Genomic DNA, 138,031 nt, shown 5'->3' on the forward strand with positions numbered 1-138,031 from the left:
AATGCTAACATTTATGATTAAAAAAGTACATTGTCCCAATAAATACATTATAATTATTCAGTAGCAACAGTTTAACTAGTATCAGGCAGTTAACAAGCCAACTTTCTTTGTACATTAGCTACTCAGCTAATATGATGTTGGCTTGCTATCAGTAGAAATGTTTAGGGCAGTGGTTGAGGAATTATTCAGATCCTTTACTTAAGTAAAAGTATTCTGTGATTTATACTCTATTACAAGTAAAAGTCCTGCACGGAAATGTCACTTTAAGTATTGTGAGCAAAAGCAAAATTACTTAAATGTACTCATAATTTAGGAAAATGACCCCTAGTGAGTGTTACACAATTATATATCACATTATTGATCCACCTTATATATTATTATGCTGTTAAATCTGTAACCATGCATCATATTTTAGATGAAAGATCTTAATCTGTAAAGTAACCAGTACCCGATGCTCTAAAAAAAATTTTAAAGTTAAAAAAAAAGTTATTTCACTGTAGACAGATTTCCAAGCAACATCATCAATGAGATGCATGTGCAGACGAGGCTTAGAAAGTAAACCAGGATGGTCAAAGCTTATGAGAAGATCAGCAAGTCAAGTTGTTTTTGTACCTGCACAAATCGCATAAGTCATTGGATGTAAAACATTCATTAAAACCTGCCATTTATCTCAGAGTGCAGAATTAGCTGTTTTTAGCTTCAGAGATCTGGTCAGAGCTCTGGATTTTATGAAATGCAACGGGTTGTTAAATTAATTATTTTTCAGAGAAAACACATCCAATAGGTGTGCAGAGAGATCAGAAAAAAATACTGATTAAATCCTGTATAGCCAGTATACACAACAATCCAGTATACTGCAGTCAAACAGCAGGAATTATATGCTAACGTTACTTTATTGTTTCTATGCTAATGTTACTTTTGGGAGGGGGGGTTCTAATCAGTGCTGCTGGTTGATGGTTTGGGACACTCACAGTACATTTCTCTCTAACTTTGTGTAATCTGTGTTAGTGTGATCATTGCTTGGTCGGTACTGATGTTTGGTCCAAATTATCTGGTAATGTAGGGGGGTTTACAGATCCAATCTTAAACCTCCAGAGCTGCTCACAGATTCATCAGGGCCGCCCTCATAATTTCAAACATGTTTTGATATTTAGGAGTCAAAATCTGGATGATTATTTCCTACTTTTCAAGCGGGACCTCAATAGCCAATAAGAGAGACAAGTTTACAAAGAGACGGGGGTGAATGAGAGGACTTTTGAAATGGCAACCGTGAACAAACAACAACAAGCTGTTGTACAGGTGTGTTGGACAGCTGTTATGGAGGTGTGTTGTAGTGTGTGCATGTTTGAGATTAGAGAGAACATCTGTGAAGTTTCTCCTTATGTGTGTGATGCAACCCAATTTCAAAATCTGTTAGGATTTTAAAACTCATGTAGTCTGAGCCTGCTTTAACAAGAGCTGACTGATGTCTGTCAAATGTAGTGTGTGGTTTCAGTGTCACACATGATTTTACCATTAAAAGTGAAATGGTTTCCAGCAAGTTGCTTTATTTCTAAATACTGAAATGATGTCTGTTTATAAGCTATGAGGACATTGTGGCTATGTATTTTTCAACCCCTGCTGTGAAAATTATATTATATGTAACTAAATCTTTATGGGCAGTGGCTTTTAAGCCAAGCTAGTGGTTTGGCTCAAGGGACGACATCAGGGATCAAATCCTATTCACTCTGGTGATCTCTGACTTTTCCTCTAGCGCCACCATGAGGGAGGGGCTTTCTGAGGCTGTTTGTCCATCCAACAAGCTGTTGAGGCATACTGACCAGTTTAGTCTTGTTAAAAAGGGGACAACTCTTCTCCCTACTCCAAACTGTATTCTGCATTTTGTAATATATGATCTCTGTGAGTGGGTGCACTTTATCTCTGTACCTGGGAGAAAATTTGTTTGGAAGTTTCAATATATTCCAAATTAAAAATAACGTATTCTGCATATTTAGGCCACAGTATGTCCGATCAAGTTAATAGTTTTGTTACCATATTGCCATAGTTATTATAGGCAACCGTGTTATAGGAAGACCAAGTCAAGACTAAAACTAAACTAGGAAGTGTTTTGAATGTGTTCTTACATCTCTACTGTAGTAATGTTACTAAAGGCAATGTTTCTGCTGTGGAGTTATTATTATATTCCTAAGATATTCATCTAGGTGCTTGTCTCAATATTTGGACATCATAATAAGTATAATACTGATTTTAAATAAAGACAGGAAGCTGTTGTTTTACTTTTAAACACTAGATGGCATAAATGAGCCATCACTGCAGAACTGTTTGCTGAGTGAATACATTTTACTCAACTTTTTCTTGCATGAATAAAAGACTATGTAGAAGAGAATGTATCAAAATTCAAATGCTGACAATGACTAAGTTTGCCTTAAATATATTATTGGTGAATATGATGGTCTAAGATTTTCCTTTAAGTGACGGAAGGAGATTTGATTTGTCCGTCAGAGCATGCTAAAATGAGTTACCTCTCAGAGAGAATTTGTTTCCTAATATTATATATATATCCACTTAAGAGTAGCTAAGGGGCTTTTCAAAAGTAATTTTTTGGTTTGTTTCCTGTTATATTTGGAGTACTGTTAAAAGGGGAATAGAAAGTAAAGCAGGGACTTTTTGAGAAAACAGTTGGCTCAGAGGATTTTATCCATGGAGGCAGGAAAAGTGAATACAAAAGAGCAAATTCAAGAGCCAAATATATTAGATATACTATACTAAGTACAAAGTGTTTACTATGACTAATGTGTATGTGGTTAGGAGTTATCTAGGCAATTGGCCAGCCATTGTGGCCTAAGAGACAAACAGGAAGTAGAGAACTGAGAACAGCAACTGAAACTGAAACAGCAGTTAGCGCTCTGGTTAAACTGAACGAGTTGTGTGTGTGTGTGAAACAAGGAGCCATCTGCATTATTTCTCACTGCTCTGACGAAAAAGCTAAACCGCACACTCGACACATGTATCCCGATATTCTTGTGCAGTCATTACGTGTGCTAACTTGCAAACTTCAGCACAGCACACCAAACCTTTCATTCTTATCTCAGAGCTGAGCTCTAACCTAACGTTGTCCCCATTTGTACAGTAAGAACAGGCAACATGTCCTCAAACTGGAGGACTTTGTTTTTACTGGAAATTTTTATCTTAACGGCAACAGAGATAGAAGTTGTGCCAGTCTCTCACAGGCCATAAAAACAGACTCTGATCTTTATGAGTGCACAAGATAAACCCTTAGCAATCTTCCTCTCTTCTACATGTCACAAAGCACAGTAAACACTTAAGAATAAATACAAAAAGTCTTTATTCAGATTTACACGCTGATTCACATGTAGTTTACCATAATGTACAGAGATAAAGTGGTGACATGTTGCAGTGAAAAACGCTTTGCTTGATTGCGTGTAGCTGAGTCGTTTTTTTGTTTTTTTTTCATTGAAAGTGAATGTTGTTTTTATGAGCACACCTTGGTTTTAACTTAAAGAGTGATTCAGTGATTCTAAATCACGTGAAGCAAAAGCAGGTTGGAAAGATCAACCAACTAAATGATAGAGCACTTTTTAATAGCAGTATTACAACCTGCAGACTTCAACTTTCACTGCCTACGTTTGTAATGACATCCCTTTTATACATATAACAAGGTAGAAATGGACTAGTTCAAAGTGTACTTCACTTATTCCATGCTGGACCTCTTTATGGTAACATGGTCAGGCTTTCTGAGCCAATCTAAATTAGTGAGGGTCTTAATATTTGGTAATTAGACAAGAAGTCTTGAATATTTAGAACTTGCTGATGTCAAGTTAATACTGAAAACACAAAATTACATTTGCATTTGTTTTAAAGGCCTAATATGGACCATGTTATTTATATACCAGGCAACATCTGCTGTAATTTGGCACATTTAAGGGTCACAAACAATGAAAGGTTTCTGATTTGGTCATAACAACTACATGGCTGTACATACCCCAACTGTAATTTCTCATTATAGCATCCAGAGGGGATATGACTGCAACAAGAAAAATAGTAGGCTCACAAGGATAAATGCATTGTTACAAAAGGTATGTAATATTAAAAGACATCGCTTTAAATATTGCAGCTTTTTGAGAAGCCTGTCCATGGAGAACTATCATGAAGTGTAGCCACAGAGAAACAGAAAAAAATTCAGCAATCTTTCACTATGAGTTTCAAATAATGAAGGCACGTGAAAAAACATTTGGTAAAGCAACACCTATCCCGAGTCTGCTGTCAAGTAAGCCCAAACCCCTTTGATTCAATGAGAATCTTAAATAAATTCACCATGATAGTAATGTGCGTCCAGTGTAAATCACTTGCAGGGTTTGGTTCCAATCATGGCAGATTCCTATTTGTCCTTTTCTTTTCCTACAAGAACATTCGGAGCTGTTCCCACTGGAGCTCTGCTTACAGCAGGCTGGGAAGGAGGACTGTGCTTTAGCCTGCTAGCTGTTAACATACTTAACTTACTGATCATATACTCATCACAGTTCATGACTCTCAGAGACCTTAGATTACTATTTCGTTTTCTAGTATTTTTAAAAAGGTATATGATCTTTGGCTAAATATTGATTGATAGAAACAAATGAGCTCATTCAGATATAGGCTACTGAAATGAGAAACAAAGAAATATCTTTGTTTGCTGCCACAGTTCAGTATTCTGTGGTTTCATTAGCGCTTTAAAAACATCTGTAGAGATTTAAAGACTGTAAATAAGTGGTTAACACTGAGGTACACTGTGGAGCTACTGTACTCTACAAAGAGGAATGGAGAAGTGGATATGATGATGAAATAGCAAAGATCTGGCCTGCTCCAGCTGTGCACAGATGTTTTGAACTGGGAGATAAGGGCATAAAAACAAGTGTGACTTAAAAACAACAGCACTCAGCTTCTGCTGATGTCAGTCATCTGGGATGCATCTCAAATCCCTGTTCCTTGTTATCTTAAGGACAACAAGACTTCCTTACTTTACATGCCATCAATTAAATGCACAGAATTAACTGTAGATTGCACTCACTCAAGTTAAGATGTTCAGATGAACATATGAAACCCTGAGAATCCTCCCTTTGTCTTCTTCCTTTGACACAATGAGTTTAAATAGAAATATTACATGAGGATGACCTTTGTTACTTTTTTACCCAAGTAACCAGGTCAAGAACGGTACTCCCTGTGTACAAATATAGCCAGTGCTAACCACTTTTCAGCTGTCTCAATACGAACAGGCCTCACAGCTACCTGCATGTGTCACTAGCAGGCTAAAGCACAGTTAGAGTCCAGCCACACACTATCAAAGGCACACATCATCAATAAGGCTTTTTCCCCCCTCCATCTCTCCCTCTCTCACACAAACACACACATTCATTCACACACACACACCAGTGCTGATCGTAAGGTGCAGAAGCGGCATACATACATATGAGCTATGTACATTATTAACACCAGGAGGCAGAGGAGAGGAGAGGACATGAATATATGTTCACAGTCTGTCAGTGAGCCTGTTGGTTTTTTTTGTCAGTTGTGTGTTGGCAGGTACATTGTCCTGAGGTCTCCAGACAGACAGATACATACACATACATACACACACGCACACACGCAAACATACACGCCTGCTTTCCACCACAGGGCAAATCAGGGCTCATAAGTGATTGTCACTCTTGATCTTGATAAAACAACATGCCTTTGATTCTTTTTGTGTCTTCCTGTCAGTAGAAGTAGGTTGGCTAAACAAGCTGCAGTTTCCTAGAAATTATTGTATTCATTGATTTGTTAAGAACACTGGTTCGTTTTGCCATCCATGTGTTTCCCAGTGAAGAATTTGATGTTATGCTTAATGCTAACACTTGAGTTTACACTATTTTGAGATAATAAGTAATCTTGCATTACATGTGGCTAATCTAGAAGATTTATGCAGGAGATATGACACAATGTTTATGAAATGCAAAAAAAAAAACTTCCTATGATGAACTATTAGGGACCATTTCACATAGGAAGTCAATGTTTTAGCTGATGGGAGACTGTTAAATCATAACAGTGGATGAATATGACGATGTAGTTTCAAACCAGGCTACACCATGGCAACACTGACTCAAAGATCATTTTAAAATGACTTCATTTACAGGTTGTGCAATTAAAAAAAAACAAAACACTAAAAACTCTACACAACTAAAAGCACATGTTTCTTTCATTAGATAAAAGTGGTGTATTTCTTTCATTTGGCATAGTGTATTCTTAAGTGTTAGCACAACACAGCAGGGAAAATCATCTAGCAGTGACACATGGATGATTAAAAGAGCCAGACATAATCCAAACCAGATGTGGACAACGGACGTGTAGGGATGGGTATCGAGAACCGGTACTAAATTGATACTGGTTTCTCACTGATCAGTACTGAAATATTGATGAGCTCTTGGACGAACGGTGCTGCTATCGGTATTCATATAACGTTAAAATTCATTCTAACATAGATGGCATTTTCAAATTCCTAACCGCCCCCTAATGATGATGATGAAACCGCCGGCGTCAGGTTAAATTTTGGTGTAACTTAAGGTTGCGCTGCAGCCTCTCCTCTGCTCTCTGTGTCAGTGTTTGACCGAGGGCGGGGCTCAGCTCCACCACACACACACACGCACGCACACACGCACGCACACACACATGCACACACAGGGGGGACAGCAGAGCAGAGAGGTGGAGACAGTGAACCAGGTGAGGTGGAAGATAACCTTTGACGACAACTACGCTTGTTACTGTAAGTGCAATAAAACCTTTGCGAGTAAAAAGTATTTTATCAAACCACCTGTTGGACAAGCATGAGCATGTACAAACCAGCCCCTCCTCTCTACCAGCGGTACCTGCAGCAGTGAATCACCTCAGCAGCAGAGGGAGGAGGACACAGGACAGGAAGAAAGATTGATGTCGGTGTTCTTTATTCTTTCTAAACTTCACTCAGTATTTTCATGTCAGAACTATTATTTATCTTACTGATATTTTAGATTTCTTTCCAATGAGATATTAGTTAATATAGTGATTTTGCTGTTGTAAACATTATTGTTGCTACTCTATAACAATATTTATTTATATTTAAAATATAAATAATTTCTAATCTTGTTCTGCATTTTTTTTTTTTTAAATAATATACATTTTAAAAAGCTTTTCTTTAGTAATGAAAAAAAGAAAAGTATGTATGTGTAAAAATGTATCAATAAGGAACAGGACAGATAGGGAGTATCAATAAGAGTAGTAGTATTGATAAAATCCTAATGATACCCATCCCTATAGACGTGCGCACGATTGTATTGATTATATATGTATTTATTTATACCACGCGTCTGCACACATGAATGATCTCACGCGTTTCGTGACGTGTACGGTCATAAATTTTTAGCTGCACTCCGACGGTCTGCAGTCCCTCACAGTCATGGGAAGATCACAAATTCACATCATGCAGACCCTCATGGCCTTGCAGATGCAGACAGTATAAACTGGGCCTAAGTGCTGACCAATTAATGGGCAGGTCAAGCCATGGCCCAAACACCTTTAGGCAATTTCTCTGATTACAAGGAAAAATGAGGGGATTTCATGGCCCAGACTGAAGCTACAGTAAAATCAAAGGTTTTGAAGCTCGCCCTCTTTAGGCTCCATGTGGCCGTCACGGAGAAAAGCAACATTCTCTGTCATTCCTATGCCCTGGAAGCGGTGATGATACTCCCTCATCTGGGAACAGAGGTCAGGAGGAAGTGACATCAGAGGTTTTCATAATGACGCTGGCCCGCATCTCATGGGTGTGACTTGTCGCCGGAGATGCGAGAGAGTTCTGGTTGTAGGCCGGCACCCAGCTGTCAGCGTGGTAGCTGATGAGGGGGGCCGGGTCTCGCGTGCTGGTGACCCTGAAGTTGGGCTTGTTCGCAGTGACGAAAGTGGCCATGCCGGGAAGAGAACATGAGGGAACCCTGAGAACTGGTGTGTTGTAGTCCCGCCTCCAGACTGCACCCTGTCAGTCAAAACAATGAAAAAGGAGAAGAAAAGAATAAGAGGAAGGTAACGACTGTGCAGCCAGAGTCACAAACATTGTGGTCATTTCTGACGTATGTTGTGGTAAAGACACCACCACAACGAAATAATCATAAAGCTCTGTAACCCTGTCACAATATTTCGACATTGTATGCTTCACAGAATGCTGCAATGAAATGTCTTATATGTGGAAAAAAAAGTGTCAATGAAACTGTTCAACACGAGCTAAAAACAGCAGTTATTCACAACTTCAGATAGAGATCTAAAGGAGAGTTTCTACATAACACTTGTGTACTCTTACACACACACACACACACTGCATACCACCAGTGGTGTGTATGTGTGTGCATGTGCATGTGTGTTCACTGTGGGTACAATGTACTACAAAAGGACAAACTCAAATCAAACTGTTAATGTTTGACAGTCACAGTTCCTGATAAGGCCCTCCCTTTTCTCAGTTTCTTGCAACATTACAGGAAGACACACACACACACACACACACACACACACACACACACACACACACACACACACACCCTGTTTCAGCAGTGAGGTTGAGACAGGTAAAAACCTGTTTATCTGAAGATCATGCCAGTTAATAATTCATTCATCACTCTCTCCTGTGTGTGTGTGTGTGTATATATGTTTGTGTAATGGGATATTCACCTGTTTGGTGTCTTCTGTATCACTGTCTGTGTCGCTGCCTGTTGGAAATAAACATACAAGATTAAAGGTCAATGAAATTGTGTTCAGGAAATGATTACTGATGCCAACAAGCCAACCTCAGATCACCAACAGCAGAGAGAAAGAGAAACACAAATAGTGGGAAAGATATGGAGAGCAGAAGAAGGAGGAAGAATTTGTTTAAACCTCTATTTTAAACAGAAAACCACTTTAGGCTCATATCCAGCAGTGTGTTTCCGACTGTTTAAACAGTTAAGTTAAAACATCTGCACACAGTAGCACAAAACAAGTGCCTGCATGGATGATGGTAGCGATTGAGAGAGATGAAAAACATACAAAGAAGAAAGAGGACAGATGGAATGACTACAACTCTAAACTGATAGAGCCAGCTCTGCCTGAATGACTGGTTGGGAAAGAGAAGTGAGACGAACAGTTTTCTGGGTGGTGATGTATAATGAAAAAAAATATATATAAATATAAAAATATCACCATGTCTACTCTCCAATGAGCCTTTTTGCCCTTGAATTCCAGCTACAAATTCAACAACACAAAACCTGAACAAGTCTAATCCAAACACTGTTAGCAGTTGTTTCACATCTGTTGTTGCTTATTTTCAACAATCAGCTGGTTTGCACATACTGTTCCTCACTTCAGATAAGATGTATTGACTGCCATAAAGAAGATTCAGACACTATAAGTGAATTATGTAATCGAGGATGATGTAATGACAGGAGCCACCATCTGCTTTTGTAGGCTATTCCATATAAACACTAATTAATCCGAACCAAAAACAAAATATGATGTGAGTTTGACAGCCAGATTAAGCTGCACATCAGTCTCATTACGTATTGCTCTAGAGAGTTATTGTAAATATAGTAATCACTATGTCCTAAAATGCATTACTGTGGTCATAACTCTAGGTAACTGTGGCAGCTGCTTCCTTCTGAAGGCCTGGTACCCGGTAACCAAACCAGTTACGCTACAAAATGTGGTGAAGTTTGATATGTGTGTGGTGTGTCATCTCACCGCAGCATGAAGACACAGGAGAGATTTGGAGCGGGTACGAGTGGGAGGAGCTAACAGTCTGCTCTTCGTTCTCTGTGGTCACTTCGATTGTCTGACAGACGAATGGCAGCTGCTCGCTGGTGATCACGTGATCTTCTACTGAACTGTGAATGGCTTAACATAGAGAGAGAGGATGTGTTATGACAGGCTGATAACATTCTGACTGGATTTACTGATAAAACATGTGAAGTGCGTGCATCTAGCCACTGCCGCGAGATAAAAAGAAAGTGATTTTTTTTATTGTTTTCTCCAACAGCTATTGCTAAACCTCAAATGTGTAGTTATCCATCATTTATCAACTAAAAAAAAAAAAAGACATCCGACACCAACTTCCTCTCAATGTAGTGCCGTCACTGAAAAACTAAACACAAATCACAGAGTACAACTACAGTAAACATATAGAGCAAATATTTGTTCATGTTGTTTTCCTGCAATGTGTAATTTTTTGTGGACAACCTTGTATTTATCTTTATACCACTGTGTTTGCACAGTAATGGTATTAGGCATGATGATGCTTATTGTTTTTTGAAAATGGTTAGACTCAATGCAGCAGAGGCGGAGATATCCTGAATTTTTCTGGTTCCCAGTATGAAATTAAGCTTCAAAATGCTGGCTCCTACAATTCCCATTATGCAACTCAATGGCGTATTTTCCCTGCCTGGGAAACACCCACGTCTTTCTAAGTCCACGCCACCAGTAACACAGAGTTTCTGTTACAAATCAAGTCGAGTCTGATGAAATCACCAGGGTTATTTTCTCAGACTTAATACAGTTCTAAGGAGAAGATTCAGCTGCTTTCACAGACACTGCTCGTGCAAACTGATCTTCATGTGTAAAATTTGTAGAGTGGCCCTTTAAATGTAAACTGCACATTAAACCAGCACCCTCAGTGTAAAGGTATAGACAAGTATAGAAAATCTTCAAGTCAAAAACAACAACTTATCAACCACACTGCCAGAAATATTAGAATTTAACTAGAAACATGCCTGTGCTTAGATTTAGCTTTTTCACAATAACACATCCAAACACAGGCCAAACCCAGAGACAGGTCACAGACAAAATAACCACATTATCATAAAACAGGAGACACCGGTGGTGTAGTACCTGAGGCATTGTCGGTCACTGTGAGCTCTACTACTTCCTGCTTGATCACTTCCTGTTTGATCGTTTCTTGTTTTGTGTAGTCGATGGGTCCAACGTGAGCTTCAGAGTGAGTCCTGTCTGGAGACGAAGAGGCTACCTGATGGTGAGAGGAGCAGAGAGGGGAAATAGAAGAAAGACTGTTGATGACTGCTTAAGATGATAAAATGGACAACTACATTAAATCCACATTGTATACACAGCAGGAAGCTCCTAATTCAAACTCCTCAAACACAAGTTCAGTTCTCAACATAATAATCTACATAGATTTTCTTTGATAAGACAGCTGGGATGTAGTGGCCCAACCGGAGACATTGGATTTGCTCGGGTATTTATTAAAAAGATACTTGTAAGTGTGGTTTGAGGGTGCTTATACTGTATAAACAGCTTATTCCAAAAAAGGACACATCCTAATATCTGGAGCATTTCAAGCATGTAAACACATTAAGTTGACCACAAATACTGAAATAGGGTTTCATATTAAACATTCCAAAACAGCTAAAAACAAGTCATGTCTTGCTGTTTATCTCTTCTCAGTATTTCAGATTGAACAGTTTAAGCTGGTGTTGTTGGGATTATAGCATCTCTGACTTGACTTTGCACTTTGAGATTCACTGTGAATCAAAAAGTGCAGCACAAATTAAATGTATTATTAAAAGAAAACACAAAATAAGTTTCCTCTTACTTTGTGCTGACTCTGGAAATAAAGCAGTCAATCCCATCATTTCATCATTAGTTAACTGGAACTAGAAGCTACTGCTTTTACTTGTGTGCATTGTTTGGAGAGACGGAACCAAATCAGGCAGGAAAGCTTGGCTGAAGCGCCTGTTTTCTAGTAAATTTCAGAGTCATGTGAGAACAGAAGCCACGGTTGATTGTTCAGGCAAGTTCATGTCAATTTGCCCGCTCACGAGTCACCCCTTTCATGGGAATCAAAGCGACAACATTTCTAGGTAAAGTAAAATATTCCTGTGAAGCCTGACACATCACTGAAACACGTTTGTCTTCTGTGGTATTGTTTCCCCCATCATGCTGCTGTTCTTCAGCTGTGTTTTATGTATGTAATGAAAAAGGTTATGTCAGGTGTGACTACACTTGCATAAGATACTTTTGTGTTATGTGCCACAAACACCACTAGTTTATCTACCTCTTTATTTCCCTTTGGCTTCCCCTCCTTGTCTGTCTTCTTCTTTCCTACATGGACACACAGACAGAGAGAAACACTTTTAAGAAACTGATTTAAAAGCCACAATAGATAATCTCAGAAAACTGAGAGTTCATCTCCAAACCAAGCAGCAGCAGCAGCAGCAGCAGCAGCAGCAGCACTCACCTTTCTTCATGTTTCTCTCCGCGGAGGAGAGCATCTTATAGACTCTGAAAGCATTGGTTCCCTTTTTGATACTTTTATCCTTCACCTCCTCAATGTCTGGCAGGCTGTTCATGGCACAACGGAAATTAGCCTTCCACGTCTTTGGGTCTGGACGGTCTATGCCTGGCTGGTATTTCCCTACACATTAATAAAAACAAATTGTCGCAGAGTCAGAAATGTTGTTATTTCTAAGTAAGGAATGTTCAACTCACAAAACTTCACTTTCCATTAGTGCTGGGTAATATATCAATATTATATTGATATCCTGATATGAGACTAGACATCATCTGAGATTTTGGATAACTTAATATCATGATATAGCATAAGTGTTGTCTTTTCCTGGTTTAAAGGCTGCATTACAGTGAAGTGATGTCATTTTCTGGACTTAACGGACGGTTCTAACTGTTCTATTTGAGAACAGCAAACTTATTTTTAAAACAGCTGATTGCTTAGAGGAAGCTGATTTTATCTGCTTTCCAAACACCTAAAGTGCAGAACTGTAAATGAGGTCATATAGTTTGCCTCTGCCAATTCTAAGTTCATTTTTAGGAAACTTTTTCTGCACTTGTGGACAGCCTCCTGGCAGTAATTTAGTAGATTCTGGAAAAAATTCTCTTCCTTTTCTTCACTACTGATGTGGCAAGAAGTTGTGGGATTTTCTACTCCTCCAAAAACACTGTATGCTTCCTTACAAGGTACCTTAAGAAGAAAATTCCTGAGGCTTAGCAGAATGAAAAAGTCCTACAACTTGATCACTTTGATTTCTTACCTACAAGTGTTACATAAATCGAAAGTCTCTTTGATTTGAGACAGAGAACTAGTATTGTGGCTTGAAGGCATGAAAATGAAAACCGCTGAAAAGGAGAACCAGTGAGTGAGAGTTAGGTCAGTGTGTTACCTGTATGTATGGCCCATCTCATGAAGAGCGGAGCATCTTTCTCCAGGTCCCAGCCGTGACGAGCAGCGTGCATCCACGGGATCTGGAAGATTCTCTTTTCCTAGACATTTTAAGGTCACTTTTAGTCAGTAATGCACTGTCACTCTGCAACCATGAGCATGTGTTTGTTCGTCTTTCCACCCACTTTTCCCCCACAAAACAAATGTTATTATTCAGCCTTTTATCAACTGTATTGCAGTGTGAGAGCATATGCAAGTGTACTCACTTTGTTTACCCATTTGAGTCCTGGTATCTGACAGGAGTCGATCTGTTCCTCCAGCCACGGCCGCATCCTCATTCTCTCTACCGGCATTGTGGCCTGTGAACACACACAAACGTCTGTATATACACAACATCTGCATGTATGGTAACTGCTGTAAGGCTTACATTATAATTAATGTTTAAAAACCGTCTTCAAAAATGTACGTTTTGATAAAAAAGGTTGTAATTTGTACAGGCAACAAGACAAATACCATAACATACTGGCACATGGTTTTCTCTGACAGGAAGCAACCACTTAAGATTGTTTTTCCATACAATCAGCTTTTGGAGACTGTTGAATCGATCATGTCTGTGGATGTAACAATAAAAGTCCTGCAGTATTTCACTGTTTGATGTGTGTTACAAAGAACAAGTTCCATAAAACGCTGTTCACATATAAAACTGTCAAATCATGTTTGTAACTGTAGCCATACAGTCCACTCCCTTCCACAACCGCTAACTGCCGTTCTTTGTCTGATGAATTCTAACTTAAACACTTAAGAGGAAAGACGAGAGGAAGGACAACAGAAAGGCATGAAAGAAGATAAAGAATACAGCTTGTTTATTAAAACAAGTAGAGCCGACTTTACACCCCCACCCCACCCCACTACATCTGATTTAAGAGCAGGGTTGTGATCCCTGTCGTCCGATGTGATCAAAGTCCGGTGGGCCAGATCAACCAGTGAGCCTGACACTCCCCGCACACAGCACAGTGTGCCAACACACTGCCTCCTGACGTGAGAGTGAGCTCCCTAACAGGTCAAACAGGCTGACATGGCACCACATCAAATACAAAATATTATCCCTTATTATAAGCCACAGGACTGAAACTTCCAGCTGCATCCGGCCTGCTGCTCAGTGACACGCTGCATACATAGAGGCTGACCGCAGCGCAGTATGTCTATAACTCTACTACTAACGCAAGTTCACAAAGGTGGTAGAGGTTGAATAAGTTAAGCCTGCATGTTAAGATGTTATCTCAGCTTAAACTAATTTTAGACCAACACTCTTTGTTATACTACTATGTGGTAGTATGTTCTTTTTTTACTGATTACACAATGAGGGACATTAATTATCCTTGCAAAAGAAAAAAAGGAGGTAAAAAAATAAAAATAAATAAATAAAAGCACAAGCAACTTAATGTAAAAGTTGAAAGAAACTTGTACAGTGTAAACTTAATAGAAATATGTAATATTCAAAATATCTGCATGATAGCTAGAATGATAATTCACAACGTCTAAAAGGTACGTTTGTAGGTTTCAGGCCAACAAATATTTGAGTTTACCTGTAAAGTACTTAGAAACTACATTTTCCCTGCTTACCAACAACCACCCAAAGATATATATTTCATTTGTGAAATAACAGCTAAACTTCTTTTAGGTTGCAAAACGAGATAAATAACCTGTAATGCAGTTTAAATAATACTCTCTACTAGGAGTCCTTTGATGTACAAACACATGTACTAAGGCCTGAATGCAACACGAAAATAACTCAAAAGCCAGTCTCATGTCACTGCTAATATCACACATTATACGTTCAGCGAAAATACTGGTAAATACTCAACTAACAAAACTGTTCCCCCTTTATACTACAAGATATAAAATACCGAATCAAATTGTAGCCATATTGCCTCTGGTGCACAATGTTAGTAGCAGGTTTGTTGGCAGCGAGGGGTCAAGTCAAAAGTTAACCGCCGTGTTGTTTGTGTACTGCCACAAAAACGACAAAGCCAAAAGTGAAAATAAATGTCATTCCTAGTCAACAAACCCGGAGAAAAACTACAGTATTACTTTCACTTACACAGCGAGCTATGGACCCGTCATGTCGTCCTGTAGGAAGTCTGTGTGTGGTGTGAGAGCAAGTCAGCAGCGTTAATATGCGGAAACAATGTTACCTGTTAGTTTGGACGGCCTGTCGCTTCACAGTCCTGCTGCCAGATTAAACACACGCGAGGCTCAAGTGGGACAACTTAATTTATTTTGTGGTCTTGAATGGAAAAAAAATGGAAAAGTGTGGCCGTCGTTTATTTCTGTTTCTGTGTCGAGACCGAAAGCAAAACAAGGCTGGTTCGGGAAGTGGGGGCTCGCGCTGGAAATCCCCCTCCTGCTCTCGTGCTCTCTCGCTCTTGTCGAGCTCGAGCGGCGTCGCGGAAGTCTCTTTGGCCGCGTGCGCGCTCCCCCAGGAAAAAAATAACACACACGAAGAGGTCTCACTCTGCTCTTTATTCGTGGTACCATATAAAATCTAAACAAGCATGTCATGTATCTCACCAAAATTAAAAAGTTCGACTCGTATTTGCTGCACCACGCTTGTGAAACAGCCTTCATAACCATCCGAGGGCAGCACAGATCCCCAGACTCTTTTTATTCAGCAAGGTTTTTTCATATCAACTCTTGTTATTTTCTTTATGTTATACGTTTTTAACACTGTAGCCCTTTGAGATTTACTGCGAATGAAAAGTGCCGTACAAATGTATCAACTAATAAACCCAGTTTTCACTGCATGTCAGTTACTTTTTTGGTAATTGACTGGTTCCAAATGTGTCTGTGAATTTGCATCATTACAGTACAGTATCAACTAATGTGTGTCCTGCATTACTTCGAAACTGTGGACATGTGGAGTAGCGCAGTGGTTCCCAACCTGGGGGTTGGAACACCCACAAGGAGTCACTGGGTTAACGTCAGGGGTCACAAAATGATAGGACCACAGAAAAAAACATATTTCTGACACCTTTTTTAAAACTTTCCTCAGAATTTTGCATTATTTATTATAGATTACTGTATTTTATCTCATCAAGCCTCTAAAAGTTATTGGAATAAATAACAAAAAAAATGGGTATAAAACACAGACATCTTGGGGTTGGAGTTCAACAGGGTCCCAGTAAGCAACAAGTTAATCCAGTCAGTGTTTAGATTGGGAAATTGCAGTTTGAGAGACATGTTAAAAAACACTTTTTAAATATATATTTTTAAAGTATTCTTTCATAATCTTAAATTACCATTTTATCCTTTCACTTGAATATAATGATAACAAATGAGAGGCATAAATTGGGGCAAGTTGTTGTGTCCAGAATTAAACTGAACCCCAAACCAGAGTGTGGATGAAGTGTCACGTACATTTTTTATTGCTATCCCTGGCTGTTACATAGTGTGTGCATGCCGTGGTTGTGTGGCTGGGGAACTTTATTGTAGCTGACATTCTGCCTCTACAAAGGATAAAACCAATGGCCAACTGTATCCATTAAAACATTTAGTCATCATAATATGAAGCATGAAGTACTGTCATGAGCCCAAATTAACATGTATGTTGTGAGTAATAAGTAAGACTAGTTAGAGTGTAAACCAGATGTTTAATTGCAGAAGGGCACATGGTGAAAATTAACGCCCACTTATGGATCGTTTTCTTCAAAAACATAGACGATCTTTGATTTCATTTTCACTTCCTCTACACATCCCCCCTCCCCCTCCCTCTCACCCTATCTACCCCTTTCTCCGCGGTTGATGCTGGAAATGAAACTTGCAGTTTGCACCAGCGTGTACGTGTGTGTGTGTGTGTGTATGATTAAACCCCACCTGCAGTTATTTGAAGAGGTCAGATTTTTTACTTTATTTGCCTACACTGAACTTATGCATAGTTAGAGTGCTGGGGTCAAAAAGTGAACACATCCTATTTATACTGAGTGTAGTCATATTAAAAACGCAGCGTTGCAGTTTATAATAAAATGTTTTTTATGCATAAGAAATGCAGTTGTTTCTTATCTACAAATTATAATATTGCCAATATACTGAAAATGTATTTACTTTTCTAAAATCGTAAGTTGTAAGTGATATTAGACTGATTTTTTAAGCTTTTGAGAATTTATATCATAGCCAATGTTGTGGATAACTTTATATCACTTTACAATAAACACACATTAATGTATCAATAGCAGCTAACTGGCTTTAGAGGTGTCATGATTATTCCCCTCTCTGTTTACATCAGGAGAGAAACAGAAAATAGGATGCACTGTTATTTACTATATGCAAACAATTGCCATTAAAGACATGTAAACGGTGACAACAGACAGTTTTGAAGTCATCCTGGGTCAGGTCATAGTCCTCTGGACCAGTAGAGCTCTGAGTAAAGTTAGGGTTATCTCTGCTGAAACACACACACACACACAGCAGCTGAGTCTGGGGAGGGGTGTGATAATCTAATAGAGAAAGTTTATAATTTAACAGCTGACAGGACAAAAAAAAAAAGCACTTCTAGACTAGAGGAATAGGGAGGTAAAAAGTCACACTACAGATACTATATGTCATCTGGTGTTTGTTTTAATTATGAGTGCTTACAGTATTTTTTCATTCTAGTGCATCTAAAAAGAAATGCAACCTCTAACCCTGGCAGAGTTGTTGTCTTGCTCTGTAATTGAGCCCCACAGACCGGTTTAACCCTTCATTCTTTGAATAACTGACATACACAGAGACAAGAGTGACAGCTGGGAACAAACCTGTCACCAGATCTACTAAACGGACACACAGAAGATGAACAGAATCCATGGAGAAAACGGCTTTTGCCAAAATGACGTGTTCTGTGTGTCTCAAGGATTAAATTCAGCAATTTCAGTTCCTGGAACAATGCGCCTTTGAAGGACTGCTGACTCATTAAAGGCCCTCAGAGCTTAACTACATGTGTCTCTAGCTTCCTCTAGTGGTTGCATGTTTGCTCTTGCAAGTCTTTAAGCCTTTTGGTTTTATTCCTGAAAAGAAAATCCTTGTTACGTTTGTCTTTATGTAGAATGGAAACTGAAATTTGTGTGCTGAAATTTTTGCCCCAGAGCAAACGATAACCAGAGGACACAGTTACTGATCTTAAAACACATTTTGGTAACAAGAGTATCAATGAAGTAATATTTTTTAAAACCTACCAAACTTCTATGATCACCTCAAAATTAAAAGAAATATTCCATATCTTCTAAAACTGTTCATATATGCGGTACACTATTATTATTATTGTGTTGCTTAGCTCAGTTTAAGTGGATTTTTACATTAGCACATTACTTAGCTTACACATTACTAAAACTACGAAAAGACAATCATCACGTCTTCTGTTTGGCCAAAACCTGTAGTTATTTATGTTTTCATGGGACAGCCTGGTTAGAAACTCAGAACTGTGATAACGTATGAGGACACAGTCACAGTGATCTTTTTGTGCTTGTAGATTTATTGTGTGGTCAACTAATCGTTCATCTTATACAGTGTACATTCATGTAGCAAACATTTTTAAAGTTCACATTTTTAAGCCCTTTTTGGGGGATTTACTATGAATTCATTCATTCATAATGATCACAGAAAGTGGTTAAGGTTTCCCTGAAAGATCAAACACTAAAAACATACTTATCATCATAAAATCCCTTTTGTCCTAATGCTGATGGTACATTTCATCACATTACAGCTGTGTCAGTTTTCCATTGCAGGTTACTCTCTTGTAGGTAAAAGAAAGAGAACAGTTAAAGTGGAGCCCTGAGTAGAAATCAGACTAGTGAGGAAAGTAAAAGTCTTTAGTCAACATGGAGACAATGCAGGGGATCTGCTTCATGCCATTAAATCCAGGTAGGTTGGAGGAGGACTCAAAGTTTAGCGCCACCTTGCGGTTGACTCGGGTCATGATCTGCATCAGCTCCAGCTCTCCGCTGTGACAAAGCAACATCTCACACAACGCCTGCATGAACCAGGAACCGTTGAGCGTGTTCCTCCATGAGTAGTAGCCTGTTGGACGGTTATAATGATCAGTACTGTTTGAGACATCTTCATCAAATTGTGATTCTGCTCATTTTACTGTGAAGATACGACAAGCCATAAACAGCATGGTGCAGGTGTTCCATATTAGTTGTTACTTGGGGAACAACCGCTCTATTTAATAATTAACTATGAAGTAATAAAGCATCCAAAAGGCAGAAAAAAGTGGACAAAAAGTCTTTTTCTTTCTTTCTGCCATTACTAGTTACCTGGAGCGGTGGAATAGGCATACAAAAAGTCTGCCTCCACAGGAATCCTCTCTATTTTTTGCTCCTCTACGCTGTCGGTCTCAACCATGGCTCCACCATCCAGCTCTGAACCACGGCACGCCTACAACAGACAATGTTTTATGGAAAAAAGCAGTAGATATTACTGTCAAGTGATTTTGGGACACATGACACATGTTGGGAGTAGATGGTGCTCTATCATATAGTTTTTAACCTTATTGTGTCCACCACCACGTGTATAAATTGACTAACCTGTATGAAGAAGAGCTTTGGTTTCCCCACCAGACTCTTGCAGGCATCTCCTTTAAAGTATTTTGTCAGGTCTTCAAACTTTTCTAAGCCATCAGTGCCATATATCACTCCCTCATCTCCGTGACTTAGCAACACACATACAAATGATGCGTTTTTACTGTGGTCCTCTTTGGACACTGGAAACACACAAGGAAACAAGACAGGGTTAGATTAACAGTCCAGATTACATGTTATCTTGAGGAAAGCACAGATATTTTAGGATTAAACCGTTTTAGTTCTCAGGGAGGAAAAAAAACCTACATGGATGTTGACTTTACAGTTCCTCAAGATATTCATTTAATTCATGAAATTCTAATGTTTTTCTGTCACTCACTCTGCCGTTGAGATATATATATATATATATATATATATATATATATGTATGTATGTATATATATGGGAGTATAATCCTTGAGAAATAAAAATCAATTACCGCTTGACATCATGTTCTTCATGTCCTTCACAGTCAGATCATTGGCCATTTTGACCTTATAGCCCAGTTTAGTGAAGGTTTTCATAGCAGAAGCAGCATCAACGTCAGTCCCGTTACGAGTACTCATCCCTGCAGAGACACACAAGTCAGAATGCAGACCCTTTTAATATCAGCATCTACAATTCAGTCCAAAGAACAGAGTCGCAAGCTGTCGAGACTCATGCAACAGAACCTGGATCTTTTGGTCTCACACTTTCACAGTTGCTGTTTCTTGTCTAATTGTGTGCGTTTGTGTAGCTGACATGGTGCAACACAGCTGTGACTCAACTGACTGTGTCTGTTTGGGGGGAAAAAAAAACACTGGCAGGATAAAAACTCAAGTTTCCCTCAGTGGACTTCAGTGAAGGAAAAAAACAGAGGAGGCAGATGTGTGTTTTTTGTGATTTTCTGGTATTTTTATACTGTTATACCACAAACAGCCTTTTGCTCCGTAGCCTCTGTTTAGTCACTGGTGAAGTTTCTGCCCGGATCAAAACCATTTAATTTATTAAATCATTATCGTTTTAATTGATACATATATATATGGGGTTCTTGAGAAATAATAAGCAATCAGCCTATTTCCAACAGGTATGTTCTGACCCGGCACTGCACTATTATTACAAACACACACTCTCTCTGGATACATGAATGCAGAGTGCAAAGCGTGTGTGACCTCAGAATAATTCATATTAAAACAGACAAAAATCATTGTTGTTATAAGAAACATTTTCACTTTTATGAATCTGGATCTGATGGTAAACATTTGAATATTATTATGCATTAGTATGCTGTGATGTGAACTGCAGGACAAAAGCCTGTTCACTTTCTGTGAGTAAAACTAAAGATCAGCGCTGTCTGTGTGGTTTCTCTGACTGTGTGATCATTCAAACTGATTGAACTCTTTTAGCTGCATGATGTCAGCCTACAGAAGAACGTCTGTCTTCCTGTTATGATGTCAGCGATTATGACATATGTCTATAAATGAGTTCCTCAGAAGTCAGAATCTCTTCACCGGCTGAACAGAAAAACAGTTATTACATGTGTCAGACACTTGATATGATCTTATGTCCATCTCACGTGTTAGATCATTTTCAAGATCATCAGCCACCATGGCGAGAATAGACGGCAGAGCCAGCAGGATGTAACACTGCACTACTGCACAAGACTATGAATGTTTTAATGGCTTCATATTGTGTCTAAAGCTCAGACAAATATACAGCACATCATCAGCACAGATGCAGATGAATGATGAGATGACATTTCATACAAATTTACAATGTCGTCTTAATTTAAACTCATCTCTCACAGTCAGATGAAAACATAGATACCTGTGAATGTCTGCCTGGTGAAATGCCTCAGATTAACATGAATACATAAACAATAAATAAAGGATTTACTGAAGGGTTCCAGTATAAAGTGTAAATGTGAGAGGAAATGTGATCTATTTCCTCTCAGTATTAACAGATGACTGTTTTCCTGTTTTTCTGTGTTTCTGTTTTCTGTTCTGCACAGGACTGTAACAGAGGGATGGAGGACATGAGGAGGCACATGGAGGCTGGAAGCTGTCTGTCACTGAAGAAGAGAACAAGGAGGTTAAAGAGTGACTTCCAAGAGGAAAAAGACACAGAGAAAAAGAGATCTGGTCTCTTCACTGCCAGCTCTCTTCTCAGGAGGAAAAGTATGAAGTGCTGGAGAAGGCAGCAGGGTCAATCAAAAAAGAGAGATGAGCAGATCATCTCTCTTCAACAGCGCCTCCACACTCAGAGAGGAGAAACGGAGTCAGCCAGCTCGAAGCTCAAAGACGAGCACGCACCACCGCTCACATTGACACGTTGGCTCCTGCTGAATGAGACGGAGTCAGCTCTGAAAGGGAGCAAGCTGACCTGTCATACTCTAGAGGAACAACTCAGGGAGCAGCTGGCTGACATACAAGAGCATCACCAGAGAGAGCTGTCAGAAAGAGAAGAGTTTCCAGAAGGAGCTTTCTGAGACAGAAAGAAAGTCCAGAAAGGAGCTCTCTACGCTGAGGGTGAGAGGGTGAGGTTTGAGAGAGGAGGTCACAGCAGTGGGAGAAAGAGAAGACAGAGCTGGAGGAGACGCTACAGGTCAAAGATGAGATCTGGATCCACGAGGAGGCAAAGAGGAAAGAGGAGAAGAAAACCTCCAGCTTCAGGTTTGCTGCCTCAGCTCATCTTTTTAACTGATTTCAGATCACGTCAGAGCTTTGGAATTGAACACAAATGATCTTTTCTTTCTCTTTTCAGGAACTCCTGATGAAAAAGGAGAAGAAGGAGAGTGAAACAATCAGAAAATAAGTTTTCTTGATCTGATTCATCGGCATTCTCGCTACCAACGCTCCCCCGCTCGACCACAGCTGCTCTCTCTCTCTCTCTCTCTCTCACACTCTCTCTCTTTCTCTCTTTCTGTCATTTTTACAGTACAGTCTACAGTGTGTCAGTTAATAAATGCTGCAGCTTGGGGGTTAGCTCTGAAGTTAGTGACAATGGGTTAGCCTAACCTAACGAGCACTCAACCTGGGGGGAAACACCGAACAGGTCGTCAGTGACCGTGACAGTTATGAAGTTCAGTTTTTTAATTCCTCAGTGTTTTAAACTCTCACACCCTGTCACACATCAAGCAAACTAAGCAGCTGTTTGGGGCCTCCAAATTAGGGCCCCAAAAGTCCCCTGTAACTGATAAATGATGATATGTGACATTATTAGATTGTTACTGATTTATCAATGTGTAAGAAGCATTTTACAGTTGAAGAGGCTCCAGCTATTTTATATATTAGTTTAGCTGTGGCTCTGAAGCTGCAGTCAGGTCAAGTCATACATGCACTGATATAGACTATGTATGTATGTACACAGACGCATACACCTATAAATACTATGCACATAAATACATCAGTGTCATGAATTAGGGAACATACACATGTGCACACATATGCAACACATGTAAATGGATTGTTATGTGATGTAAATACTGTAAAAAAAAAAAAAAAAAAGGTCCCATCCAAAAGACCACAAGATAAATCAATCACAAGAGAGAAAAGAAGACAAAACCAAGTATCCTGTATCTAAATTTGAAACTTTTCTCTGATCTTAGCTTTTTGTGAAATATTGCATCATGTGAACAGCTATCAGACATCTGAAATGTGACAAGGAGCCACAACTACACACTGACCTTTATGAGAGGTCACACGCCAAAAAGGTTCAGAGCCACTGATTTCATGTAGATATTTATTATATCAGTATAAGCCCCATGAGATGCATCATCTCCTTTTCAAGGGGTCCAAACAAATGCTCACAAAACAAATGGAAAAATATGTTCAATTTGAACTTAAAGAGTAATAAATAATAGCTGGTAGTGTCTGTAATGTACAAAAGTACCATATATTCCTCTGAAATGTAGTGGAGTAGATTCAACTTAATTTGGTCATTTCATGTAATTCTCATCAGGCGGTATTGTGTTTTAATTTGTACTGTAGAGGTGGAGTTATATCCTGTGTGAGACCACTGCTGTTAATACATGTCAGCTACACAACAACAACACTCTTTTTCAAGTGTGAAAATGATCATGAAAAAGACCGAAGGAGGGTGGAGTTTTGTGTTTCCTCCTTACAAAAACCCGTCTACAGAAATCAAAGAAAAGCCTGGACTCAAGTGCACCGTTTACCAGAATACACAGAATATAGCTGAGGGATGTGCTGTCTAGACCTGCTCTATGTGAAAACTTCTGTTGTGATTTGGTGTTATATAAATAAAAACTGAATTGAATTGAAGAACAGAAGAGTAAAATGGTAAAAGAATGGACATAGATCAATGAAAAAAGGTTGAGCTTGTCTCCAGCTATAAACACCTTGAAGCATTTATTGATGGCAAACTGTTAAGCTAACACAGATGCTGTTTACAGTGTGCCAACGCTCAACATCGATTTTATAGCATAAACAGAATGCTTTTAATGCAAGTAGAAAGGTATTAATTCTAATTTATAGATCTTTTGATTTTTTATTTTAATGTTTTCACTGACATGACCTATATTCCAGTAGAGTCCCAGAATAAAAATAGACCTGAAAATGTGAACGGTACATCCCCTTTAAGACTTTCATTCATGAGTCTGTAGTTTCTTATCGATTTCAACTGAAAAACTAATGATTGAAGTGGGAGCTGACTGATTTTACCAGTGAATTTCAGGAGCATTCTTAGTCAAACTGCTGTCGTCACAGTGCTGCTGTGACTAAAATCTGCAAGATTGTGAAACATGTGCATATGTAAATGGGAAGACGGTGCACTTCATGAGACTTAGTTAATGCTTTATTTTACAGGTTCTTTCATTTTACATTAATTTCCTGGAAAGTCTTGGGAGTAATTTGCAAAGTATTTAACAGTGAATTTTTGGGACATTTTACAGAGAGGGTGGTGCAATTTGTTACAAATGATAAGAAGCAATTTAAAGTATTCAGTTGGTTTAGTTGGTAATTTTTCTTTAACTGACAGAAAATAGTTAGTTTTTAGTGTGTAGTTTTGTGTGTCAAACTACATATTAGCATATTAGGTTGTTTCTTAAAAACTCTATGAGCACATTGATGAGCAGCCTTTCAAAGAAATGTCCTAAGAATGAACAGTTACACAGCAGCTACTTTTAGGAAATTATTGAAAAAGCACAAAACTACACACTGAAAACTAAGTTTTCCTGTCAGTTAAAAAACCTTCAAGAGTCTACTTTATTAAGAAATTTTGAAAAAGAACATCTATATATGAACCCAAATAGCCTATGATGTATGGGTACTTACAAATTAAACAAACTTAACACTTAATTAAACAAAAAAAATTAAACAAACGTAACCCTAACCCCTAACCCCTAACCCTAACCCTTTTCTTATCATTTATACCAAATGTCCTAAAAATTCCTGTTAAATACCTGCAAATTAATCAAAAAGTTTCCAGGAAATTTGTATAAAATATGGGGACCTATAGTTACTGAGACTTTTTTGAACCATGGTATGCATTGATATTTTGTAAAATGCACATGATGATGGTTCGGTTGTATTCAGGTGTCGGAGTGAGCCATGATAGTGTGACAGTGAGCCAGCATGCACAACACTAGGAGCCTGAAACTGAAGCAGCTAAATGGAATTCAGCCTACAGTGTCTTCTCCAAATTCCTTCTGTGGAAAAGGCCTCATGTACCTGTCACAAGCATTACTAAGAACTTGATTTCAGTCAGTCTCTCATCTCTTATCTGCGTAGCACCTACGCACGCAGATACGCAGAAAGCGATGTGACATGACCTGAAATAGATAAGTGCCTGCATGAGTGCATGGCAGCGTGTGCGTGTGTTTACCTGTTCTACTGTGGAAATTCTTGTTGTTGATTATCAGACAGGTTCCCATGTTGGGGTAGTCCATCTTGTAGCGGTAAGGGTCGCCACCTGCTGCTTTACTGCTGCTGCTGCTGCTGCTGCTGCTGGGGACAGTCTCCATCTCCTCAGTCTTATCACTGCCCCCCCTGAAACTTCATACACAGAGAGTCATGAACACACGTTGAAATAAGCACTTTTACACTTAAACACATTTTTTTAACATTGCACTGAACTCCCCATGCACAGCCAGTATTTGCAACCAGGTGCTGGTCAGTCACAGGAGCGCATCTTAGGTGAAGATCAAATTTAACCACCGCAAACTGAAATCACTTTACTGTGACTTTATTAGGACTGAACAACACGTTTCGACTGTAGTTTCTTCAGGTTTCGCTCAGCTTTGGGCAGTTTTGAACATGTTTTGTCAGCTCGGTGGTAAGTAAAATTGAAAGGATTTAACCTCAGAGCAACATGACTGCTGACATCACAGATGGATGCCCTCAAGACTTTTGGAATATCTCATTTAAGTTGATCTAGCAAAGCCATTGGAGTCCAACTCATGATAAATATAATGAATGTTCCAACTTTTTGAGGGAGCATTTACTCCAAAATTTGCTTGTATAAATAAAAAATAAAAGTAAATAATAAAAGTAATAAATAAATACTGTATGTATGTAGAAACGGTTTGTACCATATACACATAGACACAATGTTTGCTGGACACAGAAGTCAAACTATTATCAGATTTCCTTTGTGGACAACTGTAGGTTGGTCAAAAATCTTACTTGCCATAAAAAAAATCTTACATCTTAGATCTACAGAAACTGACATTTGACTTGGACTAATTTGACAGATTACATGTTAATTCTACATATAGAGACTTTGAAGTCCGTAGCTGCTACCAGTCTGAGAATATTTACCCTATATTCAATGGACAGAGCAAAACCGTTTCAGTTATTGTGACAGCAGATACAGATGATCAGAATGTCATCTATGTACAGTGATTACCTCTTTGAAAATATTTTGAGGGCGTCCACTTGGTCCCCCTGGCTCCCAGCATCACTGGCCTTATCCATGTTTCTATAGATGACAGATGAAGACATAAGAGACAGTCTGACAATACAAACTATATGGAAACTGGAAACCACCATAAACATAACACCTTTGCTAGTATACATTTCCTGCTCTCTGTCAAGGCATGTGCAGTGTGCATCAAATTACCTTTTAATGCATCAAATCTTTTCTCATACCAGCTAAACCAGTGTAGCAAACTTATCTTTTACATAATTTTGATTTGTAATGTTGAGCTACTGCTGATTTTTTTTTGATGTAAACTACACTTGTGCAGTATATCATAAGCCGAGGGGAATAATAATGGCAATGCTTAAACTTTTAGCCTACACAATAGAGCATAAGAGAAAGCCTCTCTGTGTCTGTGTGGGTTTTCCTCCACCTGCTGTGGTTTCCTCCCACAGTCATACATCATGCAGGTTACACACTGTACATTAACCAGAAACTCGAGCTGGTGAGTGTGAAGTCTATATAAGAGCATTAGCACTGCAATTGACTATAAATCTGTCCATGTTGTACCCTGCTTCTTGCTTGATGTGTGTTGGGATAGGCTCCATCCCATCATGACCCTGAACAGGATGCTGGATTGGTTTAGCAGTCATATTGCCACGTTGATCTGATTTAAGTATTTGCACAAACCGGATTAGAGTTAACATTTCATGTGGAAAACTATGGCTCGGTTGCCAGAGCAACATAAAGAAAAGAAAAAAACTTGCCAGACAAGGAAGTAAACAAAAGCTTGTTCCAATAAGAGAGAAAGGCTTCACAAGGTTTCCTCCAGGAAATGGTTTAGCCAAGTCTGTAAACAGCCTCATGCTCAATTTAGCTAGTAGATGATAGCTCAAACAACAAACTCAGAGAATACTTTTGTAAAATAGTGCTTCTTCTTCCTTTGAGGTTAATGTTTTATTTCATAAAAGTGTATATAATTTTATGGTAGTAGAGGTGGTCTTTATTTTAGGAAAGTCCTTAAAGCGGTCAGCGTACCCAAATTACAAAAACATGCTCTAACACGCCACCAGTAGTCTCTAGTTTTAGATCAGATCTTACTGTAAACAGGTTTTCTAAGCATGATTTATTCACTAGAAGGTAGTTCCCATTAAAGCTTTCGACAGAATTAGAATTGAGTTTTTTATGAGGGCGTATTTTCGATCTCTTTGAAATGATTTATTTTCCTCTCAAAGATAACCAGGGGTTTCGGGGGACACCAGAAGTGCTAACTCATGTCTTTTTTTGTAATTTAGGTGAACTGGCCCTTTCAATGTAAAGCTTGAGTTATATATTGATACACTGATGATGATTTGATACTGAGCAGCAAATAACAATGACACATCAGGTGTCACATGAGTCGTGAGTTAAGGGGTTTTTGTAATCACAGGCAGCTGTAAGACTGATTCAGGTAACTGAATACCGGATGCAAAAACCAGACTGGTTCACGTTATGGTTAGTCTGGTTTGTTGTGGTTAATATGGTTAAGACCATGCATGCATTAAGAGAGCTCATAATAGCCTGCATATATCTTCTGATACATGATATTAGTATCAGATCACGATATATCATATTAAATAATGTTATCTAATATATAACACGACAAATCTCATAATAGGTCCATGGTTGAGGACTTAAGAACATCCAGTACTGTTAATTTAGGGCGCAGCTAATAGTGAAACTATACTGACAGGAAATTTACAGCTTCTTATCAGTAAAGGCAGTTCAGCCAAAAAAAAAAAAAAAAAAAAACGAACTGCCAATGAACCGTTCGACATGAGTCATTGTTAAAATGTGTAATTACATATAATTCACCTGGTTCATCTTGGTCTGTTTTACTCCACATTGTATAACATTTGCTATAACGTGAAGTACTCTGAACATGTAATTGCATTTATAATTCGGGAAAGTGACAACATGTGAACTTTACCTGCTTCAGGAAGCAATATGGAAGCAAGTCCCTCCTGGCTAACAGCCGCCAAAATGAATCAACATCCACAAAACTTCTGAACATATCTTAAACTCATAAAAGACTTTCTGACCGCCTGCGTTCGTTTGACACAGCGAATGAAGTTAAAATGAAATGAAATGACAATAGCCTGATTTAGCGTTGACCTACATCTGCGGTAAGTTCAGTTACAACTGAAGTAAACTCATTCGGACACGCCCAGTCCTGTTGTTACATATTACAGAAACGACAGTCATGATACGTCAATGTATAAATCACAATAAAAGAGGAAAAAATACTTGAATCAAAATACACCAACCTTCCTTTGCGTGGGACGGCTGTACAAGTCTTAGCAGGTCTTCTTCCTTGTTAGGATGTGTCAAGTTGTTCAAAGTACAAGCAAGAAACTCTAAGCCAATCAGGGAAGCTGCTCCCTGTGTGGGCGGAAGGAATATAGGAGGAACCTCACCTTAACTTAAAGAGAGGGTTCCCAATCTGAGGGTCGTGACCCGCACATGGGGTCGCATGATGATATAACAAGATAGGATACAGAAAAAAAGCAACAACAAAAAAAAACATGTATAAACTGAATATCTTTGGGTTTTGGACTATTGGTCTGACAAAACCAGACATTTGAAGATGTAATCTTGGACTGTCGGGAAAATTAACGGATATTTTTCACTATTTTCTGACATTTTATGGACAAAACAATTAACTGATGAATCAAGACAATAATCAGTAACTTAACTGATAGACACTGCAACATGTGACAAGGTGGTAGACCTGGTAGACTTTGCTTTATTTTAAGGGGTCCAAGACCAAAAAGGGTTGGAACCACTGATCTAAAGGAGCATGTTTCCTTAAAAATCCTCAAATCCCTCAGCATGTCAGCAAAGGTTGAGGAATTTAGAAACTTAAATACATTTACAGGACACAGAAAGACACAAGGAGAATGTTCTTATTTGTATTTATTGTATTTGCAATATTCTATTTCTCTTGAAACGTTTCATCATGGTGTTCATGTGCAGGATATAAAATCTGTCCGTAAGAGAGTCACCAAGAGTTTTAAACCTTTGAGCATTGCCGTTATTTCACATTCTCCTCCAGTCTTTTTTCCAGTTGGTTATTGATCCCTCTCAGCTGATGTTCTGCTCCTTGAATATGCCTGGCCTCCAACAGCAGAGCTGGCAAGCTGGACGCCCCGTACTGGGTGGGCAGGGAAAGGAGAGAAGAGAGGACCACACAGTAAAATAAGAACAGTATGATAATATAATAATAACAACCAGACAGTATTCAGGTCAGTATTAGCACTATTTTAAAAGTTACTTTTCACATCAGTATACTGTGTGTGTGTGTGTTTGTACCGTCTCTTTCTCTCGCGGGTGTGTGTGTCGGTAATCTAAGTATTGTCTGTTGAGCTCTCTGATGTCACGGAGGAAGGAATGGCTTCGTCTCAGATCAGATAGTCTCAGCTCAAGTTCTGCTTTCTCTTTTTGCAGCAGCCACGCCTGCCTCTCTGCCCTGTTGGACCAAACACACACAGTAAGAGTCATTGTGAGAGCTTGGATGTTGGCGACTTTTAGAGGTTTTAGTTTTACTTTTAGGGATTCTAGGTTAATAATGAAACACTTTTTGTGTAACTTATTTACTTATTAAATAAACTTATTTCTTTCAGTTTATACACTAAAATCTTACAGTAATCTGAGTTTGCAGAAATGGAAATTGGTGTTTGTTCCTCTGAGCTGGTTCTCACCTCATCAGCTCATGCTTGGCATCCAACAGTCTCTGTGTCTTTGTACGGATCAAAGAGCCCACCTGACGCGCACACACACACACACGCACACACACGCACACACACGCACACACACGCACACATACAGGACAGAGAACAGAGTAAATACAGGCTGCCATCAAACCATGGTGCTTGTAAAAACTGATTGCCATAGTTACCTTAGCGTTTTCTCTCTTTAGGACCCTGAGCTCCTTGTGAGAAGAGATCTGGAAGAGCAAAAATAAACTTAAATGTGATTAAAAGTCTGACAGCATTTCTGGGTAGCAGAAGAACTATATTTTTTTTGTAAACGTTTTGGCATGAAAGAGATGGAATATCAGCCATCTGCAGCTTCAGGTATCTTCTATTGTTAAACTCTAATTGGCACCTGAGGTAAAAAAAAGAATTAAAAAAAACCTTGCTGGCATTCCTCATTAATGCACATTGGCTTCAAGGTTCTTCACAGTGTAACCATTCAGGATTAAATGAACAGTGCTTACCGTACCCCGATTTTGATTAAGTGCTTATTTTGGATTGGATTTGATTGGAAATTTGGCTGTAATTCTGTACTTTAATGACCTACGTGACAGTATATTCCACTTCTTTAAAAATGTTCTAGCTGACAAAATTATTCTGAAAGTCTAGATAAACTCTAAAACTTCATAGAGTGAAGTTGGTATTGTGCTTCAACTTCTCTGTATCACAGAATAAGCAGAATTTAAAGTCTGACCTTTTCCGTGAGTTGTTCCCTCACATTGTTGGAGAAAGAATCGATGGACTGTTTGACTGCTTTAGACTCCACCGACTCCCTACAAACAAGAATTTTATCATCTCCAAGTGAAATATTTGCGATAAAAATGATTAAAATTGTGAATGTTAGTCACTGCATGGCATCATTTGAGAGACTACAATTTACAGACATCAAGAGACCCTTAAGAGGTATTTATGAAAAGAATGAAGCAGAATGAAGAAGGATGTGATAATTTACCTGTACTGCTCACAGAAATCAAGGAAGGCATCCAGCACCTCCTCTAACTGTGTTCCTCCCTGACGTCTCTTCCTCTTTCGCTCAACTCTGTTGGTCTCTTCTGGTTCTGCAGATGCACTGCCTTCGAGGGGAAGAGGTAGATTTTCATTGTTCAAATGTCATGAATAATGGTAGAAATGTTTTTAAATCATGTTAACACACGATGTAAACAACTGTCAAACTAAATCAATTTACACCTAAAGTGTGTGGCGCTCACTAGTTTATTTAAGGCCTTACGTTTACTACATGTACTGAACTACAAGTGTTTTATACCATATAGTGAAAAAAATCACAACAACAGCTTCATATGTCCTTGTTATGCCAAGAAGCTATAAATACACCCACATACTGTATAATAAAAAGTTTTGAGTGAATCTATAAAGGAATAGTTTGGCTTTTTGGGAAATATGACTCTATTCCTCCAACTCTACTAACACTCTAATGGCCAGGGCTGTCAAAATATAACAGACGTGGCCACCATGACATCACCTATTAGTTTTGAAGCCTCGAGTTTGCATTTTGACTGTCGCCATTTTTAATTTTTGGAGTCAGAAGTGGCTAAATGTGGACGAGAGGGTGGAGCTGACCCTAACGCTAGCTGCTAGCTTGGTTAGCACGGTGCATTTACAGTCTGCGGTTAACTGTGATAATGCTAATGCTAATTTTCGTTAGCGAAAAAAGACTTACAACCATTAAAACAAAATGTACTGCCTGGAAAAACTAAATATCCAACTTCTTAGAGGGTCTTTTAGTACAACCAAACGCTGAACGAGACTTTTTTTTAGGCCACCAATGAACTCTCATGAACTGAAAACACACTGAAACAGTGACAGCTACGGCTACTGTACTCCATGGTAGTGACTTGTCAACAGACGGCATCCACTTGTCACTCAAAGCAGCCACACCCTTACTATGCATAACTTAAAACCTTAATAAAATTTAAACAGGTGAGTTCTAAAAAAATTCACCTCTCACACAGTTGTCATGAACAGGGAAATTAGCTACAGAGACCCAAACCGTTTTTTGTGGCAGGCTGTAAACATGTTTATTTCTGCTGTAAAGTTGGGCATTTTAACATGGGAGTCTATTGAGATTGACTCGCTTTTGGAGCCAGCCTCAAGTGGCCATTCGAGGAACTGCAGTTTTCAGCTTAATTTTTCTGCCCTGGAGGATGCCACTTGGGCCAGGAGCAGTGACTTCCTGAAGTTTTGGACTCACCATAAAGTTGCCTAGAAACCAGCAGAGACTCCAGAAAGTCTCTGCGCCAGGCCAAGATTAAACAAACAGATTTAACACATTAATTATTAAGCTTTAGAGGTCTGGTAAGAGGATTTTGTTACCTTTGGACAGAGCCAGGCTAGCTGTTTCCCCTGTTTCCAGTCTTTGTGCTAAACTAAGTGAACTGTCTCCTGCTTCATATTTACCATATAAATATGAGAGTGACATTGATCTTCTCAACTAACTCTCAGCAAGACAGCAAAAAAGTGTACATCCCAGTATGTACAACTATTCTTTTAAACACTTTTCACTTACCAGATGAAGACTTCCTGGATTTGGACGTGCCAGAAGAAGACTTCCTGGATTTGGGCGTGCCAGATGAAGACTTCCTGGATTTGGGCGTGCCAGATGAAGACTTTCTGGTCCTGCCCAAACTATACACTCTATGTTTCTTCGGACTCGGTTTCTGAATGAATGAGATATACAATGAGATTAACACAAACTAAACAACAAATCACAAAGTGTCAGCTTCTGGCTTTAGCCATCTGCTGAAGGAAGTCCGTACCCAGCTGGTGTCCTCCACCTCCTCCTCATCGGAGGACAAGACTCTCTTACGTCTCTGCTGGCGGGTGTCAGACTCAGATTCCTCCTAGGAGAGAATAAATGTAATAACGTAATGTAACACATGTGGCACAACATGGTTTTCATTACTCTCAATTTATCTGTCACAAGAAATTATTTTCAGAGATTTTTTTTCTAAAACTCCTTTCACTAATAGGACAACTGTGGTAAACTGTGAACACATTATCACTCACCTGTGACTGAGGGTCACTGGACTTTCCTGATTCACTCTTTCTCTTCTTGTCCTTCTTCATCTGCTGGTTCTTCACTGGCCTTGTTGGGGCACACAGAGACACAGAAATACATGATTAATCATATTTATAATCCCATTATTGTATTTTGTATTTCTACTAACTGTTACAACTTTCTGTTTTTAGTTCCTTTTCTAGTTGTCTTTGTCCAACACACAGTTCCTATTACTACACTGTCTGTGTGAGGAAGGTCATTGCCTCTCTTGGGTTTCTCTTGGGCGATTTCTGTAAGGACTGCTCCGCATCTCAGTTCTTTTCATTTAAGACTTTTCTGTTTTCCTCTGCCGTTTATTAAATTACACCTGCATTGGATAAAATAGTAGCAGGGTTTGCACTCTTGAATCCAGGCTTTTCAAAAGATAGTGTCCGGTGCTTGTGGCCTAAATCAACATCATCATTTCACAAAAAGATCGCCCACACACTGACAATACAGTAGAAGAGGCTCTTAAACCGCAAAGTGAAGATTTCAGTTGAAGGGCCGTCGTCAGTACAACTGGTAATCAGAACTTGCTTTGACCGAAATGTTCACATTTTCTCATTTTGGGACTTTTTGCTAATGCATTTGACTCATTTGCATCTCAATAGCATCTTCCTCTTTTTGTCGTCAATAGCTTTTATAGAATGGGTTCAATTAAATTTGGCTCATTATATCCCCCACTGTACTGTAACTGCCCTCTAACTTATTATTCTTCTGTTGATTCTGTTTTACTCCATTTTATCATCTATTTTACTTGATATTGGTTTGAACTCTAATTATCCATTTCTTTTAATATTGCTTTGTGGTTCTTTCATATCTTATCTTAAAGGGGAACTCCACCAATTTTACACATTTCCACATTCTGTTTACAGGTGTTGGGGAGTACTACCACGGTACATATGTGGAAGAAACAGAGGAAGCTGTTTGAAATCTGATACATTGTCTCATGATATTATCTCTGGCTTCGTTGCATTGATTTGGATCCTTTTTTTAACTGTCCGTTGTGAGTCTGACGATGTTATAGAAGTGCAATGCTGAATCAGTGAGGTTCTATTTTAATGAAACTGATTTGAGCCTTTAAATCCCATTTAAACATTGTACGATATGTGATCAGATTTACAGATGCTATTCCCTTAACTTGATTTCTCAAGACTGGTTAACACTGATTTTTTTTTTATTGTATCATATATTTATAGATCTATATATTAGTATTTTTGACACACATCATTTCTAGATGAAGTGTGCACATTTAGTTAATTTTGTATTATCAACATGTATGTTCTATCACCTGAAGTTGTACTAATATTTTGTATCTTGAGTTAACGTGGTGCTGGTCCAGGAAACGTCTGGCCTCCATCATGTTAAACATTGACTGGTGCATTAAACATTAACCTCCTGCAACAGCAAGGAAGGTTTGAGAAGAGCCTTCTGTTTATGTATTTTGCAATTAATTTACTCTGATTTAGAGTTATTGTTGTAAGATTATTCTTAGTTAATATTGAGTTAGAAGCAAACTGTCTATGTACAGTAGTGTTTATTTGTAGTTGTGTTTGTGAAGTGGTTTGATCAGCGAGTATATATGTGTCCTTCATGTGTCATTAGTTTTGTCAGTTTTGTCTCTGTTGAGGTCAGTTTAGTTGCAGTTCAGTTTGCTGTATTTTTCTCTGTTGACCTCTTTTAGGGCCTAATTTTGTCATTAATCAAGATTGCTTTGTTCCTTTTTCATTTTTGGGGGTAGATAAAAACCCACTTTTTGAACTATAAAAACCTGTGTCCTGTGCCTGTTCAGTCTCTAACAGTCTGACAGTTTGAACAGGCTTGGCATTGTCAAAATGATCAAAATATTTCTACAGACTTTGGCTGCTCTTTTGTTCAACCTTTGTGGTAACGCACATCAGCAAGTGATGTTGATTTACTGTCCATGAAAACAGTTATTTAATGTGAACTGCTAATGAAAAGTCCTGCATGTAGTCACATCTGACTAAAGAAGGAAAATCTAATTTTGGTGCTTTTTTTGCACTCACACAGCAGACAAACAGCTGAGCTCACCTGGCTTTGACCTTCCCTCCAGTACTTCTCTTCTTCTTCTGTTGCTGCTTTTCCTTCTCGCTCTCTCCATCCGTCTCTGTCTCTTTCCTCTTCTTAGCGGCTCCACGCTGTTTGGCAGGGACGTCCTTTTTCCCCGCTCTTCCTTTGTTCACCCGTCCCTCCTCTAAGGCTTCTAAATCTTCTTCTACAGCGGTACTGTGGAGAGGGTTGCCTAGGCAACACAAGAGGTCAGCACAAGATTGGTGGTTTGACATTATAGCAGACTCTGGAAACAATGTGACCTAAATAAGCTTTTTAAAAAAAAATGAAAAAAGAGAGAGAAAACGGAGGAAAGTACAGAGATAAACATGTTAATGCCCCCAAAATGCTAATTTGAAATCCACATGAATAAGAGCTGTTAATGTAAAAGTAGACTGAAGTACAACTACAGCTACAACTGGGGGACTGTTTATGAAAAGGGCTTCATTTCAAATAGGGTTCAGATGAAAAAAACCCTAAAATGAAGGTAAAATCTGCAGTTAGAGACTAAACTGTATCTCAAAATATACAAAGTAGATTGTCACGTGTTGAACAGAATCATGTGCCAGAAAAGATGAAGAAAAGGTGTCTCCTCCATTCTCTGTTGGTAGATTGTAATTGAGTGCTGTGTTTGGCGTGGTGTCATTTTTTGTACAGCATTTAATTTGAATTGTTTATTGCTTTTTCAGATCTTTCAAAAGACTCATTTATACTCTGTAAAAGACAGAGTGACACTGACATGGAAAAAAAAAAAGACTCACCATAATTTAGCTGCAGTCCCTCCATGAAACTAGCTCTCTCTATAGCAGACAGGTTGGCAGAATCCAAATGATCCAAAGATGAAGCTTTCTGGAAATCACACACAACAGAGTGCAATACAAAATCCAAACCCGTTATTTACAGTCCATCAATACTTAATAACACATCTACAGACATAGACATCAAAATGGAGCATGAAAATATTTGTCCTGATAATATGAAGTTAAATGGGAGACACATTAGATGAATGGTGCATTAGAGCAGTGGGACACAGGGAAGGGTTACATATGAAAGGGTAGGAAAATGACAAAGGTGCTGAACAACAACATATTTATTCAGATTTTATCACCCCTACACATCACTTCTGTTCTTTACACTGGCTCCCAGTATGTTATTAGAATTGATTTAAGATCTTACTGAATACTTTTAAGGCTCTTCATGGCCTCTCCCTGCTCTATCTCTGACCTCTTATTACCGTACATGCCAGTACGTACTTTGAGATCCTCAGGCAGAAGTCTTTTATCTGTTCCAGAGACCTGGCTGATAACCAGCTCTGGAACAATCTGCCCGAGGAAATCAGGTTGGCTGAGTCAGTGATTTCCTTTAAGTCTTAAAACATACTTTTAATCGGAGAGCCTTTCCTGATTTGACTTGAGTTTAAATTCTCTCTATTTGAGTTTTTTCCTACACTGAATTGGTTTTTATACACTAAATTGTTTTTGTCTGTTTTTTAAAACCTGATGATATCATGGTTTGTCTGTTTTATTTTGCTGCCTTTGTGAAACACTTTGTAACATTGATTTTGAAAAGTGCTTTATTAATAAAGATGATATTGTTATTATCATTATCATTGTCCACCAGCCAAATAGCTAGTGAATGTTCAAATATTACCAGCCACTCGGTAGATTTCCATTGTCTTTGTCTGGTGAGTGAGGCAAATCTAGCAGCCACCTGCTTATTTTACCAGCAGGCTGGTGACTGCTGCTGATTTTATGCCCTGGACATGAAGCTGTCTACCAGCAAACCAGCACTGTGACCATTGACCAACTCACTTGACTGTCATCTGCTGCAGCTGGGGGCACCTTGTCTCTTTTGCCCTTTTTGGCGCTGTGGAAACAAAAGAGGACAGAGGCGCTTCATCTTCATCATCAGTCTCATTCTCATATTATCACTACCACTGGGTGACACCTACAACTAAATTACAGCAGCCCCTAGTGGAGTCACACCAACAACCTGCCAGGCTTTATGTATGTGACCCCCCCAATTCTGAAAAGCTGTTGTGTTATGTGCGAGTATGTTTATGTGACGAACCTCAAACCAAAGTCCATTCAGCCACTGAGCATATTAATGTGTCCTTCTTTCTTGCTAAGATGAATGCTTCACAACTGCTAAAACTAAGATAAAATGCCATTAACAACTTAGTTTCTCTGTTATTTAGTATCTTTACATCACCACCAAACAACACAAGCTAGTTTGACCACTTTTCTCCACACAAATGCATTATGAGGTGCGGCTGTAAACCTGCTGTAAACTCATTAATCAACTGTAAAGCTGTCAGAAAAAAACGTCGACGGGTTGTAAAACATCTCCAACTGTAACTTATACTACGTAATAACGTTACGTTTCTGGCTGCATTTGCCATTAGTCAGATATGGTAGCGTTACACCATAGATTTAGATTCGGATGTTGGTTAAACAATTACAAATACTTCATATATCTTACCTCATTTTGGACAAATGTAGGTTAAACGACCGGTTTGTTTTGAAAAGCTCCGTAGTTCAAAATGAAACCGCTACCCGCGCAAAATGTGACGAGTTCCGGTGTTACATCGTATTTAGTGACCCATCAGATTTTGTGACCTGCAGTCAGATCTTTACTTAAGTATCAATACCACAATGTAAAAATACTTCATTACAAGCAAAAACCATGCATTTAAAATTCTACTTAAGTAAAAGTATAGAAGTATTACCAGCTAAATGTACTTAGAGTATACTGTGGTATCGATACTTGTAGCTACTTAAATAAATTATCCTACTTCCTCCAACACTGCAGATCACAGAATCTGCTGGGTCACCAAATCTGGTGTAACACCGGAAAGTACCACTGTAGACACACAGGGGTGTTCTCCTTTTGATCAGGCAGACTAGACGCTGCAGTGGCCTATTGCTGCCCTCTACTGTTTGTTATTGGTTGCTCCTTTTTATAGTGCTTTATATTGTGTTGTATAATCCAGCACTGTATAGAAATAACGACAATTTTTCCATCTTACTCCAGTCAACCAGATAGGGGAGAAGAGTAAAAACAGTTTTTCCAGCTGCTCCCAGGTCTTTGTACAGCACCCTCCTTTGATGTGAGTGATTCTTGCACTGGATGAGGACTGTCTCTGTGCCTCACATGGATGTATAATAAGACGTATAATACATCCATGGTGCCCCACACTCACATTAGGGTGTTACCAAATCAGAGCCAGCACATTCCTAAACCCGCAATGCTCAAGCCTCAATCTGGTAATTACAGCTGAGTCTTTTCTTTTGCAGGCAACATAGTTTTTTGCTCTTTTCACAGTTTTCTGGATGGTAAAGTATCACCTCCCCTTTTTTTCTTTATCCCATGTATTTTGCCACATTTTATAACTGCTTTGTTTATAATTGAATTATATTCTGACAGACCGTATTGGAGAATAATTTCTACTCTATCATCATGAGCAGCATTCTTTGCCATTCTTCATCCATCTGCAGCTTCATCATTGTCCTCTACACCCATGTGAGCTGGTACCCTAATAAACCCACCTCACATCCTGCTGTGTGAATTCTGTACATTGTCTTGGATTTGGTTTCTCTTATTGTAATTAAAGCTGCTGCGGAATCACTGCATGTTACCGAATTATCTGGTTTATTATCGTCTACCTACCAAAGTTCCCATAATATTGCCATCATCTCTGCTGTGAATACTCACATTTGATGTGAAATGATATGCCCCTTTTTAACTCTTCATTCAGGAATGGTTACTCCAAATGTCACTCTTCCACTCTCTGGATTCCTCAAGACATCTGTACACATCTGTAAATATGACCTTGATTTATTTTGCATATGGGTCTTAACTTCCTGGACTATATCCCCTGATTTCTTTCTCTTGCTGTTGTTCAGTATGCATGGATCAACTTCAGCTTCCGGGATTAGTCATGATGATATAACCGCCCAACAGATAATTTTTTAACACTTTCATAAAACTTTCTCTATGTGTACTTAACTTAAAGTTTTTAACTTTTTCAAGAGTTTTACCATATCTTTGTTTATTCTGATTTGGCAGTTTATGTTTGTATCCAAATATCATGTAAACACAGGGGTGTTATGAGGTGGTAACATTTAAAAATAACAAAAAAGCTACAGCTTAAAATGAGAGTTTATGATGTTAAAATTACAACTTACTTAAAAATTATTTACAAAGAAATCTACTTCAAGACGATTTGCAAAAATCTTGGTTCTACTGGGAGCAAAATGGTCTAATTACCACTCTGAATAGCAGGCAGTGTTGAAACCATGGTTGAAATTTTACTTTCAAAGACATAAAAGAAGACGAGAACTTGTTAGTGCAGCGAAATTAAGTAAAAATGACAAAAAAAACCTGTTTTAGTACCTAAACAAAAATAAGTGATGCTTTTCACTAATCTTGGTCCAGTGCACATAAACAATAAAATCCATACTAAATGAAATACTTTATGGATAGAATTAGTCTTGGCTTTATGATTCACAAAAACTGAACTAGATGGTACTCGGTCCAACAAGATTACAGTTTCCTGATGGAGCAAATGACATGACTAGGATCACACAGCTTTTAGATGGTTTTTAATTAAAACTTTTACAAAATAAATCTGAGAGCACAGTAAAAACAATTATAGCGAGACCACAGACAAAAGTATTTCCATGAAATTAAAACCACAAAATTCAAGAGGACTTGATTCAGGTTGTGAACAATGTTATTATGACATTTACCTTTCCACCCTAATAAAACATATAAAACCGGTTCATTCAACAAATCTCTTTCCTTCCTGTTACCATCATAAATAAATTAAGACATTAACACAGTTTCCCTTTGTCCTGATTGTGCTTTAGTACGTGAATTCCCTGTGTACAGCTTATAGCTTTGTTTGCATTAACATTAATATGGCTCACTCTGCTGGTTCCCAGGATCCTAACTGGACCCGAGCTTATTCATGAGTGAAGGACCCGACAGAAACAATCCGTCTATCCTTTGTGGGTTTCAACTTTCAACTGAACAAAATCAACAAACACATTCAAATAAAATCATGACATCTGACAAAAACAAAACAAAAACATCTCATCGAAGACACTGACGTTGTGTTGTGTGAAGGGTGTTCAACCCTCACTGAACCCGTTTTAGTGGTCCGAGTTTTCTCTCTTCATCTTTAAAAGATAAAAAGTGTGTGTGTGTGTGTAAGAGGTATTGTGTGTGGTTCATGATATTGAGGTCCTACTGATGCTACAGAGCTGCACTTTGATATTTCCCTTTAAAATGCCCTTAATGCAGATAATATCACAACATAGCTGATTAGAATCAACAAATGATCACATAATTTGTACTCTACATAGCTTAAGAAAAACGATTTGATCGATGGACACAATCATTTTACGCATAAAATCTACTCTGCACCCACAGAGACGGTTTATGCTGCGCCATATATATCATTCATTTTGTTCTAAAGGCTTTGAGTTCCATTAACAGCTACATTACCTGCTGCTCCTGTTGTTTCTAATGTTACTGGTCATGAGGTCTAAACAGGCTGATGATCCTTTTGGTCTGTGAGGAGGACTTTGCCTTGTACTCCCTCTCTCTCATCCTTTGCTCTCTATCTAAAGACCTTTGGTAGAGCTCCCCCCTCTCTCTTCTTCTACATGTTGATCCCAGTGTACAGCTCATCTATCTGGGATCTGAAGTGTTGTCGCATTTCATTCCTCTTGGCCTTCAGCGTTGGAGTGAGCAGGCCGTTCTCGACTGAGAACATCTCAGTGTGGATGCAGATATCCTTCACCTAGAGGACACACACACGTTTTGTTAGAGAGGATAATCATGTCTTATTGCTGGTAAAACAGCATCTCATGCTTGATCAATGAGTTACTAAGAACGTTGTAAAGTGCACACAGCTATCTGGTTTACAGGCAGATGACACATCTATCTGTATATGCTTTACTTCAACTGTTAGTCGTTAATGGACCTCAGCTGACTGACAGATTGACTGAGTCAATGTTCTACCTGCTCAAAGGACTTGAGGCCTTCCTTGCCCAGCCGCAACATGTCCTCCAAGATGGCTGCCTTGACTTCCTGTACAGTCAGTAAATGAAGATACTTCAGGTGAAATTATCTTTCATAAAAATACAGACACAGCTCTACTGAGCACTGTTCTAGTGCGTAAAGGACAGTGAACACTGTCTACATGCTGCATGGTTTTCATCCAGTTAATGTGATGTGGCTGTTACGCTTAACTCACAAACCACATTTCAGTCTTCGAGTCTGTCTCAATACCCACATTTGTGGTATTTGCAAGTACTCAAGTGGCTACTTGTGTGACATATTTTTGGTAACTGCCACAGTGCCCAAGTACCCATTAAGACCACAGGAGTGTGGAGGTTTACCAGAGCTCACTGTCTGGGACACTTTTGATTAATAAGGACATCCTGTCACTATTCTGTACATGGTGGAATCAGCCCAGATGAGTTGTTGAAGTAGGAGTTGGATCAGAACCAAACAGTGTTACAGTCACAGTCAGATGACAGTAAAATAAAACCACACATTCAGGAGCTGAGAAGAGAAATACAAAGCAATTATATAGGATTAGGCTGTCTAGAAGCAGCTTTACTGCACATAAAAGATAAAGGAGATATTTCATATTTATCTTGACAATGACAGTGATGTGATATTATTCTTAATCTCATGAAGAAGAACAGATAACTGTTAATATTACATGATGACCACATGTGGTTGCCATAACTTATTGTTCGGATATTAATAATAATATTCATGTTAAATCCAACATGTCATAAACATCAACTTATTGTCTGATTATTGTCAGCCTACAGGTGCACTACTGCCAACTGGACTGGTGTTATATAATATGTTACGGGATACATTTGGCCTGTGAATATTGTTTTGTTGTGGTCAAGCATCAAGTGTGGGTTAAGTGTAGTGTGTGTTGGATACACTTGCCAGTATGAACAGGACAGACTTAAAAAAAATTGTGAATCTTTCCTTTAAGTACCATAAGTGTGAGTATTGGGATGGACTCTTTCACTTGAACAGGAAAATGGTCTCAGACTTTTGGACCCCACTGGTATGTACGTAGAGAGGATGAAAAACAGGACCACCTTACAGTACAACACAATCCAGCACAACACCACAAACTACAGCTTCAAAAATTATCAGTTAAATCATCAACTTAATAAAAATGATAAACAGTATGCATGCTGCCTGTATGTCTTGTGGAGTATTACCGCTCTGCCACATAGTTCTTTGTAGCTGCCATTCAGTCCCAGGGTCCTCTTGGCCCAGCCAGACAGGAACTCAGGATCAGGAACCACCACTGCTACCAGACACGCCTGAAGACAATTCATACAAATTAAATACAGGAGGGATTTTCAGAGCGCTTTAATTTACATGTTATGAAATGTAGTTTCACCAAAGGGCATCACAGTTAATGGCAGTTTAACCGAAAATAATTTCACAGAACACATACCAGGGTTTCCAACAGTGTACTGCAAGCCCAGCGACCTGCCAGGCCTAAGCATCACGGATTTTTTAAAAAATGTATTTTATGATATTGTCTAAACTAAAATGTGTTATACAAGTAGCGTAGTTCCTTTAAGGAATAGCTCAGTGCGTAGCAAGTATGTGATTGAGAGAGAGAGAGAGTGTGTGTGTGACGGTGAGGCTGCAGTGACTGGAGAACAGAGTATGAAGTTATCAGCATAGCTGTGAACAGTGCAGTGTGTGTACAGTCTAGGCTATTTGTCAGTAAACACATGCTACAACTCCTCAAGACCCAAACCAAGTTCTCGTGTCTTGCTTGCCACCCGGCTGAAGTGAAGGGGTTTAGCTAGCAACAACTTCGGCTCAGGCTCACTTTAAGGACCAGCTATTCTCATTTTATTGACAATCTCAGCCGCTACTCCGAGTTTTTCTCAGCATCCCTCCTCATCTGGGCCTAACAACTTTTCTGGTCGAAACTTTGCACACACAGAATTTCCCCCACCTACCTGCAGACTGTCCCCGTGCACAAAGACCTGCGCCACTGCATCGCTCCTTGTGTAGATATTCTCTATCTTTTCAGGAGCGATGTACTCCCCCTGTGCCAGCTTAAAGATATGCTTCTTCCTGTCCACAATCCTCAGCGTGCCATTCTGTGCAAACACACACACACACACACTCTGAATGAACATCTGTCCACATATTTACATATCATGCTGTCAGAGATACAGAGGAAGCATTTGTTGACCCTACCGGAAGCCACTTCCCAATATCTCCTGTGTGCACCCATCCGTCTGTATCGATAGTCTCTGCGGTCTTCTCCGGGTCGTTCAGATAGCCCTGGAACACGTTAGGACCCTTCACACACACCTACAAACACACACTGACAGTTACAAGTGTGTATGTACATTATTCTATTAAATTTTTGAAAGACAGGACAGTGTTTTTCCACGATGATGTATGTTTCACCTCTCCCTCTCCATTCACAGCCAGGTAGTTCATCTCAGCCACATCCACCAGTTTAACTAAATTACAGGGAAGAGGAGCTCCAACGTGACCTGCGAACATGAGGTCAAGATAAGTTCTAGAAAAGGCCGATTAATCAGTCAATTCATCACATTAACAAGGCGACATGTTGGAGGGTAACAAAAAACCCAACACATCTAGTAAACTCTAAATCAAGTAGCTTTCCTTAAAAAGGCCAGAAATGTGTTTTACCTGCAGTCCAGTCTCCAGGCATGGTCAAAGTGCATCCTGCTGTACACTCTGTTTGTCCATAGCCTTCATAGAACTGAGACAGAGAAAAACACTCATTATTACTACACACAGATATGCAAAGTACTGATATGGAACAGAGAAGGAGTGTGAAAGAGACATTTCTACATATTACCTACTGCAGGACACTGCAGAATTATGGGAAAGATGATGGGATGGCAAATGAAAAAATGGATGGACAATGGTGTGTGTGTTACCTGACAGCCTATTGCAGCTCTGAGGAAGCTGAGGACAGTAGGAGAGACGGGAGCAGCTCCTGTTATCATGAGACGCACGCGGCCTCCGAGGCTGGCCTGTAGAGGGCAGCACACTACGTTTAATACTTGACAGCTGGATCAGTTGCATCCCTGACAAATCAATGTTAAAAAGTCGATCAAACAGATACTTTCCACCCTAAGATGCCACAAAATGTCTTTATCCTTACTGCTTCAACTTACTGAACACTTTCAGTGACAGGTGCTTCAGGATGATAACAATGTATCTTCTAAAAACAGCCACCAGAAACACACATATAACTTAAACCAAACGCTATATGACTTAAGTCAGTGTTTGTAAGGCCTACATGTGTCTTCAGCAACCGTTCAATCGTTTTTAACCGTGCCGGTTCAGTTTACCTGGACCTTCCTGAAGATGAGTCGATCCCAGATGCTGTCTCTCCTCACGATGCCTTTCAACATTTCTGCCTCCTTCCGCCTGTAGGCAAATCCCAGCAGCCAGCGCTTCACAGAGGTGTTGGCCTGCCCAAAGATCTACAGAAGCACATGCACGAAGGCTCAGCAGAATGATCAGGAGCAGCATCGTCATCGTTTGAGTTCATGCTGGATAAATGGAAGTAAGACATCTTGAACATTCACCTACCTTGTCATACATTCTGTTTAGGAGTCGGGGTACGACAGGGAACACGGTAGGTTTCAGTGTGTTCAGGTCATCTGTCAGCAGACGGATGTCTCCCTGGAAATATCCAATCCTGGCTCCCTGCACTAACATCACTCCCTGTCAGCCATATCAGAAGGAAAAAAGAAGTCATAAGTCAAGTCAAGACAAGTTTTGCAGGAATACTGATCTGTTTTTAAAGGGTGACTAGGGGAAACTATGGGAACATACCTGTACTATTCTCTCAAACATATGAGCCAATGGAAGGTATGAAATGTGGACATCACTGGGACACAATGGACAGTTATCCTAAAAGCCGTACACACGCAGATGGGAACACAAACGCACGGACAAGGACACATGGACCATACAAACACGCACACACAGACAGGGATGGACAGTGGTCAGTGTTAATGTTTGTACCTCCACCACCCTCTCAAACATGTGGGCCAGAGGCAGAAAAGACAGCATGACGTCCTCTGAGGTGGTCTGAGCGTAAGACTGGAGAGAGGAGGGAAGTGTTTATCAAAGGGAGGGAAGGTTTGAAGTGTTGATACAGTGGACTGATGATAAGAGCTCACTCTCTTCTCTTCTGTACTTGCTTTCTGTCTTCCTCTTCCTTTCCTTCTCTTTGCTCCATCATCCATTTATTCTTTTATTTTATTTTTTTAAACCAATAAAGATCAAGTCTCTCTAACCTCTCTTCCTCTTGCACTTACTCTTCTGACTATCCTGTGCTTGTCCTGCATCTCACTATGTTTCTAACAACCATCTCCTGCCATCGAACTTACATGGAACAATATTGTCTATGACAGCACAGTGAAATAAAAAACCAACAGCTCGAACAACGTTGGTGAAGAAGGTGTGAGCGGCGGCTGAAAGTACTCAACAGCTCCGTACTGCTCTGTACAGTCGCTGGGCCACACCTGTTTTTGAGCGATGCAGTCAAACCTGAAATATCTGGTTTAAATCCTTTCATTCAGAAATGTCACTATAAAAAAACTGCAACTTCAACGGCTCAAGTGTTACATCAGCGTCTCACCTCTGTTATTTTGATGAAGGCTGAGCAGTTGGACACAATATTCCCGTGTGTCAGCATAGCTCCCTTTGGATTTCCTGACAGTGCACAAACATTTACATGTGTATTTAGAGCAGCAGATATACAGTATATTTCAGATAGTGATGAAAAATGATATTGTGTGTGCATGTGTGTGTGAGTGTGTCACCTGTTGTTCCACTGGTGAAACAGATGACTGCCATGTCCTCAGGTTGGGGAGGCTGGAGGGATGTGGGTATCGACGGTCAAATAGTGCCATATAACACACAGTATCATCGTCTCTTTAAGTATTGACTGGTAAGAGGTAAATAACAAGCCGATGTTTACTTACCAGTGGTTGGTGATGGTTGGCTTTCCCAATAGCCTGCGCAACAAGAAAAGTACAAAAATGCATTATGGATGGAGTCCAGTGACCAAGAAAATGGTGAAGATGGCAAAAACTAAAAAGTAAGAAATAAAAACCTAAATATGGATGAAGACAAGAAAACTAGCAAATGACAAAGGAAGACAAGAAATAAAACCTTAAAAAGATAACAAACCAAAACAGAAAAGGAGCTAAGCATAAAAGAAGGTAAAATAGGAAAGCAAAAGATAAAACCAATAAGAATGCAAAGAAACACAGGAAAAGTTTAAGTGAAACTAAACAAGCAAGAGAGAGAGACACGCAAAAAATTGCAAGGTTATTAACCAAAAACAGGAGGGAGGAAGCGAGAGGAAGAAAGCAAAAATAACCTAAAAGCAGAAGAAATAAAAGTAACAAGCAAAGAAAGACGGAAGCGGGCGCAGAAACCTCCTGCTGACCTCCATCTCCTGCAGGCTGAGGATGTGGATTCCAGCTTGTTGCCCTCTGTCCACCAGCTCGGCACTGGGGGTCCCCATTAGAACGATGGTTTTCACGGTGTGTTTCCTGTCCTTAACGCAGTCCAGTACTAGGTTAGCTTTATCTGCCACGTCACACACTACTGTGGAGATGGAGGCTGCAGAAAAAAACATACAAACAAGCTCAGTACCTCCATAATGAAAACACTGACGTACTGTAGAAGGACATTGAAGTGTGCATATTCCTGTTGTTGTTGTTGTTGTTGTTGTGTTGTTTACCTTTGTCTATAATGTAGTGGATGGCTTCTGTTCCCAGTGTGTCGTATAGAGGGACTGATACCAGAGAGTAGGTGTAACATGCCAGCTCAGTGATGGTCCACTAAAACCACACACACACAAACAAACAAGCACTGGTTATAAATTCATACTGTATAGGCACTCACATTATTAGCAGGTAAAAGCACTTATGTCATTTTTGGGCCAAAACTCTATTGAGATTATAGACACTTTACTAATATGTTTGACTAAAGATTGAACTAAATGACTGAAAATCACTGTAAGGCTTTAAAGAATGTGTCTGCACCTCTGGTCTGTTCTGAGAGAAGATGCCGATGTAGGGATCTGTGGTCTTGGAGTGTCCTTTGTGAAGAAATGCAGAACCCAGATTCTCCGTTCGCTCCATTACCTAACATACACACACAAACACACACACACACACCGTTAAAGCTGCACTAACAATTAACATTCGTTCTACCTCATTATCAGTCAAAGATAAGGCCACTGAGGACATAAAGTGTTTTAGGTCTGAAGCAATCACATGTACTGTTACTATCACAGATGACATGTTATTGGCTACAACTTTTACTGCAATTAACTGACATAATCAGCCAACAACTCAGCACAATGTGTTCACTCATTCACTCGCTGAGGTGGTGCTTAGATGTTTCATTATGAGTAGTTCAATGAAACTGATCAAATTGAGCTGATACGCTAATGAACTAATAATCTCATTCCCATTAAAGTATTATAATGATGTAAGAAATTAAATAAAAGCTACAAAATCCAAACATAAATGACTAAATGAGCCGATTTCAAGGTGTAGAGGAGATCAAGAACATGTGATTTCTTTGGTCCAGAGCCTGTTGGATCTCAATAGTACACTGAAACATTATTCTAAGCAGCCACAAAGGTTCATGATTAAGAAGCTCACATGGCTGACACATGGACAAGGCATGCAGGTTATATGCGCCCCACCTCTTGGTCAGCTTCACTAAGAAACCACCACTGTGTGTCAACAACTTCCTGCAAACTTTTAGCTCTACTGCTGTCCAGCTGGAGGCCATAATGTTTTTATAAGGTGAGCTGCTGATGGTGAGTGTTACCTCTCTGTAGGACATCCATTCATAGGGTTGTTTGGGTTTCCTGGAGCCCAGACAGGGACCATTATCTGGAGGATGATGTACACAGCGTGACAGGATATGGGTCAACAAATGAAAATAAACTAGTTTAAGTAAAAAGAATAAGCTTCAGGTAAGGTAAATGTAATGTGAAGTGAACATTGTACTCAGCAGAGGGTGCTCTATGTTTACTGTCGTGGCAGGGTAGCAAGCGCCTAAGTTTAAAGCTGGAGTGTGGGGCTTTTGTCTCCCCTTTCTGGCAGTGAGAGTAATAATAAAAAAACATCATAGGCTCCACCGTAGCCTTCTCCGTCGCTACTGTTGCAGCTGTAAAACAGTGGATAAACTGTTTTGAGCGTCACACAACCCCCCCTCCCCCGAAATGACTCGTTTGCTTTGCCCAAAGAGCATGTGCAGTATGCATTCATCTGGCCAAAGCGGGAATGTCACACCAGACACCAGATTAAAACCTACTGTGAAATACAGAGAGATTTATCTGGACTTAATCAGCATTGTGTGAACTCGTTTGGCAAGGGCTCGAATGACGTTCATTTATATGTAAAAGTTCCACACTGCAGGTTTAAACTCCATGGATGAGGAAAAGCTTGTATACTTCCTGGTCAATAGCAAGGCTAGCAGGCTCTTGAGTAAATCTACGACTGAAAATATATACACTCATAATCATATAATATTATTTGTGACTTACCGGAGACTCGAACCCCTCTGAGGAAGAACTCATACATTGTTCTGGCATCCTCATAGAAATGTGTAATGTGACCGTCTCCATCCAGCAGAGCTGATCGACGCACCAGCTCTCCTCCCTGATAAAAGAGACAAATGTGGGTTATGAACCCTAACGTCCTGATCCTAAAGTTAATCCAACATCAGATTCAGTCTGTGTTGAATCTTGCTTTTAAATTGAATTCATATACAATACTGACATTTAATGAAAAACCTCTTTCTAATGAAAAACTCAAAATCCAGCCGGATACTTTCAGTTTCTCAACAGCTCAATTTTAGATGAAGTTCACAGCTGTGGTATGCATGAGAAACACACACACACACACACACACATATAGCAGACAGCTGTTTGCCTTAAGTAAACAGCTAACAGCAGCTCTACTTGTTCTATGAAGTGCCACTTGATTGTGCACTCCACCCTTTGTCCTTAAATTGCATACTCAAGTCAGGTCAGGGTTGTGCCTGTGTGTGCATTTATTACTCAATCACATCACAGTTTGCTTTAGCACTATTGACATCATAAACTTTACATCTGTAATGTAAACTGAAACAAATTCGTAAAATTTCAAAGTTGTTTTATGCTTGAGTACACAAAACGTGCCATATAAGTTAAGTACATAATAGTAGTAGCAGCCTTTATGGAAAACACTTTCTTGCATTAGCTCTGGTCAGTTTTCATTAGCTTAACTGTACATTCTTTGGCTTTTAATCAGAAACAGCACATGTCTGGAATCTGCAGAGTATAACTTGATAGGTGAATGCTGCTTTTGTGTAATCCCTCGACCTTTCAGATACTCGACTCCGACTTAAACTCACCGGAACCTCGACTGACTGCATGTGGAGGTTGCAGACAGGAGGGAGGGCCTTGGGCCGTGTTGCCAGGTAGTAGGTCGTCGCGGCGGCCACTGCTCCCATGCTGACTAACGTGGTGGTGGACAAACCCCTGACGTACTGACTGACATTATCCAGATCTGGCAACCCCAGCTTCTGCAAGAACTCAGGGCTCAGCATGATGAGGCAGGTGTGTGTGATGAGTGTAGCGAGTAGCTTTGTGTGTGAGTGTTTGTGTGTCAGATGAATGTAGGGCTGGAGTGGTTGCAGTACAGTGTGTTGGATAACAGTGGGCTCTCTCTGCTGGCCCTGAGGTGAGGTCAAGTGTTACTGGAAGGAGTGTGTGGAGGGATGCTGGCCAGGAGGGGACCTAGAGAGAAAGAGAGAGAGAAATCAACTGAGTGATTACATCCATTAATTTGTGTTTGTTTATATTCTGATTACAATTACAAATTAGTTATAAAGCATGTGTACTTGGAACCAGCTGTTATTTACTCATATACCTTTATATCTTGGTTAATACAGTATCTACAGATGACAGTGAAACATCTGGTTCAACATTTATTTTTTCAAAATGAAAAGTGTGAGTGAAAGTGGCTCTTGTGGCTACACTGGTGGGATTATTGCTTTATTCTGTAAAGGCAATGTTCTAATGATATTTCAGCAGTAACACACACAATAAAGCTCAGAGCAACAGCAAAGATAAGCATGACAGTATATCACGAGTCAAACTCAGATTCACAATATTTTAATTACACATTTTGCACCCTATATCCTTCATCCTGTATTTTTAGAGCCTGGGTGTCTAGAACCGCCTGCTGTATTATTAGACTGATTTATTGAATTGCATCCTGGATGAGGATGATTATTGCTATCTGGCAGTGCAGATAGTTTTGGATTTATCTTCAGTTTTTTCAGACGTCTGTCTCTGAGATTTCAGCTGCCAACTCAATATAATCAACATATTCCTTCCTTATCCTGTTCCTCCATCACTTGACATAAAATGCGTTGTCAGACTTTTTTAAAATCTTGAATCCGTTGCTGAATCCAAACTCGGCTGAATAATAAATACAGAGACCTCAGCTGCTTTCTACTGCTCCTACTGTAGAATAATAACAGCCTGCATTGTTCAGCTGTGGCTCATGGCAGTATAATTAGATCATATATCATATATTTAGCAGATTTTCTTTTGAAAAGTTCAGCAGGTGTCAGGTGTCAGTTTCCCATGGTGTGTTTGTGTGTGTTTCACAGGTGGGGAAGACGATTCTTAGCGTTGTAACAAACACACACACGCACACACACACAAAGCCAGATGAGGTTACAGAGCAGGCAAGCTGAGGTGAGGTAATGTGTGTTTAAGAATAAACAGATTAATCTTTGAGCGCAACACAGCGTCAAGTCAACCTGCAGGTCAACCTTGAGGATGAACACCATGACTTTTGGCCCAGACTCCGAGTTAACAAGCTAAACTGACAGACATCACCGCTTACACCAACACACACACGCTGTGGAGACACAGACAGAGCTCTTACCACATCAGGTAGAGTGTTATTTACTCTTCCGCCCTCTCTAGTCATGTCAGCCATTTGTCCACGACACACACACACACACACAGACAGCTTCAGGCCTGGGAAAGCCGCTTTTTACTATTTCCTACTGGCTGTACTGACAGTCTGTTTTAACATATCGGTTAGAAAACAAGTCCTGCAGCCACAAAGGAATACTAGTCTGTTACTATTCCACACTTCATAGAAATGAACATTCACTAATGATGGATGGATGATATGGAAGGTATGGACAGTTATAGGAACCACCAGAAATGGAAACGACCAGTCTTAGCCACATTCATTCATTTTGTACACTAATCAAGCCACAGTGGCCTCAAGTGACTATTATGGGATGATGGCAAATGCTTACATGTAGTGTAGAGAGTCATATCATTAGTTATCTGACTCAGTAAACTATATCTAGTTTGCAAGTCTTGTGTCAAACCCACAAAAAAACACTACGATACAGCTCAGGTGTTACAGCACAGGAGCGTTCTCAAAGCCATTTTTGTTTTGGGAAATGAAGAAGAATCATCAGTCTGAAGGGTATTCTTTAGACTGTATGTAATTGCCATAAATCCACTCATCCTCAGTCACTAAGTACATCAAAGTTACCATGAATATGCTTCAAAAGCTACTGATAAATTACAGCACCAACTCTAAGCTAGAAAAATCAGTACAAGACTGTCTCCACTTTCTATAAGCACAATGCAGATGTATCTCTATATGTCAGTGTACATGTCTTCATACAGTACTACTGAATTTATCCTCCACTCACCTGTAACAGAAAGCTTTCCTTGTTCAGCTGATGGAAACGCTGCTGTTACTGCTGCTACAGAAACCGACACACGCTCTACTCTCAGGAGGAGGATGCTCTGATATACTACTTGCAAAACACCCACACTGACTCTGTTACAAAGTGATGTGTAACCTCAACTAATCCACCAATCAAAGGTCAGACCGGCTCCAGGCGGGGCTTCCGATTGGCTGGCTGCGAGCAAGACGATCGGTCTGATTGACTCAAAGACTTGATGTAAACAATCAATGAACTTATCGTTGACAAGATTAATTAGATAATAAAGTTTACTTCTCTTTTATCCAGAGAGCTTTCATTGTGCATCAACACATCCTGTTTATCTTATTAAACAAATGTATTATGTGTCTTAGATTGTGTTACGAATGAATGGAAGCACCACTTCCCCTGACCAAGTGCCTTGCAGAAAATAGGTTCCAGCAGTTGCACCGGCCCCCCTGACCTTTCCCCCAGTGACCTATGACTCATGTGTGGTCAGCTGAGATCATTAGACTGGATGAGATAAAAGCTGATCACTGCAGGAAAAACTGCAGAAGATAGATAGGCGGCCGTCCTGTTGACACTGTGTCGTAACAGACTGTTGTTTTCTTCATGTTGGGTCTGTGTTTAAGAGTCTATTAATGTGTGTCTATGAGCCACGCAGAAACTGACTCTCAGCTTCTTAGCAGTGCTGCAACTGCACCGTCAGTTACATGGAATAACATAATTAGGACTGAAACTAACATATTTTGGCTGATGGTTATTCTAATTGTTTCTATCTATGACTCAATCAGCTGAGACAAAGGGGAAAAAAATATTTCATTTTCTGTTGCACTTATCTTGTACAAGACTGGATTGCCAAGCAGGCAAAATATGTAACTGCCTCAGGGCCCCGAACCCTCAGGAGCACTGAAGATCCCAGCCTGAAGCACAATAAAAAGTCAAACCTGGCCCTGTCTTGCAGAGAGGCTGTGTCTAGTTTTGAAGGGAACATGTTATAAGTGTCAGACGTACAAGTTAAACCTTGTCAAGGTCACAAAAGCTGAGGTGAATGCCTGGGGAAATTTAAAAAAAAATTGAATTTTGCTCTTTACTTCTGCAACAAGATGACATCAGCTCATTTTGGATGTCCATAAACGTGCCTCCACTCCAGCCTACAGTGGATAATATAAAATGTACTTTTGGACTTCATACAACAGTACAACTCCCACATTCATCTGTCTTTGCATTTCACCATGTGCTGCTTTGCTGTGTGCTGTTATGCTGAGAAACTATTAGAACATTTTAATGATTTGTAAAGCAGTTACTGTTCAACCACTAGATACAATCTTCACTGGCAGGTTCACTCATCATCAGTGATGATAGATGATCTATAGTCTATTTATGGTCTATTTATGAATGTGAGGACAAAAACAAATAATGTTTACTTGATTAGTCTGAAATCTCCAATATTTCTTTAATAATCATGCAGTATTTTTTCAGGCTGACTCTTTTTTTGTAGCCTAAATGTCACAAGCACCAAATTCATAGGATCAAGCCAAAGTACCCTAAATTAGAGTTGCAATGATTAATCGATTAATTGCCAACTATTAAATCAATCACCAACTATTTTCATAATCAATTAATATTTTTAAGAAGTAAATTTCCAAAGTCTCTGATTCCAGCTTCTCAAACGTGAATATTTTCTGGTTTCTTTAGTCGTCTGTGACAGTAAAGTGAATATCTTTGAGTAGTGGACTGTTGGTCGGGACAACTCATGACACCTTGGGCTGTGGGAAACATTTTTCACCATTTTCTGGAGTAAACAACAAATGAATCGATTCATCGAGAAAGTAATCATCAGATTAAACGATGATTAAAATAATCATTAGCTGCAGGCAACCCTACCCTAAATAAATATGTGCTATGTTGAGAAACCTAAAAGCAGGATGCATTCAGCAGAGATGATTTTGCAGCTGCCAAGATCTGCATCCTCTGTTATTTCACCCAAGAGGACTAAGACATGCTGTATGAAATTCTCATTTTTATACTAGTACAACTTAATGACACAAGTACCATATACAATGAATAGAGAGAGAGACACAGAGAGACAGAGAGAAAGAGAGAGAGAGTCCACTTTAACTTCCAACCAACACATGCCAAGACAGCGCGGGTAGGAGGGTCAGCAGGTTCATACACTGATCTGCTCCGATATGTCTGTCAACAAAGCTTAGCAAACAGTTTTATAGGAACATCGCATACACAGCTCATATGTGGATGTTTTTATGACTGGACGCGCGTTATTCTGCATGCCTGTGGTAGTAATGAAGCTCAGTAGTAATGGGGGGAGGGGGGCTTACTATAGGAACCAATGAAAGTAGGGTGGGTTCATGACTGTCAGCCAATCAGAGACGAGTCACCTTTCACCTCAAAACCTGCAGTGAGCCACTTATATCCCCCCAACAGTTATCAATACACAGTGAAATATCACCGTGCATTGATAACTGCCTGCCTGGAGACTTTACATAACGACACAGTTATTTTAGGTTATTTATCTAAGTTACTGTTGCATTCATGCATACGACCATACACACACACACACACACACACACACAATGCATTAGAGCGAAACAGGGTCGTTAATGTTAATGTGCAACATGTCAGTTAAGTTATAGTTCAATCTATCTCGCTGCTTCGTTTCACTTATGATTTAATGGCACAACCACCAACAATCACTTTCAGCGTTTAGTCAGCAGTGACTGGACTACAGTTCATTTATTAAACTGTAGCACCAAAGCACCAAACCGCGGATAAAGTAGCATTAATGGCAAAAAAAAAAAATCAAGGTCAAGTTTATCGAAAAGGGAAAGACGTTGTACATAAAGTTATACATCTGCCTGGAGACATACTACCGTGTAATTATCCACAGTGAGCTGTGCTGACAGAAACAGCTCTGCTCGGTGGGACCAGCACACACAACCCATTCATTAATGTTTATAAAAGTGCGCGTGACAAAGCAATAAGGAAAATGCTGTTTTTCTGTCACGGGTCTGGAATGCATATATTACCATAAAACTGCCAGATCTGTGAATGAGTCTGCCTGAGCTTTCTCTCAACACTGCCCTGCTTTCATTTCTCGTGCTGAGTTTGTACAAAGTAACGAGCACGCGCTACAATCAGTATCATTTAGTTCAATAATTGTAAATTAGCTAACAATAATCATCTTGTGTGAAGTTCTCCCCACCTGTTAGCGGCAGCTCTCCCCGGCTTCTTGCTCCTGAACACGCGCGGAGCGCACAATAGTAGTACGCGAGTGTTAAAAACTACAACTTCCTGCTACACGTTTCAAAATAAAATCCGTACTATTTACATATGTTCTTCGTAGATAGATAGATAGATAGATAGATAGATAGATAGATAGATAGATAGATAGATAGATAGATAGATAGATAGGGTCTACAGATGCGATGAAAGTTCCACTTCTGACACATCCTAGAGGACCCCACGTGGCTGCACAAAAATTTCCAGATCATTTCACTGTTGAATTTCACAATCGCTCGCTTGAAAAATGAGTGTTATTTTGTAATTTTCAGGAGAATGTACTAATTTTTGCAACATGGCCTTTTACAATTTTGACAAGAAAATCATCTTTTCCTGTTTAGTATTGACATTTATCATTGGTAGATAGATAGATAGATAGATAGATAGATAGATAGATAGATAGATCTGATATTATGAAGGGCTTTGCTGCTTACAGGACCTTAATGTGCATTGTGGAGTGACATTAATGGAAATATAATCAATCTTCATCAGAGACAAAAAAATCACATAATTACTATCAACAAAGACATAATGTAGAAATGATTAAGGGATAATGATTCATGAGCAAAATCCCACAAAATCCATCAACTTGTAGGAATGTTTTCAGTTTAATTTCCATCATATGTACATTCAATTTATAACAAGATCCAGTGCAACAACTTAAGACTGATAAGACGTGGTAGAAAAGTAAACAGCATCACAACAATAACGTCTCTTTAAGCCTCCGTGACGTTCTTAAACACATAATGTGATTAATACAGACAGGTGCATTTATCTCTTTCTGTTGGTCACATAGACAAACAAACTTTTCCATTTAAAACAAGACTATTTCCTCAGAGAACAGTAAGAAATTCACATTTGAACCGAGTATATGACTGGTATTAATCTTTATATTGGCTGTGCTTTTCCATTAGCTTGATGTCAGTTGTGTTGGCTATTAAATAATTTAATAAAAACATAAGAATTGACTGTATTCATGGAAATGGATGAAATTTAAAGCTTCAGAACATGAAAAAAAAGAGGAAAAGAACATGAACATTTCCAAAGTAACCACACACAAGTGTGTTCAGGGGAAATGTTATTAACTACATAACAAACAATGAAAATTATACAAATGATTAAAAAAAAAAAACCTGCACAATTTGTAAATAACGTTTTTCATTGGTGTAGCTTTCACGGACCAGCCCAGACTAACATAAACAAGTTTTAAACATATGTTTTTCTTTTTTTTTAAATCATGACATATCTTTTAAAACATAAAAATAAAACTGCAAAGGCATCTTGGACTTTTTTTAAAAACGTTAAATACAAATCCTTTTGTTCCAGTGTTAAAATAAATAAATAATATAATTCAAAATGCATTGAAACATTCAACACATACTGATCAAAGGCTCTGTCGTTCAGTTTGTAAGTGGACAAAATGTCTTTACAACCAGTGATACCAAAGAGACTATTGTATTACCAATTGAAGCAGTCCTAAATTTAGAGGTGGGTGAGCTATCTATGTTGTAATTGACACAAGCTGCTGTTTGGAGTCCAGATTGAAGTTTGAAATACCTGCAACACAACGACTATCTGGAGTAAAACATGTCTGCAATGCTAATATGGATTAGAATCATTCAAAATTATAATTCTACACTTTCCACATGAAAACTTGGTTTTCCATGTTAGTAAAGGAACTTAAACGGCATTTGATTGGTTGGTTTCAAAGTCTATAGGTCAGATGGATATAACTGCTGTTACAACAGGAAAACTGAAATACTGAAAGACTACGATGGTTACTTTCTGTTTTTGTGTCCTGCAAGAAGCACTTTGTGTCAAGTATTAAATATATTAGATTTTTTTCTCAGTCTTTGCATCAAGTTTCTCTCTCAGCTGTCTTTCATCTCACATGTCGCAAGTCCTTTGCTCACAAAAAGCACGTTTCGCATACCGTCAGTCTTGCCATTGCTTCAGTACTTACGTACTTGCTTCAGTGTTTTGTCCTCAGACAGCAATGTACAACAAAAAAAATGAAACACTTTATGGTAAAATATGTGGAGGTCAGCTGGGGCAGAAGGAGCAGTGAATCCCCCCCGTCAGGTCAGTGATGGCTCCCTCTTTGACAAGGCTTTGTAGGAGCTTGGTCTCTTTGTCCACGTTGTGCATCTTCTGCTGCAGCATGGCACTCATGGGCAGGTGGTCATAGTAGTGCAGTGGTGCCCCATGCTGGGATAGGTTGTACCCAAAGCCTGCCAGGCTGACCTCGTCACACAGCAGACTGGCTAAATTCAGTGCAGAGACACCCAGGGTGGGCACATTCTGCAGAAAAAGACAAGCAACAAGACTAAGCATTAATAGTTTTCTTATCATTATGATAGATATTCATTTTCTTTCTTTACCTCAGTGGGCTCACATCAGTGTAATTAATCAGTTTATCCTCCTTGTTGTCATGTGCCCTTGACAGATCTACTTATTTAGCATTTAGACTGTTGAGTGATAGTAGGTGACTATCAATTTTTAAAAATGAGAAAATAGCTCACAGCAGGTCTATTACTTGATGTAGATGTTAAATAAATTTAAATGGTATTTTGCTGGAGGTTTAGATTACCAGGAGAAGCTGGTAAAATTTACAGTTATGATACAACAAAAAGCACAAATGTGCCGTTGCTCAGTAAAAATATACAAGTGGTTCTCACTCAGCATGGTTTATGTTAAAGGTCCAGAATCAAATATGAGGGACACGAGAATGATCTTGGTGTCAATGTTATCATTTGTTAACAGCTCTCCTGAGCTCAATCTTCACACCTTCAATACAGATAATATGAAGTAGGGAAGTGACAGTAACTGATACAATCTAACTATCTAATCTAACTGTAAAGCAAGGAATCTCTGTCTGTCTGTATGAATGTCCTTCGCTTATCTCAAGAACCGTTCATCTGATCAACTTCAAACTTGGCGAGTATGTTACTGGGGACCTAAGGAAGTGCAGTGTTGAATTTGGTACAATTTGGGACATATGACATGATTAATATTATTTAACTTTGAATAAATAAGTGAACAGCGAGCTGCTCAGCTCTGTGTCAGAGTGCTGCGTGGACTGTTTGATATAAACACTGTCACATCAGAGCGGGACGGGGTTTCTGGGCTCTGACTTGCTGAGCGAGACAAAGGCACGCGCCCTGTTCAGTTAAACTGCCCGAGAGGAAAGAACGAGTGCACTAGGGTTGGGTGATGTCTACAGAATTGGCCTATGACGATGTCCACAGTGAAGCATCGCCATGGACGATGTTATCAGAGAGGGGGGGATGCTAAATTACTCTTATTGGCTTTTTACTTGCAAAGTTTTTATTGCACTTACAGTAACGTTACAAGTGTCGTCGTCAACTGGAGTACTTCATGTGGCTCACTGTCTCTCCTCTGCTCCGCTCAGAGGACACACACTCACGCACACACACACAGACACAGAGTGCTCAACCCCACCCACAGTGAAACAGGAGAGGAGAGAAACTTAGCGTGACCATAAATGACAGCAAAACACAGTAGACACTATTTATTTATGTTATTTACCTAATTTATGTGCACTCGTTTCATTTCAGCTCAGTGTTTGCGTCTACTGCATTTTGCTGTCATTTATGGTCGCACTAAGTTTCTCTCCTGTCCTCTGTTTCACCGTGGGCGGGGCTGAGCACTCCGTGTGTGTGCGAGTGTGTGTCCTCTGAGCGGAGCAGCGGAGAGACAGTAAACCAGGTCCACTTGACGACAAATAACTACACTCCTTGCATTACTGTAAGTGCAATAAAAGCTTTGAGAGTAAAAAGCCATTAAGAGTAATGTAATCCACACAAAAGATGGACAGACCCATCAGTTGCCCATCAGCCCAACCCTAGAGTGCACCAGGAGAAAAAAAGACAGAGGCGAAGGCAGTAAAACTAGCCAATAGGAGTGCAGACAGATTGCAGATCGATCAATGGAAGGCTGTAAACTGCTTCTTTGGTTCAACCTCAGTTTATTCTCACTGTTGACGTTTCTGTCTGGATTAAAACCATTTAATTTATTAATTCCTTCTCGTTTAAATTACTACATTAGTCAGTTGATATATATATATATGCAAGCAATTAGCCCGTTCCGAATAGGCACGTTTTGAACAGGCACCGCACTAGTATCATTACAACGTGAATGGTTGTGGTGGTTACTTTAGTCAGTGCTGCAGTAACCAAAACCAAACACAAGGTGGAGCCACTTCCACACAGCAAAGTGTGGACATCTGCACTTGATGGGAAACACAATAGTGACACACTGTCACTTTTCTCACAGAGGAAGCAAGTGTTATGTCTGCAGAAAGACAACTGGCTCCCTGTCAAAGAGGATTTGGTCTAAAGTATGTTTAAATGTTCAAAAACGACTACCAGCCACAGAGATAATGATTTCTCTCTGTACAATATACAGTTAAAGTTGTAGTATGTCTTATTTTAATTACAATTTTCTTATATTTCAGCGATTATGTAATGAGCACCGTATGATCAGATTAGTTTGGCTGAGCACATGCCTACAGAAAAGTATGAACTAAGATTGTTTGCGAGTACCTGAGTTGATGAGAATATACTGTATGTGGTACAGTCCAATAGGAAATCCAATTAACTACATATATCTTTATTTTTCTTATCAAAGTTCATATAGTTTATTTGATTTGCACATGCGCAAATGTGTTTGCTTGTCTGACTAATAGTTCTACTGGGCAAAGTACAGTAGAGGGAACACACAACTACTGCACATGTATGTAGTTAATGCAATGAATATAAAGTAACAAAGTAAAATAAGATAAGAATACAAGTAAAATAGAAATAAAAGTGTCCTACAGTAAATACAGGCAAATTTTTTATTACATTTTATAACCTTATCAAATATAATAAACTACGTTTTACAAATCTGTCTTTGTGTTTTTTTTTATTGCTTATGTGGGTGTTATCCTGGTTATGAGAACAAACAGACAAACAGATGGACTCCCTGCTTTGGGAGGTGTCTATTACCTGGTCCCAGCCCCAGAGGCGCTGTGTGGGTGGGAGGTATTTCAGCAGGTCCAGTGCGGTCTCTCTGATGACACGCGGGTTGAGAAGTCTGAACATGTTGCGCTCCAGAGGGATTTGATCTGGAACCTTCTGCCAGAAGAAGAGCCAGTCCCACAGAGGCTGCCACACAAAGCACACATCTGTCATAGATCAGTACAGTACAGACGAGTTTTATCTATACAAATGATTCTTTATCGGAGCTGCAGGCCGCTTTTGAGTCTTGGTTAAACAAAGACTGTTATGTGATGGCATCCAGATTAGAAACAGTAGGAGGAGCAGGCCAGTGTGATGTAGAAACGTTTGCTGGTTCGTTTCACTACTCAACACGGAAATCTGTTCCGAGTAGGGTCGAGTAAAACTGACTTCCTGTGAGAAGAATGAAGTCCTCTCCCCTCTCTTTCTCTCTCTCCCTTTCCACAAATTGTCTAGTGTATTTTATCCATCCCATCATGTCACTCTGTCTCCTTCTTATTCACCATGAAGCTGGTTTAATGACTCCTGTTTCATTAATAATATGTAACAATTAATTATGTTAATATAATAATAACTGTCATACTTTGAAAACCCCTGCTCAAGCGCTTAGGGAAAACTGAATGGTTGATGTGCATGGTCTGGTCTAATGCTTGTTAACCACATTCACCCGCAGTTGCAGGCAGGTTTCGAGAGTTAATGTGTGAACTCTGTATGTGTTCGGAAATAAGCAAAGTGCAGCTGCAAGACGTGAGAATACGCCCATTCCTTGTGTTTCATGATGTTTCACACTTTTACAAATTCAGATTAGTTCCTCACACGCCATTATTTTTCTTGAGATTGTGTTCCTCTTATTGCAGATGATTTGACTGCTTTCTACTGTAAATGTATGAGCATATCAGCTGTTTCTGTGGATTAAAGAAAACAAAAAAAAAAAAATCCCACCCACTCATTGACAAAATCAAAGGTTTTGCCTGATCAAGTCAAACCTGATTTGCACCTATTTCACAAACATTACAGTAAGTTTCTGCCTTTGTCTTTTAATGCAAAAAAAAAAAAACTATGTTAACTTATGCAGGAATTCAACCAACTGTAAGTTTCTGATGGTCAAAATCATAGCCAGAATTTCCAGAACAAAGCTGCCCATTGTTGAATTTATGCTGACATTTGATATCTTTAAATATGATCATTTTCATATCAAAAAACAGCACTGTATGTGTGGAAAGACAGAAAACTCTCTAAAAAAAAAAAAAGCCAAAAGTCTAATACTGTAAATATAACAATTTAGACATATGTACTGGATGTGAGCACTACTCACCACAGTGAGCTTGTTGATCATAGCGGATGTCCAGCTGATGTCTCCGCCTTTATACACCACAGCTACGAACAAAGTTTGTGCGTCTGTGTCGACCCAGTGGAGCGGTGTGCCCTCTGGGTAACTCATCCTGATGCTGGTTCGATTCCCGACATCGACGCTGAACTCTCCCAGAGGACCGCTGTTTAACCTGGGTGAGGGAGACACACACACAGAGTCACTGATTAACAGATTTTCAGTGCAATTCGTTGACTTATACGGCTCTCTTGGTTATGCACAGTGGGAACTGTCAGTAATAAGACTTTGGTATAAGTTGAGGATCATTATAGCGTTAAATCAGATTGATACAGTCATATCACCACATGTATAATGTATGTATAGATGAGAATAAATGGCTTTAATCCAACATCTTCCACTGTCTTTTTTTTTTTTTATTACCTGATGATGATGTCAAAGCGGTCAATCAGTGGGCCCAGGTCAAGGCCTCTGAGAATGCCTCCGTTTCCCATGACCACACAGCGTCGACATTTCTTTGATTTTTCCTGCTGGGACGCAGAGTCTGGCAGCTTTAAAGGAAAATTCACAGATGATAAGGTTTGTGTCTTGAAAAATACAGTACAGTAAAAAACATAAAAATGCACTTTGTCATATTCATATTCATTCATATGCATATGTCATGTATGGGGGCTGAAATGTTGTTATTCTTGGGAAAAATACTCCCCACGGCCAGACATCCAGTGTTTGTGTGCTGTTTTTGCTTATATTTGTTTGGCTTTTTTATACCACAATGAAGATAATCTAATCAAAAAAAATGGAAAAGCATTTTGTTTCTTATGTATCGAGTTCTAAATCATATTTGTGGATTCTTCTTTGGATTCTTCATTTTTTCATCTTTTTCCAGCTCAGATATCATCACATCACTAATCATTTTATTAATAGATTGAAAAATACTAGCAGGGATGTTTACGGGCAACTTTCACAGAGGTTGAAATGTTTCCATTTGTTGCACTTCTGGCCAGATTATATCAGTGCAGCTACTTTGCCCTCACTCTAAACTCAGTTATCAGTTCCCGCTCAGCCAGCAATGTTATCAGTTAAGCAAAACCTTTCATGCAGATTATATTATTTATCAAAAAGCCTCTTTGACCTTCACCTCTTAGAGCTTCACTTTATTGTCTAGATATTATTCCGACAAGAGGTGCAGCAGTGATTTACTGCGTTTACTGTTTGGAATAAGTTGGTCAAAGTCAGCTCCTACTAGAGCTGGAAACCAAAGTCACTTCTAGGTGACTTTATTATGACCATTAATAACTACAGATACAGATATCATAAAAGTATTACTAAACTATATTGAACTGAGAAAAACTGAAGATATCATTCATTGAAATATAAATACTAGTCAAAACTGAATGTAGATATCTTGAATTTAATGTTAACATTCAGCCTGTAAAGTAAATTCCTACTTATTAGTAAGATTAGTCATCAGAATTATCATACGTTCTTGTGTTGATTAGACATAAATGTAATATATCTGTAATGTGAGTCTCTTATTATAATCTATTATATCTGAAAAACAGATTTTAATCTCAATGAGACGTTTATCTGGTTAAATAAAATAAAGAGTATAGAAATTTGGAGGTGGATGTGGAAATATACTGAATTATCATTGGTGCTAGTCAGATTGTAAATGCAGATATTTTCATCATCATTCTGATTGCCCACAAAATAATTATTCCTCATCAAACTGCATGTGCACATGTTTCAAATATAATTACTGTTAGTCAAGTAAAACTTTTAAATGTTTAAAAAAAAAAAAAGAAGAAGCAGCTGGCCATTGTCGTTGTGTCACGCTGTTCTACTTCCCTTGCCACATTGTATTTAGAGTTACTCTATTAAAACCACAAGCCACATCCTGCTGTTTTGTGTGCACTGTTATGGGCCAGAACAAAGCTGACACAAATCTGAGAGTGATATGTGGTAGAAGCAGCTGTCAAAGCTTTCCCCGATAGCATATGGAAGTGGGCCACATCAGGCAATGATTCGGCACTGCTGGCCTTCTTCTGACCCAGAAAAAAAAAAAGGACGTGAGCCTGAAATGGCCCGCATGTAAAAAAGCAAATATGGCCCAAATATCCAAAATCAAATGATGTGGTGGTGCTCTCAGGTGTTCTGGATGTGGGTCAGTTCTGGTTTATCTGGTTTGTTCTTGGTTGACATACGGCTTGCTCGTGGCCCAGATCTGGGAAACAGGAGCGGATCGCCCGAGTGTCATCATTCCACGCGGTATGTGGGCCGGATGAAACCGCCCCCAAGTGTCGGGTTTGGCCCGGATCTGAGCCTCAGCAATTTTGCTTTCTGGGTTGAGCGTTTACAAGATTAGGTGTTCTGGTATCTCCTCTTGTCACATGGCCAGGAACACACCAAGTGCCATTCAATTAATTTTATTACCCTGTAATAATTATCAAATACTGTATGGATGAAATAGAAACGATAGAGCGACAGAGCTAAAGAAGTTGTATTCACCTGCTTGAGCAGGTCCTCCACTTTGCCCCGGAGGCCTCTGAACCCAAATGGGGGCGGATACAGAAAGAGGTCATCAGGAAGCGGCGTGTCCTTCCAGAGGAAAGGCTGAGTCGCAGGACTGGAAGCAGAGAGTTGAGCTAAAAAACTCTGCCTGGTTCTGCCGCGATGACACTGACCCTCCAGAACACTGTGTACATAATCCTGCACTAGCTGCAAGTAAAGAAGAGGTCATGTGAACAAGATATGCTGGAAACTCTAATGACATTCACAAGGTCATTACAATCTGACTCCAGAACCTGTTTTACTGCAGTCCAGACATGTAGGCGTAGCCATAAATGGTATGTGTACATGCTGGTATTTAGGATTATATGTTATGAATCAGAGGCACAAAGGCTCAGTCTGTGGCCATGCATAACTACTGGCAACCACTTTAAAAATAAAAAAAATAAAAACATTGTGAAAACAGTAAAAGTGAACAGTGTTAAAGCAGTTACAACTATTTGTGTAACATGCATAAGTCAGACAAACTCTCTTTATGATTGTTGTCCCTTTCAACATGGAGGGAAACTATGTGGCCTTTCCAGAACATCTTTGAAAAACTACATGCACGACTGGCTTCAACAACAAAACATCTTTTTTTCAATACCTCACTTCACTCAGTATGAAGGAACATGTTTTTTTTAAAAAAAGGCTTTTCCCCTATTCGACCACATAAACCAAATTACTTCTGCTATTATTATTATTATTATTATTAGTATTATTATTATTATTATTATTATTATTATTATTATTATACATACGTTTTTATTTAAATTTGGCAACGTCTGATCCAAGAATGAGTACAGTTATCTGACAAGTTAAAAACTTACCCTAAAGAGTCTGATAGTGGAGCATAATTAATTCCCTTTAATAAATTAAATCTTCTTACTTAATTGTAATTCATATAGTCACATGATCTAATCATGTGTACCATGAAAATCCATGCATTAAGTCTATTGTGTTATATGGGATGGTGCCACTACAGGGAATCAATCTGAAATGCTTTTTTTTAACACTACATTAGACACTGTAACATGTGTGGATCTGCTGTTAAAACTCTCAGCGCTCTTACCCACAATTCTGAATACTGACCTTTTTATGTGCAGGGTTGACGTGCAAGTCCACAGGTTTGCTTTTCTCTGTCCCAAACTGCGCTAAAGAGACCATCGCCCAACACAGAATACCTAAAAGAGCAACCGGCACTACCACACGCCTGGACACACACACACACACACAGGGCAAGATGTAGAAAGTGGGGGGAAGGAGGCATGCCCACATAGAAGAGAGAATTGTTAATTTAATTGTTAAGTTACAAAAACTAGTATAAGTTTCTGCTCACATTATGCAAGAGACAAGTTGATAAACCAACCAGAAGTAGAGGGTTAATGTCACCCTACTCTGTGTCTTACTGACTTTCAAGGAGGAAGGAAGTCTTTTATCCCTATTTTAGTGTGTTTTCAGTTCATTAAAGTTAATTTTAACATTTAAGGTCACCTAAAAAAGTCTTGTTCAGCATTTGGTTTTACAACTCCTAAAGATACCAACACTTGAATCAGTTATGAAAGGTAGGGTAGTTGAACACATGCTAAACCTCATCTTTAGACTTTGTTATTATCTAATCAGACCACTGCCAGTATCTGAGCTTTTACAATGTCATATTTCAAAACTGTGTTTTTTTGTGACTTTTTGTCTCTCTCCTGTATTTCATCACCTCAACCATCAGATTTCAACTCATGTGCCAAAGAGGGCTCATTAAAATGTTGCTCCACCTTGCAGTAATTGTTTTGCACTTATCAAGATTGAAGTTTTGAACAATTTTGGTGTCTTTTATTGGTAACAAATGCATGTCTTTATTAAGTACCAAACAGGCACGCTGATGGTTTAGCAGAAGCACAATTCAAATGTCCTCATGGGTGTTCACAGGTGCGGAATAAGCACTGAACTTTGTGCCGTGTATCCCTGTAAGAGCCGCTGTAGACTTAACAGGACAAAATCTATCTACATAGAAGGTAGACAGGAATAAGCAAAGCTTTAAGTACAGTAAATAGCTGCACTTTTATGAGAGTGGACTATGGTTAGTGTGCATAGAGTTCTGGTGCAACTCACAGCCTGAACTAATGACAGATGCGCTCTCACCACATGATAAAACACTTAATAGCCTTACACAATTATGCAGCACTATGCCAAAACCTGCTTACCCTGGAAAAACGTTGGGTAATATGTCTGGTGCACGATGCAAACCACAGACCAACGCAACAAACATGATTCATTTGCAGGAGGGTTTAAGCACACATGACCGAGTCACATTCGGGAAAACACGGGAAAATTTTAAGAACGCGCAAGCCAAACATCTTGCAAGATATTTATTGAGTAATTCTTAGTAACTGCAGAAAAGAAATTTTAAAATATAGTTTCCTAATGCAAGAACGCTCACTGTGACTGTTGAACTGTAAGGTGAGGCGAGTCTATTTGTATAAAGAAATTGAAAGTGATAAAAGCAGTCGGTCAGACTAACAGATGGGATGCGAGTATGCATCCTATGAAAGGTTGTTCTACAACTTCTGCGCTAGAGCCTAATAAACAAAGCGTGCATTCATAAAGTAAGACACTATATGCAGGAAGAACCCGGGTCTGATGAGCAGCTGAAGCTCAGGAAGGCAAATAGCTAAACCACAGGTTTTGGTTGCACAGAGATACGACTTTGAATGTGGAAATGAAAATCATTCTTGCTCTGCTTGTAGTAAAAACTCTGGTTAGCGTTTGGGTGCCAATCAACCACGCTAGTTAAACCAGGAGATACTTAAGAGGATCAAGCTGGTTGTTCAACTATTTGATATCCCTGTTATTTATTCATGTGTGTTCCTCTTCCTACTACAATTACACCCTGAAAATTTCTAACAACTGTCCACATGATCACCGAAACAGTTAGATGCTTTCACACAGTGGCTAAGAAATGGATTCATTAATAATTCATTAGGATTGAATTATTAATTACTACTCATTCAATTAAGAAGACAGCAGAACGGAGCTTGTGTGTCTTTTCAAACAGATTGACATGTTGATGCTTTTTAGTTTGAGTTAATGGTCAGGTTGCTTGTTCTCATTCGTCCTGCTAATGGGCAACCACAGTCGGAGATATCGAGATAAGCCTTTCAGACTCAGCCGTCAGCTGATAAACACTTTGGAAAAAGAGATGTGAAACAGAGAGTCGCCTAAATGTCACATCGGCTTTCATACTAGAGATAGTCTGAGCTCCCTTCAATTGGTTTTTAAATGTTAAAATCACTTTAGCTGTGGCTTTAAATACTGCTGTTCTCCTTTAAATTCCTTAGAAGAATGGAAAGCAGGTCAGGTCTGGTGGCTTTCAGAGAACAGTGGGAGTCTTTGTGGTGTTTTTATGTAGACATTACCTGAGTGCTCCCCAGCACCTCATGTTGTCCTCACTCGCACTGGATAATGGGAACTCTTCTGGTTTCTCTGCTGAAGACTGAATCCCTCTAACTCTTAGGGGTCTTGCGCTGGACACACACGGGTAGTTAATCGTTAGACACATTAGAGGACAATATGCAGTGTTACTCAAGACTCCACTACATTTTTGAGGAAGTATACAGACATGTGACATATTAGAGGAAAAACAGCTCTCTGAACTCTACTGGAGGGATGAACGCCATTCTACCAGAAGATATTGCCTTATTTGGTGTTTTGATGATGGTGGTGGAGAGAGATCTGGTGACTGTGAAGGTCATAGCATATCATTCATATCATTTTCATCAAAGCATTCAGTGACCCCTCGTGTTCTGTGAATTGGGGCATTGTCATCCTGGAAGAGACCACTCCCATCAGGATAGAAATGTTTCATCATAGCATAAAGGTGATCACTCAGAATAACTTTGTATTGATTTGCAGTGAGTCTTCCCTCTAAGAGGACAAGTGGATCCAAACCATGCCAGCAAAATGCCTCCCAAAGCATAAGAGAGCCACCAGATCCCCTCACTGTAGGGATCAAGCATTCAGACCTGGACCGGTTTTTCTTTTAATTTGTCATCTGTCTGTATATTTTTTTTACTCATTTTACTCTTTTTAATTCATTCAGATTTTAAATGCAAAATATATATTTAGTTTATATAATCTGATGCATTGTTAATATGTGTTCCTAGTCGGAATTATTATTATTTTCCACCAAGCCTGTGCTATGGTTTATAAGCAAGGCAACATTTTTTTCATAATATTGACTGTAGTTAAATATAAAACACTGTCATGCCGTGCCAGGCTTTTAGGACAGTCGTTGCTGTTTAACTGGTGTTTCCGATCAACTGGTGAGACTGGTGTACGTGATTAGGAGGAAAATACTCAGAGGCAAGGACCACACTTTTCTCCAAGGCACATTCTCTACTATACCAAATGTTCCCACATGGGATTATGTAAGGGATTGTAACAATATCTTTTTGGAATAAAGACCTAATTGTTCTATTATTAATCTGATGCTCTGCTGAAAAGCACAAACCACCCACAACAGCATCAGATAAAGTGACAGTCTTAAGAAAGAAATGCATCAAAAACGATATTTCTTATCTGTTTGGGAATCTGATGCTGTAACGTAGAAGAAATACGTCCTTCTTCTCCTCTGGCGTCTATGGCGAACCGTTTTTAACATTTAACAGCTAGACTGTATATCTGAAATGTTCGTTTTGACTAGGAAGAATTGAATTACAGATATCTGCGATACATATTTTTAGATATCTTACATTTATTTTTGACTAGTGCGTCACAATCACAGTCGCAGATATCTTGAAATACTATTTCTACTAAGCAAGAGGGTTATTATGGATATCTTTAATTACCATTCTGACCAGTGAGAATACAATTTCGAGCAGGAGAAATGCTATTATCGATATCTAAAATGTAATTGCAGATAGGAGTTCGGTTCGGATGATATAAGCAGCCCCGAGATCGACATCACCACAGACGCGAATATCATCTTTTTTCATATCCAGCAGGTAATTCAGACAACAGTTTAACTGTAACACCAGACCGACTTAAAGCAGAGTAAACCTGTGTCGTAACACGGCAACGACGCAACAACAATGAACGATAAAATGCAGTTGGTGCTTAGTTTGTTTAACGGACCACGACCATTAGCCGTTAGCTTATATTTGTTTAGCTGACCATTACAATTACCATGTAAACACTGTTTTATACTCGATGCTATCCATTCAGCTATTCATTATCATCCGTCATTTATTGACTTAGTTACTTACCCTTCCATGGATACCAATACTTCGCCATAATGAATGCTTGGACAGAATAAATGATAAGCTTCTTCTTTTTTTAAATCCCTCAGCTATTCATCCTAGCTTGGTTCTTTCCAGCCCCCCTCACCATCGTTTCCGCTCTGTCGTAGTAGAGGGGCAATGCAAGATGGGATGAGGAGGAGGAGATGAATTCTCGCGGTTAGACTCAAGTTAAAGTAAAGTTAAAATCTGACAAAAATGGCTCCTCCGGTTGCTCCGATCTAGCCAAGTATATGCAGCTGCAGCCGCTGCACGAACGTGTGGCATCCACATTAAACATCTACTTGGACAGGTTTAGGCAGAAGTAAGTGGGTAGGGTGCGCCGTTAGAGTGACATCAGGAGGAGGGTGTCATGTAGGGTTGGCTACACCCTTCTCGTACGTACGGCCCTCAAAAGTCTCCTGACACCTAAACGGCGAGTTTAAATAAAGAGGCAAAAAAACACAAAGTACCCAGTGTGGAAAAAAAGAAAAACAACTACATACAATTTTTTATTTTCATTATTAAATACAAAGACAAAAATATTATGAAGGTTGTTTGTCCACCAGATCAAGGACATGGCTGGTGATTTTCTATATTTTTCCTTATTGTCAACAAATCTCATGTGCCAAACCAACAATGAACTCATCCTACTTAAGTATTAAGTATTGTGCTTGATAAATCATATTCATCTGAGCCATAGACCTCTGTTGTTGACATCACAAAGGAATATGATATATGATGCTTTGGATACAAGCACAATGGATGAATGGATGAATTCACTGTTGGTTTGGCTCTGCACATGAGAAATGTTGACAATAAGAAAACTAGAAAATTGCCATTCATCTGGTCTGGCTTACATTCTCTTTCAAATCAATTAATTCAGGAGCTATTTTCTTCAAAAACACAAATTTTAAAGAACGTGGCATTTGAATATAGTCACATCCACAGTAAATAGGGACTGAGATATCACAAGTTATTTTTATTTGTTCATTAAATAACTAGTGTGTAAATGTCTTTTGAATCGGCAGAACTGAAGTTTCGTAAGTCATCACACCCGACCAGGCCGTTGTATCTCATTTACTGCAACGGTTGTTTGAGTTCAAACAGTCCTGTTCCACCTTTGACTACCTTCCCAACGACCAGACAGGCTGACGGCGAAACCAGCTCATCGTGTGAGCCTGAAACAGAAAGAAAAACAGGCATGAACAGACGCACAAAGACGGCAGTTGACCTTAAGTAGATTAGGAAAGGACTTGTGACAAGAATCCGAAAAGGCTCTAAACGGTCAATAAAGCTTCACCGAATAAATAAAAGTGAAAGAAAGTGTAGTTACTATTGCCTTGAATTCTGAAAATTTAGATTTTGTAACTTTCATTTTGTTTATTTCAACTTCCTCTTAATCTCAAAACGTGGAAAGCTTATTTTAGTAGTTGTGAAAACCTTTAATACTGTGCACAATGCAGTTGACTGTACGCTCTCAGTCAGTACCTTGAACTTCCTGTGTGGGGCCTGCAATGGAAATGCGGCTTCACATTGCAAATGCATTTATTCTTATAAGCATGAATTAATCATCAAACCTGAATAAAAAAAAATCCACTGAGGCACTAAGCGACTCTAGAAAACATCTGCTAATGCTCTAAAAGCTTTGCTCACCAACCTTGATCAATAACTACAGTTTCTATATACTGCTCAGTGCGATTTCTTATCTGCTGAGTAGTCATATGTCTCCTCTCACCTTCAGTCATGGCACAAAAAAACCCGACACAATCAATGGGTGTGTGTGTACAGACAGCTATGCTTGTTTGTTTTACTAGCATCATCTGTTCCTCACCCAGCATGGTAGCCTGTTTGAGGAATTTGTAGCTGGTCTCAAAGGTCATCTGCTGCAGTGGAGAGGAGTTGGACCGGATGGCGTGTCGGTTTAATGGCTTATATACACCTTCGAAACACATATAGTCCGCTACCAGCGACAGATGTCTGGGATCCACCTCAATACCTAGAGACAGACAGAGTAATATCAGATATGATCAGATTCTGAGGATGTTGTCGTTTGTGTTTTGACTGTACGTGTGTGAATGTACCATAGACTGCAAAGACGTCTTTGATCTCCTTCTCTATGACTTTTAAAGCCACTTCGATCCCGTAGGTGTTAGCCATGGCGTGGACCTCGTTGGAGTACAGCCTGTTGATGTCCAAGATCTGGAGAAAAATAATAAAAGACCCGATGTTGAGATGATGATGTATAATAAAATATCTTAGCACTCTGCGGAACAAAGATCTCATTAAAGATAAGGTCCTTGATTGTGAGGTCGAGGCATTTTTTTTCAGTATTTAAATGGTTCAATCCAAATTTATAATATCCTTTGCTTTAGAAGACTAGACTCCACTGGAATGATCTGCATCAGTCACATCATGATTTTAAATAGTCAAAACTGAATTTGATATCTGAATGACAAACCGGAACGGTCCCCCAGGGCCGGCTCTACTTTTTGAGAAGGCTGAGATCTTTTCATGAGTGTCATAAGATGCTCCACATGTTCTATCAGTTTATTGTGGCGAGCGCAATCTTCTTTGCTATGTTGTGCTGGGCAAAGGACGCCAACAGTCTGAACATAAAAAAAAAAAAGTCAATGGGAATGTCATTGACTTGAAGCTGACCACACTGGAGGAAGCGGTAGAGGAAAGACTGCTGGTGATAATGGCCCACCCCCTCTATGACATGACAGCCACGCTAAGGAGCAGCCTTGGTGCCGCTCCCTGAGGCACCGGGGTTGAGTCATTCCTGCCAAGTGTCATCAGACTTTACAATTCCTCTGACTTTGCCAGACCCGGTGACATCACACCGTCTGTGCATTAACTTTAACCTGACTCTTAACTTGACGGGTCACTGTGTTTTCATGTATTTTTGTCGTCTGTCACGGTTGCTATGACAATGCAATATCCCTTCGGGGATTAATAAAGTTTTCTATCATCAATCTATCTGACGTAATTTTAGATATCATTAAAAGGAAACTTCTAAAACTATATCTTGAATCACCTCTGAACGGTGATTGCAGTGCAGTGCTTGAGAGAAAGAAAATGAAAATCAGCTTTGACTACGGCAAAGTGCCTGAAAAGAGGCAAAATTATTCAAGTGTTTAGTTAAATTTTTTATATAATGGACAATCTGTCCTCAACCGTCAACACAATGTAGTCTCGTGCACAAAATAAGTGTGAAACCAAAAAGTCTAAGTAGCCCACGTACATCACTGTGTTTGAACATTTCATGCATGTTGATTCCCTCGGTGTTGAGGACCGTCTCTTTTTCTCCGGTCTTTGTTGTGTTTTCGCTCAGCAGGCAGCGAGTCAGGCCCTTGGTTTCCATGATGACGGCGTTCTGAGCCAGCGTCGACAGGACTGACGTCAGGTCAAAATGCACCTTGCTCACCGGTAAGACCAGCTCCACCTATCAACGGGGAGAACAAAAGATTCAACAAAAGATCTCATTAGGGAAGTGTAGCGGGACTTCAAACATGTCCTCTGTTTGTAAGGTTTAAAAACATCTTCTGACAAAACTGGTTCTGTATGAGATCATATGTGCACTGTAACAGATAATATAACATCTGGAACAAGTTGTTTTGTGCCTTTATGACCTAAATCATCAACATTTATGCTTTCCTCACAGCGAGGGTCTCTATCGTGTTGGCCATCACGTGTCATCATGTGTCGGATTTTTCCTTTTCCTGAGGCTGACTGGTGTCATTTGAGTGACCAATGAAAATAAAAATACACAGAGGAAGTCTTACGTGATCTCTGCTGGTCTTATCATGTGGTGAGATCAAGTCGTATATTCTCTATTCTTGTCATTTGACTGTTCACAATTAAAGTGGAATGTCACAAGGGTTGATTACATAACATTCACGCCTTGCATTGCTATCATGCCTTACATTAGAACCATAGAGTGTACATTACACATATGTATATGTATATATATATATATATATATATATATATATATATATATATATATATATATATATATATATATATATATATATATATATATATATATATATATATATATATATATATATATATATATATATATATATATATATATATATATACATACAGCAGTGACTCTGTAAAACCATGCTAGTTAGTAAAAAACAGTAAAAAAAAAAAAGTAATATCACACCGGCCTTCCCTTTAACACTTCTCTATAATCTCAGTATGGAAGTTCAAGCAAAGTCATTTTCATCCGCTTGTATGATAAGTACAAGCTTACCTCACACCAGAGTTCGTGCTGGTAATCGTAACAGTATCTCTCTATCGCCGGGTTGGACTCTAGAACGGAGTTGACTCTCATCTGATTCAGGGATTCTTCTCCTCCTCCCGTTCTCCTCGCTCGCTTCTTTCTCCTCTCCGCTCTCACTCCCGCCGACTCCGACTGGGACTCCTCCAGACTGCCGTTTTCCACGTTCTCCTGCGCCTCCTCTTCCTCTTCTCCCAGATCTTCTTTATCTTCACCGTCATCGCCTCCTCCTTCCTCCTCCTCGCTCTCATAGTCCACCTGCAGAGGAAAGCGGAGAAAGGTGCGGGTCGTGTGTCAGCGTTGGAGCGGTAACGCTTGCTTCTGCTTTTGTCTTTTTATTTTGTCTCATTTTGTCCCCATTTTATTTGCATTGTGCATACATACATACATACATACATACAAGGACACACATGCACGCACATGCACGCACATGCACTCACATGCACGCAATACAGCCCTACCAATCGTTTCACACTACGCCGCTGAGCTACAGGTGGCTGTAATGTGTAACATATACTTCTTGAGGAAGGAAATGGATTCAACACATTTGTTAGACTTCAAGGATATACATAAGTTTAGTTTGTTTACGAGAAAATTCCACAGGGTACCTTTAAGATGAGTTGTTTCATTGTGGTCTGTTTTTTTTTTGTTTTGTTAGTTTCAATAACTCTTTCATACCCAAATTTCCATAGACAACGTTAACGTTTCATATAAAACCGTTAAATGATTGCAAAACTGTTATCACTTTAAATGATCGCTGTTGTTTTATATAAATGAGAGGCAAAAAACAGCCACAACATTTCTATGAAACGTCACGGTTGTTTTGCTTTGAACGGTATGCAAACCAGATGAAAATGTTTATACGGTATGAAAGCTATGTCAACTAACTGAAGACAGGTGAGATAAATGTCTGACGCATCACTTTCTAGGAACATCCAGCTTTACCCAAATCATCACAGCATGTAACAGAGCGTGTTTCTATTAGTCTTCGTACCTCCTCTTCCTGTTTGTCTTTTCGCTTGGCGTCTGATGCGTCGGCGTCTCCTTCGTTCCCCTGGTCATCCACGATCTCTCTCTCCTCCTCTCCCTCTCCGTCGTCTGCCTGATGATTGTCGACATGACAAAGATCACTTCAGAGTCTTTTTTTTTTTATTTTCAAGGCGGCAAAACATTCAAAACTGAGTGATGACACTGATTCTATAATTCCTAAAAGGGAAGGCCCAATTAAAAACAGACCCCCGCTGTGTCAGCCGTTCCCTCGCCGTCGTGGTCCTTATCTCTGGGGGTGGCCTTCCTCGTCTCCACGGCGATGGAGGCCAGCTTGGCGCTGCGCTTCTTAATGGCTTCCAGGAGAAGACGGAAAAACCTGGGAGACAAACGAGAGGGAGAGAGGATGAGAGATTGATGTCAGGTTATCCTGCTAGGAGGGTCCAAAACACACACACACACACACACACACACACACACACACACACATACACATACACATACACGCACCTAGTTTCCATGTAGTGGAGGATCTGTTGGGGCGATAGCAGCTTATCGTCACAGTAACGGTCAGGAGGCAGGAAGTGGAAGGCGACTTTGAACGTCCGCAACTTTTGGTGAGAGCCGCTCTCGATCCGCAAAGTCTCTATCACATCAACTTTCTGCAGAACCTGCTCTCACACACACACACACACACACACAAACATTTAGATGTTTTCTACAGATATATGCAAAAACATGCTGAGCAGCGATTGAGGAAATCAAAAGATGACACAAAAAAGAGAAAACAGGAAGTAGTACTAGCATGAGAAGGCCGCAAAAAAAGCTATACAAAAAAAAGGACAGTTGAGGAAACACAAATTAAGCAAAAGATGACAAAAGATGAAATGTTGGACAACAAAAAAGAAGTCAAGAAAATACAGGAAGTGCTCTTACCTCAGCCAGACAGACCCTGGTGAGTTTCTTGCGGAGCGTCTTGGCTCTCTTCAAGGCCTTCTTGTTGTTCAGCACTGGAACGCTCATCATGGGAGTCTTGATGTTGGAGCTGGCCACCATCAGGATCTCCCTCAGTCTGTGAGACAAGTCAAACATGAAAGATGCTCTGCCTCCACTGTCAAGCTCAAAAACCTGGCACTACAAAAAGCCACGTTTTCTCTCAGCAAAAAGGGAAAAGTAAAGGGTGTTTGAAGTAAGTTTAAAGTAAAGAAAGAGATCAAATAAAAGCTTTTTTGAGTTACGACATGCATTTACGAGCCTGTAGAATTATGGTTTTATGCAGCATTGTTTTTAGATGGTGCTGCGAGACAGTTAAATGTTGATAGCAGCAAAGAGATGGTGTGGATTAGCATTAGCATTCACTCCTCTCATGGGGCAGAATTGACATGGATGTGCCTGTAAATGCTTCGTGTCTGTGGTTAGTCTGATAATAGGTTGGGCGGGAAACCACTGGTGCGTGAGTATTTCTTCTCTTTTACAGTGTAATATTCTGTACTACTGTATCAACTGCATCAAAATAAACCCTGTGTGTTAGCTTATACACAATATGTCTATTTAGGGATACGTTTGTGTTATAAAAAAACAGCCAACACTACATATTGCTTTGTAGCGGTTTGTTCCGCTGTGGTGGATAATCCCACACCTCAAAGAGGAATGAAGCCTGTTGAAAGTAAGTCAGTCTTTACATTGAACACACACATGCTGTGAAATGCTGTAACCATGTTGACACTACACTGTATATGTGGTTTATGGTATATATGGTTTTGCTAGCTAAAAAGGTTGACGCTAACCGCTAACAAGTTACACGCTCTGTGTTTGTATGTTACTTTCTTTTCTCTCTTTGTAAATGAAATTTTGAAATTTCCACAGTTTTTTGTGTGTGTGTCCTCTATAACGTGTTCACTAGCATAACAGATAAGTAACGAGTTTCAACGCAGAAGAGAAGTTACCGAGGTATTCCCAGAGTGACGTTCATCTCTCCTCTGCCGGCGAAGTGGAAGGTGTTGAGGGTCATCTGGGTGGAGGGCTCACCGATGGACTGTGCTGCCAGCAGACCCACCGCTTCCCCGGGATCACATAGCGAACGCTGCCACTTATAGTGCAACAGCTGGCGAAGGCTGAAGACACAGAGAGAAGAATGTTTGTTGTACCTCGCAAAAAGACAGAACGAGTTACAGTCAAACTAAATATGGTCAAAAAGCCAAAGAAAAGAAAAGAAAGAACTACAATGAATCAAATGTGGTTTTGGATTTATTTATTTTCTAGCAAATAGTGTTTTTGTGTTAAAGACTTTTTTTTTTTTAAATTACTACTAAATTACATGTTTAATTTGCTTCTGAGGACACATCATTTTTGTTTTTTTCACATTTCAATGATATTCCTTCAGCTTAGGGAGCAAGTTTTTATATTGTACGTAATATTCTGCTTTCATTGTCGGCTCATTTAAAGTGTTGCTAAACCATTTTTTTATTAGGGAATTTTTTCATTTATTACTGCAATATGACTGCGACGTCCTTCTTTTGACTGTGAGGGCTGTTTGATTTCACATTCAGCTGGAACCTTTCCAAAAAACCCTTTAGTTCAAGTGGAGTGGAGGCACAACCAGTGAGTCAACACTGATCTCAGAGGAATTTTTTTTTTGTATTACATTTTATAATAGAGATACATTTGAAAACTCTACCTGTGGGTGTCCAGGCTGTCTGTACCCGTCCTGTTCTCCAGGTATTTCTCTGTGATGCTGTGAAAGTTTTCAGATACTGATCCGAAGCAGACGTCGGGCCTAAACACGCCCAGGGAGGGCTCGGGGCAGCGGGAGGACTTTCTGCTGTATTTTGACCTGCTGGCTTCATCCAGAGAATGCCACTGCTGTACCAGCTGTGGAGGGAGGACAGTGAACATTATGGTTAAATTACTGATCTCTTTCTTATATATATACACTGATGCTGGAGGAGAAGACTGTGACACCGAAACTTCCTGAGACGGTGAATGTTTACGCAACAGTTGTAGCAGCTGTAGAGCGATAGTAGTTCAGCTGAATCACTAGATGTTTGTGTGTAGTACATATTTATCCCCAGCGGCCATGTTGGAGCACCGTGGGGCCCATGAACTACACCTTCACTGTTGCAACCGTTTTGGCCAGTGGCATCCACTGAGGAGGAAGCACTGAATTTGACAAGGCTGCAATTTCTCTGGATATTGATTTACTCTATGGATGTGGATTAGTCCTCATATGTCCCTTGCTTTATTTATTTATCAACACAAAATGTGCTGCAGTTGTCATGGTGCTTTAAAGATGAGTCTCCAGGACACAAAAAAAAACATCACAATCAATTCAATACGTCATTTCCCCCCCCCAAATTTCACATTCATTCACTGTTGTGCATAAATACCTGCAGTATAGCAGCATCTCTGCCATAGGCATCTGGCTCTGCTGTTAGTTCAGTCTGTTTTAGTTTAGCCAACTTCTTCTGGGAAAACAACAGGAATGCTCCTAACACAGATTAACACACACACACACACACACACACACACATATTACATGACAGATATTCACACAGGCGGTGTACACAAATGTTTTATACAATGTCTCCTCTATGGATCTAGAGTGGGTCCAAGTGAGATTTCACACCTATTTTAATGACTTTTAGAAATGCCTGAATTACAGGCAATTACAGGCATTACCAAACATACTGCATAACTCTAAATGCATTATAATGACCAGCAGTTGTTAAAATGACTTCCATAATCTCCCCACTTAAATAATTACAGCAGAGCATTTCAACTGCTTTTCTATTTAAAAATGTATTTGGCTACTTCCTACAAGAAAAGAAACCACATTCACTTCTGCTTACTGCTGAGCTTTCACAAGAAGTTTAATAATATCTCATCTTGGGTGAAATCAATGAAAAAGTTAACTGTTGAGTGCAGATGATGATTAATCTGATGATAAGGTTTGAACACTGCAGATTTGTCTGGTTTTCTGTTGTTGTGTACCTCTGCGTGGAGATGCCACCTCTCTCTTTGTTTTCCAGCGCTGGATGGCCGCAAAATGTTTACTGGCAGTCTGAGGGTCCAAACGTGCCAAAACATCATCCAGGCCCTGAGACCTCTTGATGACCTGACAGGAGATGGAAACTCATGGTTGGTTGTTTTTGACTCTGCAAGGTTAGCAGGTTATTATTCACAGGAAGTGAAGACATTATTTATCATTTCAAAACTAGAACCGTTGTTAGTTAACTTTTTTAGTGAAGTAAACATCTTGCACTTGTATTCTTGACACTTTGATCATTCGAATCAACTACATTTAAAAACTTGCATGTACTTAAAACACAATATAAGACGTTTGTGTTTTAAAGGTTGAAAAGCCGACGCTGCTGGAGTGTGTTAGCCAATGTGGGGCAGGATGTGTGGTGATCCCGGTTTCACTCATGTGGCAACATGGTTTCATGTAGAATTTGCTGCTGGCTGAAAGACCTGATTGTGTGTGAATATGAGGTGAGCACTTTCACCAATAGTCATGAAAAGCAAACAGTGTTGGTCAGAAAGGAATTTTGGATGGATAACACCATGAAACTAACGTACCAACTTAGAGAAATAGATGCTAACTTGAAAAAATATTCTAATCTACATAATACAAATATATGTGTCATTATGCTATAGGCGGTGTGCTTTTCTGAGTAAAAAGATACTATTATTACTTCCTCTTACTTTCAGAGAAAGTAAGAGGAAGTAATAATACATTATCAAAATGTACAGTATGAACTTAGTTTCAATAGATTGGGACAGAGTGTGACTGTGTGTTAAACACAGAGCTCAAGCCGGGAGGGGAATAGCCTAGCTAGAATAGCCTAGCTAGAATAGCCTAGCTTAGCTTAAAGACCGCTATCAGCCCCTCCAAAGTTCAAAAATCCATCTACCAACACCTCTAAACCTTACTACTTCACATGTTGCATCTTGTTTTTGAACCTTGGAGAGAAGTAAGCTAGCCGTTTCTCCCTGCTTTCAGCCGCCTGGCTAAAGCTCCGTATTTGAGACACAAACATGACAGTTGTATCAACCGAACACTTAAGTGTATTAGCATATTTTCCAAAAACTATTTGCTAAAAGAACATGTATTTGAGGGGTTAAAATACTGTGATGATTCAACCTCAAATCTAAATAAAGACAGCACTAGACCTGCTGTAGCTAACAGAAGTTAACAATAGAGACAATGAATGTTTACGCAACAGTTGTAGTAGTTGTAGAGTGATAGCACTTTTCAGTAGTTTAGCCAAATCACTAAATGTTTGTGTGTAGTACATATTTATCCCCAGTGGCCATGATGGAGCACCGTGGGGCCCATGAACTACACCTTCACTGTAGCAGCCATTTTGGCCAGTGGCATCCACTGAGGAGGAAGCACTGAATTTGACAAGGCTGCAACCTTTCTGAATACTGATTTCTGAATATCACATTCACAGTCTAATGTCAGTATTTATGGACTATGACATATTTACAACAGCGTGTGTGTTTTACCTCATAGTTGTCTTCTATGAAGGGGAACTGTCTTGGCTGCAGGAACTGAGTCTTGGGGATATCCAGCCCGTCTTCACCGTACAGGAACTGAACCACAGATCCATCACTATCCCTCACCGTAAGATCGTATTGTACTACCAAACCCTCCAGATGCTTAATAACACATCTGCAGAGGACAGGTGAGAAGAAAGAAAACATCAGGGAAGACGAGAAAGAGGTAAAACAACTTTTAAACAATAATTCACGTCAAACTAGGGAGAGAACGATGCATCTTAGTTTGAGTTTCTTTGTATTGGGGTGGTTTTTCGGGGAGAATTTTACGCTATAATGTTCTAAATAAACCATTGCTCATTTGCAAAAGCCCTGTAGCACCAGCATCTCCCTCCCATACTATCAGACATTTAGTGCAAAATATGTTTTTTGTTAAACCCATCCTTAAATTGTTGGTGTTTGAGCCAAATCTAGTTGTAATTCCTAGAGTTGAGTGGGATCACGGCTGGATTATGCTATCACTTCAATCATCATCCAATATTTCAGTCAGTTTAAACTACCTGCTGAAACAAGCTAGCTGTTAGTGTGCCATGGAAATGTCATGGTGACTCAAATTTGCATTTGTGTTCCTTGTATTTCCATTTCCCCTCTTGATTTTACTAACCTCAGATGATAAACCTGATAGGATCAAGTTCAATTGGAACATCGTGTTGATATGTACAACGTGTATGACAGCAAACTACTGTACAGACACGTGAAGTAAAGTCACGGCTGTTTCTACGATATGTTTCTGTTACCTCTGCAGATATCCTGATCTAGATGTTTTCACAGCTGTGTCCACAAGTCCTTCTCTGCCAGCCATACAATGGAAGAAAAACTCCTGAACACAAGATGACACACAAAGAAATGTATCATAAACTAGCAACAATATTCATAAACGTCTGTAAAGTCACTGCAGCATGTATGCTTTCATGCATGCTGTTTGGCCAATGCTCAGCAGAGCTACAGCACCCACTTTTAAAACCAGTCTTCTACACACAACACACACACACACACGCATATTTTGTCATGTACCTGTGGTTTGATGCCTGTGAGGAACCTTCCAGAAACGAAGCCCCCGGCACCGGGCGCCGGGTCATATGGCTGGAAACACGGCAATGATTTCCCAGAAGGCATCAGTGGAGGCCTACGACCCTCCAACTCGATCTGGCCTAGTAGACATGAGATCTGAAACACACATAAATGATCATATATGTAGGGTCTACAGCCTGATGTTCATCAGATTTTATGAAGCATATATGGACACTGGATGCCACATCAGTTCAGAGAAACAGTGGATGTGAGGAAAATGTTACAGCGAGGGTGCGGGGAAAGATACCTGCATGGTGTTAACTGTAGAACCCTTGGCTCCTGATTGGACCATCAGTTGGAGGTTGTTGTCTGGGAAAGAGGTGTGGAGGCCGACTGGCATACACACCTACAAACACACATGACAGTATATCATCAACAAGAATTGTAGAGACCAGCAACACACACTTGGCCTTACAGTTCAATTCAGCACCCGACTGTTTACTCAGGAGAAAAATCCCTACCATCGCTACCATTACATTCAGACACATGGATTTGTGTCTTAATTCTGATCATTTGGTGGAGCATTTCTAGCACAGAAAAAGGGTTTTTTTTGCAAGTGCTTCCCTGCTTCCAAAGTAACCAATAATTTGTTTAAGTTGTGGCACAACGTAACGCTGTCAAGTTGAGCGAGTGTGCAAGCAAAGGTGAGAGAACATAGAGCAGACATTATGAGCAAGTGCCAGAGGGTTTGTGAGCACACAGAAGGAATTTGAGAGAGGACGAATGAATAATACATGGTTATTGTTGTGTTCTTGTGTGGATGATAGCAAACACAGAAATTAATGTTGGGTACAAAAGAGACTTTTGTTTGCTCAAATTAAATGGTTCTTTGCGTGATAATAATTTCTCTTCTAAATGTGACTTCTGTGCTCACAATGTGCCATCCAAACCTGAGAACTGAATTGCTATACAGGCCTGCTGTTCTGTGGCTGTTCATAACTTAAGAAAACATGTCAGTACGAAAGTCAACAGGGTGTTTAAGTATGTCGAAGTAACTGACAGCGAGTGTTTCTCTTCTGTTTCACCGTACATATCATGGTTGACGATAACAGCAATGAGAGAGAGAATATTAGCACTACCACTATTTGTAGTAGTGACAGGTTACCTTGTTAATTTCATTGTTCACTTGGTTGGCCACTTCTTTGAACTTGTGGTCAGCCATGCTGAAGTCTCTCTGGTCTGGGTTGAGGTGAGCATCCTGCCAGCGGCTCTGAGCGTCCGCCTGATCCACGTTGGAGGGCAAGTTAAATGCTGCTTGGAGAGCCTGAGAAACAAGACAAGACAGGACAATTTCATTTTTACTGGAAAAAAAACAAAACACAAAAAAAGTATTTAATTTACAGTTGTATTTAAAGCCACTGTGCGTAGAAAAAAAGATTAGACTCTGGCGCCCCTCAGTGGTGGTATGAATAAAGACATCAATGCATCCTGTCACTTGTTCCTTACAAATCTGACCAAGAGGTACTGACATAAAGAGCTGATACATAGACTGCACCAGCTGACAGGTGAACACACAGTTTACTGAACTTTAATTTTCAAAGACTCAATGATGAAATGACTGGACAGTTTAAAAACTCAACATCAGTTGTGGTAGAGTAATAATGCTCTTTATTAGCTCAGTGTGTGACATTTGTGTGTAGTACATATTTATCCCCAGTGGCTACGTTGGAGCACCGTGGGGCCCATGAACTACACCTTCACTGTGGCAGCCATTTTGGCCAGTGGCATCCACTGAGGAGGAAGCACTGAATTTGACAAGGCTGCAACCTTTCTGAATACTTATTTACTATGTCTAGTCCTCATAACATTTTCTACAGGCACTGGCTTTGATATCCTCATTCTTCTTATAACAATGCCTGTATTGCATTGTTGTAAACCTTACTGTCTGTCATGTTTGTAGTCATCATAATGATGATGCTGACCTCCTGAAGGGGACATTTTATTTCAGCAGAATGAGCCAAAACTCACTTTGGTGCCGATCTTCAGTGATTCTTGAATAATCTTTTTCCTCTGCCGGTTGGCACCCTGTTTCACCAGGATGTCCTCCACACCTACATGCCAACACAAAAAAGATTTAAGTGTGATACTCATCTTCTATTTTCAGTGAAATATACACAAAAACTGACAGACATAATAATAGTGTTCCTAATCTTTCTGTGGCAGGAGAGGAACAAATCGCATTGTGTGCTTTAATTGATTTTATCTGGGTTCTTACCCAGAGTGAAGCCTCTGTATAACTGCAGGTAGGCAGTGAAGAGTCGGGCCAGACAGCTGAGCAGTTTGCCGCTGGTCTCCCCTCCATACAGCTCATAGCAGCAGTGGACCAGACCGTAGACTGAGGAGCCATAGTGAGCTTTGTCCAGAACCCCCACTAACAGCTCTCCCTGACGAATCACCACCTGGGAGGCAAACAGCAAGGGAAGAAATAGGGGTTAAATAAAGTAAAATGTGAAATAAAACTTAGGCAACTTATTGCACCAAAAGTGTTGTTAATGCTTGTTTTTAACGTCATGTGAGTCATCTTGAGAGTCTCCTGGAGACAAGTTTCAGTATGCCGAACCAAGAAAAAAAAAAAAGCAAAACAAAAATGCAGGGAAATAACATTGTGAGATTGTGATCTTGCCACCTTGTGTGTGTGTGTGTGTGTGTGTGTGTGTGTGTGTGTGTGTGTACCTGTGAGTCACACATGCTGTCAGGTCTGTATCCTGGAGCGGCTCGTGGTGGTTCTTGGATCCATGCTTTGCTGGGGATTTTTGATTTGCCAACCAGGTTGAGAGGTACTGCTTTCTGTGGGATTACATTCAGCAGGAGGGTGGACACCACCTACAAGAGACAACACATTCATGAGACATTAAATACACAGCACAATCAACTTTTTACCTCAAAGTCTGGGCTAAACTGAATGATAATGACTTTCTTTCATCTTTCACGGTCATAAAGCGCCCCCAAAAGCCGAAGTTCAAGTACTGAAACAGACTAAAATGTCTGAGAACAGCAGGTGTAACACGTTACCTGCTTTCCTGTCCATAGTGGCTGTGGTTTAAATATGGCAGGTGGCAGCAGTTTAACTCTGCCTGGTTTGTCAGTCAGTCCTCTGTACACCAGCTCGGTGTACTGGTCTCTGGTGAAGAAACAGCCTCGTATCGTCATCCTCGTACCCGAAACCATGTGGTCCTGGATCAGACCTGCTAAAGGTTTACCATCCTAGTGAGAGAGAGAGAGAGAAAAAAATGAGCTTTATGTGTGTGTGTAAGCTGCTAAATTAAATTATTCAGCAAAGTTATCCAGACAAGTTCATGTTTGCGGATAGAAATGCTGACGTTTCTCTGGTTTGCTTGGTTAATGGACGAGCTTTGATGGTATGTATATACCAACCTTGGGGACGAGGTACTGCTGGTCGGTGCTGACTAACATGTAGGCCTCTGCTCTGCCAAGCTCACTCTGAGGGAAATGAGCGTTCATCTCATCTCCGTCAAAGTCGGCATTGTACGCCTTGCAGTTGGCATAGTGGAGCCTTAATACCTGTTACAACAAATGAAGATGAGGTACAGTTTGTTAGGTATTAGACTGTGTGTCCAAGCAAAACTCAGCCATGGAAAAACCTCCTGCTGCTGATAATGATTCCATCTGTTTTTCAAGTACTGCCTTCAAAATTCATCACAACAGATTAGATCTTACCTTCTCTCCAGGTAAGATGCGAGCAGAGTGGGCTTGTATTGAGGGTCTGTGCAGAGTTGGTTGTCTGTTCAATAACAAAACGTCTCCGTTCTTAATATGTCGATTTACCTGGAGAGACGAAGGGAGACGACAAAAGTGGAGGGTTATGTCGGTGGCAGTGAGAGGTGTGACTGAGGTTTATGTCTGTGAACGACTACATTAACAATCATGGAGAAACTCAAACTACTGTGCCAACGCTGATTAAAAGGTTCAGCCTGTTCACAAGAACCTTTGAAAAACTGCCTCAAAAAGTAAACTGTCTTGTCTTTGAACATTTACAGTATGTGGATGCAAATGTTGTCAGATTTTTTATGAGTGCAATTTTGCAATAACAGAGACGCTAAAGTTAGCACGAAAATGATTTCTGGAGGTCTGAGATCGGCAATATTGTGCTGTTTTCACTTCCATAATGTGTTTCATAAGCTGTTGTATGACGTAACCGCTTTCACTTGTAGTCTGAATAGGGTCCAAAAAGAATGAATTATGTTTTTTATGTATAACTTGGTGTTACAGGCAATTACACATTTTAATTTTGGCTTAATATACTAAACTTTTACCATGTGACACAGCCAACAATCTGCCAGTGACTTACTATCTTCATGGGCATCTTCTGTACACCAGGACACGGCGTCAGCAGTTGCTTGGCAACTGCTTCTCTCTGTGCAAGATTGGTAGGTGATAGGATGGTTCTCCTGCCATCCTCATTTATCACCATGGAAGCACCGGGGTGGACGTTAGGCCCGTTAAGGACGGCCTGACGAAGCTCCTTCACGTTCCATGGAGTGACAGGCTGCGGGTAGGTCAGTTTGGTGGCAAACACCTGTACAAGCATAGAAAACGGATCAAGATGCAGATGGTTTGTTAAATTTTGGATCAAACTTTGAGCTCTTTGAACATATTAAAAGAGTTGTTGAGTCATGTTTCTTTCAGTTAAGAATGACCCATCCCCCTTCCACAAGAGAGAAGACTATTCTCTCTTTAGGTGGAAAAAGAATCAGACACAGAGTCACATGTACCATAGGTATTCCTATCTCGTTGGTCCCTATGTACATGTCTGGACAGATGACAGATCGTGCAGCGTAGTCCACTCGTTTGCCCATCATGTGTTTCCGGAACAATCCGTCCTTCTTCTCCAGGATCTGGCAAGGAAGAGTAGATAATAAAAGAGAAAATTCACTGCTGTGAATGTGATAATTTCTTAAAACTAGGTCACCCATGTAGTAGAAATGTGCAATTATTTTTGAAATTATTTTGCTCTATGACAAGAGAAAACTTGCTGAAGCACTAGATAGGCTGTCACACTATGTTGTTATACACATACCTGTCTGATTCCAGGGTATTTCTCTGTCATCATTTTGTCCATGTCGCTGTCAAAAACGATGTTAACGTGAGTTTGGAGGCGGATCCAGATGTTGTAGAGTTTATCTGTTAATGTCACTCCTGGAATCCCAGACAGAAAGGACTGGTCTGTCTGTTCAGGAGCCTGAGATCCATGAAAAAGGACAGGTTGAAATGAGACGTTCGAACTGGATCTGTGTAGCTCTTATAAATCAACAGCATAACTTTGGAGACAGATGACTAGAAGACTTTTTTTTTTTTTAAAATCTCAAACATATCTTACCTCTGCCTCTTCCTCCTGAGTTGTTTTCTCGCCCGCTATGAGAGCCAGAAGTTTCCTTATGATTCCACAGTCCTTCATAACAGCCTGCATGTTGACTGTCTGTCCATTAGTAAACATCTGGTCACCCAGTCGATTGATTGGACGATACCTGACGTGGACAGGATGAGGGGTGTATTCAGTGAGGCTACGTAATCACACAGTCTCATGGAAGATCACCAGTAGGTTGCGCAGTATGTGTAGTCTGTGTGTGTGTGTGTGTGTGTGTGTTGTACCTGCAAGGTGGGACCACCAGCAGCTCCAGGAAGAAGAGGTCAGGATAGAAAACTTTTTCTCCCTCCATCAACCCTGAGCCCTCCTCCAGCCCGGAGAACAGACACTTGAGGAAGAAACCTGGAAAGAAAACAAGAGAGATGGATTTATTTATCTCACATCTCAAAACGGATGCACGTTTTGATTTGTTTTCTCTGCTTTCCAATTTTTCCAACGGCACTAAAACAATTTTCACTTCTTAAATAAGGACAAAGTGATGAACATCATTTATTTAGCTCTTATCAAAACTGTCTGAAGGACTTCAAACGGTTAAAACTGCAAGAATATGAAAACAATGCAAGAGACATAAAAATAAGCTATAACAGGCAGAGCAAAGCAACAACTGACATGCCATCCATTATAGTAAATGATTCAGTATAAACTCTTAATTATTGCATCTTAAGACATTTAAAACTGACAACTATTTAATAGATTTTCAGAATGTTACTGTTCTTTTCAGATTAGATGTTTCTCAAGTCATACGGACCTCCGATAAGACCAGACTTTCATTATATATGATGTAATCTGGCAGAGAGACCTGTGTTATATGCATGTAGACATGTGGTAGCAGGACAAAAGGTGAACAGTGAGTTTACCTTCTTTCACCCACAGTTTGTTGGTGTGTTCTCTGGCTGTGCTGGCAGTCAGGTAGACTCTCTTTCCAGCCACCAGGTCCTCTACAAAGAGACAAAAACAAGAACTGGGTAAGATCTATTTACTGTGTGTGTGCATGTGTACATCGACAGCTCCTCTCCAACAAATCACTCCATCCCTCTGAGGTTAAACACGTGCTATTAAGCATCTGTATTATCTAAATGAGAGATTTAAAAAGAATATTACTCACCGTTAGTACTGTCAGTCTGTGCTCCTGACGGCATCGTGACAATCAGTTTACTGTTGTGTTCACGACGTACTGTAAAGCGCCCGCTCCTACACACACACACACACACACACAAAGAGTATGACACGAGTATTAACAAACCGCTTATTTTTATCATTACTTACATGATGAGTCAGTATGTCGGCATACCATACACAATGTAACAAAATTTCCTCTTGTGTACTTAGTTGTTGTATAATGGAAACGACATGTTCAAAACATTTTCCCGTTCAGGACATATGAGAACTGTCCTGGATGGGACTATTTACACAAGGCTGAAGTAGACATTTCACTTGTGTTTACTGTCTTTCCATATTTAAGCCAAAACCAGACTGACATTAAATGAAAATAAAATGAACAGCATCACTGTGTCTGCCATGTTACCTGCAGTAAGGACACTTCCTAGTTTTCATGTGGATTCTCCAGAAGTCGTTTATTAGACTGCTCTTCTTTTCAACCAGGTGTTTAATCTGGAAACACACACAGTTGAATGACATTTATCACAATATGGTTTACATATTTAAAATAATGTTAAATATGTGTACATGTATGTGTGTGTGTGTGTGTGTGTGTGTGTGTGTGTGTGTGTACTGACCGGTTTGCTGTTCTCTGAAGCTTCGACGTTCACTCCAACTATTGAATCTGTGAACTCTTTCAGCGCCTGCTCAATCTCATCTCCGGTGGCTTTGGCATTCTCCTCCAGGAGCTAACACACACACATAGTACACACGAATGAACTAATTCTACATACACAGAACATAGATATTTACACAAGCTGGATCCATGATCATAATCTATTTCCTGCTTAAATCAGGCTTTAAAATGAAAGGAAATATCTGATAAGAGATAAGTGCACTGCCCTTAGTCATGTCAATGGATAAATGGATTGTTGATGTATATTTGGCTGAAGGGTGCTTTTGTCAGTACTATTCCTGCCGAAATGAGTTTCCACAGCGAGTTTAAACCCCACCTGGTTGAGAACTCGCTCTGCTTGGTAGACCTCCTGCATGGCTCCATGGTCCACTAACTTAAGCTGGTTCAACAGCAGATGGATGGCAGCTCTGGGACACGTTAACATGTGACACGCCAGACATGACCCACGAATCAACAGATAGAGTTTCTGATGGAGGAGAGCAGAACAGAGACAAAGAAGAGGAGAGTAAAAGGTTAAGTTCCTCAGGTTGATCCTGAGAGATTTAGGTTGAGGGATTTAGGGGTGTGTGTGTGTGTGATGCTTACATCAAAAAACAGTGGGTTGTACACAGGCAGAGGTAGCTCTACGTGTCCCAGGTGTCCTGGACAGTTGTTGAAGTCCTGACAGCAGGTTGAACACACCTGATTGAACAAAAACAGAGAGTAACAGGAAAATATGAATAAATGCAAATGCTTTCTGAAATATGATGCTCACCATCGTCAACTTTACATACATTTGTCTATTCTAAAGACTGACACTGCATGTTACTGCTGTGTCAGTACTGTTATGTACAACACAGAGTGTATATAATACAGTTTCGGTAGAGATGTACCTCTTTGTTGTCTGCTGGCCCCAGGGCCAGATCATACAGGCTGTTAGGGGCCACATTCCCAACACCATCGAGGAACCTGAAGTTAGTGATCGTCTTCACACTCAACTTTCTGGACAGGAGATCAGAAAAATACATTATTACTCTACAATAACACCGGATTCTTAGCAGTTCTTTGTTCAATGTACCATTGAACAAATTGGTAGCATTTTCACATCTTTGTTTCCAGCATTCAGTCTGTAAAGTGTAATCTTAATGGGCCCCAGAGTTTCTGACAATGAGAGTTCACATTAATTCCCATACAAGTCAGCCTGATCTAAATCATGCTCTTATCGGATAAAGAAAAATAAATCTGGTGCAAACGGTTAGAATGATTTCTACCACTTCGTGAAGGACATTTGTCATATTGAGGCATTTGGCGTAACTGGACAGTGAAGTATGATGCGAAAAAAAACGCTGGAAAAACACAGGATTATTTTACTTGACTGACATTCACAGTTGCTGCAAGAGAATCAGGTTTGGTGTAAAGTATATAAGTATATATATATAGTGTGTAGTTTGAGAGAAGACATGTTTAGCTGCCATGAGGAGCAGGCATGTTGTTTTGAACTCTGAAAGTGTAGCATGAAGCTAACAAAACTTCCTCTCACCTTATCTCTTCGGCAGAATACAAGCCGAACGACATGCCCTCCAAACGCCGCCATGGCACGTCTTTTCCAAACAACATTTTTGGAGAATTATCCGGACTTTATGGTGTTTATTTGTACAAATTCATGACGTCCGATTAGAGCACATGCTACACACAGCTCCTCTAGTTCCCCACGTGGGTCCGTCAGACCAAACCTCGTATTATTTAGAGGGGAGACACGAATACAGATAACTAGGCTTTTTTACAAAATAATTGAATATTTCCATTATTTTCTTTATACTCAATGAAACATGTTAGACTTACCAGAGTTTAAAGTGTGTAAAAGCGTAGTATTTCTTCATAAGATAAATTATTATTATTACTTTATCCCCCCCGTGTTTTAGTCCAAATGGTTTCTTCCTCCCAGAAGCCTTCAGTTTGTAGCAACATGGCGGCTGCAGGGAGGCACGGAGGGCATTACATCCAGAAAAACAGCCGGTTTCTGCTCAATAACATCCAGCAGTTGTGGGGTCACAGGTAAGAAGAGCTTTAAATGTGTTTGTTTGACCAGAATATTATTCAGTCTGCTGTATTATTGTTTCGTTTGTTTTCTGTACGAGTCCTCTGACAGGAGGTCATGTCTGAATGAAGCTCACTGACATAACTGCAGAAAATGTTTACAGCATGTTTCAAGTTCAATTAGGCGTGTAAAATGCACCTCAGAGATTTCATACCGTATGTCATTTCTGTACTTTTAAAGTTGTGTTAGTAAGTTCTCCAATATATAAAACATAATGAAACACAAGGCCACTTATTACAGTAAATTAATGAACCATAAGTAACAGAACAAACAGAGGAAAACAAAACCAAATAAATCTGGGCAAACAAAATTAGCTACTAGTACAGTAAGAAAAAACAGTAAACTGTGGAGACAAATGAAGAATAAAAAAATGACATTAAGGGGGTACCATGTATCAATAAAATGGGGTGGCACATTTCCTTTAAAAAAACAACAAGAAAACAAATTGTAGGAGTATTTACTTCCTGTTAGGTTCCTTCCATTTATATACATCAGAAATTTGGACCAAACTTTATTAAACCTTCCCTGGTAATTAGGTTATTAGTCCTTGCGATTAGAGATTTAAAACAGACAATGTCTGTCATTAATTTTAACTATTCAGCAAAATCTGGTTTTGTCTGACTTCCAGTGGTGGAGAACAACCTTTGAAGTGCCACTAAAGCCTGTCAGTGCAAGTCCAAAATTTTAGTTGGACATACCTGGTGTTAGAGATCAGTCTCCTGTAAGCACAGATGGGGATATTCTGGCAGTGGCCTATGCAAACACTCCTGTTTCAATTTTACACTTGCAATAATTGTCATCCATGAGTCTGATTTTTTTTTTTAAGTGTAACTGGTGTATATGAATGATTGTGTAGTGTGTAAGTTTTCCCACTGCGCCTCTAACTGACCACCTGACATCTGCCACCATATTTTTCCCATTCATCTGCTTATATGCTTGAGTTCAGATCATACAGTTTGTCTTTACCAGTGAGTTGAACATGGGCATTTTTGAAATGTTGTCTACTGTGTGTGCAACAAGGGGCTCTATGAATTAATACAGCCTAACAGACGGCTGTCAATCAAGAGGTCATCTTTTATAAAATGTACTTCTGTTTAGTTCATCGTTGATTCTTTTTTTCCAGGAGTTTTGGTTGGACTCCAGCTCTGCGACAACAAGCTGAAGAAGCTATTAAAGGTAAGGAAGGACGGTTGTGATCATGATTAAAACACTTGTCAGTAGAGACAGTACTGGTGTGAGAAACTCTAAACTTCTTGCAAATATAAAGAAAGTCCATATTTACTCATCCTTTTGTCAAGAGTCATAATATATGCAATTAATGTAGGATACCAAATCTTAAAAACACATCAAAGAGCCAAGCTGTTGCACGGGCTGAGCTATTCCGAATAATGTGTATTAAACTATGGCTAAAAATAATCCCCAACAAAAGCACTACTAATTATATTTGTGTGTGCCCAGCTGTTTTAATTGAGCTGTCTTAGCATGTTCTAAATGAAACTATATACTCTGTGACCCTTTGTTAAAGATTTACATTTTCAGTAGGAATGAATGGGCTGAGAGCCACAGACAGTTTAGGGAAGTATTGAAGAGGTCGACTACTGTGGAGCTGCAACGATTAGTAGATTAGTCAGTTGACAGAAAAGTTTTGTCTACAAAAATTTTTTCAATATTTTGTAGACAAAACAAAAAATCGATTAGTCATGAAAATAATCGGCAGATTAATCAATGATGAAAATAATCAGTTGCAGCTATTGCAGTGTTGGTTTTAGTCCTTTCATGGGATCTCTTGACAATTTGAAAAATAGCAGCCATGTCCTTTAAATCATTGGATTCTTCTGAGGACATCCATTACATCAGATGTTATTTATGACTGTAATATATCAGTGACATTTAAATCACACTTTTTTCTCAATGGTGTTGCAGAATCTACAGAGACTATTGTCATCCCCAGGAAGAAAACATGGTATGGATCCACATTACTATTACTGTACATCAGGTTTTGAAGTGTCATAGAGTGCAGACAGTCAGGTGGTCTGGTAGTCAGATAAACCTCTTTGAACCAGACCTCCCAAATCAAGTCTGCAAGTATTTTCTTTGCATAAATATCTTGAAACAAGACCCTGAATGAATGTCATTTCTTACTGAACAGGAGCAAGGAGGCGGTGCTGGAGGCTCTGGCTTCCACTGTCAGCAGGGTGAGAGCTCCCTCACATCATTCTGATCACTCTGTCAGTGTTAATATGAAGCAGCTCAGTGGTTTATCTGTTTTCTTTTACCCTCCAGGATCCTACAGCTTATCCCTACCAGTTCCAGGATGATCCTTACCTCTCTCCCAGGACCTCTGCTGAGTTTGTACGTCAAAAACATACGAACATTTACACTGATATTACATATTACAGTTTGAAAGTTTTTTTATTTCATTCAAGTTTTTTGATATGGCCGTTTTATTTGAAAGTACTGTATACAGACATATAAGATATATTCTGTGTGCATTAGAGATATTCTATATAAAATACATTGTAATTATTTTTTCAAAACTTTGCCTACATTTTTCATACTTTCCCAACTCGCTTAAAGTTGGAGCCACTTTTCTTTTTACCACGTGATCAAAAACAGGAAAGTTGAAACAGGCGTTTTTAATAGTAGCCATTTGGATGTAGCACAAGTGTAATTAATAACATTAATTATGGCTGCATTCTATGTGTATCTGCCTGTTTCTGGGCCTTGTTATTGTGTTTGTTGTCTCACTGATGTGACTTATATGGAACAGATCCGCATTCAGTGTGATTTGTTCTTCTATGAAGTTAAAATGTCTGCTGTAAGAAAGCTCTACACTTTGACATTCATTTCTAGTTAATTTTATTGACTTCTACTATTATTGTTGTGATGCCTGCTTTCCTTTATGATGATAATCATGTTGAGAACATATCAAAAAGTGGCCAAAAACAACATGAACAACAATTGAAACATGAAGTACAAATAAGAATGTATAATTACAACAGCACAGATCACTGTTGTGCTCATAATGACTGTAAAGAGATTCCTTTCTAGTGTAGTTACTGTAATATAGATATCTTTTACATGATCTCTCTCTCTCTCTCTCTCTCTGCAGAAGCTGTACTCTCTCTCTCAGGAGTCTGGCAGATCTGCAGCCAAATACTTTGTCAACAACAACCCCAGGTTCTTCACTAAAGACTTTGCTGAACCACATATACCAGTAAGAAACACACACATGCACACATGTACATGTACCGTATGAATGTAGATGGGAACTTTAGTGAGGAGAAACAGGCTGGAAAATCTCAATCTTGATTGGTTGTTGTGTGTGTGTGTGTGTGTGTGTGTAGTGTCTGATGCCAGAGACTGTGTCGCTGCTTCTTGAGGAGGTGAGCGAGGAGGCGCTGAAGGAACGAATCAGCTTGAGGAAAGTTACAGCTGCAGTTGACATGTACGATCAGCTGCTGCAAGCTGGTGAGCACGCGCGCGCACACACACACACACACACACACGTATTATCTCTCTTATTGCTGTCACTGTAATTCTACTACATCACCTGTGTCTCTACAATTCAATTCCTCCAGGCACAGCAGTCTCCATGGAAACATCCCATGACCTCCTGGACCTGATCTGTCTCTATTGTGACAGAGACCCTGTCCAGGAAGGGGAACCACAGACGGAGGACACGGTGGGTCATCTCAGATTCATCTCAGATCATGGCCTCAAGTACAAGAGACTTGAGAAATCATTTTTAAGGTTACGGATTTGTATGTTTGCTTTTGTGTGTTCAGGAGGAGTCGGGAGAGGAGGTGAAGAGGAGGAGAGGGAGGGTTCGTCGGGCAACAGACTTTCTTAAGTCCACCTGGAAAGAAAACAACAACGCAGAGAGAATCTTCAGCCTGCTGCCGGAGAGAGATACACGATGTTACTCTGCTCTGATCAGAGGCATGGTGAAGGTATGACCAGCTTCATTACTGCTTGCTGTTAGTGTGCTTGTCAGGAAGGTGCAGTGTGCAGTAAAATGATTTTGATCAATTCTTGATTGATTTTCCAGCATGGAGCCTATGCGAAGGCCTTCAGCACGTATACAGACATGCTTAACAACAGACTGACAGGTGAGTTGTAAGAGAGACAGAAGGTAGATGAATTAAGTCATTTGGTGCCTTTAAACAACAATTTAAAGGCAAATTTGCAGTAGAAATTTAGCTTCAAGTCATGAGATAACGTACAGTTTTTTTGTTCAGTGCTTTAAATACAGTTAAAACAACATACAGCGTGCAGGTCATTTGAAACTAAAAACCTAAAATTATTGGTTCAAACCACTTTCAGTCCATATTGAAGTCTGTGTATTACAAGCTGATATCTACTAACCTGACCTTCTGTCTGCAGCCGACGTCCACATCTTCAACGCTCTGATCTCAGCAGCTCCAGAAGTCCGAGATACATACAACGAGAAATGGGACCTCATCACCGTAAGACCCTTTGACACCACAATGCTTCTTGTCACAGAGCTACAGATAGCACATTTATATTAGGAGCAGATCTTTGGGTCCAGAAGTGATAACTCAGACCAGTCAGCTGTCGTGAAATCATTTGACACATTGTGTTTGTGTCCGTCTGTAGGAGTTGTTGACCCAGATGAGTCAACAGAAAGTTCAGCCCAACCTGCTGACCTTTAACAGTGTTCTGAAAGCCCTGAGACGCTGTGGCTCTTTGGCCAAAACACAAACTCTACACACTCTGAGTGAGATGAAGGCTCTGGGGATAGGTAACTATACACACACACACACACACACACACACACACACACACACACACACACACACACACACACACACACTGTGGTACACGGTACGGTACAAAGCTGTCCACCCAGACTGTTTCTAGTAGGAATCACGCCAGCATTCATGTGTTTCATCACCATTATGGGGTTTTGTTTACAAGTTGTATTGTCCTATGTCCAGCAGGTGTTTTTTTTCTCCATGTGTATCTCTGCGATAACAGTTGTTAATGTGTGTGTGTGTTTTCAGCTCCCAGCCTGGCCTCCTATAACCACATCCTGGCGGTCTTTTACAAAGCAGGTACACACAGCAGCGGAGGTTGATGTTACACTTCACAGACTCTGGTGCTGTTGTTTTTGTGCCGAGTCATATTAAACAGTTTTTGTCTCCTCTTCAGCCTCGTCTGGTCAGAGCAACGCTGACGTTTTACAGGAAGTGATGGCGGAGCTGGCAGGAACCAGCTTCACCTGCCAGGACCCCGATGACGGTATGTGGGGGAGGATGTGTGTAAAAACTTGATAGTACAGACTTGGGATGTATGTCTCCCTTATTTAGATAAAATATATGAAAACACATGAATTATACATTGAGATTTGTTTTTAAATATTTCCCTTGTATTTTCTCTCCATCTCTTTTTCATCAGTTCTGTTCTTCTGTAGCGCCATGAGAATAGTAAGTCATTTTGTTATTGCTTGTGTTACATAAATATTCATCACATATGTTTCTGCAGAGTGAGTTCTCTATTTAGAAGTAGAAAGGAGTCTTTAATAGTTTATTTATTGAATCCACGTGTTTGTGTTAAAATATGAATCACATCTTGTACTTAACATCCACTTCAATCAGTCAGTTTCCTGTTATTCTGTTCATTAGTTATATTCAGTCAGATATGAGCTGTTTTTGACAGCTTTGTTCAATTAGTTCATATTCCCACTAGCCAATAAATTGTTTAAAAAGTCCGTCTGTTCACCCACCTGACCTGCGTTTCTCTCCGCCAACGTTTGTCATCACAGTGTCTGGACAGTAAGGATTTAGAGCTGGGTTATAAAGTTCAGAGTCTAGTGGAAGTAGGGGACAACTGGAGGATGCTGGGAGATTCCTACCAACAGAGTATATACTAGTGAGTAAAAACAACACCTGTGCCTCTACTTCCAGGGCTGAGGGTGCCTGGTTCTAGTACAAAGCTTTCATTACAAATAAATTGTATGAATTTCTGTATTTTTGTCTTATGTAACTGCACATTTCTCCTCTGCAGTGGTCGCTTCTTCAACCTTTTGTGTATGATGGAGCACATTGACATGGTGTTAAAGTGGTACAGGAAGCTCATTCCCTCGGTCAGTACACACATCCAGTCTTTTCTGCAGCATTTTCTTCTTCTACAATGCATAAATCATCTAGTTTCCATGAACATTTCACAGGTTACCTCTCTCTGCCTTTTAAAGCTGCGTTTCAGTTTTTCTCCAATGTGTTGATGCATTATTAGAAACAATGTTCTGTGAGACAAACACACTCAAAACAGTGTTGGAAAAAAAAATTGCAAAACTCTTCATTCACTGCATCACTGCATTTGCACTCTCAGAACACATTTGGCAGATGTGCATCAAATCAATAGAGAAAACTGAAATGGATTTTTTTTTGGCCAGTTGGAGGCAGCAGAACAAGCCAAAAACACAACATTGGAAATTAGACAGGTGTTAATGGGAACATTACAAGACATTACAAAACAGAACAGTTATCTATTAATTTTCTATTAATCTCTCCAGGAGAAAGTAAAATAATTGAGTGTGTATCATTGCTTTTTGGAAATTGACAGTTCTTTTCATTGTGTGCTGTGTCTCTAGTTGTACTACCCAAACTCTCAGGGAGTGAGAGACCTGCTGCGGGCTCTGGACACAGACAGTCGTCTGGACCTGCTGCCCAGTGTGTGGAAAGGTGTGTTAAAAGATAACTGGCATCTAATTTGATTGAGTGTGACCTCCAGTTAAAGACATGTTGATTCGAGAGAGACCTTTAGTTAGGGATTAAAAAACTGGTGTAAACTGTATGAAACATGCAAAAACTGGATCTCAAATCAGTAGTGTCTGACTCTTAATTCTCCATTTTCTAAATCTGTCGCGCTCTACCTCTATTCCAGATATTCGGTCCCTGGGTCATGATAATAAGCCAGATCTGATCGAGGAGCTGCTCACCCTGATGGCCAGAGACAAACACAGTCCTGAGGTCAGCGAGGCTAACACGCAGCGTGCACATGAGCACCTAAACTCATTTTCAGTTCTCCACCATTTAAGAAAGCATATGTGATGAATATTTCAACCTGACCGTGTTTATGAATGTGCACCTGCAGGTTCAGGAGTCTTTCGCAGTGTGCGCTCTGGATGTAAAGAGTGCGTATGAAGTCAACAGAATGAGGCCCGGTCTGGAGTGGAGCGCCTCCTCCCTCTCACACATCACCTCCCTGCTGCTGCGAGCCAACAAGATCCAACAGGCCTGGTGAGAGAAACAGCTGTATATCTGTCTGTCTGTCTGTCTGTCAATTTACAGGAGAGATTTTACTCTCTGCCAAATGCTGTTAAAGTGAGAAGTATCTGACTTCCTCTCTCTCTCTTCTCTTTTTCTTTTATCCACACAGGGAGATGCTGCAGCTCTTCAAAACAAATAACAGAGTTCCTTTGTAAGTTTATACCTGAACTGCAGTTACACAGAAAGATCATAGTCAATTCAGTTCTCTAACGTAGGAGCATGTTCATCATTTTACATATGAAAATCCATCTGGGGTAGGAAAGAAGGAATTGTTTTTGTTGGCTCCAACGTCTCCAACTTGTAATGACAGGAGATGTCGACACAAACGCTAAACATGTCAGTAACATGAGGTAATAAACATCTAATCAGTCATATTCATACAAATATTTAGGCCTTCAATCCATTAATGCAGTTGACTATATATGTGGATGTTCCAGCAGGTTAAACATCACTTTTAGCACCTCAGATATAACACAAATGTAGCATCATGTTGGCTGAGCCGTCTCTCTGTTCGCCACTGTGTGATTCTCCAGTGACGAGCTGTTGGAGGACTTCCTGTCAGCGTGTCGCAGCGATGGCTCTCCCCAGAGAGCCGTGGAGCTCGTTCAGCTGTCCGCCTCCTTCTGTCTGCGGGCAACACCAAGACTGGCAACACGAGCGCTGGCTGAGTTCGATCTGACTGAGGAGCAAAGGTGAGGAGGAGAGAATTATGAACAAATTAACAAAAGAGAAATGAACACAGACCAATCCATCGTTTTTGAGCCCTCGGAGATAATATGAAGACAATTGTTGATCCACTGCACACTGTAATATTCTTTTCATGTAGACACTATAGACACAGTATCTTTTCCTCTCTGTGCCATCCAGAACCATCTTATCTGAGCTGGAGTCTGCAGGAGAGCCCGCTGAATGAACCAGACACCGGGAACCACAGCAAGATCTCTCTTAGCTAAAAATAAAATCCATTAATACAAAAACGTGACAAATCTGTGGAGAGAGTGTACCTGTTTCTATATCTGTGTAATAAAGTATATGTGACAAACACAATATAAACCTCTTGTCCGTCTGTTGTCTGTCTGTGCCAGCCAGAGGCCGCTGTTGTTCAGGAAATTAAGTATCTCACTTTACAGGATTAGATAAGAATGTGTCATATTTTACTCTTTTTAGGCATTTGATCATTTGTTTTCAGATTGTTTATCACTATAAAGAAGAACCATGAACAAACCATGAGAAGAATATTTTAAGCCCACAAAAACATGTTTCTGAAATTCACTACCAGAGCCACAGATTGGTGAATAGAACTTGCCGCAGAATCCATGACCATAAAATGTGTGTGGCCTAGAGGAAAAGACGCAGACGCAAATTTCCTTCTGTGATAACTGACCGACTTCCTCAAATGACTGATAAACCACTTCCTTGAAAATTCTGCATGTGTTACATTTAAGAGGTCTGGGATGCCCATGCGGACTGTCAGTGTCCCAGTTTTTCCTGGTAAACCTCCTGCAGGTTTATAGGGAACATACAGATTGAAAGATAGTAGTGTGTCAGATGCAGGTATGCAGTGTGTGTGTCTGTGTGTTTTTGCAGACGATTTTTATGGAGTGCATGTCTAGACAAGACAGGTGCCTGAGGTGTGTCCTTTTTTATGTCATTTCAAGCTGAATTTGAACACAACTCCAGCCTCATTTCAAGCTAAAACACTGCATGCATGAGCACGAAATAAAGATAAATATTTAATTATATACTTAAAGTAGCGTGATTCAGTTTCATTAACAACAGTGGGCATTCTCTTTAGTGACAGTAGACAATCACACTCTATCAATAAATAAAGAGGATGTGTCATTGTGTAACAGGGTATCTGTGTGTGAACACGGGAGATGGTGAGAACAAGATTGGGGGGTGTGTGTATGTGTGTGTGTGTGCAAGCCTGCACAGGTGTGCGTCTCAATCACAATGTTTTTTTCTTCCTCGACCAATCATCTGCTGAGCTGGCAGCACGACCAAATAAGGACAAGTGGGTTAAAATGAGAGGGGTGGAGGGGTGCTTTAAGATGGGTGTGGTCTAGGGACAGAGTGTATTGTTCTCCAGAGGACCTGTGTAAAACCACACACACACGCACACTCTCACACATGTACACACTGATAGTCACGGCAGAGTTGCATTTCATATTTACACATCATCAATCTACCACTCCAATCTTTTGCCTTTTGACCTACGTAAGACCACATTAAAACACACGCACACACTCTTTCCTGCTCTCTTTTATTTTTATAAACTTATCTTACATGCGCTCACACACACACACACATCTAGTTTGAAAATTTTCATCAAAAGCAAACTAAAGGGAGTTTTCCCCTGCCTTCATCTGAGAGGAAATACCCTAAACCTGTTTTTAAAAGTCTGATTGGTTCCTCCTATGAGACGCCGTAGGTGTAGTTAAGAATCAGAATGGACAGCCTGAAAGACCTGAAAGAATGGGAGAAGTGTTAAGTTACCAACAACAGTGGGAGTTTCATTCGCTTGGATGAAAGGCCAGCGCGTCACTAAATAGTTTGTGTTCAGCAAGTTGGCAAAAATCAACTCTAGAAGTGGCCGGTCACCAGCATTCCTTTCCCCTCCCACTCTTTTATGCAGCATGACTGCGCTGTACTGTAGTGAAAATCAGAGGTCAAACCTGCTCACAAACACCGGATGTGCTGGCACATCCTCCAATGCTTTTAATACCTCGCCGGTGTGTTGATGTAAGAGTAGAATAAACTCCGGTTTGCTGGGGTTTTAGGGTGAATGGGGAATGAGTTCTTCTCTTAAAAGGTGCTAGGATGAGGGGGAGGGAGTGATGAGGGGAGAGGATATGGAAGGTGGAGGAAGGAGCAAAAAAAGATGGCAATGAAAGAGGAGGAAAAGGGCATTAATCCAACTCACGAAAGTTGTGATTTTCCTAACTTTACAACAGAGGAAAGTCAAGGACAGCCACTCACCTCTCTCTGGTGATTGTGAATAGTTAGTGAGCTGCTGTAAAAGCTTTTTACTCACATCCTTTTTTCTCCACATCCAAACATCTAGCAGTCTTTAGCGTAACTGTAAAGGCTGAACTTTTCAGATGAAAAGGGGGCAGAAAAAACAAGAAGATGACAAATCATGTCAAACTGCAGGTGGCGTCACTATCTACCCACGCCAAGATTTCACGTTGATTGACAGGTACTAACAGGCCGCAGTCAATGTTGCAGATCCAAATGTTGGTGCTGAAATCCCACACTGTGGAAACAGCATAAGATGAACATTCCTTAACCCTTTCACAATCCTTTTATACCAACCGACATCCACATCCATTAATCACATCAGATTCTGGTCAAGGGGATGACTTCACTAACCACCAGCCCATCTTGCTGTCATTTCATGAGTTTGGCTACATCAGCTGAGAAACATTTCTAAATATAAGCTCAATCAGCAAGCATGGGGTGAGATTTTATTCAATAATTCACTCGTGTTAGCTTCCTAACTCATAGCTTGGGGCTGAGGTGGAGACAGATGTCTCATTTTCCAGAACTGAGATGAGCAAAGCTGGAGTCACCAGCACTGGCTCAGCACAAAAACTAAACCAAAAACAAATCAAGTCAAATTCATGGTTTACACCTACCAGAAAAGATCATATGAACACCTTTCTGGATGATTAAATATGGGAAATTGAAAATCAACATGTTGGTTCAGTCGACTCCTGCCAACAACTTCAAAGAGAGCACACTTCTCAAAGAGTCTTGTGGATATTTTAAGACTTTTTGAAGATAGGAAGCACATGTAAATACAGGGAGCGCACCGGTAGCCCCAGTACCCATCTCTCTCTCCCCTTGTTTCCTGTCTGCTTCTTAGCTGCTCACTGTCCAATAAAGGCAAATAAACATGTGAATACAGTGTTATTGCACAGCTATACAGAAATAGTGACTGAGACAAAGCAGCGCACATAATGATATTCATTTCCAGTCCACAAATGTACGACAACCTTTTCAAGTGTAATTTCCAGAAAACTGTGTACTTCAGCCAATATAGTGAATTTCACACAAATCTGTGAACCACAAGTACAAGTTTAAAACACTTGTTTGATAAGATAACATTCAATTTGCTGCTGTACTAAAATAGCCAAAAACCACACGTTAGCTATCTTGCTAGCCTGGAGGACCTTGTTACTAGCCAAAATAACTGCCTTCTTCTAACTTTTAATTTTGATAAAGCATGTCGGTTATAAAAACAAGTGAGTTGGCCAAGTTGCAACATATTGCAGACCTATAGAAAAATGATTTGACATCACTTGAAAGCACATTAAAGGTATATTATGCAGGATTTGTTAACTGACTTGCAGCTAGTCACTGACTAGCGGCTAAGCATTCAAAGTTGGCCCCGCTACACACCCACTGCCCAAAGCTTACCGCCCAGAAGCATCCTTAACACAGCAAAATAATAAGAAAAGAATAATGTTAAAAAATAATAAAAATACAAACAGAGGGCAGATAAATACACAGCCACACACTTCTAGAGGGTGATGATTGAGAGGGATTATTTTTGTATGAGTCTATACATTGTTTTTTTTTTTTTTTTAGGAGAATCCTGCACATTATATCATTATGGAGGAAAAATATTTACTGACATCAACTTACAGGATTTCTGGGTATAAAAAATTGCAAAGTTGCTAGTAGCTTTAATGTCGTGCACTGAGCTATAGAATGTTAGCTTCATGTCAGCCTTAAAGGATAGGTTCACAATTGGACACCACACCATAAACAAGCATATATGTACATTTACATTTCTAAAGATTATTTACATGAATGGCAGTTATACTTTGCACACAATGTTGGCTGTGTGTTTCTATGTGTGTGTGTGTGTGTGTGTGTGTGTGTGTGTGTGTGTGTGTGTGTGTTTGTCTTATGAGTCATAGAAGCATGTGTTTAAAGCATTTATTGCATCCTGCCAAAACAGCACAATGGTCAGTCTTTCAATTTTTCTGTCTTACTCTCTCTGTCTGACCGTCTCGTTCCTTAATAAGCGCCTGTCTGCGGCTCTGTCTCTGCCTCAATTTCATGCTATCAATGTCTGTTTCACACACGTTACTGAGGGGCAGAGAAACAGCCAACAATAGTGAATTGGCCAGCAGCTTATTTGGCTTGTTGACATACTATCAGCCTTATCACATGAGCCAGTTGTCAGCTTGCAGCTCCGGTTAGGCACCAACAAAATCCAAGGTCCTTCTGTCACTGTATTCACTCAGGAAGACAAATTATCAACCGTGTTGCTTAGTTTCAATTTAACATGTGGCCACATTTTATTAATCATTTAATTATCAGTTGTTTTTAAAACTGTACTTAAGGCAAAATAATCTAAGTCGTTATTCTATAACAGTAATGTTACAAGATTAGTATATTAGCAACAACAAACAAGACAGACACAGCTGAGAAACTGATTCGCTTACCTCTACATTTATTAGAGAAAGAAAACTTGGAGCGATGACTCTTATTTTTTGTGTTCTAATGATTTTTTATTTGGTTTTCCATTTGCTGAGAATTTCCTTAGAGAGCTTGATCTGTTCAGGAAGTGATGGTGCTGTGGGCCTGTGAATCCCAATGAGACACTGTAATATTAGGTTAATACAGGTGACTTGACATAGGTGATTAAAGACCCTGCACACCCGCAGCCCACCCACACAGGTGTTTTCACTTGTTGCCTGATTAGACCTTGTGTTAGGACATGTACAGTCTGTGTTTGTTTGACATTCTCTCTGACTCTCGTTAATTTTGTCGTCTCTGTTCGTGCCCAGTCAGACCAGAAAGTGACTCACGGGAATGCTATAACATGTGGATGATACAGTGTACTCCTACTAACTCATGAGTATGGAGAGAGTTTGGTTGGAAGAATCTAACTAGGTTCTCCTTAAAAGCAGACATCTAACCGTCGAGCTAACTAGCTGAGTCACAAACCAGATAAGAGTGCATGATGTGACACAGCTAACACAGCTTTCTCCATTTTAGACTGTCCAGCTCTGTTTCCCTTAAAGGTCAGCTCTGTCGGAGAGCTTGCTGTATGCCTTTTTCACTTGCACAGTAGGAAAAGCACAGGTGTTGCTAATAACATTAATAATGGCTCTGTTCTATTCAAGTATCCCAGTAAGACATGACAGTGTGACAATGAGCCAGCATTTGCATTACCAGGACCCTGAAACTGAAGCAGCTAAATGGAATACAGCAACACCTGTGTTTTTCTTACTGTGACATATCAAAGTTTATTCTGTAAAAAAAAAGCCTATTGTCAAAGTTCACCACAGTTGTGAAAGCTTTGCACCACAGCAAATTGAACGTCTTCTTGACCGTGGGGCAGACGAAACATTTGAAGACGTCACCCTGCGCTCTCAGAACTTGTGATGTTTGTTTGTTTTTTAACCAATTAACAAAAACATTATTCAATCAATACATTATCTAATAATTAAAATAATAGTTTCGGCAAAAAACATATCACTGTTACCTAAGTAATGATATAGAAATCTTGAAAAGGCTGTCAAAATATGGCAACTGCAAAATATACACTATTATAGAAATCTATTATGGGATGTGGCCTTTACTTGGGGAATATTAATCAGTTAAAGAATAACTTAACATCCCTTGAGAATTGTTTTTTATGCTGACCTCTAGTCTTGCAGTGATGTACAAGTGCACTTCAGGACTCCGTGATGTCACTGTTGGGGGTGTTTACAGGTGCAACAAAGCACACCTATGACCACACCCATCTGTGGTGCTGGGAGTGGCACTGCTGCTTTTCAGTGGAGTGTTACAGTAAGTAACTCCTTAATGAGGACTTCCCTTTTTTTTATTCAGTGTCTGTTTCTTGATTTAAAACAGTTGTAAAAATGATTTCTGCTCCACCGCTTGTCTGTCAGATCTCGCTCTCTGCCATTCAATGACATCATTGTCTAGTCCTTCTTTTAACACTTAAATGCAAATCCACAACTTGGCCTACGCGGGATTTTCATTTGTTTAAAGGAAAACTTTATATGCTCAAGGGAAGTTAAGAGAGCTTAGTCACATTTACAATCAGGCTCAACCAAATCCACAGCATTTTACTGTTTGAATAATGTCTCTAATGGAGCACAGAGTTTATCCTGAATGTTAAACCTGTATGGATATTTAAATAGGCATTAAAATTAAGGGAACTGGCTTATGTCAAGCATGAAATGCCAGTCTCTGTGCCAACTTTAACTGGTATTTTATGCCACACCCCTTTTTTGGGTGAACTTTACATCAGGGTGATGTAAATTATGACAGAGTCTATAAAAGACATGAATTAATTCATGCTTAAAGTCATTTTTAAAAATAGTATTAGTGGTCGTTACTGTGTGAAGACAATACTTTGTCTTTATCCACCTTTAATTTACTATTGTAGGTGACTAACGTGACAATATTCATAATCAAGCAGTGAGAAAAGTTAGTTCGGGACACTAACTACAGAGCTCTGAAGCATAAACCCACCACTGTGCTTCCCAGAAATGGAAAACAGAAAAGTCAAGGCCTTCTGGAAAGTTCTTCCTGGGTTTCTGCCACAGACGAGGAATTTACTCTGACAAGATTCAGCACATCAGTCTGAAGTGAGACAGAGAGAGCTATGGGAGGAGAGGGAAGAGACAGAAGGGGAGGGAAAGGAAGGAAAGGTATGAGAAGAATAGGAATGAGAGGAGGAGGAGGAGGAGGAGGAGGAGGAGGAGGAGGAGGAGGAGGTGGGAGGGAGGAAGGAGGAATTCATGCGTGTATAGACTGGTAGCGGCAGCAGAGCTCTGACAGTTCACACACAAAGTTACGCTCACTGATAAAGCATGTTTGAAGAATGAATAATCAGTAATCTGCTGCAGATTACAATTTGAACACAATCTAACTAAGCCTGCCTGATGGTGACACGTTTTATGTTAGGGTGAAGTGATGTGTTCAGTGTCTTTTGGTAAAGACGTGATTTTGTGTATAATGTATTTCTAATATTATTTAGTGTATAAAAAGGTCATATTTAGTCACTTAAGAGGCATGTATGCCTACACAGAATATGACTTGGGTTGAACTTCCTCCAGTTTAGTCCCACAGGCTACAGTTAGTGCTCTTCATACTCATGTAAACATGGTTTCTGACTGGAAAAAGTAAAAAATTACAATAAAAATAATTAGGATAATAAATACTTTGTACAGTAGGTTTTCCTGTTGTTGCTTTTTACCTAAGTGTTATCTTTATTCTTCATTGTATCAAAATGCATCAAAAGAATCACCATATTTTTATTTTCCTGAAACATTTTTATGCATTAATAGCAAATATTTTATCTGTAAACTCTTTAATTACAGTGATTAATACTACTGGAAATATATTTATAGCTAAAACAATGCAACACACTTATTAACAGCCAATAGAGACGAACAAAGGCTTAAAACTGGTCAACACTAGTATTACAAATAACCACAAAGGGAGCAATTTTAGAAACTGTTTGCATTTTTTCTCTTTGCATTTAATTTGAGTATACTACGGGAGCTTCGTTTCTCATACCGACACAGAATGCTTTCAAATGCCTTTAGAGGTTTTCCTAATGCTGCTGATGGGAGGAAAGCGGAGGAGGTTTGATTAGGGGAGGGGTGGCGCGGAGGGGCGGGGCGGTTCCTCATACCGGGCGGTGTCAGCTGCAGAAAACGGGACAGAGGAGCAGTGAGAGGCCGACACAGGGCTTCATTTCCCCGGGTGATTTTACTGAATTGCACACGCGGACTTCAGGTAAGAGGAAGGAGCTTTTAGGGCGTTTCCTCATCACTCATTATTCAGTCTTGTGTTAGATTTACTAAGGAGCGGAATATAGGATTTAATAAGTAACTGCGGCACATCTAGTGCTCTCTCATTCAGTAAAATATACATTTCATAGCGGATATGTTGAAAGATGTGAGTGAAAATATGTAACAATAACAGTAGCTAAAAAATGCACCGTGTTTATAGATCCTATGTGGCTTGTGACACATTCAGAGGGTATTGTGAACCCCGCAAATTATACCATTTTCTTACCACAAAAATATTTAACGTTATATGTACAGAAGCAGTTTTAATTTAATTCAATTGTATGTACGTATTTCTATATGTGAAGGATATTATTGGACGTTTTTAAATTTGCAGTATAGCTTAAAAAATGCAATATAGTGCTTTATTTTGTGGGATTCTCCCATGTAGCTTAATAAAGCACTAAAAGTGAAAAATCATATTTATTGTGCAGGTCTATACAAGATCATGCTTTACCTGCTTACCGCCTCTAATATGAAATATTACATATTTGTAGCACGTTAAGGTTGTTTTCAAATGAATAGATAGATAAATAGATAGATAAATAGATGTACTTTGTTAATCCCAAATTGGGAAATTCTTGTGTTACAGCAGCAGGGTATCCAGGCATTGCACAAGACAGTAAATACACAATAAATATACATATCAACACGACAAGAGAGAATTATATATCTGTAGAAAAATAAACACACACAAAAAATAATCTATAGAGAAATAAACACAAAAAGTGTGATTGGCAGACAGTGAAGCAGCAGCAGCAGAAGCAGCCCGGTGTCAGGATGAATGATGACCTGAAATGCGTCGTCATTCTGAACCCAGACGTGTGTGTGTGTGTGTGTGTGTGTGTGTGTGTGTGTGTGTGTGCGTGTGCGTGTGCGTGTGGGTCCATCAGGACTACCCACACTCCTTCAGTCATGTGCATCACAAGTGTGACTGCATGAATGGATCCTCAGAATCCTCAGAAAGGACAAACACAATCCTGACAATGCAGAGTCATTGAGTCAATGTTAGGACAAATTGAAGTGATTGGATTTGAGTTATTGACATTGCATCAGTGTCAGATGTCAGAGTTGATTAATTGTAGTGCTGTGTTGATTTCTTGCCAAGTTACTTTGAGCAAAAGATAAATCAGTGTGTAAATGTTGTTTTTAATCGGTATTTTCCACACTTGTTTCATTCATTTATGTAATGTCAACAACACATTTCTGTGACTTTATGATTCATATTAACATAACTGACCTTTAATCTATCTCTAATTTATAAAGAACATAAAAACATAGTAAGGACAAACCTTAAAAGCCTTCTCTTCCTGAAGCACTGACATCTGGTGGCAGTAAAGATGAGATATTTCTTCTGTAATCCATTAACGCTGCATGAACAGCGTTGCTTCACACTAAAGAGGGTTATGTATATGACAGTATATACAGTACTGTGCAAAAGTTTTAGGTACTAGAAGTAAAGTGAGAATGCTTACAAAAATATTGCTATAAATTGTTTTAATTTATCAATTCACTTCTTACAGAGTTGAATAAACAACAGAAACCTAAATGAAATCAATATTTGCTGTGAGCAGCTTTGCCTTTAAAACAGCAGCAGTTCTCCTCGGTTCACTTTAACACAGTTTTTCATGGTAACTTGCAGGCAGGTTGTTGTAACCATCCTGGAGAAAGAATGTTCTTGTGTGGATTTATTATTTAGGCCATCTCAGGTGCTTCTTCATGTAATCCCAGATTGACTCCATGATGTTGAGATCAGTGCTCTGTGGGGGCCAAACTATATCATCTGCTGCAGGACTCATCATTCTTCTTGTTGCTGAAAATAGTTCTTTATGACTCTAGCTGTATGCTTGGGGTCATTGTCATGTCATAAATAAATTTTGGATTGATCAGACACCTCCCTGATGGTATTACATAATGGATACGAATCTAAACATCTAGGGTGCCTAAAACTTTTGAAACAGTACTGTATATATCATGATATTTTCAAAAGCACAGTTGTGCCTGTTAAGAAAATCCAGCTTGACAGTAATATGTTTAGACAGACAAGTGTACACAAAAATAGCCTATAGAACAGCTCATCTGACACTATCTGCATTGTGTATACAGACCTGTTTTGCATTGAGAGGGATGCTTGTCCATCCATTATTCAAATAATCCAGGGAAAAGATAACAGGCAACGTGTTATTTCGTGTCATCTTCTTTGCAGAGTCTCAGATGAAGCAAGTAATTTTGGAGACATTACTGGCCCTGTGATTGCCTTATGCCTGCTTTAGGCTGCCTGTATGCATGTGTTTGACTGTGCAAACACTGCATTTGCATGATGTAGCTAGAGCAGAACATATTTGTTTTTTTGCCACGCTGTAACATGATCATGGCGAAAGATTTGTCAAGGTATCCAGAGAGGATTACTGATTGAAATAGAGTCAATTTAAAGCTTATCTCTTCAAAAAAATGAGTGATGAGAGACTGAAAAGAGGGAAGAACAACATTATTTAGCTCTTTAAATCAGATCTGGATTCCTCAATAAAATTGGATCTTTTAAGGCATGTCTAAATAAGGACAAATAAGATTCTGTTTGATTTTCAGATCTCTTTTTCTATGTAGAGTTTGGACTTAGTTGTTTCCTCAGACTAATAATTCCTGGATGAATTTGTCTGGATGGCTCTGGCTTCTTAGGCTTCTATTTATTGTCTGTGGATGTAATACATCAAGTTGCCATGTCTTCTAGTCCCATCTAGCAGGGCTCTGCTCTCTGCAGCAGAAAGCTCTCTCAGGCTAAAGGATATTACTGGGACTGTATAGTATTTTCTATATCGTTATCTGACTTAATGCATGATACATCATGATGGCAAGCTGCTCTAGATTTTTCTGCCTTGGTGCTGCTTCCTACTACTGAAAGCCTCCTCCTGGCCTAAGATATAATCATATTTATCTGTTATGGAAGGGATCTGTATGATACAACTGATGCATTCAGATGCCACATTTAATTCACCTATTTGGTGGTGGAAAAGGAACAGTTCACCCTAATCACAAAAAACTGTTCTCATACATTTTGTCTGTAATAACTTTTACTAAATACCACTGCCATAAATACCACATTTGGTTTAATTTGTAGATGTTTTGAGATTTCTGCCTAACCCCCACCCATCACCACCACCACCACCACTACAAAGGAGATAAACCAAAGTACAGATGTGTCCACATTTAGGTGTGTGGTTTACCTGAGTACCAAGGAAAGACACATTGCTTCTGATGTTTTTTTAGATGCTTTTAGTGGCTAAATGCCATTCACTTCCATTGTATTTGCATAGTAGAAGGGATCTAAACAGAAGAGGTCTCAAAACGTAACCAAAGAAACTGTCTTCATAGCTAGATACTACTGTGGGTGTATCCATAATTGCTATGAATAAAAGCTTTGAGATTGACATTTGCAAGTATAATTCAAAATACCGATCATAGAGCTATTAAATATAAATTACTGTCATATAAATAGCTATGTACGTAAGCAATAATACAAACCCTCTATACCCTCCATTACAGCACAAACAGTGCACACAAATCTATTAGATGTTTTAAGAGTCTCTGGGCTAATGTGACTGTATCGCTGAACGACTCTTTGTGTAATAGATGACGCTACAATCTTCTTGCTGGCTGAGTTAACAGAGATGTGCTGTTTGAGAGCTGCAGTATGGCTCCAGGCTGACCCCACCATTTAACAGTAAATAGAGAAATAATGAACACGCTGAGCTATTGTATCTCCAAGACCAAGCTATTAGAGCCCAGAGCCATCCTGTTTAACAAATCTGTGTCTGTCTGTGGCACACTAAGATGATTAATACCAAAGGAAAGAATCAATACACCCAGCTCCAATGTTTAGCTTAGTGCTCAAAAATAGATCACTGAAAAAGCTATCTTAGATGAAATAATTTAACAAAGCGAGAAAGAAATAAAACAGGTTTCCTCTTACAAATGAAACATTAAATTCATAACCAATAAAACACTCTTGCTCAACTAAAAACACTCAGGGGTTTTGCTGCTACTTAGCTTACTGTTACTAAGGCTTAGCTTACTCAGTCTGGTATGACCAGAAGCTTACAGTTGCTAATGTTGGCTAATGTTAGCAATCTTTAAATGTGTATTAGACCCATTTAATCCATTCCCTGACTTTACGACTCTTTTCTACATGTGTTACTATTGTACTAACACTACATTTTAGCACGTGTGGCTACAATGGTGGCTGTTCTGCAAAAGTTAAGGTCAATGACAGTTCAGGCAAATTGTTGTTCTTCAGCATGCAAAATGCAAACAATATTATAAAAATATGAAAAGCACCATTATAGTTAAGGAGAGAACAAAGAGGATTCATGACAAATGTTGACTTGTCTTTGTAAGAAACAGTAACTTTGTTATATAGTAGTTTATATGCCTCAATTAGATTTAGGGTTCTGCAGATAATATGATGATAATATGAGTATTTAAAATGAAAATTGGTATCTGTTGCAGCTTTAAACACTGACAACCTCATTTTTGTATTTTCCACTGCTAAAGAGACCTTGATTCTCATTATTTCAAAGGTATTACAGTATCTTAATGGGGCATTTGTCTGTTTTCTGTTGTACTATTTGTTAGGTGTCAGTATGTCAGCAAATATCAGCGCTGAGGAGATGGAGGAGATCAGGGAGGGCTTCCAGAAAGTGGGTGAGTAAAAATGTGTGTGTGTGCGGATATTGCAGGGAGTTGATTGAATGTGAGTGACAAATTAGTCAATTACATTTGAAGTGGGATACAGCAGCTGACCAACACATGTTCTTATACTTATATGTATATGCTTTCGTATGTGTGCATGACATCTGCCAGACAGATGTTCTTCCTGGTGTTCATGAAGAGAAATGAAACCTTTGATACACCCACGTTTCACTTATCACTTAAAGGAATAGATTGATATTGTGGGAGATACTCTTATTTGTTTTCTTGCCGAGAGTTAGTCTTTATGCTAAGCTAAGCTAATCATTTCCAGGCTGTAGCTTCATATTTATCGTACAGAAATAAGAGTTAAAATCTTACTGGACAACATTATCTGTTTTTTTTTCTTGTTACAACAAAATGAGCTTCTTCCTGTCAAATGCTGTGAGTTAGAAGTTCACTTCTAGAGTTAGTGGTTCTTGTCAGATTTCCTCAAAGGTGCTTAAGACCTTCATCTAACCGGCTTCATCTTAAGGGACAGGTTTGCATTAATTTTCAAGTTTGTCTTAAAGCAATATTACTATGCCCATATGCAAGTAAATAGGGATGTTGGTCGCTGCAAATGTTTCCTGTGTAAGTGATGGATGACAAAATCAACAATGTGAGTTCTGTGGAAAAACACAGTCCAATGTTCAGCCATCACTTACACTGGAAACACATTGAGAGAAAAAGATCCAAAAAAAGGTAAAAAGTGAAGCAACAGAGGCTGAGCTTTTTAGTCCCCTGTGTTGGTCAAGCTCCAAAAATGCTGCATCCTACACTTCCCATAATGCAACTCAATAATCAAACCCTCCTGGTTACAGTAATACCCATGTCTTTCAAACTCCATGCCTCCAATTTGTAACGTGGGTGATGTTGTTTTCTTTAGAAAGCTCCCTTAGAGCCACAGAGGGCATTACACAATTGTTTTCACAGGCTGAATAGCACTTCTGGTAACAAGTAAACTGATCTTTCTTTGTGAAATTGGTGGAGAGACCCTTTAATTACAATTATTCCTCTACTCTAAACAATTATGAACATAATAAATGCTAATTGCAGAGAGGCAAGTGTTCTACCAGACACATGGTTTTTAGAACAGCAAATGTAAAAGCTGTGATGAAGATAATGACTCAGACTCCTGACAGGGTCGCATCAGTCAGAAAAAGAAGAGAGCAGCAAAATGCAAAAATTTCTGATCGTTACTCAAACTTTGCTATTTTCCCTCCAATCTGCCTCCAACCCACCTTTTTAGATGTGGATAGTAATGGGTACATCTGCGCTTCTGAACTCGGTGATCTCTTCCGTGAGGTGGGCTGTCCTTTACCTGGATACCAGATCAGAGAACTCCTGCAGAGGCTGGACCGAGACAAAGACAGCCGCATCAACCTTGATGAGTTCACCGCTGTAGGTAACACTAACTGACTAACTAACTAACTAAACTGATTCACAACTTAACTAATGATCTACTAACTCTCACGTGTACTTGAAGGCTGACGGACATACTGAATAACAGAATAATAACTGAATGACCTGACCTGATCTGAGATTATGTACAAATAGGATTATTACTAATATACTGTCTGTGATACGTAGACTGGTAACTGGTAAATCAATGATAATAACTGATATATTAACAAATATAACAATCATTTAATTGACTCTAAGCCTTAGTGTATGTTTGTGTGTACACATTCAGATTTTCAAGGAAATGAAGGACGATCGCTTGGCCCAGGGTTTCAGGAAAGCTCTCAACAAGAAAGAAGGCATCGTAGCCATCGGTGGCACCAGCGAGATTTCTAGTGAAGGAACTCAACATTCAATCTCTGGTTAGTAAAGTAATACCTACAGAATGATATGTGATGGTCCACTGTCCACTGAAATCAATGCTACAAAGTCATCCATGTCATTTATTGAACTTTGATTAGAAAGTTATCTCAGATTTTGATAAGATGTGACACTTGACTGAACTGTATTTCAGAGCAGGAGCGCTTTGCCTTCGCCAACTATATCAACTCTTCTTTGGAGAAGGATCCAGACTGCAAACATGTGCTGCCTATCAACCCCAACACTGAAGCTCTGTTTAAAGCATTGTCAGACGGCATCGTGCTTTGGTAAACCTTCATATATAACTTCTACATTTTCCTCCTGGACCCTGTTTTCCCACCTTGTCCATCATAGATTTTATAGAACTCCTCACATTACATCAAAACACTCACATTGTGTTTTTCAGCATATTGGTTACTCACTTTGTAACTCTCTGTAATCTGTAACTTAACCTTTATCTTGGTCTTATCCTTAATTTAACCCACAGTTCCATTGGTCCTTATACTGATATCCTGTTTTTGTCATATGTGCTTTTGCAGTAAACTCATCAACCTCTCTGTTCCTGACACCATCGATGAGAGAACCATCAATAAAAAGAAACTCACTGCTTTCACCACACAGGTGGGGTGTTTGGCCAGCTAGTTGATAAGTTGTTTAGTTGATGGTTAGCGTGATTTATAGTTATAATCCTCAAGATTTCAGCCCTGGTTGATTTGGCGACATCCATGGTTACAGTGGTAACAGGAAGTGAGTTTTACAGGAAACAGTGAGGCTGATATCAATAAGATGAAATTCTCAACAGTAACACTGGATTACATGCTGCATCATTTCTGTTAATCTCTTGTGTGTGTGTGATGGCAATTTGAATACTGTGCGGAATGAAAACTACTATATAGAGAATTATGTAAATACACTGAATTGCTATTGTTGAAAAAAAATGTCGACCATAAACAGGGTTTGATTTTATGAAAGGATTATAACTTTAACTTCAGTGCATAAATCATAAATATCAGATGCATTTAAGATATAAGTAGGGACTTATATCTAAATATGCATTAAAACAAATCAATTAAAATCATATTGTTTGTTCTTATTTGATCGTCATGCATTTGCCACTGTGGTTAGTTGTTTTGTCGTTAAACTTGGAACTTATTTAGTTGATGAGTTTCCCCCTGACTTTGCATTTTTTCCCCAACAGGAGAATCTGAACTTGGCTCTCAATTCAGCCTCAGCCATCGGCTGCCAAGTTGTCAATATCGGAGCTCAGGATCTGAAGGAGGGAAAACCTCACCTGGTGCTTGGACTCCTCTGGCAGATTATCAAGATAGGACTGTTCGCTGATATCGAGCTGAGCCGCAATGAAGGTATGTACAAACACACGCAGTCAGACTGTAGTAGGACTGAAAGTGATGTGCTCACAAAGAGACTCTACATGACAATATGACTGGCATCTATGTATGCACACACTCTCTCTCATACATAAATGCTTTCATATAATTTATGTCTGCAGCTATAGCAGCGCTGCTAGAAGAAGGGGAGAGTCTGGAAGAGCTGATGAAACTCAGTCCTGAGGAGCTGCTGCTGCGCTGGGCCAATTTCCACTTAAAGAAAGTTGGCATGACCATATCAAACTTTTCTGGAGATATCAAGGTGAGAAAATATTACTGTTCTACAGGTGTAAGCTACAGTCTGCTTTGTAAACCTGGCATTCAATGTGCGCAATTTGTGCAGTTACATATTTCATTATTGTTATCATGAGATAGAGTGGGATTGTTAGACTCACATGAACAAACGTCATCGTGCAGAAGAACAAATGGACCATATCTCATTGTGTGTATGTTCATCTGTACGTGTGTTTCTGTCTCTGTGCAGGACTCCAAGGCGTATTACCACCTGCTGGAGCAGATTGCTCCAGACGGCAGCAAAGAGGACGTTCCCCGGGTTGAGATTGATATGACTGGCCTTTATGTAAGTTGATGAAGCAATAGTAAGAGCTAGAATATACACCCTTTTGACTTAAGGCTTCAGAATGTGATTAATTTGTTTACTGCTTTCTTTCTTGGTTGGTGGTTTACCTTCTATATTCTATTAATTTAGTTAATTAATTTACTTAATTTGTGTCTCAATAGATCAGTGCTCTACAGAACCACACTAAGAAACAGAGTTTTAAACGCAGATAACCATATAAACACACATTGGCATGTTATTAAAAATAAACCGTCCAGTCTAAACTCAGTTGATGCTTTCCATTTGGCTATCAGAGGCTGGATGGAAGCTGACTTCCTGTTTCCTGTAGGACTAAATAAGGATCCTCATATCATTCTGACTCTGAATCATTAGACAACAAAAGTCTTTTTTTTCTCAGCACTTTTTGTAAGCAGGGTTTTAATAGCTTTCCTCAGTCTCCTGGCAATTTTTCATATAATGGACAAAAGTTGTATATTGCAAAATAGCAATAATTGACGTACTGTGGCTTTACAATTTATTTCTCTTAGTTTTTTTCAAAGAAATGTAATATTTTCATTACAATAACATCTTTACAACAACTCAGCCAATCTTGTCATGCTTTGATGATCAGCTGGAATTCTGATTATAATTTATTTCAGATAAATATACAAAAGCACAAAATGTAAATGTGTGTGTGTGTGTGTGTGTGTGTGTGTCATCAGGAGAAGGATCTTACAAAGAGAGCAGACTGTATGCTGAAACAGGCCGACCGCCTCGACTGCCGACAGTTTGTAACTGCCAGTGATGTCGTGTGTGGAAACGCAAAGCTCAACATGGCCTTCGTTGCAACACTCTTCAACAAACACCCGGCTCTCACCAAACCAGAGAACCAAGACTGGAATCTGGAGAGTAAGTATGGATGAATAATCCCGCTCACACACACACACCCTCATCCATGTCCATACAAGTAAAACACATCCTGTGTCTGAGAGGCTTACCTTTGTCTCTTCTTGTCTCTCGCTCTGTCAAGGCGAGACCAGAGAGGAGAGAACTTTCAGGAACTGGATGAACTCTCTTGGAGTCAGTCCACATGTTCACCATATCTACGGGTCAGTGTCTCTGCTTCTACAATGACTTCATGCTAATGCTACATTAGCTGTAGTTACCATTTTCACTGTTTAGTGCCACACTGATGCACAACTAACTGTTTAAATAAATACATGTGCGTGTGTTGATGCAGTGATCTTCAGGATGCCATGGTGATTCTTCAGCTGTATGAACGAATTAAGGTGCCCGTGGACTGGGACAACAGAGTCAACCACCCTCCATTCAAGGCAGTAGGTGGAGGGCATTTGAAAAAGGTAAATGTACAAAGCATTTTAAAAACTGCTACAGTAGATATCTGTTGGAGAACCTGAAATTGGTGAGACAGAATTGAAAAGCAGAAAAGATTATGTTCTATAAAAATATATTAATTGTGTGCGTGTGTGTGTGTATGACAGATAGAAAACTGTAACTACGCTGTGGACCTGGGAAAGAATAAAGCAGGTTTCTCCCTGGTGGGAATCGGAGGACAGGACCTCTACGATGGAAATGCAACTCTAACCCTGGCACTGGTCTGGCAGCTGATGAGGAGGTGATTTATGTTTGATATTCAGTAATGAAACTAAGTATGTTGGAGTCGTTATACAACAGGGAGAGGGTGCTGTTTTTACAGCAGAGTTAAAGCTTTCACTGTGTCAGGCAAAGTCACATAGTGGAAGGACTGAAAGGCAGATCTAACATTCGATTCTTACATCTGCTCTCAACACCTAAATGCAGGTACACTTTAAATGTTCTTGAAGACCTCGGACATGGAGAAGCTGCAGGAGATGATTTGATCATTTCATGGGTCAACAAGACTTTGGCTGAAGCTGGCAAGAGTTCATCTATCAAAAGCTTCAAGGTAAACAAGTTTTACTTTTTTTTGTTTTTTACTTTCAAACCATTGTAAGAGAAAATCTTTTCTTGGAAAAGACAAAGAAAAATGAACATCTCTTTTGTATTATCGCTTTTTCACAGGTCAAGGCCATTTGTGGACCTGGTTCATACGTTCCTTATGTCTAATGTATTTATTTGTTATGTGTGTGTGTCCCTCTGTTCAGGACAAGTCGATTGGTACCAGTCTTCCAGTTCTGGACCTGATTGATGCCATCCAGCCACAGAGTGTGAACTTTGAGCTGGTTAAAAATGGAAGTCTGTCGGATGAAGACAAACTGAGCAATGCCAAGTAATAACCTACCTCCTACAATAATAATTTAAATAAAACAAAACAGAAATTAATGCATGGGCTATGTAAACAACAAACTAAAAGTATCAAAGATCTAATCTGTTTATCTAATTATGACCCTGTCCTGTACCAGGTATGCCGTTTCCATGGCGAGGAAGATCGGCGCGAAGGTCTACGCCCTGCCTGAGGATTTGGTAGAGGTCAACCCTAAAATGGTGATGACCATCTTCGCCTGCCTGATGGGGAGAGGCATGAATAGAGCTTAAAGCAGGCACTCATGCAAATATCCACCCACATATATACATACTGACTGACTGTCTTTGCCTGTTTGACTGGATGAGACATGAAGAGAATGAACACAGTTGTGTTGTCTTATTTTATTAAGAGGTTATTCTGTGGTAGCCAAACAAGTACACGGTGAACATTTAAGGGTTTAGGTTTTTGTTCTGGATCTCAGTTTTGCTTTTGAGCAATATGGTGGCTGAGTGGTTAACAGTGTCACATTAAGTAAGACACACTTTCCATACTGTTCATAGAATGTGAACGTGTCTGTTTATGTGTTTGCACTGTGGTAACCTGGCCACCAGTCCAAGGTCTGCCCAGTGCATGCTGGGATAGACTCCTACCCGCCTGCGATCCTGATGAAAGACAAGTCTGCTGATAAAACAGATGAATAAAAGGGTTTTGTTTCTTTTAATGTAAAGGCTATGATACATGGGAAACATTCAAAGACAATACTGTAATATTTCTCAGTCATGTTGAAAGCAAAAATTCAAGGTGGTGATTCTTCTTTTTCTCAGCATTTCAGTTTTTTACATACACTTTTCAGTCATTTTTAATGAGGTTTTACTGCAGTCTTACCTTTGCTGTCCTGCCTTTTTGCCTGATGACATACTTGACAGTTTCTCAGCTGCATTGCCTCAAAGTTTCCCAGATCCTTATGATCTGCTGACAAGGCTCTGCTGTATCTTCCAATGTGCCAGCCAGTTCACAGTATGAACATTTAATGTACTTAAGCCATAATATTCTTTACTAAATACCTTCTTTGGCCTTTTTTTTTATATATGACCAAAGCTGTGCTAGATTATTGGTAGCTTATGTCTTCACACTAGACACTATAAAGCTGAATCCATTAATATTTTTTTTACCTTAAAATTCAAATAATTTGCATTTTAAATATGATACAATTAAGATATGTTCAGTGACATTTGAGGGGATAATTAATAGATAAAAAAATTAATTGTAATATATTGAGGTATTTTAAATATCATTCATTTGTATTTCAGATTTCAGGTATAGCTTCCATACTATTTAGTAAATGGTAAAAACCATTAAAACTCCTTGGGTGAAATTTGCACCTTAATTGCAAAAATATGGTTCTTTTAAGTTTAAAATTAAGTGTCTGTATTCTGTATTTTTTAACCTTTAATCTGGGATATTAAATCCCTGAATACTGAATAGGAATCCCTTCAAGTGTCATTAATTTGTACCTGAAAATATTTCTGTCATTTGAAATATAAGCCTAAATCCCAACATTAAAAATTGAAACTGAAACTCACCCCTTCCTTTTTTAGAAAAAAAGGGTTTATTTTGTTGGTCTGTGCAGAATTGTGTTTTCTAAATTTGGACACTGTGGAAATGCAACATGTCAAAGCTGCTACTGTTTCCATATGGACTCAAAACAACAGACTATTATGTTTGCCTTTCTTGTGAAGACTGCTTGTCAGTGTGCTGCTTTCCTCTCTATAACCATAATGCTGCCTGGAGACAATTCACAGACTATTCATACAGGACTATTCATTCATGAGTTGATGACGTACAACTGAACTATGTAAACAGTGTCAAAGAACATGAATTCTGACTGCCTATTTCTGATTATGCAATCATGTTTAAAATACAATTTTCAGTTGTTAAAAACACCCAAAGATAGATTTCTACTTCACGTGTGAATTGAAAATATGATTGAATTTTGTTTTAACTCTCTGCTGAACACGTGGTGCTCAAAGTTGATCCAGGTTTGTTGCTGCTGTTAACACTGTGTTTTCTTTTATCCCAATGTTCCCAGTAAAGCAGGGACATGACATTGCAAATTGACATCAAACCTTTACTCTCAGATATTGTACAGGTATTGCTGTATTGAGGATCTTAACATGTATGCAATTTTGGTCGACTCAGTGAATCTCTTGCAACTTTTTAAGATGTGACCAACTGCAAATGCTACCAATGTGCTGAATGGAAGCACTTTCCAATCATTTTTAATGGTCCTTTAGAAAGCCACTGTGGGAAAAATATTGCTTTACATGCTAGCAATACTTACACAACTTCAGTGTGCACAGTCAGATAAATAATGATAAATAAAATAATTTTTTCCATATATTGTTTGATTTCTATTTTCTGTTTTGTTTCTGTGCTACTGAAATAATTATAGACTCTGTCAGTATCTAACTATAATCATCACTGAAATGCAAATTCATGCATTTCAATGATGTATAAAATAGTCACAAAATACATTTAAAGAGTCTTTTAAATTTTACCTTTTATTTATTCCATGTGTAGGACAATACTACAGTACAGTACTCAGCAAATCATTTAATAATGCTTTATAAATCTATTATAAGCCATTAATATTAACGATTTTGTGGTTGCCAGATTTTGGTAAATCCTCCTCCACTGTAACACTTGCTTTGTCTTTATAACTAGCTCTTTAGTTCATCAGGAAGACTTCTCAAATGGACACTATTTTTGCATATGGACCTAGTTCATTTCTAAATGGCGATGTTGTTGCAGGAGCTCAATAGTGTGGGTTGCCAGATATGGTCAGTGAGCATAGGTTTTGGTTTTGATACAGGTAACCTGGTAACACCACAGTGATGACAAGACTCTGGAAATATGCATGCAGTCAATGCACCCAGTTGTGGTTAAATCACATAACTGTCTAAAACAAGAAGTTGTCATTTCTACAATTCTGTTGTCTGTGTGTCAATTGGTGAGATTAAGAGTTACTGCTCTGCTTAATTTTCACTTTGGCCAGAGCTTGGCAGCTATTTCCCCCTACTTCCTGTCATCTAAGCTAATCACATCCTGACTCCAGCTCTGTAATTAAAGCACAGACATGAGATTGACCTTCTCATCTCACACTCGGAAAAAAATAAATTGTTGAACTATTCCTTTAACAGGCCACATTTACACTATGCATCATTATATTCAAACTGGCATTCTGAGTACAATTTACAACAGTATCTCACAAATTTTGGACCTGTATAATTACAATCCTTACTTTTTAACCGTGGCTTACAGTTTTATCATTTATTCTATACTAAATACTAATGTAGTGCACCAGTCCACCCATCATATGTAACAGTACATTCAACGTTATAGTACTTCAATGATGGTTATGTGATAAAGAAGCAACAAACAACACACAGCAAGCACAAAAATACAATAAACAAGATAATACCTGTGATAGGTCAAGTGTGTTAATGATGCAGTGCTGCTGCCAGCCTGCTATTGGTGTCACATTGTGGTTCATATGACATCATGCTAGTAGTGCGGATAGATAGTTGTAATCAGTGTTGAGAGGCAGCTGTTGAGCTTACTGAATGTTTCAGCCAATCATGTGTGATTGAGGAGCCTTGTTTTTGTCCCTGCACATACTTTCATGTTTCATGTGTATGTATGTGTGTCCATGCCAATTTCAGGTGAACTGAGTTTCATTTCAATATATTCAGATTGCACCAAGAGCAAAAAAATGAAAAACAGCACACTCAGTCTCAGCTTATTCCTTGGTTCAATACAATGCTTTAACGACCAAATCTTTTTGCGTTTGTGGGTTAAAAAGATTAAATGAAACATGATTTTGTGAATAGCTCTGAATTAAAAGTGCGTCTCTGTTCATGTGTGCAGGTGTGTGCATAATATCACGTCGCTCTCAGTAATCAGGAGAATATACACACACAATGACACACTTGTAGTTCAGAGGCCACTTCAAACAGGGTTCTTGAATTCAGATGAGCTTACTGGTAAAAAGGAACACGCACACATGCACACACACAATTTGCAATTGAAACGACGTTTTTGTAGAGTGTCATGTGATCATTCCTTTTATGTTACATTTGTTCACTCCATCCATCCATCCTTTCACATGAGTGTTCGTCTGTCCCTCATGATTAATGTTGTGTGAGTGTGTTGTGTGAGATAGATAAATAGAAATATAGATAGATAGATAGATAGATAGATAGATAGATAGATAGATAGATAGATAGACAGACAGATAGAAAGACAGACAAACAGATAGATGTGTGAACTGTGCTGACGGATTGAAGAGCTGGACGTTGGGATATCAGGACATTTATCAGGTTTGTTGACTTTGAACATCTGTCTTTCCCTCTTACAATCTGTTGTCGTACCAACTATACAGCTTGTTGCTATGCCACCTGGTTTCCCTGGTGATGCCTGATACTGGATGACCCTGTACTGGATGACCTTCCTTTTCTGACTGTGGATCCATCATTGCATGTGTGTGTGCTGTTTGGTGACTTGTGTGTATCAGTCTGCACGAGCCTCTCTATGTTTGCATGTATCTTTCTGGTTACTGTGAGTGTGAGTGATAGTTTGTATAGTTTGTGTGCATGTGTGTGTGTGTGTATTTGACTGTGTATCTCTGTAGTTAGGGTATCTTGGCATGTGTCTATCTGTCTGACTGTGTGGTGTATGTGTGTGGTGATAATGTGTTTGGTTCTTTTTGTGATGAACAAACTTAAAATTAATTGAGGCTTGCCACGGTGTGTATCTGCGTGTGTGTGTGTGTGTGTGTGTGTGTGTGTGTGTGTGTGTGTGTGTGTAGTATGACAGGTCCGGTGCAGGATGCACACAGGCTATCTGTGAAAACATGGACAGAGGAGGAGAGTGACCGAGCTGACAGCACAATTAGCAGGTACACACACACATACACATACACACACATATGCTCTCCTGATTATATGTGCAGTACATATGTAGAGTTAGGTGACGTGTTCAGAACTATATAAGATACTTGTATTTTCAGAAAAATGGTATTTTATGGTGTATAATTAATCTAAATGTTATTTTTTACCTGTTATCCAGAAGTGAGTTGCATCTTCAAAATTTCAGGCAGTCTGCTGTTTGCCTAGAATAATAATAATTCAATATTTTGTTAATGTTAACAATATGAAATATGGCAGATATCCACTTGATATGACTAACTCAGAAGCCTCATATAAGCTTCAGATAAACTTTTAAATGCACAAAATGACATTGTGGACACACTGTGGATTTTGTCCCCCATCACTTACATCTCCAACAACTCCTGAGGGAAATTTCTGCCTCTTTAACTACTAAATTCTTCACTTTCTTCATCTGCTAGTCTCTAACTTTGTCTGTTTGCCATTTAATGCTGAGCAGGTAGTGTGCAGTGGATTTATCAGAACTTTTGAAAAATTGTGAACCTGTCCTGTAATGCCTTCCTCTGCAAATTAGTTATAGTTGTTGTGATAGTTGTGATTGAATTATTATTATTTTTATGTATTTGTGGTGTGTACTTGCATGTGTAGAGGACAGTCGATGTGTGATGACACTTCTTCAGAGCTACAGAGAATGGCGGCCATTGACAGGAGAGATATTAACTCCCAGAATTCCTTTCGTGGGCGAGGTGCTCTGTCCAGGTATGACAGCTAGGCAATAGACTGATATTCAAAAGTATTTATGGAAATCTTTTTTTTTCCACAGTATGTTAACTGTAGATGCCCTTTTTAATTATGTTTTTGTGTCCTACATACAATATAATGGTCAACAGAGCCTGTGGTTGTACTGGGCAGATCCCAGATGTAAATGTGCTTTTTCTTTGTTTACTTGTCCTCAGGATTGTTGGTATGGTGATGACTCTGAGAGAATGGGCTCAAAAGAGTTTGGCTGAAGAGACCGAGAGGCCAGATTCGTTTTTGGAACGTTTCAGAGGCCCCGCCCACATGGACATACAGGCCCCGCCCAGCAGGTTCAGCCACAGCCACACTGGCTCTGATACAGATAACGAACTCAGACGCACCAGACGCACGTAAGAAAAAAAACAAAAAACAACTGACACTTGTATTTAATGTTATATTATTTTATATATATATATCAATCTTTGTGTTTCTCCTTCTCTCTGTCAGGAGGAGGAAGTGTAATATCCTTGTCTTATCACCATCTGATGATGCGTACTACCATTGGCTGATGGTGATTGGTCCTGCAGTTTTTTATAACTGGACCCTGCTGGTCGTCAGGTTGGGAACTATTACTGTGACTATGAATACTACAACAGTACTAGTGCCAGTTCTAGTATTACTTCTTGCACTACTATGAATCCTATACTTCTAGCATGACTACTACAACATTTACTGTTAATTCTTCAAGACTATAAAGACATGGGCACAGCTATTGTGATGTGACCCATAGCTTTCTGAAGGGGTGTTCAGAAACTTAACACTGGGTTTACCATATGCCATGTTTGCCAGTTTGTGGAACCAGAAATTAGGCCATCTGATTTCTCTGACACACATGGTGTCATCAGCAACTTTTTTCCTTAAAGTCTTGTGACAAGGTTATTGACTTTGTATTTTGGGAGAACATTGGACTTTTTTGTCCCAGGACTTTGGTGTTACCTTCAGCATTTGGCAATAGTGGTGGACTATTATTACAACAACTGCTACTTCTATCGATACTGCCATTTTGAAAAATGCACCGGCTAAAAGGTGGTACTATCTCTATGATCAAAAGAATATTTGTCACCAGTACTTCATCATTTGCTTGGTTTAGTGTATTGCTGTGATTTACCTCATTTGCCAGTGTATCTGGTTCTGTAGGGCCTGTTTTGATGAGCTCCAGATGAAGAACGTGTTGGTGTGGCTGGTGCTGGACTATGTCTGTGATGGAGTCTACATCCTGGATATAGCTGTTCGTCTTCACACAGGTACTGAAAAAACAGTGAGTGAATAAGAGAAAAGAAACTCAAATTTCCATTCCTACACGAAAGTATTTGATAAGAAACTCTGTAACATCTAAACATAATTACACTGATCTCTTTTTTTTACTGAAGGCAATGTAGTGCATATATGTAATTGTGTCAGCATGTATAATTGCTTATGCACATTACCTGGATCGGAGCTTTATCTAATACTGTTGTTATTTGAAAGACACCTTCACTCATTCATTAATTTGTTCATTTATGTTTATATGAAGGTTTCTTGGATCAGGGCTTGATGGTGAAAGATGTTCGGCGTTTGAGAGAAACCTACGTTCGAACCCTACAGTGTAAACTTGACATCTGCTCCATCCTCCCAACTGATCTGCTGTACCTGACCATTGGAACCAGCTACACTCCTCTTCTTCGATTCAACCGACTGCTACGCCTGCCACGTCTGTTTGAGTTCTTTGAACGTACTGAAACACGAACGGGCTACCCCAATGCTTTCCGCATCTGTAAACTGGTTCTGTACATCCTGGTGATCATCCACTGGAACGCCTGTGGATACTACAGCTTCTCCAAAGTCCTGGGACTGGGATCAGATTCTTGGGTTTATCCCAACGCGTCGGACCCAGAGTTCGGCTCTCTGACTAGAAGTTACATATACTGCCTGTACTGGTCCACTCTGACACTAACTACCATTGGAGAGACACCACCTCCTGTTAGAGATGAAGAGTATCTGTTCCTGATATTTGACTTTTTGGTAAGTTTATGACAAAGGTGTAACCTTAGATTTTCTAATATATCTTACAATGATTCTTTTAGCCTCATTTCTTAAGACTTATCCTTACCTGATCAATGAAAGCTTTATACCTCTCCAGTCTATCAATACTTCTGCTAATACTACATATTTCTGTTCCAGGTTGGAGTTCTGATTTTTGCCTCAATTGTGGGCAATGTTGGAGCCATGATTTCCAATATGAATGCCACAAGAGCCACCTTTCAGAGCCGTGTAGATTCACTGAAACACTACATGCACTTCAGACATGTGAGCAAGGTGCTAGAGCAGCGCGTCATTCGCTGGTTTGACTACCTCTGGACCAATCAGAAGACAATAGATGAACAGGAAGTGCTAAGGAGCCTGCCCAATAAACTGAGAGCAGAGATTGCTATTAATGTTCACCTGGACACACTGAAGAAGGTAAAGACACTGACTCAGCATGACCCAACTCCTTTCTCATCCACACCTGTAACATCCATATATGCAGGGTATATTTTTGTAGTGATTGTTATGAAAAGTCAAATACTTTTAAAATGATTTTACTGTAGAGATTGACATCAGTCTGAAGGTCACAGTACCCTTCTGTTCAACAAAATTGTCCTCCATGCAGACCCAAAAAAGGATGGGATTATGCGGGTAATAAATAAATATTATTCTAATACAACAACTGACTGGTGAATATTTGTAGAATTGTAAAGTAATGTCACTGTGCCGTAAGTTGCCAGAACTGTTGCCCACACTTCTTCTACCATCATCACATGCAATCCACAATCATTAACACAGTTTTGTGTTTGTGCATGTGTGTGTGCATAGGTTCGTATTTTCCAGGACTGTGAGGCAGGCCTCCTGGTAGAGTTAGTGCTAAAACTTCGACCGCAGGTCTTCAGTCCTGGAGACTACATCTGTAGAAAGGTCAGTTTTACTACTACTGGTGATGTAAGTGATTTTACAATATCCTTACTAACATGGATGTATTAAACTATGGAAGGGTGTTCAATCAAGGCAATCCATTTATTCCAATGAGAGCCAGTAACCCAGCACATATGGTAAAAACTCCTGCTTCCTCCTTCCATAGTGCATATGCATAGTGGATCTTTATGGTTTTACCTGGCCAGTGGTGGAGGAAGTATTCAGATCCTTTAATTAAGTAAAAGTAGTAATACCACACTTTAAGAAATACCCTTCAAAATCCACTTACAGTATCAAAAATAAAAGTACTCAATTCAGAAAATTGCCCATGAGAGTGTTATACCATAATATATTATATGAATAGATTAGTAGCTACTAGATGATGCATCAGTGTCTAAGCAGCATTTTACTGTTGTAGTTGGTTGAGGTGGAGCTCATAACCTGTTTCAACTCATCAGTGAAATATTTAGCAATATCTACTTGGTTCCATATATTCCACAGAGTTATTCATATTTTCTTATTATGGTTTGCTATCCTGAGGTAACAAACTACTTACAGTAATTTGTCGAAATAAGTCCAGAACCCTGATATTGCACAACAGACACTTTCATGATTTGTTAATACTGCCAAGGCTTCTCTATAACTGATTATAGCAGTACATTTACTGCTGTTACTAGCCTACATTACCTCCTTGCTAAAGATAAAAGCAACTTTTCAGTTTCAGAACTGAAAAAGCCTTTTCGATGAGAGGCGAAACATCTTCAAGAATCTAAAACAAGTCCAGTTGCTCTTGACTAACCTTTCTGGATATACCATGATCTAGATTTTTAGACCTACAAATTTTTCAGTTCTTGTGTCTTATTGCTGATGAAAGTATTAATGTAAATATTGTCATGACTTCCTTTCAATAACGGTATATAGCAGTTATCAGCAACTTTTCCTCCTTATATATTCTCTGTCTTTTTTTCCCAAGGGAGACGTAGGTAAGGAGATGTATATAATTAAAGATGGCCGTCTGGCGGTGGTCGGGGAGGATGGAGTCACCCAGTTAGCTGTTCTGACGGCAGGAAGTTGCTTTGGAGAAATCAGCATCCTTAACATTAGTGGCAGCAAGATGGGGAACCGGCGTACAGCTAATATTCGCAGTCTGGGATACTCAGACCTCTTCTGCCTTTCCAAACAAGACCTGATGGAGGCGCTTCAAGAGTTCCCCCACGCCAGGGCCCAGCTGGAGCAGAGGGGGCGGGACATCCTGCAGAAGGAGGGGCTTCTGGAGGAAGTCAATGTGTCTGCAGGGGAGGAGCTCCAGGAGAAGGTGGAGAGGTTGGAAACCAGTCTGGATCGGCTACAGGTAGACCATCACCGCTGCTACTACTGCTGCTGTTGCTATATATACTGAAACCAATACCTTTACTGTCTTTTATGACCTTTCTATGATTTTTTTCTTGCATCATAGCTTATCAAATGTGTAAAATGTACCCTGATGAAGACTTAGAGTCGATAGGCGTTGGTCTGTTTGATTGCCTATGCTCAAAGAATACATTTATTATATTACTTCACCTGAAGACGGAGTGCTTTAGTTTTTCTGCATGGTTGTCTGCTCCACTTAAGGACAAACCCTCAGCAAGACTTCCAGGATTTTATTTTTTGTTTTGTGTTCAGATCCATGCAGCGCTTCCTCCTCCTGTTGTGATATGTGGAAAATGTAATGTCAGAATACAACACTACCATCCAATGCTTACTATAATGATAATGACTAATAATAACATTGTTTTCAGACTTGTTTGGCCCGTCTGCAAAGTGAGTTCAACTCTTCCCAGCAGCGACTGAAACAGCGAATCACAGCCCTCGAACACAACGTCACCACAGTGGTCACAGGCAGCGGTTTTCTTTCAGACGCTGATGGCAATGAGAGTACCTCTGGTGGTGATGGCGTGCGCAGTGAAATTAACATCCAGCTCTGACTAAACAACTTCTACTATGGAAATAGTACACATATTTCTTGTCATATTGTACTTACTGATTTCTTTTTATGTTAAATGGCCAATATTTGACACAAATCCTTGAAATATGTATTTTATTGAATGTCTGTTCATGTCTTCACTTTTTAAAACTCAGCTTCTTACAATTTTAGACATTTTGTAAAGGAGAAGAGCTTGTTAGTGTATATTGAATTTTTATGACTTATATTGAATTTTTGGATTATTTGGAAATAATTGAAAATACAACATAGAATAACACAATAAACTTCCTTACTTACTTCTACTTTGGCTGGAGAAACGTTTACCCAAGAATTCACTAATGGCTGGTACAAATCTGAACTAATACATATCTATGGGAACATTATTAGATTAAAACCTGACTTGTGTTTGAAAATGTGTCCTTAATTAAGTCCTTATCCACTAGAGGGCATGGCACCTCTATTGCCTGCCTGTTACTGGAACTGAAAAAGCCATTCAGATGAACAATTAAATATCTGACTTCAGTAGAATCAAACTGTGTGATAATGTACAGCATTTTATTTTAAGCACATTTTTGCAACATGTTCATTGCATATTGTATATATAGATGTAATTTGTGTCAGGTTGCCACATATCTCATGTTATTCTTAAAACAAATAATTCTACTCAGCTACTCTTTGAGTTCAGAGAACTGTTGCTAATGTACCTTAATTAATGTAGATAAAACAACATAAGCAATTACAGTTTCTATCACTTAACTTTTTATTATAGTCTCTCTTTCATTGAGCCTATTTCAGTTTTCTATTACTCTTTTTTTCAACTTTGAAATACAGGCTACTTTACAAAAAAGTTGCTTTGTTTTGTTTTTTACTTCTTTAGCTATCATCTGCTCTATTATTAATAAACACTATGTTAACCCTAAAACTGATCATTTATTGTGAGTTTGATAAATGACATAATTCAGCTCCTGCCATTACTATTACTGTAACCATGACAGGCCCTGTGTGTGTGTGTGTGAGTGTGTGTGTGTAATATGCATGCACAGTATGTTAATAGCCATGTCATACCCCCATAATGTGGTCACTGCATGCTCTGCAGCCATGTCAGCAAGTGATTTGGGACCAAAGTCCAACATCACATGACTGGAAGATTTCAGGAAGTGACTATTGAGAAACTCGTGGAAACTGTTAGAAATCACGGTGTTAAAAAGGTAGAAACACACTGCTTGGTCCTCTTTAGCTTCCTCTGTTCTCATCCTGCTTGTACTCTCACTTCTTTATCATCCTTTTTTTAATCTTGTCTATTTTCTGTCCCAATTCCACCCCCTCCTTTGTACTCTCTGCATGTTTCTTTTCTTTCATCCAGTTTTGATTTCCTTTCTCAGATGTGTTTTCACTGCTCTTTCTTTCTTTCTTTTTGTCCTTTATCAGCCTGATCATTGGTCATATAATAGAAAAAAATGATTGATTGATAGAAAAAGTGATTACATTGGAAAACATTTCTTTTCTTTCCTCATTCCTCATTCAGGGTCTTTGAATGCAGCCTTGTATGTGGTCTTATCTGTGTGTGAGTCATGTTGTGTACACAGTATATAGACCGTTACTGTGTACATGTGGACATTTTTGTGGGTGTATATTTGCGCACACACGTATGATTGTGTGTACATGTATAAGTGTGTGTTTCAGAGATGGAGATCAGCTGTGTGTTGCTGGGTGTAATGCTGGTTGCTAGTGTGACACCAGTGTCGGCTGCAGCACAGGTAAGCCCTGGTTTATATGCACCTTTCATTTTAGGAAGAGAAGGTACTGGGCTTAATGAAACCTTGAAAGAGTTATTGCTTCATTACAAATAGATCCAGGCTCTCCGATTTCAAATTAACCCAAAGAAGATAACACTTTATATTGCTGATCCCACACATGATCATGATAAAGTGATTTCAACGGTTGTGTGTATTCAGACAGGTCATTGCAAGCACAAGCACTGTCACAAACTGCTTCCCTGAGCGGCAACGACTGTTTGTAGTTTGAATCAGTCTCCTTATGTACATAATATTCATATGCCACCTGGTGCTCGCAGATATAAATGCATACAAATAAATGAGTTGGCATACTCGCTATTATGTGCAGGTGTGTATACAGATATGAATTTGTATGTTTATGTTTATTCTAGCCTGGTTTCATAGAGACCCTTCTATTGGCCACCCATCAGCGTCCCTGGCTCTGGAGTGTCTATGTCTTCACCGTTGGACTTCCTATCATTCTTTTCATTAGCTTCATGTGGCCTGACAAGGTACAGTATGGGCTTTTTTTTATGTGCATGTGTGTTGTTGTCAATTGTGTTATTTTGTGTCATTAGACCAATAATTGTGTGTGTTTGCATGCAGAGATTTGGGCCCCCTGATCAACAATATTACTATAAGAAGTCTGATGATGCTCAACCAGATGATCCTGAGTCCTCACAGCAGACAGAATCAATGGATATTAAAGGTAATGTATTATTCATTAGATTATTACAAGACACAGTAGTAGAGGTACAACATCAATATTTGTAATGTGTTACTTGTTGTGGTAATTATGGTGGTGGCATCAGAAAGGGTGTTATTAGCAGTAATATAAGCAGTACCAACAGAAGTATAAATAATAAACACTTGTAATGCTAGTGGTTCTCCCTGTATAGTAGCAGACTAGTGTTGTAATGGTAAGATTAGTAGTAACTGTATCAGCAGTGATGGTAGCACTAACAGTAATAGTAATAACAAATGTTTATTTCACTCTTTTCTTTTCTTCTCTGTTTAGGAAAGGCTAACAGAGCGGTGTCGAGAAAGAGAGACGTTCATGGGAACCAGAGGAAGTCTGACTTAGATCTGAAGGTGAGAATCAACAGACAATGTGGAAATGATAATGACTGATAATGACTGATAATGACTGATAATGTGATTCTGAAGGTGCAAAAGCAACTTTGGAAGTACTAATGTATCACAGAGCATGTGTGTATGTGTGTGTGTGTGTGTGTGTGTGTGTGTGTGTGTGTGTGTGTGTGTGTGTGTGGGTGTGTGTCTGTGTGTGTGTAGGATCACTGATCAGTGCAACAATCTCAGGAGAGGAAGCATCACACCACAAGAGGATGCTGCACAATTGCCAGTCTTATTGGTGACTGGATAGTGTGTAATACAAACAAACAAAAATCAAACAAAAATATTATCATACTCAGATTTAAATAATGTATAATTCCTAAATTAATATTTCCTAATGTTACTATCAGATATATTACTTTGGTGCACCAGCAAAATAGGAGATATAGTGGCTGGTGTCTGCCTCTGAGAGTACTACATTTGGAGTTGGAATAAAGGATTTAGACTCCACAGCTATTCTCAGGGTAGAACATCACAGACTAAATAATACACACCGTTGTCTCACAGCCTCAGTCAGCTGGTTTGAGTATAAAACCGGTGCAACCACCTGTCAGCTGCTGAAGCCAGGTGGAAATATGAGCTGCAGTTATCCATTGCCGATAAAAGCCTCAAACATTGAGACAAGATGCTTTTGTTTGTTTTTTCAGTCACTATCACTATCAGGATCTGATAGTGACCTCTACATGTACAACATATACATAAAATGTGAACTATTCAAGTGTGATTTGCTAGATTCTTGTCTGTATTATTGTAGATGATTTGGATGTTAACCTGGAATGAATGAACTGATACATCTTGTATATAATGTGTGTAAATGTTGATTTACCATTAAAACCACAGATTGTTTTATAGTCTTGTTAAAGGAATAGTTTGAGACTTTGGAAAATATTTGCATTCTTGCCTAAAGTTAGATGAAAAGACTCATACCACTTTTACCTCTGTACAGTAAATACTGTTTGTGGCTGTAGCTGCTAATTAACATTTTTGTTTAATGTATACAAAAACCAAAGTGTAAAAACAACAAGTTGAGGTTTCACAGAGACTTATGAGCTAGACTATTTCTTGGCCAGGAGCAGTGTCATCTTCAAGTTTTGTCAGGCTAGCTGTTTCCCCCTCTTTCCAGTCTTTATGCTAAGCTAAGCTAACCTGCTGCCAGCTGTGGCTGCGTATTAACTGTACAGACATGAGCGTGGAATCAATCTCATTTATCTCTCGGCTAAAAATGGAATAAACATATTTCCCAAACTATCTACTGTGAACTGTGTAAAGGCTTTTTAACACTCAACTGCCAAACACATAAAACCTGAATAAATATCACCATCTGAAACTGTGTCCACATGGTATGGCTAATAAAAGCCTGTCTCCTTTTCCTAGACTGCATGGTTGTATCTTCTTCATTTTGAATAATCTTAAATCTGTGACATCCATTATTCACTGAGATTTTTGTGATTCTTTGAGATAAAATGTCTCTCCTGCTCTGCCTCTTCCAGCACTGATCAGCGCTGACCTTCAGTGGCATTTAACAGCTCGCAGCATTTATTTGAAATGGCACAATACTGCTCATCAGCAAAATGACTACTTGAGTCTTTTAATGACACTCACAGAGAATACTGGCTGGCTAAGTGGGTAGAAAGGAAAATGGAAAAGCAAAGAACTGGCAAGTGGAGAACAGAAGAGAGTAATGAGAAATGGAGAAGACAAGACAAAAGCAAGGAAACAGAAAAAAGAAGAAAGATCTGAGGATGTTGAGCAACACATGATGCTGACCCTGGGCTTTTGCTCCTCTGATCAAATCCATATGTCTATAGAGGAACATGGTTCTAGTATTTTCACATTACCCTCTCTTAATATAGAAAAATGATGCCTTAAAAAACATGTTTTTGATTCTATTTTTTTCTATTACGTAGAACAATAGAAAGGTGTTCTCTGCAAAGTCCAGCTGGTTTTGGCGAGCGTGCGTCTGTTCTTGACACTTGCTGCATATTTTGTATATTTTATGACTGTAGAGAATCAGGCATTTCATCAGGTTCTACTTCTCCTTGGCACAGCACTGTTTGGCTCCAGGTGTGGGGAAGATTTTGAAAATTGAACATACTGTCAGGTGAAAGACAGATTCAACTAAACTCAAGTTCTACAGAGAAGAAGTCCTCCTCTTGTTTGACTTCTGGTCTTTCAGTGTTGTGATATCTAAACAAGAAGAGGATGCAAGGCCCACTGGTGCTGCTCACTGGACTGTTGGTCATCACAGCTTGCTCTCGGTCTCTCTGTGTAAGTACAGGGGTGCAGTTATCTGATGCCTGGATTTATTTTTTTGCTCACTCATGGTGGTACAATTGTTTTGTGTGTGTTTTTGTCATCTGAAAATGTGTTTAAGTCTTACTTTTGAAACTTTTCAAAGTTGCAGGCCTGATTCCAGAAAAAATGATAACAGCAATGATGTTGCTGTTCACATTCCTTAACGTCTGTTTATATATTCATAGTGTTTTAGCAACAATAGGGATAGTAACCAGACCCTGAAAATAAGAGGAGTGATTTCTTTGTGTTTGGCTGGATGTTTCTGTATTTCTTTACCCATGAGCACCATTGCAAGTACTGAAAATTGTAGTAAAAGTAAGGACATTTTGGCTGGTTGTCATCTCTTGAAAGGAACAGTTGACATTTTGGGAATTATAAATATTTGCTTTCTTGCTAAGAGTTAGACAAGAAGATCGATACCAGATGCATAGAAAGGGTCTGACTAAAACTCCCTGTAAAACCACAACTTGCCATGTTTACACTTTGGTTTGTGTATGGATTAAATCAGCAAGATATAATGTGTTAATAAGTGAGCTGGTAGGCTCCGGTAGGTGGATTTTGGACAAAGCTGTTTGTAGTTATTTGTGTTAGCTAAGCTAAATATCTGCTGACTATAGCTTTGTATTAACTCTTGGCAATAAAGTGAATAAGCGTATTTCCCAAAATGTCAAAATATTCCTTTCTTTGGTTAGATCTTGGGTTAAGCGTTAAGTTTAGTCTTTGGGTTTGCTCAGTTATGAAGATGAAACTTACATTTATTGTTCTTAACATGCGAGGTGATTTACCTTTACTTTTAATGATTTATTAATGGTGATTTGCTTGAAACAACTATTAGAAAGTAGAGGAAATTGTTTTCTATGCTTCTTGTGTCATTGTATTCCTTATACTGTGCATGTTTTATCTCATAGTTAGGGTATGAATATGAGTAAAGATCCTCACAAATATAATACAAATGTGTGTGCGTGTGTGTAGGCGTCAAACAGTTGCCAAGAGGAGGTGGCTCGTCTGCAGGAACGGGAGAAGCTTCTGAAGAGCCAGCTTCAGAAACAAGAACTCCTCCTACACAGATTGCAGCTGCCGAACAAACCTGGCAACAAGGACCAAACCAGAGCAGACCAGAGCCAGGACACCCAGTACACAGGTCAGTGAAGCCCTCGGGACTGGAAACCAACATTTGAAGCACAAAATATCTCGTTTCAGGTCTCATATTGCAGTAACAGGAACCAGATGATGTACCAAACTCAGAGTGTTTATTTGTGTGTGTGTGTCAGACTGCTCCCAGCTGTTCAGTTCTGGCTCCAAATCCAGTGGTTTCTATAGCATCAAACTCCATGGCAGCCCTGCTCCAGTCAGAGTCTACTGTGATATGAGTGAAGGAGGTGGTTGGACTGTCATACAAAGACGGATCAGTGGAACAGAGAGATTTAACAGGTGTGTCTGTGACATCAACTGTTACTACTACTACTATTGCTACTATTAAAATAATGAAATCAAATCAATCTATCTATCCATCTATCTATCTATTAGATCGTGGGCAGAATATAAGGATGGCTTTGGAGACATGGATGCAGAATTGGGAGAATTTTGGCTCGGGAATGACAACCTGTATTACATCACAGCACAAGGTCAATACCACCTCTACAAACCATTTACTACATTTTGTAATTTAAAGCTGCACAAATCAACATTCTTATATTGACAGGGGATCAAATGACTATGTGTAATATAAAAGATGGCACTCAAAATGACAAACCCATGGATATTATCACCAGAGTCTGCAATTCCCTCAACTCTACGGAGCGTTTTAGAGTCTTTTAGCTAAATATTTTGGTTTTCTGACCTGAAACTTTACTGTGTTGATTCAGTCTTACAGCTCTCATCAACCTCATTTCCAGGAGCATTTCCAGCAGCTGTTTTCAGCAAAAAAAACTCTGATAAAGCCACTATACAAAGCACTAAGCAGCAGACAAACAAAGTTAATAACTAGCTAGTGAGCATAGTGGAGCATTTAGCAAGAGTTGGTGGAGACCAAAAATAGAGCTAGGAGAAGAGTGAATATTGGACTTACTTTCATCAGGTGGCTGGAAACACAACTGAAATGAATGTTAATGTTGGTCTGTGTCTGCTGGATGTGTAAATAGGAATTTTTTGCTAACAATATGGCAAAGTTGTTTACAGCGTATTTAGCTGCCCCCATGTGGCTGAAATTACTGCTTTAAAGAAAACTGATGCTATTCTTCTGGTAGTTTTGAAAGGATAGGGGTTGATTTCTTTGCATTTTAGAAGGCATCTATCATTTGTTTATTTGTCTCTTCCAGGGAATTATTCTCTACGGATTAACCTTGAAGACTTTGATGGAAATCAGCGCTATGCTGAGTACAAGAACTTCAAAGTGGCAGATGAAAAGGTGTTTTTGATAGACAGATGATGACTAAAAAAAAAATATATATATATATAGTTTATAAAATAGTTATTTGCTTAATGTAGAAATATTGACAATAATGGAAAATGCAGGCTTGATTTTTGAGCTTATGCAAGTTCATCAGCTTTCCTTCTATCTCTCTCTGCAGGATCACTACCGACTTACCTTTGGAGATTATGTAGGTACAGCTGGAGATGCTTTGTCTGGAAGTTATCAGGTTGGTGTGTCAACGTGGGCCAGTCACCAGGGCATCAAATTCAGCACCTATGACCAGGACAACGATAACTACATGGGAAACTGTGCACAGGAAGACAAGGGAGGCTGGTGGTTCAACAAGTATGAGTTTTGTGATCTTTACAGAGAGTCACATAGATGCAAACACATACACCAAGATGCTCACAGTCATTCATCACAGTAAGAAATAACTAAATGCTCTTTCCTCTCCATTCTATTGCTCCCCAGGTGTCACGCGGCCCATCTTAATGGCCTGTACTACCCCAATGGGCACTACAATGGGCTAACAGATGATGGTATAGTTTGGTACACTTGGAGAGGATGGTGGTACTCCCTGAAGACCAGCATCATGAAGCTGCGTCCCATCAACTTCAAAATTGATGCCATTGACGACCCCAATGCTGTTCGTCGCAGTCCACCTTCCTAGATCATACATGAGCAGATATAAAACATTCTTGGCTTGAAAACTGCAAATTGCAAACAGCACTGTATTAATTAGTGTAAAACCATATTTCAAATTTTAAAACTTTAAAACACAAATCTCTTTTTATAATCCTGTTGAATCCCATCTGGACTTGTTTGCACACTGAACTCTAATCAACTCCACTAAGGCCTGGTAACAAATATACTTCCCATGTCATCAGTTTGTATCTGGAAGGAGAAAAGTGGAAGATACAAGATGAACTAAAGATGCAATCACCCAAATGTTTGAAGTTGTCATAAATGAAGCTGGACACTTTAACAATACTGAGAAAAATTAAAGCAAACAAGAGTTTGGTAGCTTATATAGTAATATACTCAAAAGAGACAGCACACTTAGTACGGGTGAAACTCATTGCCCATTTTAGAGACATGAATGTTTCAAGGGGAAGTAGCATCTACACACAGCTGTGTGTTTTAGTGGAGGAAAGGGAAATTTTATGTCAGCATGTGTGCCAGACACAGGCAGAAACATTGGAATGAAGGACTGAAAGGAGTCATTGTTATGTAAGTAAAAATGACAGCAAGAAGAACTGGAACTGAAAAATAAAGGTATATGACAAATCATCTCCTCCTCTTTCCAGAGAACAGTACTTTTGGTGCATTTCCTCTTTCACTTACAACTGATAGTTACTGTAACAAGCTTGTGAACATACATACAGCTCTATTTTTCTGCCATCTGCATTATAACCATCACTGAAGAAATAAAACAAGGAAACATTTGCTTTTTTCCATTGAATTATTTCATATTGATGTCTGAATTTGTAACATTAATCTCATCACCACTGATTTTAGGGTCCATTTTTTAATTAATGAGGTTAACTGTCAACATTTATAGCAACAACCTCCAATATCTGTGATTCATTTCAAAAACAAGGGCTTACTGTTCATTGGCAGTGGACATTTTTCTGTCATAGCGAGACATTCTGTCAATTTGAAGTGGTCTATAAAATTTAATTACTCTGCTATTTTCACTTTAATTATTTGCCTTGCATAAGCACTCTTAAGAACTCCAGATGCCAAACCACTGTCAGAAATTGAAACGGAGAACTGTCCACCTATAAATATAACTTACTCAAGGATAACTATATCTCAACCTTAATCATAACCTTTTGCTTCTC

At 39.4% G+C, this 138,031-nt stretch overlaps 11 protein-coding genes and 3 non-coding genes across 21 annotated transcripts; 5 read left to right on the top strand and 9 right to left on the bottom strand.

Annotated features, from left to right (window-relative positions):
- Nucleotides 1–7,181: 7,181 nt before the first annotated feature.
- Nucleotides 7,182–15,655, bottom strand: irf2 (interferon regulatory factor 2). 2 transcript variants are annotated; one of them, XM_044363790.1, is made up of 9 exons: nucleotides 15,409–15,655; nucleotides 13,480–13,572; nucleotides 13,215–13,314; nucleotides 12,278–12,454; nucleotides 12,095–12,141; nucleotides 10,912–11,047; nucleotides 9,769–9,921; nucleotides 8,725–8,762; nucleotides 7,182–8,038 (listed from the first exon to the last, which is right to left on the bottom strand). In XM_044363790.1, the coding sequence occupies exons 2-9, from the start codon at nucleotides 13,564–13,566 to the stop codon at nucleotides 7,775–7,777; spliced, it is 1,002 nt and encodes a 333-aa protein (XP_044219725.1). In that variant the 5' UTR covers nucleotides 13,567–13,572; nucleotides 15,409–15,655; the 3' UTR covers nucleotides 7,182–7,774. The 2 variants fall into 2 exon arrangements, with proteins under 2 accessions (XP_044219725.1, XP_044219726.1); XM_044363791.1 differs by lacking the exon at nucleotides 15,409–15,655 and adding an exon at nucleotides 15,315–15,377.
- Nucleotides 15,656–18,696: 3,041 nt separating this feature from the next.
- LOC122990732 (caspase-3-like) lies at nucleotides 18,697–29,073 on the bottom strand. 3 transcript variants are annotated; one of them, XM_044364187.1, is made up of 7 exons: nucleotides 28,968–29,073; nucleotides 26,650–26,721; nucleotides 25,627–25,790; nucleotides 20,243–20,371; nucleotides 19,771–19,946; nucleotides 19,501–19,621; nucleotides 18,697–19,261 (listed from the first exon to the last, which is right to left on the bottom strand). In XM_044364187.1, the coding sequence occupies exons 2-7, from the start codon at nucleotides 26,715–26,717 to the stop codon at nucleotides 19,032–19,034; spliced, it is 888 nt and encodes a 295-aa protein (XP_044220122.1). In that variant the 5' UTR covers nucleotides 26,718–26,721; nucleotides 28,968–29,073; the 3' UTR covers nucleotides 18,697–19,031. The 3 variants fall into 3 exon arrangements, with proteins under 3 accessions (XP_044220122.1, XP_044220119.1, XP_044220120.1); XM_044364184.1 differs by having other exon boundaries at nucleotides 25,627–25,796; XM_044364185.1 differs by lacking the exon at nucleotides 28,968–29,073 and adding an exon at nucleotides 28,631–28,855 and having other exon boundaries at nucleotides 25,627–25,796.
- Nucleotides 29,074–29,599: 526 nt separating this feature from the next.
- cenpu (centromere protein U) lies at nucleotides 29,600–38,167 on the bottom strand. Of its 2 annotated transcripts, none has more exons than XM_044364183.1 (13): nucleotides 38,062–38,167; nucleotides 37,392–37,446; nucleotides 36,342–36,429; nucleotides 35,563–35,773; nucleotides 33,480–33,558; nucleotides 33,230–33,313; nucleotides 33,040–33,130; nucleotides 31,408–31,528; nucleotides 31,150–31,228; nucleotides 30,599–30,646; nucleotides 30,402–30,463; nucleotides 30,013–30,169; nucleotides 29,600–29,854 (listed from the first exon to the last, which is right to left on the bottom strand). In XM_044364183.1, the coding sequence occupies exons 1-13, from the start codon at nucleotides 38,064–38,066 to the stop codon at nucleotides 29,735–29,737; spliced, it is 1,200 nt and encodes a 399-aa protein (XP_044220118.1). In that variant the 5' UTR covers nucleotides 38,067–38,167; the 3' UTR covers nucleotides 29,600–29,734. The 2 variants fall into 2 exon arrangements, with proteins under 2 accessions (XP_044220118.1, XP_044220117.1); XM_044364182.1 differs by having other exon boundaries at nucleotides 32,980–33,130.
- A 2,000-nt stretch (nucleotides 38,168–40,167) lies between these two features.
- Nucleotides 40,168–55,727, bottom strand: LOC122990795 (long-chain-fatty-acid--CoA ligase 1-like). 2 transcript variants are annotated; one of them, XM_044364296.1, is made up of 21 exons: nucleotides 55,655–55,727; nucleotides 50,077–50,461; nucleotides 49,226–49,340; nucleotides 48,505–48,569; nucleotides 47,706–47,807; nucleotides 47,402–47,501; nucleotides 47,105–47,280; nucleotides 46,635–46,667; nucleotides 46,473–46,524; nucleotides 46,289–46,362; nucleotides 45,478–45,555; nucleotides 45,232–45,366; nucleotides 44,988–45,122; nucleotides 44,571–44,666; nucleotides 44,317–44,389; nucleotides 44,068–44,156; nucleotides 43,852–43,968; nucleotides 43,608–43,751; nucleotides 42,846–42,950; nucleotides 41,611–41,679; nucleotides 40,168–41,389 (listed from the first exon to the last, which is right to left on the bottom strand). In XM_044364296.1, exons 2-21 carry the CDS (start codon nucleotides 50,269–50,271, stop codon nucleotides 41,249–41,251), a joined length of 2,094 nt encoding a protein of 697 aa, XP_044220231.1. In that variant the 5' UTR covers nucleotides 50,272–50,461; nucleotides 55,655–55,727; the 3' UTR covers nucleotides 40,168–41,248. The 2 variants fall into 2 exon arrangements, with proteins under 2 accessions (XP_044220231.1, XP_044220230.1); XM_044364295.1 differs by lacking the exon at nucleotides 55,655–55,727 and adding an exon at nucleotides 52,417–52,535.
- Nucleotides 55,728–56,320: 593 nt separating this feature from the next.
- On the bottom strand, nucleotides 56,321–70,293 carry st3gal5 (ST3 beta-galactoside alpha-2,3-sialyltransferase 5). Of its 2 annotated transcripts, none has more exons than XM_044364753.1 (8): nucleotides 69,885–70,293; nucleotides 68,037–68,144; nucleotides 65,719–65,839; nucleotides 64,588–64,797; nucleotides 62,503–62,630; nucleotides 62,068–62,254; nucleotides 60,741–60,899; nucleotides 56,321–58,032 (listed from the first exon to the last, which is right to left on the bottom strand). In XM_044364753.1, exons 1-8 carry the CDS (start codon nucleotides 69,890–69,892, stop codon nucleotides 57,775–57,777), a joined length of 1,179 nt encoding a protein of 392 aa, XP_044220688.1. In that variant the 5' UTR covers nucleotides 69,893–70,293; the 3' UTR covers nucleotides 56,321–57,774. The 2 variants fall into 2 exon arrangements, with proteins under 2 accessions (XP_044220688.1, XP_044220689.1); XM_044364754.1 differs by having other exon boundaries at nucleotides 70,006–70,088.
- A 102-nt stretch (nucleotides 70,294–70,395) lies between these two features.
- Nucleotides 70,396–90,707, bottom strand: polr1a (RNA polymerase I subunit A). The gene is made up of 37 exons (XM_044364750.1): nucleotides 90,514–90,707; nucleotides 89,867–89,975; nucleotides 89,580–89,675; nucleotides 89,311–89,460; nucleotides 88,936–89,046; nucleotides 88,725–88,810; nucleotides 88,305–88,390; nucleotides 88,057–88,137; nucleotides 87,424–87,541; nucleotides 87,152–87,299; nucleotides 86,852–87,013; nucleotides 86,547–86,669; nucleotides 86,123–86,350; nucleotides 85,492–85,599; nucleotides 85,189–85,335; nucleotides 84,826–85,017; nucleotides 84,487–84,636; nucleotides 84,029–84,212; nucleotides 83,782–83,864; nucleotides 82,919–83,077; nucleotides 82,061–82,159; nucleotides 81,757–81,909; nucleotides 81,480–81,562; nucleotides 80,692–80,857; nucleotides 79,171–79,294; nucleotides 78,567–78,667; nucleotides 77,858–78,051; nucleotides 77,127–77,294; nucleotides 76,117–76,252; nucleotides 75,691–75,851; nucleotides 75,430–75,559; nucleotides 75,188–75,295; nucleotides 74,167–74,451; nucleotides 73,144–73,344; nucleotides 71,981–72,098; nucleotides 71,731–71,895; nucleotides 70,396–71,077 (listed from the first exon to the last, which is right to left on the bottom strand). The coding sequence occupies exons 1-37, from the start codon at nucleotides 90,588–90,590 to the stop codon at nucleotides 70,977–70,979; spliced, it is 5,091 nt and encodes a 1,696-aa protein (XP_044220685.1). The 5' UTR covers nucleotides 90,591–90,707; the 3' UTR covers nucleotides 70,396–70,976.
- Nucleotides 78,223–78,359, bottom strand: LOC122991464. Its single transcript, XR_006405861.1, has one exon. It is a non-coding gene; the product is annotated as a small nucleolar RNA SNORA5 (small nucleolar RNA).
- LOC122991463 lies at nucleotides 80,461–80,597 on the bottom strand. Its single transcript, XR_006405860.1, has one exon. It is a non-coding gene; the product is annotated as a small nucleolar RNA SNORA5 (small nucleolar RNA).
- Nucleotides 83,442–83,578, bottom strand: LOC122991461. The gene has a single exon (XR_006405858.1). It is a non-coding gene; the product is annotated as a small nucleolar RNA SNORA5 (small nucleolar RNA).
- A 197-nt stretch (nucleotides 90,708–90,904) lies between the features above and the next one.
- On the top strand, nucleotides 90,905–99,413 carry ptcd3 (pentatricopeptide repeat domain 3). The gene is made up of 23 exons (XM_044364752.1): nucleotides 90,905–91,028; nucleotides 92,195–92,247; nucleotides 92,995–93,034; nucleotides 93,221–93,266; nucleotides 93,355–93,423; nucleotides 94,184–94,288; nucleotides 94,419–94,542; nucleotides 94,653–94,756; nucleotides 94,860–95,024; nucleotides 95,123–95,183; nucleotides 95,458–95,540; nucleotides 95,692–95,836; nucleotides 96,099–96,149; nucleotides 96,247–96,336; nucleotides 96,493–96,521; nucleotides 96,860–96,966; nucleotides 97,102–97,180; nucleotides 97,688–97,778; nucleotides 97,981–98,066; nucleotides 98,191–98,336; nucleotides 98,476–98,517; nucleotides 98,900–99,058; nucleotides 99,234–99,413. Exons 1-23 carry the CDS (start codon nucleotides 90,940–90,942, stop codon nucleotides 99,277–99,279), a joined length of 2,010 nt encoding a protein of 669 aa, XP_044220687.1. The 5' UTR covers nucleotides 90,905–90,939; the 3' UTR covers nucleotides 99,280–99,413.
- Nucleotides 99,414–107,047: 7,634 nt separating this feature from the next.
- On the top strand, nucleotides 107,048–119,461 carry LOC122990695 (plastin-2-like). 2 transcript variants are annotated; one of them, XM_044364150.1, is made up of 16 exons: nucleotides 107,048–107,144; nucleotides 111,827–111,895; nucleotides 113,172–113,323; nucleotides 113,616–113,745; nucleotides 113,898–114,030; nucleotides 114,283–114,364; nucleotides 114,942–115,107; nucleotides 115,254–115,393; nucleotides 115,616–115,711; nucleotides 116,413–116,599; nucleotides 116,721–116,799; nucleotides 116,931–117,051; nucleotides 117,193–117,326; nucleotides 117,512–117,635; nucleotides 117,835–117,959; nucleotides 118,093–119,461. In XM_044364150.1, the coding sequence occupies exons 2-16, from the start codon at nucleotides 111,835–111,837 to the stop codon at nucleotides 118,223–118,225; spliced, it is 1,863 nt and encodes a 620-aa protein (XP_044220085.1). In that variant the 5' UTR covers nucleotides 107,048–107,144; nucleotides 111,827–111,834; the 3' UTR covers nucleotides 118,226–119,461. The 2 variants fall into 2 exon arrangements, with proteins under 2 accessions (XP_044220085.1, XP_044220086.1); XM_044364151.1 differs by lacking the exons at nucleotides 107,048–107,144; nucleotides 111,827–111,895 and having other exon boundaries at nucleotides 113,238–113,327.
- Nucleotides 119,462–122,803: 3,342 nt separating this feature from the next.
- Nucleotides 122,804–129,391, top strand: LOC122990506 (cyclic nucleotide-gated cation channel-like). Its single transcript, XM_044363872.1, has 10 exons — nucleotides 122,804–122,892; nucleotides 123,530–123,640; nucleotides 123,838–124,029; nucleotides 124,127–124,237; nucleotides 124,817–124,923; nucleotides 125,193–125,680; nucleotides 125,840–126,118; nucleotides 126,512–126,610; nucleotides 127,581–127,958; nucleotides 128,386–129,391. The coding sequence occupies exons 1-10, from the start codon at nucleotides 122,804–122,806 to the stop codon at nucleotides 128,569–128,571; spliced, it is 2,040 nt and encodes a 679-aa protein (XP_044219807.1). The 3' UTR covers nucleotides 128,572–129,391.
- Nucleotides 129,392–129,713: 322 nt separating this feature from the next.
- Nucleotides 129,714–132,757, top strand: LOC122990388 (calnexin-like). Its single transcript, XM_044363734.1, has 6 exons — nucleotides 129,714–129,778; nucleotides 130,242–130,327; nucleotides 130,738–130,857; nucleotides 130,952–131,054; nucleotides 131,364–131,437; nucleotides 131,639–132,757. Exons 2-6 carry the CDS (start codon nucleotides 130,256–130,258, stop codon nucleotides 131,645–131,647), a joined length of 378 nt encoding a protein of 125 aa, XP_044219669.1. The 5' UTR covers nucleotides 129,714–129,778; nucleotides 130,242–130,255; the 3' UTR covers nucleotides 131,648–132,757.
- Nucleotides 132,758–133,429: 672 nt separating this feature from the next.
- fgl1 (fibrinogen-like 1) lies at nucleotides 133,430–137,644 on the top strand. The gene is made up of 7 exons (XM_044363733.1): nucleotides 133,430–133,747; nucleotides 134,747–134,915; nucleotides 135,046–135,205; nucleotides 135,302–135,399; nucleotides 136,093–136,181; nucleotides 136,345–136,532; nucleotides 136,659–137,644. Exons 1-7 carry the CDS (start codon nucleotides 133,682–133,684, stop codon nucleotides 136,855–136,857), a joined length of 969 nt encoding a protein of 322 aa, XP_044219668.1. The 5' UTR covers nucleotides 133,430–133,681; the 3' UTR covers nucleotides 136,858–137,644.
- The last annotated feature ends 387 nt before the right edge of the window (nucleotides 137,645–138,031 follow it).

The sequence above is a fragment of the Thunnus albacares genome, chromosome 10 (assembly GCF_914725855.1).
Source record: "Thunnus albacares chromosome 10, fThuAlb1.1, whole genome shotgun sequence".
Taxonomy (NCBI): Eukaryota; Metazoa; Chordata; class Actinopteri; order Scombriformes; family Scombridae; genus Thunnus; species Thunnus albacares.

Excerpts from the sequence above, each read along its gene's own strand:
- irf2 (XM_044363790.1), bottom strand. The coding sequence starts at position 13,566 with ATGCCGGTAGAGAGAATGAGGATGCGGCCGTGGCTGGAGGAACAGATC. Across the intron at positions 13,315-13,479 it reads GACTCAAATGGGTAAACAAA|GAAAAGAGAATCTTCCAGAT; the intron begins GTGAGTACACTT and ends TAAAATGTCTAG. Across the intron at positions 8,039-8,724 it reads ATACAGAAGACACCAAACAG|GGTGCAGTCTGGAGGCGGGA; the intron begins GTGAATATCCCA and ends TTTGACTGACAG.
- LOC122990732 (XM_044364184.1), bottom strand. The coding sequence starts at position 26,717 with ATGGATAAGGCCAGTGATGCTGGGAGCCAGGGGGACCAAGTGGACGCC. Across the intron at positions 19,947-20,242 it reads GAAGAACATGATGTCAAGCG|TGTCCAAAGAGGACCACAGT; the intron begins GTAATTGATTTT and ends GTGTGTTTCCAG. Across the intron at positions 19,622-19,770 it reads CAAAGCTCTTCTTCATACAG|GCGTGCCGTGGTTCAGAGCT; the intron begins GTTAGTCAATTT and ends TGTCTGTTGTAG.
- cenpu (XM_044364182.1), bottom strand. Across the intron at positions 30,464-30,598 it reads TAAAGAGAGAAAACGCTAAG|GTGGGCTCTTTGATCCGTAC; the intron begins GTAACTATGGCA and ends TGTGCGCGTCAG. Across the intron at positions 30,170-30,401 it reads GCCAAGCATGAGCTGATGAG|GGCAGAGAGGCAGGCGTGGC; the intron begins GTGAGAACCAGC and ends TTGGTCCAACAG.
- LOC122990795 (XM_044364296.1), bottom strand. The coding sequence starts at position 50,271 with ATGCTGAGCCCTGAGTTCTTGCAGAAGCTGGGGTTGCCAGATCTGGAT. Across the intron at positions 47,281-47,401 it reads CCACTACATTATAGACAAAG|CCTCCATCTCCACAGTAGTG; the intron begins GTAAACAACACA and ends TTTTTTCTGCAG. Across the intron at positions 44,667-44,987 it reads TCATCTTCAGGAAGGTCCAG|GCCAGCCTCGGAGGCCGCGT; the intron begins GTAAACTGAACC and ends TGCCCTCTACAG.
- st3gal5 (XM_044364753.1), bottom strand. Across the intron at positions 64,798-65,718 it reads TCAACCCTGCACATAAAAAG|CTAGTGCAGGATTATGTACA; the intron begins GTCAGTATTCAG and ends CTTTACTTGCAG. Across the intron at positions 60,900-62,067 it reads TGATCAACAAGCTCACTGTG|CCTCTGTGGGACTGGCTCTT; the intron begins GTGAGTAGTGCT and ends TTTGTGTGGCAG.
- polr1a (XM_044364750.1), bottom strand. The coding sequence starts at position 90,590 with ATGTTGTTTGGAAAAGACGTGCCATGGCGGCGTTTGGAGGGCATGTCG. Across the intron at positions 85,600-86,122 it reads AGAAGATGCCCATGAAGATA|GTAAATCGACATATTAAGAA; the intron begins GTAAGTCACTGG and ends TCGTCTCTCCAG. Across the intron at positions 78,052-78,566 it reads GAGATGCTGCTATACTGCAG|CTGGTACAGCAGTGGCATTC; the intron begins GTATTTATGCAC and ends CTCCCTCCACAG.
- ptcd3 (XM_044364752.1), top strand. The coding sequence starts at position 90,940 with ATGGCGGCTGCAGGGAGGCACGGAGGGCATTACATCCAGAAAAACAGC. Across the intron at positions 91,029-92,194 it reads CAGCAGTTGTGGGGTCACAG|GAGTTTTGGTTGGACTCCAG; the intron begins GTAAGAAGAGCT and ends CTTTTTTTCCAG. Across the intron at positions 95,837-96,098 it reads GATGAAGGCTCTGGGGATAG|CTCCCAGCCTGGCCTCCTAT; the intron begins GTAACTATACAC and ends GTGTGTTTTCAG.
- LOC122990695 (XM_044364150.1), top strand. The coding sequence starts at position 111,835 with ATGTCAGCAAATATCAGCGCTGAGGAGATGGAGGAGATCAGGGAGGGC. Across the intron at positions 114,365-114,941 it reads TCACTGCTTTCACCACACAG|GAGAATCTGAACTTGGCTCT; the intron begins GTGGGGTGTTTG and ends TTTCCCCAACAG. Across the intron at positions 117,327-117,511 it reads GTCTGGCAGCTGATGAGGAG|GTACACTTTAAATGTTCTTG; the intron begins GTGATTTATGTT and ends ACCTAAATGCAG.
- LOC122990506 (XM_044363872.1), top strand. The coding sequence starts at position 122,804 with ATGACAGGTCCGGTGCAGGATGCACACAGGCTATCTGTGAAAACATGG. Across the intron at positions 123,641-123,837 it reads GGGCGAGGTGCTCTGTCCAG|GATTGTTGGTATGGTGATGA; the intron begins GTATGACAGCTA and ends ACTTGTCCTCAG. Across the intron at positions 126,119-126,511 it reads ACCTGGACACACTGAAGAAG|GTTCGTATTTTCCAGGACTG; the intron begins GTAAAGACACTG and ends GTGTGTGCATAG.
- LOC122990388 (XM_044363734.1), top strand. The coding sequence starts at position 130,256 with ATGGAGATCAGCTGTGTGTTGCTGGGTGTAATGCTGGTTGCTAGTGTG. Across the intron at positions 130,328-130,737 it reads CAGTGTCGGCTGCAGCACAG|CCTGGTTTCATAGAGACCCT; the intron begins GTAAGCCCTGGT and ends TGTTTATTCTAG. Across the intron at positions 131,055-131,363 it reads AGAATCAATGGATATTAAAG|GAAAGGCTAACAGAGCGGTG; the intron begins GTAATGTATTAT and ends TTCTCTGTTTAG.
- fgl1 (XM_044363733.1), top strand. The coding sequence starts at position 133,682 with ATGCAAGGCCCACTGGTGCTGCTCACTGGACTGTTGGTCATCACAGCT. Across the intron at positions 134,916-135,045 it reads CCAGGACACCCAGTACACAG|ACTGCTCCCAGCTGTTCAGT; the intron begins GTCAGTGAAGCC and ends TGTGTGTGTCAG. Across the intron at positions 135,400-136,092 it reads GTATTACATCACAGCACAAG|GGAATTATTCTCTACGGATT; the intron begins GTCAATACCACC and ends TGTCTCTTCCAG.